At 36.2% G+C, this 144,179-nt stretch overlaps 6 protein-coding genes across 8 annotated transcripts in view; 2 read left to right on the forward strand and 4 right to left on the reverse strand.

The window, feature by feature from the left end:
- The first annotated feature begins 10,738 nt into the window (after positions 1-10,738).
- On the forward strand, positions 10,739-16,534 carry LOC135153419 (spore coat protein SP85-like). Its single transcript, XM_064095943.1, has 2 exons — positions 10,739-10,816; positions 16,187-16,534. Exons 1-2 carry the CDS (start codon positions 10,739-10,741, stop codon positions 16,532-16,534), a joined length of 426 nt encoding a protein of 141 aa, XP_063952013.1.
- Positions 16,535-65,901: 49,367 nt separating this feature from the next.
- LOC129256394 (mucin-2-like) lies at positions 65,902-68,395 on the reverse strand. Its single transcript, XM_054894611.2, has 2 exons — positions 67,443-68,395; positions 65,902-66,470 (listed from the first exon to the last, which is right to left on the reverse strand). The coding sequence occupies exons 1-2, from the start codon at positions 68,364-68,366 to the stop codon at positions 66,060-66,062; spliced, it is 1,335 nt and encodes a 444-aa protein (XP_054750586.2). The 5' UTR covers positions 68,367-68,395; the 3' UTR covers positions 65,902-66,059.
- Positions 68,396-80,982: 12,587 nt separating this feature from the next.
- Positions 80,983-84,188, reverse strand: LOC135153744 (uncharacterized). Its single transcript, XM_064097869.1, has 2 exons — positions 82,331-84,188; positions 80,983-81,457 (listed from the first exon to the last, which is right to left on the reverse strand). The coding sequence occupies exons 1-2, from the start codon at positions 83,525-83,527 to the stop codon at positions 81,050-81,052; spliced, it is 1,605 nt and encodes a 534-aa protein (XP_063953939.1). The 5' UTR covers positions 83,528-84,188; the 3' UTR covers positions 80,983-81,049.
- Positions 84,189-85,720: 1,532 nt separating this feature from the next.
- Positions 85,721-88,745, reverse strand: LOC135153745 (uncharacterized). Its single transcript, XM_064097870.1, has 2 exons — positions 87,240-88,745; positions 85,721-86,375 (listed from the first exon to the last, which is right to left on the reverse strand). Exons 1-2 carry the CDS (start codon positions 87,990-87,992, stop codon positions 85,977-85,979), a joined length of 1,152 nt encoding a protein of 383 aa, XP_063953940.1. The 5' UTR covers positions 87,993-88,745; the 3' UTR covers positions 85,721-85,976.
- A 7,498-nt stretch (positions 88,746-96,243) lies between these two features.
- On the reverse strand, positions 96,244-120,485 carry LOC129255723 (carbohydrate sulfotransferase 11-like). Of its 3 annotated transcripts, none has more exons than XM_064096766.1 (6): positions 120,352-120,485; positions 119,410-119,490; positions 110,266-110,484; positions 104,453-104,587; positions 100,550-100,885; positions 96,244-99,146 (listed from the first exon to the last, which is right to left on the reverse strand). In XM_064096766.1, exons 3-6 carry the CDS (start codon positions 110,449-110,451, stop codon positions 98,865-98,867), a joined length of 939 nt encoding a protein of 312 aa, XP_063952836.1. In that variant the 5' UTR covers positions 110,452-110,484; positions 119,410-119,490; positions 120,352-120,485; the 3' UTR covers positions 96,244-98,864. The 3 variants fall into 3 exon arrangements, with proteins under 3 accessions (XP_063952836.1, XP_063952835.1, XP_063952837.1); XM_064096765.1 differs by having other exon boundaries at positions 119,400-119,490; positions 120,352-120,473; XM_064096767.1 differs by lacking the exon at positions 119,410-119,490 and having other exon boundaries at positions 120,352-120,473.
- A 20,559-nt stretch (positions 120,486-141,044) lies between these two features.
- LOC129257490 (histamine N-methyltransferase B-like) overlaps positions 141,045-144,179 on the forward strand; it is an 18,109-nt gene continuing 14,974 nt past the window's right edge. The window contains exon 1 of the mRNA XM_054895820.2: positions 141,045-141,360. Coding sequence (XP_054751795.2) covers positions 141,250-141,360 — 111 coding nt within the window. The 5' untranslated portion in view covers positions 141,045-141,249. The remainder of the gene's footprint in view (positions 141,361-144,179) is intronic.

Consider the following 144,179-nt stretch of genomic DNA (forward strand, 5'->3'; position numbering starts at 1 on the left):
AATTCTGCTTTGTATATAAAACTATAAATACTTTCAGCCGGGACCATCCCTTTTATACTAAAAAAGAAGGTGAAAGAGAAGAATAATGATAATAATAATTTTAATAACAATAACAATAACAATAATGATAATAATAATTATAATAATAGTAATACTAATAATGATAATATTAATAACAATAAGAAACGAATAAATAAATAATGAGTGTGATGATTGCAGTGCGCAGACGAGAGTTGGAAATGACAGGCTTCTTTACTCATATATTTATAACGAGAACAATTTTGTGACAATGCTAAAAACAATGTATAAGACCTTTCCCCCGCCCCCCCCCCAAAAAAAAAAAAAAATCCCCAAACAGTGCACATTTGCAGGCAGAAAAAAGCCTTGACACAAGAATACTACCATACTGGCCTGCAAAAGACCCGATCGATAGCTCATGAATATTCATGTAACAATAGCGAATGGGCGAGTAGTGTTGGGTGAGGAACATCGTACCGCTCGGTCATTGGTCAATTCCGAGCTGAATGTCTTCACACATTCGCCGTTGCTCTGCCCATAGAAGTACGTGTATTGCTACACACAACCGTTATATCACACGTGTCAATAGGGGAAATCTTGATTCAGATCGCGGCAATATCCGAAATCAACTCTTGAAAATAATGATGCAAAAATACAATTTTACTCAAAAAATTTCTATGTAAACCACTATTTTTTATATGATAAAATGAATGGTGAATTCCTGGCCAGTATAACAACATAAAAAACAGAAAATATGGTGTTGATTTTCTGGCTGTAAAATTGGTTTAAAAAAAAAAGTTCTCTGGGCACGCATACGTGCCAATGGCATTAGAGGGCTAAGGGCACGTATAGCTGCCAACGGCATTTAAAGAGTTAATGTACTTCTGCATTAGATTTATGACAAAACAGGTACAAAAGATGAAAAAAGTTGCTTTTCTTCAATGATCTTTTGAAAATAAGAAATCGCATTTCGGCAATGTACTTCAATGGACATGAAAATAAAATTATACAAAAAAAATGTGATTGGACTATGCAATGTATAGTTTACCAATTAATTACTACATAAACGATTACATGAAAACATAGAAAATATTGCTCTGATGGATTTGATTTGTTAATCGCTTCAAATTACTGAAACGGAAGTAATGCAAGATTAAATGGGTTCCATTATTGTATTCCGTTGCCATCATATCATCCAGAACCAAGTATATGATTAAATTTAGTATGTCTCTAATTAAAGTAATTGTGTTATAATGAGCAGTATAATTCAGATAGCACATGCTCATATTCTGCAAATAGGACTAAAATGCATGCAATCAATTAATTATAGATGCATAGATCCCTTGAACTAGAATCGGAGCATAACATACATAATGATTATAAACAAATCTAATTTTATCAAATTCTAGTAAAAATGTACATTTCTTCAATTTCAACTTAATCATAAAATGTGGCATATTCCGCAGTAACATATCTATAAGATATCTATTAGAAAAGAAAGATAAACCATTTATTCCACCCAACTCTTTTGTTTTCCATGGATCGATAAAAAAGAGCCCGAAGGCAACCATCTATTCAATCCCAACTACTCTCAATTATCGTTTTTTTTTTTTGAAATGCAGCATACCAACCAACCAACCGTTAAATCAACTAACTACTCAACAAACCACCCACCCACCAAACCACCCACCCAAACAACTACCCAACCAACCAACCGACCAACCGACCACCCGACCGACCGACCGACCGACCGACCGACCGACCGACCGACCGACCGACCGACCGACCGACCGACCGACCGACCGACCGACCGACCGACCGACCGACCGACCGACCAACCAACCAACCAACCAACCAACCAACCAACCAACCAACCAACCAACCAACCAACCAACCAACCAACCAACCGACCAACCATCGATCCAACCACCCTACCAAGCGACCACCCCAAAGCACAACAAACAAACATATATATACATTGTTAGCCTAATCCGTATACAAGCTAGATATTTTAACAAGCTCTTGGGCTCAGACGTCACCGTTAAATCGTTTCGGTAAAAGCGATTAGTTCAAATAGTTCATTACTACATTCACTTTGAATCAAAACTGATGAAATAAAATGAGACAGAATACTAAGTTATGATATTTCAAAAGATTAAACATACATGTATTATACATTTTAACAGACTGTTAACAACGTAATATTTACAAGGGATTATTCAACTCATAATTTACATCTACAACTCTTTGCATTATCAAAATACTTTTTCCTGTTTGCATCTTAATATTCATATACAAAAGGAAAAGATGTGCACTGTAGATTTTTTCCCTATTGATCGAATGTTATTTTCAACCCTAAATGACAATTGTGAATTACCTCTCAAAGTTGCGATTGCCGATGAATGGTGCTGAAAGAGCTACTATTTCCTATCTTTCATTTTGTTGACGATTTGACTGGATGCGAGTGACCATGCGCAATCCTCCCACATTTCACAGGATACAGAGTGTACACTGTTAGAAAGTTTATCATTAAAATAAAAGAAGTTCCTGCAGCAGAGTCTCGAGGACGCCTGTAATCTTACCAGACTGCGTAATCTTACAGGAAATTGGTATTTGGTGTATGGAATCTTACAAATTTCCTTAAATAAAAATACCGTTTTCCCCCTTTTAAACAGACCTGTTCTTTTAAATTGCAGAAAATTCCTGTTTTTATGAATTTACAGAATGATTCTGTTATTGCTTTCTGCAAAATCTTCTTTTTTCTGTAAAATCAGGTTTTTTTAAACAGCGTATGTTCTACATCATCTCCAAATAATTGCCCTCGCTGTTGTCAATCCCTTTCTCTGAAACCATCAGATCGCCGTATTGGTCATCTCGTCTAGGGGACGCACCGGATTCCTTCCACATTGGTGGAGGTCGGACCATACTGTTACCGGAATTCACTAGAGATGGGTAGTTCTTAATTGTTTCTGTCTGATCACGCTGCTGTGTAGGATCAATCGAATGCATGTATTCATGGTTCAGGATAACCCCTTCTCCCCCTTCTGAATTCTTGTTTTCGACCATGTTTCTGGATGATCAAGGCTTTGATAATCGACGTTGGTTTCCTCCATGTTCTCTTGCCCATTCGGCGATGCATCTTCAACTGATTCGTAGTAAACTTCAGAACTATGCTTTTTGTTGGCCTTTATTTTCTTATGACATCGTAGAACAACAATGGCGCTAATTATTAGAATAAGGACAGATCCCAAAATGGTGACAGAAATGGTAATATCACGATGCATTTTATACATGCCGGAACTGGCACTCTCATTCTGTGACGGGTAAAGCGTAGTAAAAATAATAGGAGCTCGATCATTGGGTATTTTCTTACTCGAGTCAGGGAAGGGTGTGGCCGGTTGAGGTGGTTTCTAACTCGAGTCAGGGAAGGGCGTGGGTGATTGAGTAGGAAGCATGCATCTGATGCTCTTATCCTGGTCGCCCCCAATTTCCAAAGAGATATCTGAAACAACCATCTGCAAATCAGTTCTGTTTAAAGAAAACGAAAAAATATCTCGGAGAATAAACGTATCTCGTTGTATGTATTTGAAAGTTTCCTCATTGAAAATAATTACTTCAGCATAAGTCTCCTGCTCTGCCCAATAATTATCCAGTCTACAATGCACACTAATTTTGTCTGAATATTCATGAGGTGCTAAAATGCAACGAGAACATCCGACGACGCGTACATCAAAGGACCGAATTTCTTCATAATGAGAGTTTTCACACCTTACGATAGAAGAATCATTAAATCTGACATTAGATATATATATGATGTTAGAATCATTGTAGATGACACTGTCAATTTGAAGAGTAGGACGTTGTGTGTAACGAGGATCGTTGATGTGAACACCTGTCCAATCCGCAATTAGTGTACCATTTTGATACCATCTGTTGTAATTAACATAATCTTCCCCAATATTAGCAATCTTTAGCTCTGGAATCCCTTCTACCAAGTACGCCATAGTAATGATAACAAATACAGTCGAGAGAGTATAGCCATCTTGGATCTCTAATCACGAATGAACTAAATCTATGAAGGATGAGCTAGGTACCTTCAATGCTGAACATGCACCAACTGAAAGTATTTTCTAGTTTCATCAAATTAGGCCTATATGCGAAATATTTTTTCGCGATGGAGTGAAGTTTGGCGGCATTAATCACGGAAATAAGCAAGAAAAGCACTGAATTCACTAAAAAATATTGACAGCATGGAGAAAAAAGTCCAGCAATTATGCAAATTCATATAGCACAAATATGTAATGTTTCAAGGAAATGAAGGGTCAACGCAGTGGATCGCCTTTTCATTCTAAATAATTTAGATGGATACTCCGGGGTAAAGATATTTATATTAAAAAATATATATAATAAAAAAAAATCAGAAAGCAAAATGCTGAAGATTTCATCAAAATTGGATAACAAATAACGTAGTTATCGAATTTTTAAAGATTTGCATTATTCTGGTGGAACAGTTATAGGCAGGGGCGGAATTTTTTTTCAGCCACATTTTCCCCGATCGGCCGCTCGAAGATGATTTTTGGTTTCTTTAAAGGGGTAGTCCTAATAGTCACCACTTAGCTTTATTCTTATAAATCAACATAAATATATAATATCACAATCATTATTTATATAATGCTAGCGCGAAGCGCAGGCTATTTTTGGAGTAAATCTTGTGCATTTTTTCCTAAAATTTGAACATTCTGGGCAGTGTCTGTTATCCTGAAAAAGATGTGTATGCAGCTCAATAATTACTTACGAACGCGAAGCGCGAGTAGAAATGAACTGATGGAAAAGGTACCTGCTAAAGACTGCTTGCAGTTAGCCATGAAGACGTTACATATTTTTAAAATCAAATGATGCGAGCGCGAAGCGCGAGCTGATTTTTTTAATTTTTTTACCTAAAGAAATGGAAATTTTAAGCACTTGTTGTAACTTAAACAGAATAGGTATGTATCTAATCAATTGATGCGAGCGCGAAGCGCGAGCAGAAAATTTTGAGATTTAGACCTGCTGAACGAGACACTCGATCTATTCATGTTTTGTAAATCATGAAAAGGATAAGTAATTGGGGATCTTCCTTAAATTAATAATGCGAGCGCAAAGTGCGGGCAGAAAATGTTTATATACATTTTGAACCATTCGAAAGTAACCTGTTTAGGACTGCTTGCACTTAGCCATGAAGACGTTACATATTTCAATAATCAATTAATGCGAGAGCGAAGCGCGAGCTAAAAAAAAAGAAGACATTTCTACACAAAGAATGGAAAATTTTAATCAATCGTGAACAGGATAACTATGAAACTAAACAATTGATGCGAGCGCGAAGCGCGAGCGAAAAAAAAATCGAGATTTAGATTGACATTTTACATAAATAATGGAAAATTTTAATCAATCATGAACAAGATAGCTTTATAACTAAACAATTGATGCGAGTGCGAAGCGCGAGCAAAAAAAATAATTGAGATTTATATCTCAAAAACGGTACACTCTATTCATGTTTTGTATTATAAAAAGAACGAGTAATAGTGGATCTTCTTACAAGCGGCGAGCACAAAGCGCGAACAGAAAGTTTTTGGTATTGTGATCCGAAACTGGATAATGATCTAAATAGAGAACAAGTTGAGTATCTGAGGATCTAGGCATTCTAAATAATCTTTTATTATGAAGATGAAAGCGAGCGCGAAGCGCGAGCGTAAGATATTCCGATCTGAAAAGAGAGTCAATTTCGGCTTTATACTTTTTCAAGCACTTTGTAGGAAAATTGTGAGGTGGATATGGATCGCACGTAATAAAGAGCTGACATTTTTCATTATTATCACATGTCATCATATGAAAATAATGTTCCTATTCCTCTTGCTAAGCGCAAGATGAAACAAAAGGGATAATTTGATTATTAAATTGATATCTTATTCATCAATGCCTAATGAGGTCGCGAAATCTGATGATATTATGGCCTGATAACTGGACATTTCTAGCACTTTTGTAATTATAAATAGGATGCATCAGTTAATATACTTTTAACCATTAATGCAAGCTCAAATTGCAAGCTAATTTTTTTTAAATACATTGTCATGAAAAGGGGATTTTAAGTAGTTTGTTGTATAATCAATATTGAGACATACATAACTCGCCAATCAAATTCGAGCGTGCAGCGCGAGCTGATATGTTTTGACAATTAGACCTGAAAAGGGATATTTTGACATTTTAACGCAATACACGAAAATAATAGGTACCTGATAAATTTGCGAGCGCACAGCGCAAGCAGAAAATGTTAATATTCAGACCATAAAACCTACATTTTTACAGAGCACTTTTTAAAAATCAATTTGTATATCACACAAAATAATGAAAGTTGGATTTCAATCCGCGGTGAAATATGTTTTGTATATTGACTGCCACACTTGATAGTTAAACTCCATATTGAACAAGAAATGAAAATCACCAAAAAGGCAATGCGAGCGCGAAGCGCGAGCGAAATTTTATGTAGTGACATGATTTTTTTTTAATTTTCCAAGTCTTCCCCTCATCTTATTTTATTCACTCGTCTTCCTCCTCTTCTTTTTTTCTCCTCCCTTTTCCCTCCCCTTTTTCTTTTTTTTCTTGTTCTTCCTTTTTTCCTTTTTTTTGCTCCGCCAATAGGGGGAAGGGCTTGCCCCTCGAGCCCCCCTGGACCCGCCAATGGTTATAGGCATGTCTTCATGAATATTCATTACGTGGGCTGATTATGTCACATTCCCATTTTTATTTTGTCGTATGTTATAACATGAAAGCGATATTGTTTCATTTTTTCATAAATGTGTAAATGATGTGTCTCCATTATGATGAAATAAGTTGCAGCAAGAAATAATAATAATAATAATAATATTCCGCATTTATATAGCGCTTAATACATAGAAACGACGTCTCTAAGCGCTTTACAGACATATTATCACCCCGGTCATCGGATCCTTTTTTTTTTTTTTTTTGAATAATGTTTTTATTCTGATTTCATGAACAAAAAAAAATACATAACATTTCAAATTAACATTTCAAATCACATATAATACTTGACATTTCATATTTTCACTTTTTTTTCACTAACTTAATAAAATCATGAATCATATATATCTTAAAGAAAACAATGAAATCAGTTATTATGAAAAAAACTTAAAGACCAAAACTTCCCCCTCCCCCTCCCTCCCCCCGCCCCAACACACACACAAACACACACACATACACACCACACACACACAACACACCACTGTCCAGAAGATCTGCCCACACTCATCATAAATAAATCATGTTTAAACGTACAAAACAATTCGATAAACAATTTTGAATATAACAAGCTCACGGGAGAAGCATTACATATATTGAAAGTAAATAAAGACTTACAACTTAACCTTAACACAATTTTACTGTTTCCCATTTTTGCAAGTGCCGCCCTAATTTCCCCATTTTAATAGCTATTTTCTTTTCTTGATCCTTATATTCTAAAATAAGTTTATGTATATCGTCAATGGTTGGTAATACCCCCTCCTTTCTAAATATAAATAATATATATTTTACCATAAAGATAATAGTATTACAACTTTTTATTCTATTTGTATTGCCTGACAAACCAACAAATATATCCCGCCATTTCAAGTCCTTTATTTCATCTAATTCAAATCGCTGTATCAAAGTTTCCCATATCAGTTTGACCTTTAAGCAAGACAAAAATATATGTGAATATGTTTCTGTTTCCCGTTTACAGTACGAACAGAGATTATCTTCAACAAATCCAAATCTAAACAAATTAACTCTAGTGTAAATTGCCCCATGCAGAAGCTTAAATTGAAATTCCCTATGTCTTCCAATTAATAATGTTATTCTTGGTCTAAAAAAACATTCACCAATTTCTTTCTCTGTATAATTATAATTATTTTCTCCATCTCTTATCTGTAAATCATATGACTTTTGCAGTTCTTTAATAAAATATTCATATATTTTTCTTGATGGTACCTCCTTAAAGCTAATTTCCCTCCCGAACAGAAGCAAGTTTATATTAAAATTAATTAAGTCTATCTCACAAAACTGTATCGAACCTAAATCATTTCTCCAATCACTTGGAATTGCATGATATATTTCACCTATGGTAAACAAAAGATCACTTCCCATACCAAGATTCAAAAAGTATGCGACCGGTTTAACATGTCCATTGTCAATGATATGTTCAACCTTAATTAACCCTCGTTCTAATAAATCTTTATCAAATATCATCTTATTTTTTATACAAATATTCTTATTATTGAAAATGATTGGATTTTTAGAACCATTGAAATGCCTTAAATTATCAATCTCTTGCCAAGCATCTAGCATTTCCAAATAATAAGATGGAATATTCAACTTACTTTTTATCTTTTTCATTTCATAATCACATAGAAAAATTAACCTTCCTCCAACTGAACTTAGGGAATAATCAAAAAATAACTTCCACCCCAGATTTTTTTCTCCATACAAAAGTCTTTTTACCCACATTATACGCTGCGTTCTAACAAATATTTTAAAATTTATCATTTTAACCCCACCACAATTATAGTTCTGATACATAATTTTTCTTTTAATACGATCTTTCCCTCCCCATATAAAATCAAATGATAATTTCTCGATTTCTATATACACCCATGAGGGGACAACAAGGATGGATGAAACATAATTTATCTTTGTCAATGCATATGTTTTCAATAAATGTATTTTTCCCATAATAGTCAAGTCTCGTTGTTTCCACCAACCTAAAAGCTTTTTTATTTTACTTAATATTTCTTTATAGTTCAGATCATCTTTTAATCTAAAATCAACTGAAAATATTACTCCTAAAATTTTAACTTCCCTAACATATTTTCCAAATACATATACAGGGTCATTTGTTTTTCCATTTTCCTTACCCATGTACATAAAATGTGTCTTGTCCATATTTACCTTTAAGCCACTGACTTTTTCAAATTCTTCAAAAATATAATGCAACCTTTTTATTGAATCCATGTCTTTCAAAAAGATTGTCATATCATCGGCATACAATACCTGTCTTATTTCATGCTCCCCCAAACTTATCCCTTTAATAATTTTGTCTCTTCCTTGCATGCCCGCATACAATGTATGCACCTTCTCCACTCCCTGGGGAGTATTCCAACAAGAGTTCCAAGACTCAATTGCTAGGCATACTACATATAGGCTTTCACATCCTACCGGGTACCCATTTAACACCTGGGTGGAGAGTGGCAAAGTGTGGATTAACGCCTTGCCAAAGGACGCTAGGCCATGGTGGGATTCGAACACACGACCCTCTGATTATAAGGCGAGAGTCAGAACCGCTACACCACGACGCTTCCACTAATAAATAACTAATGCACTTAATCAGTTATCAATCCAATTGTTTAAGTTCTTGATAGAACATGTTCATTTAATAAAATACAAAATAACAAGTTGGAATATGAAATCAGCCCACAATGAATATTCAAGAAGACGTGCCTCGAACTGTTTCACCGCAATAATGCAAATCTTTAAAGTTCAATAACTTCGTTATTCCCTCCCCCTGATAACATAAGAAATGGAATGTGGAGATGTGACATCATCAGCCCACCTACTGAATATTAATGACGATGTGCAGTTAACTGTTTTCACAAAATATTGATTAACTTTAAAATTCAATAACTTTGTTATTTGTTATCCGATTTTGATGATATTTTGAGTAGTTTGCTTTGTGAATTTTATACTCTATTTATTTAGATATAAATATTTTCAGCCCGGAACTTCCCTTTAAGTTTCATGAGTCATGTAAGTGGGGGTAACGAAGTAATGTTATCACATATGAGTTTCATACATGTATAAATGATGTGTCTCCATTATGATTAAATAAGTTACGGCAATAGATAACCAATGCACTTAATTTGTTGTCAATCCAGTTGTTTTAGTTCTTAGTATTAAATTAATGAATAAACCTAATTTCATATATCAAAATACAAAAGAACAAGTGGGGATGTGACATCATTAGCCCACCTAATGAATATTCATAAAGACAGACCTAGAACTGTTTCACCGGAATAATGCAAATCTTCAAAATTCAATAACTTTGTTATTTGTTATCCGATTTTTATGAAATTTTCAGCAGTTTGCTCTGTGAATTTTACTCTATATATTTAAATAGAAATATTCTCAGCCCGGACCATCCCTTTAAGTTTCATAAGTCATATGAGTGGGGTAACGAAGTAGTTGTTTCATTGTTTTAAGATCATGGCCGTACGCAGTGGGGGGGGGGGGGGGCAGTTCCCCCTCCCGAAATTTTGAGAAGTCACTTATTTTTATACTGATTTTCAAAAAAATTCACCAAAAATATGCACAAAATCCAACAGTTTCACATGACCAAATGCAAAAGCTCCTCGGATGATAAGCTAGGTTGCTTTGCTCCCTCGATTTCATTTTCCCCATGAAAGGTTACGCGTGCTATCCCCCCCCCCTCGAGCGAAAATTGTTTGCATACAGCCATATTTAAGATAGCGCCCTTTTCGAAAGAAAAATTGCTATTTCCCTGTGCCCCCCCCCCCACCCCCACACTTTCAACTTTGGTCCGCCGCCCCTGGCGTGTGAGCACACTGCAAGGTTGGCGTACACACGACAGAGAGAGCACACGGCGAAGCTTTGCGTGTACGAGATTGAGCACATGATGAGATTTGGCGTGTACGAGATTGAGCACATGGTGAGATTTGATGTGTACGAGATTGGAAAGTGTGGGAGCGTTACAGTATGATTGTGATAACATTTATGCTACGGGGCACATGGCCGTTGAGACCAGTAGCTTACACTGTTAAAAAAAAAAACCTGATTTTACACAAAAAAGAAAGAAGATTTTGCAAAAAGCAATAACAGAATCATTCTGTAAATTCATAAAACAGGATTTTTTCAGCAATTTAACAGAACAGGTCTGTTTAAAAAGGGGGAAAAGGATGTTTTATTAAAGGAAATTTGTAAGGTATTCCATACAGCAAATACTAATTTCCTGTAAGATTACATAATCTGGTAAGATTACAGGTGTTCTCGAGACTCTGCAGCAGGAACTTCTTTTATTTTAAGGATAAATTTTCTAACAGTGCAATGAGCAAAGATAAAAAAAAAATAAGCAAAAAATTGACCCTTTCATACTAAAATCAAATTCTGACGAGATTATGACATAATATTTACATAATAGTATGATATATAATTTGTTTTCTTTCCCCCTTTTCTCCTATTTTTTTCAATTGACCGAACGTGCACCTTCACAAATCATGAACTTACTCTATGAGACGGATTTTAATGAGCAGAGAAATTGGCATAGTTATCTGGACCGGATACGTCCCCGGTTGATGGGTAAGATGTCTTTTAAAGTCTGTTATTAATACAAAGACACACATCGACGTCCGCACACTCACTTTCTAAAATCGCTTGTCGGCAAATTTTCAAATGCCATTGGCAAAGCAAAAATGAATAAGTGAGGAGAAGATTAAAAAAAAAAGAGAAAAAAGGTTCGTTTTACTTGTATTTGCATTGTTCGCCCAATTCGTGGAGAATCTACTTAAAGAAAATAAACTGAAAAATATTTCTTTCCAGCCTGCCAGGCATTCGTTTGCTTCCCTCCCTCGAATTGTTTCTCAGCCATACATATCAAACACTAATGATAGGTCCATGTTTGGCGCTGCCGAGTTAACACGTTTTAATTGGAGGGTACATAATAATCCTCGTTCGTTGTGCTCCTCGTATTCATCTTAAAATAAGATGATTATAGGGATGCAAAAAATAATCGAGACATATTGATCACGAAATTATCCTGCTTGGCTCATCACTCTTTAAACAAAAACCCTGCCCGTGGAGATTGCTCGTATAAATCAAGATACATCAAGTAGGCAAATGGATTCTTCAAACATAATGATATGCAAGTTACTTTTACATGAAGTTACTTTCTTAATGGTATATCCATACCTAGGGTAAGTAAATATCCTTACAGTTCAGAAAGTGTACATTTGTGTGCGTGTGGGGGGTATGTTGGTGTGTGTTTGTGGGTCGGGGAACGAGCACACTTCGACAACGTAAGCTTACTCTCAGACCATTGCTCTTTCTTGAGCCTCCGCCAGCTATGCTAGCTGATACAGGCCTAACCGGATTCGTCGATTAACGCAAATTATCCGGTGGTTCGTAAAATGCTTCAATCTTTTTCTTTTTTTTAATTGAGAATACTATGGACGTAAATGAAAGAGAAAGCGGGAAGTTCAACTAAATTAATGACGGTCTGTGCACGAGAGCTACGTTTCTTTCCGTTAAAGGACAAGTCCACCCCAACAAAAAGTTGATTTGAATAAAAAGAGAAAAATCCAACGAGCATTACACTGAACATTTCATCAAAATCGGATGTAACTAAGAAAGTTATGACATTTTTAAGTTCGCTTAATTTCACATAATAGTTATATGCACATCCTGGTCGGTATGCAAATGGGGGAACTGATGACATTACTCACTCACTTTTTCTTTTGTATTTTATTATTTGAAATATGAAATATTATATTTTTCTCCTCATTGTCTTGTGAAACAAAGTTTTATTTCTCACTGAACATGAGGAGTTACCATTGCTTAACATTATATGGTTCAGTCAAGTTGGTCCTTATTGTCAAATCTGTAAAAAATGAAATATTGTATAATTCAAACAATAAAAAACAAAAGAAATAGTGAGTGAGGGACATCATCGATTCTCTCAAACGCATGTGGGTAAATTGTGCATATAACTACGTTGTGAAAAATAAGCAAAATGTCAAAATGTCATAACTTTCTTATTTTACATCCAATTTTGATGACATTTTCAGCATTATGCTTGTCTGTTTTTTTTTTTAGGTGAACTTGACCATTAAGTTCCTGTAAGGTTTGCATATTTGGCAGTTCCCATGAAATTCTAAAAAATAAGAATTCCCAAGGCTTGATGGCGTAATTTTACGTTATCACTACGGATCAGTCACGAACAGTTACGACTATCCGTCATGCCTGCGACCGCTAGGTTCAACCATATACGTATACGCAACCAATGCAAAACTAGTTGAAGTGAGATTTGTGAAAACTTTATAGGAACTACAAAATATATCGAGCTTGCTAATCTTATTTCGTATAAAACATGAATTTTTAAAGTATTACCTGGCCTACATGAAGGGATTGAGGGGGGGTATTTGTGACACGCTGTATTACTCGGGCATGACTTTTCACAAACTCTTCATTCTATTACCACAGTGGCAGAAAGTTTTGAACCGTTAAAACTTTTCTACGATCATTATGATTGCCAGAATTGATCTAATACGATCGCTACGATTACTCCATGATTAAACAACCGAAAACAACCAAAAACATACAATTACTTAATCATATCATTTTGCTAATCAAATATTTAATATATCAAGGGAGAGGGAAGGGTAAACCACCAACTCCTGAAGAGATAAGGGAAAAGCTATTTACTAGCAAAGAAGAAGAAAAGAAAATTGCATTAGAGCGTAATACGTTAACGCGACACTATAAAAAATGGGAATATTTAAATATTTTAAACATTAACCAAAATAAAAGGATGAGGAAGGGAGGGGTGCCCCTCGTCTGCCCGTGCATGGAGTCGATCGATCACTGTCACTGTAAACTGCCCTTTGTCGTGTCTGTTATTGGTTCGTTGTTGTTTCTTTTTTTCTCTCTTTTGTTAATTGTTCCTGTCTTTTGTTTTGCTTGTTTTTTTTCTCTCTCTCTCCTTTATGTGTATGTCTTCTTTTTTTTCTTTTCTTCCTCTGTCTATTTCTCCTGTTTGTAGTTATTGGTGTGTGTGTTTGTTCAGCTTGGGGTGTGATGGGGGGGGGGGGGGGTTATGGGGCGGGAGAATGCTCAATATACATTCATTCTTTCAATTTGCGTAGTTACGTCTTTTTTATCATTATTATTTGCTTTAGCTGCATACATTACTTGTTGAAATGTTATTTTTGCATGATTTAGGATTATGTCTCTGTTTTGATACATTTTGTCTGCTATGTTTATTACACTGTTATTTAATTTGTGTATTGCACTGCTACAATTATCACTTTGTTTTATATTTCCTTGATTATGTATATATGAAATTTATTTGAATGAATAATAAAGATCACTACAAAACAAAATTAAGACCAATGCTTCAATCGTGGCGCAAAAATCATGTCAGTGGGAACTAAGAATAACGTCGCAGTAAATGATAACATTTGACTGGTATGTGCTCTAACAAATCAGAAACATAAACAATAAAATGTAGAAAAGGAAAATGGTAGGATTTTTCTTTTTGCTAAGGATGTGACCCGTTAACCCCTTTACTTGGACCTGTATCCGTTTTCTAGCTATTGGCATAAAAGGGAATTTTACATGTTTTTCATTTTTTGGACGTTTGAACAAGGAAACAATGAAATAATAATTGTTTTAAAACGTCTTTTCTACAGGTTGTAAACCTATATGATTTGTTTAATACGAGTTTTGCTCTTTACTGCCTAAGATGATATATATATATATATATATATATATATATATATATATATATATATATATATATATATATATATATATATATATGTATATATATATATATATATAATCTAGTTTCCTAATGTTGCAAATTATATAGGTTGTTATCAACGCATGATGTTGCATGTTGCAAATTATATAGGTTGTTATAAACGCACAAAGAATCAGTGTTTTGTACATGTCTTTTCAGCAGAACTCCTTCACACCTTGGTCTTACAAATAGTTGTGATTAATAAAAAAAAAAAACACAACTATGGAAAGCCAGCAGAATCAACATCTAATATGCACGTTTGTTCAAAATAATTTCTAGATATGCTGTAAATTCACACATCATTTGCTTTAAAAAATAGTGTTTTTCTGTTTGTTTACAATGGACATGTGTAAATTTCCATTTTAGAAAAAAATATGCCATTGATGAATTTCCACTAAAGTACCGGGTGTTCTAATCAATCTTAACTCTTTGTAAGACGGGGCCCAGATAAATACGTCATCGTTATTACTGACTGCGTGGTACCAATCTAAACAATTTCGACTGTGATAATAATCTTCATGTAAATTCTTTGTTCAATTATTGCATTTAGCATGGAAATACAAACAGATCTATAGGATTACAGCTTTTAACCTGTGAAATCTGAAGTTTATATCAATTTGATATAACTGCTACATTTTATTATTCTAATAATGATAGTCCTTTAAACAGAGTATGACCCCACTAACTTCAAAGATCATTATTGATTACTGTTCTTTGTATGGTTTAGTGGAACAAAATTAGAAATAAAAATTGTTTATACTTGTTGTGACGTTTGGTCTACACAGTTTACAACCTTCAATCTTCGGGCATTTTAGTTATTTGATATTCAAGATCAAAATGGCAACGATTGCAATAGGGATATTTATTATTCAGTAATTTATTTCTGCATTGGAATATGACAAAACAGGTTCAAAAGTTCAACACTTTTTTTCAATGATCTCTTGAAAATAAAAATCGCAATACGGCAGTGTACATCAATATGGAAATAAAACAATACTGAAAATGTGATTGGACTATGCAATGTATAGTTTACCAATTAATTACTACATAAACGATTACATGAAAACATAGAAAATATTGTTTTGATAGATCTTATTTGTTAGTTGCTTCGAATTACTGAAACGGAAGTAATGTAGGATAAGTTGGTTGCCGTTATTGTATTTCATTGGTATTTCATCATCCATAAAAATATGAATAAATTTAGTATGTTTCTAATTTAAGTAATAGCATTATGTAGAGTTGTTTAATTAAGATATAAACGTACAAAAATAATACTTAAATGTAATAGCACATGTTTATATTCTACATATATGACTATATAATGCATGCAATAAATTAACATATAGATGTATAGATCCATTGATTAAGAATCGGAGCGTAACATACATATGGATAATAAACCAATCTAATTTTACTAAATTATAGAAAGAAATGTACATAAAGAATTCCTTTATAAAATGAGGAATATTCCGCAGTAAGCTATCTTTATTAGAATAAAAAGATACAAAAATTCCCGTTATGTACACAACCCAACTCATTTTTTCATAGATCGATAAAAAGGAGCCTAACGGCAACTATCCATTCAATCCCAACCACTCTCAACTATCGAGTTTTTTTTATTGGAATGTAGCATATCAACCAACCACCCACCAACCACCCAACCAACCATCCATCCATCCATCCATCCAACCACCCACCCACCTAACCAAACACCCACCCACCCAACCAACCAACTACCCAACCAACCAAACATCCATCCATCCTTCCAACCACCCACCCAATGAACCAACCAACCAACCACCCAACCAACCAACCAACCACACAACCAACCAACCAACCAACCATCCATCCATCCATCCATCCATCCTTCCAACCACCCACCCACCCACCCAATGAACCAACCAACCATCCATCCATCCATCCATCCATCCTTCCAACCACCCACCCACCCACCCAATGAACCAACCAACCATCCATCCATCCATCCATCCATCCTTCCAACCACCCACCCACCCACCCAATGAACCAACCAACCATCCATCCATCCATCCATCCATCCTTCCAACCACCCACCCACCCAATGAACCAACCAACCAACTAACCAACCAACTAACCACCCAACCAACCAACCACACAACCAACCAACCAACCAACCATCCATCCATCCTTCCAACCACCCACCCACCCAATGAACCAACCAACCAACCAACCAACCATCCATCCATCCATCCTTCCAACCACCCATCCAACCAACAAACCATCCATCCATCCAACCACCCACCCACCTAACCAACCAACCAACCAACCAACCAACCAACCAACCAACCAACCAACCAACCAACCAACCAACCAACCAACCAACCAACCAACCAACCAACCAACCAACCAACCAACCAACCAACCAACCAACCAACCAACCATCCATCCATCCATCCTTCCAACCACCCACCCACCCAATAATTAACCAACCAACCACCCAACCAACCAACCAGTCAACTAACCACCCCAGAACAAAACAAACAACCTACAGTGCTTGCCTAAAGCGTATACAAGCTAGGTATTTTTAAACAAGCCCTTGTGCACGATCATTATTGACGATAATTTGTTAATGCAACGTTCAAAATAGTTCATTATTACGTTTTGCTTTTAATCATAACTAATACATTAAAGTGAAAAAAATATGAAGCTATGATGGTTTAAACTGGGCGCTGTGCCGTGCACCTGTAATCCAAGCTAAGTGGGGAAGTAACAAATTGATGCAGAGGTTCGAGGTTCGAGCCCTGGTCACGTCTTTCGGATGGTGACGTTAAAGGTCGGTCCCAGACGTAAATAATCATATCTGATTAATACACGTCTGACAAAACTCAAATACACACACACACATAGAATGTAACATTTAAAAAGGATTATTCAGTTCATAATTTACATCTATACAACTGTTTGCATTATCAAAATACTTTTTTCTGCATGCGTTGTTAATACATTAAGATAATCATTACAAAGGAAAAGATGTATACTGCAGAATTGCACGTAACGGGTATGTGTGCTGGCGCTTTTTGAAACAATTTCCTTCATTTTTTTACACTTAAACTTTTCTCCTAACAAACAAATGTAATTTTCCAACCTTGAATGACGATTAAGAATTACCTCTCAAAGTTGCGATTACCGATGAACGGTGCTGAAAGAGCTACTCTTTCCCTATTCAAATTCAAATTCAAATTTATTTCCACAGTTAAAAATAAACATAATACTACCCAATCACCCACCCACCCAACCAACCAACCATCTTTCACCTTTTCGACGATTTGACTGGATGGGAGTGACCATGCACCCCCCCTCTCGAATTTCACAGGATACAGAGTATATGTTCTACTTCATCTCCAAATAGTAGCTCTCATTGTTGTCAGTCCCTTTCTCTGAAACCATCAGATCGCCGTATTGGTCATCTCGTCTAGGGCACGCTCCGGATTCATTCCATATTGGTGGAGGTCGGACCATACTGGTACCGAAATTCACTAGAGATGGGTAGTTCTTAATTGTTTCTGTCTGATCATCCTGCTGTGTAGGATCAGTCGGATGCAAGTATTCATGGTTCAGGATATTCCATTCTCTCCCGGTTGAATTCTGGCCTTCGACCATGTAACCCTTTTCTGGATGATCAAGGCTTTGATAATCGACGTTGGTTCCCTCCATTCTCTCTGTGGCATACTCCATGTACCCTTGCCCATTCGGCGATGCATCTACAACTGATTAGTAGTAAACTTCAGAACTGTCCTTTTTGTTGGCTTTTATTTTCTTATAACATCGTAGAACAACCGTGGTGCTAATTATTAGAATAAGGACAGATCCCAAACTGGTGACAGAAATGGTAATATGACGATACATTTTATTTTTGCTGGAACTTTCATTCTCATTCTGCGGCGGGTAAAGTGTAGTAAAAATAGACGGAACTCGATCTTTGGGTAATTTGTTACTCGAGTAAGAGAAGGGTGTGGCCGATTGAGGTGGTTTCTTACTCGAGTCAGGGAAGGGCGTCGGTGATTGAGTAGGAAGCATGCATCTGATTCTCTTATCCTGGTCGCCCCCAATTTCCAAAGTGAAATCTGAAACAACCATCTGTAAATCAGTTCTGTTTAAAGAAAAAGAAAAAATATCTCGGAGAATAAACGTATCTCGTTGTAGGTATTTGAATGTTTCCCCATTGAAAATAATTACTTCAGAATTAGTCTCCTGCTCTGCCCAATAATTATCCAGTCTACAATGCACACTAATTTTGTCTGAATATTCATGAGTTGCTAAAATGCAACGAGAACATCCGACGACGCGTACATCAAAGGACCGAATTTCTTCATAATGAAAGTTTTCACACTTAATGATAGAAGAATCGTCAGTTCTGACATTTGATATATATATGATGTGAGAATTAATGTAGTTGATACCGCCAACGAGATAATTACGACGCTGTGTGTAACGAGGATCGTCGATGTAAATACCTGTCCAATTTGCAATTAGTGCCCCATTTTGATACCATCTGTTGTAATTAACATGATATTCATCGTCACGGTAGCACTTTAGTGTAACATCGTCCCCAACATTAGCAATCTTTAGCTCTGGAATCCCTTCTACCAAGTACGTCATAGTAATAATAACAAATACAGTCAAGAGAGTATAGATCTCATTTGGCCAAGAGATTTCAGCCATCTTGGATCTCATGCGAACAATCACAAAGGAACCAAATCTATGAAGGACGAGCTACCGTCAATGCTGAACAATCAACTGAAAGTATTCTTTAGTGTCATAAACTTAGACCTATATTCAAAATATTTTATCACGGCGGACTGAAGTTTGGCGGTATGAATTATGGAAACAAGCAACACTGAATATATTGACAGCAAGGTGAAAAAACATCCAAAATTTATGCAAATTCATGTCACAAAGCCCACATTATATTGACTAATTTGCGTAACGGTTGAAGGTAAACATCAATGCAATTGATCGCCTTTTCACTCCAAATAAGGTTAATATTTTTTTGTAATCGATAACTAAAAGGAAAGCTCCAAGAACGAGATTATGTAGAAGGATATGAGACAGATTGTTTTTGGTATTGAGAAGGATGACTTGTAAAATATCTTGGGGTGGTTGTAATACAATAATGGCAATATAATTATTGTTTTCTCGTTACCAGACTGCATTAACCAAGTGTGTTAACCCCGAATTTATTTACGTGCTGACCGACGTCAAGTCTACTGCTGGCAGGAAATAGGAATAGACGAACTGATCTTGTTGATGTCATTACGGCTATTTATGATTCCACGAACCCTTCTGGTTTATGCTTCCAGGGGTCCGTTGCGGAAAGAGTTGCGTATAAACGCAAGTCAAAAAATCAATCGCAAGTCCCAAATGCGCGCTGTTGATTGGTTGAAAATCAAGTTGCGCATGATTTTTAGAGTTGCGATTGATTGCAACTCTTTCTGCAATGGGCCCCAGGTGCCTGTAATACAAAGCTTAGCAATCATCGCTGAATATATATTTTTTTTCTTACCATTTTACGCATTGACTACAATGTACAATTAATCGTGAAATGAAGCGTGTTATCAGTCTCTCACCTTTGTGTCGAATTTTATTTCCTTTAAAAACAAACAACAATACATATAAAATGATACATGTGAAATTGATAAATGAAAAACGGGAGGATGGCCCTACTCAGCAGCATCAATCCTGGTACTGCTGGTCCGCATATATTCGTAATTCCGAAGCTTCGTTATTCCGAAAGTTCGGATATTCCGAAGGTTCGTTATTCCGAAGGTTCGTATTTCCGAAGGTTCGTAATTCCGAAGGTTCGTTAGTCCGAAAACGAAATGAGGTTCGTAATTCCGAAGGTTCGTTAGTCCGAAAACTAAATGATTAACGAACCTTATTTCGTTTTCGGACTAACGAACCTTCGGAACAACGAACCTTATTTCGTTTTCGGATTAACGAACCTTCGGAACCGAACGAACCTTATTTCGTTTTCGGATTAAAGAACCTTCGGAACATCAAACCTTATTTCGCTTTCAGCTTATCGAACCTTCGGAATAACGCCACAAATGTTCGGATTAACGAACCCTTTTACGTTTTCGGATTAACGAACATCGAGGTATAGACAATTTACGTGTTTTGGAATTACGAACCTTCGGAATTACGAAGTGCAATCCTGCTGGTCTACCAAGGGGTCCTCATATAGCTTAAAAGACAATTACACAAATATAAGTTATAAACAATATAAAAATCACATACCAAAACAATCAGAAATCAAACTAATCGGTCATAACTCCCAGCCCCACCCTCCCCCTACGTTAAAACACCCTACACTTTAATGTAATAGTAATTGAAAAACAGAGAATAATGTACAGTCAGACCAAATTTAAGATGCGTTATTAAAAGAACTACAAGAAACAGCACATTTCGCATCACGTGGCTATTCATTAAAATATGACGTACCCCTGTACGAAAAAAACTCTTCCACATTTCGCATCACGTGGCTATTCATTAAAATATGACGTACCCCTGTACGAAAAAAACTCTTCTGCAGTATTCACTCCATGGTTTTAGAAAAGACATATTTTTATCAGAACGGAGAGAATAGTTTTGAGATGAAAAGTGAAATATATTATGCAAGTATTAAGGCCCATTCGAAACCTTATATTGAGAAGGACCCATGACAGCCCATACAGGTGGCGTAATGAGAAAAAAAAAAGATGGGCCAGCTATGGCTGATATACAGTGCGTATCAAAAAAAAGTTTACACTTTGAAAAAGCCCTGTGAATTAAAAAATATACTACATGTGGATAATTTTTTCACATATAATCTTTGGTTTGGGTCTCATCTATCCAATGAAAGTAAAATTTTTGACAGAATGTTACACTTGAGTGTGCACTGTTCATTTTTGTAAAGCTCGCAGAAATGCTTGTTTTCACGTTGTGTCAAGGGGGAAGGGCGAAATCAAACTTACCCTGCGAAACATTTCTCATACATTTCTCTTGCACTTTTAGTCAATTGAAAGTAAGCACAACCTTTACCATTTTGTGCCAGCTGGATCTGAGGACATAACTGAATCTGAACAAAAGTTTATGTCAGACATCTCCAGCATTTTTTTACTAAGGTTTTATCATTTAAAGTGGGTTTACATTTCGTTTTTCATTTAATACTTGTTCTCCACACCTTTCCCAAGCTTGGCAATGATTAACAAAATGAAAATCAAGCCTAAGCCATTCCATGTAAATCACAGCTCAGTGTAAAGCAAATATCGTCACAATGGCCTTGGTGTGTGGGGGAGTGGGGTGGGGCGCAATGCACTCTTAGAAGTGTTTTGGGCAAGGAAACCAGTTAAATAAGGTAAAAGATATATTCAAATCAAATTTACTAGCTAAATTCCATGTGTTCTTCATGATTAAGGTCTACTTTTATTCGCATAACTATTTCAAAGTTCTGCGCAAATCATTTTTCACTAACTTTTCAAAAGTAAGTGGTGCTCACTTAAGCGGAAATATTTTTCGACAGTTACATCGCCATTTGCTTAAATGGAGCTGTACCAATGTTAAAATGTGGGAAAATCTTCAGGATATTAGAAATGTATAATTTTACAGGACTTTTTCTAAGTGTAAACTTTTTTTTGATACGCACTGTAGAGCAAGAGATCTAACAGTCTTGAAAGATGCAAGCGATCGAGCAAAAAGTTTGACACTTTTTATTTATACAATACTCTATTTTGGCTAGATTTTTATATATTTAGAAACTGATATGATATTTCACTCTTTTCCTTTTCTCCAATCTTTTTTTGTAATTGGCCGAACGTGAACTTCTTACAATATGAAACGGTTTTAAATGAGGTAAGGAGTTGATTGGTATGGTTATCTGAACCGGGGGCTTCCCCGATCCCGGTTGATTGGTAATCAATTGAGATAATCTCAAAGACATACATCCACACCCCCCACAAACACCTAATAAAATTGCTTTTCGGCAAATTTTCAAATGCCATTGCCCCCCCCCAAAAAAAAAAAGTAAATAAATAAATAAAATAAGAATAAAAATAAATAAATGAATAAAAATAAAAAAATGAAGAAGGGAGGAGAAAATTGTAAAAGAGAGAGAAAGAAAAAAACTTTCGTTTTTCTCTGTTTTTACCCATTATTCGTATTTTTCTCCCAATTTAACTTTTCTTGCCAGGCACTCGTTTGCTTTCCTCATTTCACCCGAATTGTTTCTCAGCCATGTAATAACACATCTATCAACCATGATTGGTCCGCGTTTGGCACTACCGAGGTAACACTCTTATTTGGAGGGTACATGATCAGCCTCGTTCGCTGTGCTCTTCTTATTCATCTTAAAATGGGATGATTGTCGGGACGCAAACTATCAAAATACCTGACAAAGTAATAGAAACATTCTTTATATTGGCCACGATATTATTCTGCTGGGGTCGTTGGGCTCACTCGTATATTCATACAATGTTCATAGTTGCATAAGGGGAAAAAAAGAGAAATAAAAAATTTCCCCCACCGTTGAGCTTGCTAGGATATATCAAGATAATTATGTAGGGTATATTGAAAAAAGGTATTTTATAATAATATGCAAGCCCAAGTTGCAATAGTTTGGATGAAGTTACACTCTTAAGGATTAAGGTGAGGATATCCTTATATCATGTATATTTTAGTGAAGTGTACGGATTTGTGTGTGTGTGTGTGCGTGTGTGTGTTTGAGAGAAGGGGGTATGTTGCATGGGTGTTTAGTGGGCGGGGTGCGAAGACATTCAGACAACATAGGCCTACTCTCCAAGAGCAAGCAGAGACCAAATGTTCTATTTTAAGCCTCCACCAGCTATGCTAGCTGATGCAGGCCCAACCGGATTCGTCGATAAACGCAAAATGTCCGATGGTTCGTGAATGCTTCAATACGTTATTTTGCGGATAACTGAGAAAACTATGACCGTAAATAAAAACAAAGCGGGAGGTTAAAAAAATTATTGATGGTTTGTGCACGATAGCTATATTTCCTTACCTTTAGTTCCAGTTAATTGCGTATGTTTGCATCCTTGGCAACTCCTTGTGGAATTCGGAAAATTTCCAAATTTTCCCAGGCTTGGTGGCGTAATTGTATGTTTTCATTACGGATCAGTCACAGGCCCTTGCGACTATCCGTTGTACCTGCATTTGGGCTGCGTTCAACCATACGTATACTTAACCAATACAAAACTACTTAAAGTGAGACTTGTGAAAATCTTACATTACACAATATATTGTGCTTGCTAATCTTGTATCGTATAAAACATTAATTTAAATCTATGTTCTTATCAATTATAGATATGAGCGCACCTCTGAAAGAGGTAAGAATTAAGCAATCAACTGAAAAATGGATGAACCATGAAATTATTGTTTTAATTAAAGAGAGAAATGTAGCTTATAAAAGTATGAAAAGGAATCTTGGCAATTTAGACCTTGAAAGAAAATATAAAGTTTTAAGGAATTTAGTTCAAAGAAAGGTAAGAAGTGCCAAAAACGAATACTTTCAGGAACAAATCGAAGAAAACAAACATGACTCTAGAAAATTGTGGAAGAATTTGAAAGGTTTAGGTCTAAAAAGTAAAAGGAAATCTGATCAAAAAACGGTTATTAACGTGCAAGGTGAATTAAGTCATGATAAGACTAAAATTGCAAATGAGTTTAATCGTTACTTTACGACTGTGGCCGACAAGCTAGTTTGTAAATTACCAGTAAATACAAACAAATTTCATGCAGAAAGTGACCAATTTCAAAAGTTTTATGAAGAAAAGGGTATTTCAAAAAGTAGTTTTCGTTTTTCCCCTGTTACAGAAAAATTTGTTTTAGATGAACTAAATAGGTTGAAAATATCAAAAAGTACTGGTCTAGATATGATACCTGCAAGATTTCTAAAAGATGGGGCAAGAAATTTGTACAAACCTTTGAATTATGATATTAATTTATCTCTTATGTCTTCTACCTTTCCTGATGATATGAAATTTGCAAAAGTTACCCCACTACATAAAAAGAAAGATAAAACTGACGTTAGTAATTATAGGCCTATAAGTGTATTAAGTGTAGTGTCGAAAATCTTGGAAAAATCTGTTCATGCTCAAGTGGAGAAATACTTTCAAGAAACCAAGCTAATATATAAATTTCAGTCCGGCTTTCGTAAACGGATATTCCACTGAAACTTGTTTAATACATTTAACAGATTTTATCAGGAACGAAATTTCACATGGGCGCATGGTTGGAATGGTTCTCCTAGACTTACAAAAAGCCTTTGATACTGTAAATCATAACATACTTTTGAAGAAATTAGAAGTGATGGGTTTAGACTCTGCAAGTGTGAAATGGTTTAGATCATATTTATCTAACCGTCATCAGGTAGTTACCATGCAGATGGTTATTTCTGACTCACTGCCTACTAAATGCGGAGTCCCTCAAGGAAGCATTTTAGGCCCCATTCTTTTTATGTCATACATCAATGATATGTGTACTTGTATTAACGAATCTAAATTAATTTTATATGCTGATGATAGTGTCTTGCTATATTCGGATACAAATCCCAAGATAATTGATAAAAAACTCAGTGCAGATTTGGCAAATTGCATTGAATGGATGTCTGACAACAAGCTTAGTTTACACGGTGGGAAAATAGAAAGCATTTTATTTTGTTCGAAACGAAAGTTAAGATATACAAACGATTTCAAGGTTTCATACAATAATCAGGTAATTGACAGAAAAGATTCAGTGAAATATTTAGGAATTGATTTGACAAGTAACGGGTTTGGTAGACTCAATCGTCAAAAAGGCAAATTCGCGCTTGAAATTTTTGTATAGATATCAAACCTGTTTGAATATGAAGTCTAGACGTATTTTATGCTTTGCTTTAATACAATGTCTATTCGACTATGCTAATGCGGCTTGGTACGGTAGTCTGGGTGTTACGGATAAGAAAAAGCTAAGAATAATTCAAAATAAAATTGTGAGATACATAAATGTTTTAGGACCAAGAGCACATGTCGGATGTAATGAACTTGAAAAGGCAGGATTACTTCATGTAGATCACAACAATTAGTACTACACCACGTGCACAAAATATTCTATTCGGAAACATTAGATCATTATATAGCAAATAATTTCACCCGTGTATCAAATATCCATAGGTACGGTACTCGAAATAGTAATTTCAATTTTGTGTTACCAAACCGTGAAGGACATATAAAGAACACTTTTTATTTTAATGGCATCCAATCTTGGAATGCTCTTCCTAATAAAGTAAAAGCAGTTAAAATATTTTCTCAATTTAAGAGTGCATTAAAGAAGCACCTAAAACTGGAAGCTACTCGAGAGCACTATTAACATTAAAATCAAACATTTTGTACAGTTGGTTTCTAGTATTGTAGATAATGTATACACTAGGGTATGTTAAAATATAATCTTGTTTCACATATTAGGAGAATTGTTGTTTGCTTCAGATGTTTGCATATTATTTGACTGATGGATATGTATGTATGTATTTTTTTAAAACCATATTCCAATACTTGTTGTAGTTTATACTTTTTGTTACAATATGTTAATGTTTTATACTAACTATAGGACCCCATTGGAAATAAGCCTTTCGGCTTTCATGGGCTATCCTGTCAAGGTATTCTTTAATTTCATTGTAACCTCTGTGATATTCTTGACGAATAAAATCAATCAATCAATCAATCAATCAATCAATCAATCAATCAATCAATCAATCAATCAATCAATCAATCAATCAATCGATCAATCAATCAATTTTTAAAGTTTTACCTGGCTTATATGAAGGAGGGGGGGGGGGTATTTGTGACACGCTGTATTACTCGGGCATGACTTTTCCCAAATTCTTCATTCTCCTACCACCGTGTGGCTGGAAGTTTTGAACCATTAAAACTTTTCTACTATCATTACGATTGCCAGAATTGATCTAATACGATCACGATTACTCCATAATTAAGACCAATGTTTTGGATTGGTCTTATTAAGATTAAGACCAATAGTGGTGCAAAATCATGACAATGGGAACTAAGAATAACGTTGCAGTATATGATAATATATGCCTGGTATATGTTCTAACAAATCGGGAAACATAAACAATAAAATGTAGAAAAGGAAAATGGAAGGATTTGTCTTTGTGTTGAGGATGTGACCCGTTAACCCCTTTACTTGAACCTGTATCCGTTTTCTAGATATTGGTATAAAAGGGAATTTTACACGTTTTTCACTGGACGTTTGAACAAGGAAACAATGAAATAATAATTGTTATAAAACGGCTTTTCTACAGGTTGTAATCCTACATAATTTGTCTAATTGGAGTTTTGCTCTTTACTGCCTAATATGATATTCTAGTTTCCTAATATTGCAAATTAAGGTTGTTATCAACGCACATAAAATCAGTGTTTTGTTTCTTTTCAGCAAAACTCCTTCACACCAGGGCTCTGTTTTAAAACAGTTGCAATTGATCCAATCAACCACAACCATGGAAAGCCAGCAACGTCAACATCTAAAATACATTATCTGTTTAAACATAATTTCTAGATATGCTGTAAATTCACACATCATTTAGTTTTAAAACTAGTGTTCTTCTGTTTGTTTACAATGGACATGTGTAAATTTCCTTTCAGAAAAATTATGACATTGATGTATTTCCATACAGTTTAGGTTGATCTGATTAATCTTATCTATTTGTAAGACGAGGCCCAGACAAGTATGTCTGCTCGATGTCAACGTTCTTACTGAAATTCGTGGTACCAATCCAAACAAATTCTATTATGATTATAGCTTGTACCTTCGTGTAAATCATGTGTTCAAGTATTGCATTATAGTACAAATATACAAACAGATCTCCATTATACTAATCATAATAGTTTATTTAGCTTTGAATTTTTAAGTTCTGAACGATTCGGTATAACTGCCACATTTTTTTATTCAATTATCTTTAATCTTATATGAGTACTGTTGATACTGATGGCTTAGAAATAAACGTATACACGTATGTCAAAAAGGTACCGTTGATAGGCACCACAAAGACCCCAAATGGACTTTGTTTCAGATCGAAAAATAATCTTAAAATTTAATATCCCCGATGAAGCTAATTGCTCCTAAGAATGGATGCCATTTAAGTATCTTTAATCAGTTATTTAAAAAAAACGCGATTATCATTTCCACACCCCCTTTCCTCGAATTATAACTCATTATAGTCACTTGCTTTTTCAAGAACTGGGACATTTGCAAAAAGACTCTTTTTCACGTCGCAAAAAACGAACCCCCCCCAAATTAATCACAAATTCTGAATGCGGGCATATGATTGGCTCAGAATCAAGTTGCCTTTGATTTCTTGTAGCGTTTGATTGTCTTGTTTTATCTTCAACAAAAGTTCAGGTGAATATGCAAAACCGGAAAATGAGAAGGCAAACCGGAAACTGTCTTCAGATGTTCTTGAAACTTTAAAATGGCATGTCGTCACGAAGGGCACGTCCTTAAAACATTTCAGTATGCGATTGTGGTCTAAATATGGACTCCAAAGAATAAGGAACTTCCTGGTATTTTATCCGGTATCAAGTTTATGTGTTCCATGGTATTTTTGACAACGATTAAAATATACTTTTAAGATTGTGTTGCCACTTATATTTAATTTGAGTTCACTGTGTCATTACTAAATGATTGCAGGAGTGCATCTAGGAGAAGACCTCAATCCCTTAACAAGCTTAATTGACTTCACACCTCGATGGAGTAAATTGGCAAACTGTACGGTGGCCAGCTGCTTTCTCCTTTAACCTCATTTATTGATATCAAGCATTTCTTTCTTGAATGCCAAGTATTGCATTTTGTTAAAGGTCAAGTTCACCTCAGAAAATTGTTGATTTGAATCAACAGAGAAAAATCAGACAAGCATAATGCTGAAAATTTCATCAAATTCGGATGTAAAATAAGAAAGTTATGACATTTTAAAGTTTCGTAATTTTTCATTTTTTATTTAAGCACAATTTAGTCACATGGAAATAAGAGAATCAATGATGTCCCTCACTCACCATTTCTTTTGTGTTTTATTGTTTGAATTATATAATATTTCAATTTGTACAGATTTGACAATAAGGACCAACTTGACTGAACCATATAATGTTAACCAATGGTAATTCCACATGTTCATGTAAAACTTTGTTTCACAGGACAATGTGGAGAAAATAAGAATATTTCATATAAAAGATACAAATAAAAAGTGAGTGAGTGATGTCATCAGTTCCCTGATTTATACTGACCAGGATGTGCACATAACTATTATGTGAATTTAAGTGAAACTTAAAAATGCTATAACTTTCTTATTTTACATCCGATTTTGATGAAATTTTCAGTGATATGCTGGCTAAAACTTTCATACGTGACAGCGCCATTATTTAGTAGGGAGTTTCCGCTTTCTTAACGCACAACAGATCCAAGAATGCAGTGAATTTATTGAAAATGTTCAAATGACAATGAACAGTTGAGATGGTCTTTGTCGAAAGTTAGCGAACCGGAATAGAAAGTTTCGGAGGTGATGAAAAATTTCAAATGCGTCGTTCTTGTCCAGTGACCACGTGGTAGCTCATTGTCATGAACGGCATTTGACCATTATTATATTCTCTATTCTCTATGTTATTGAATCTGTCGTGTATCGTGGACGCGAAAATTCAGTCTTTGTTCGTCTCGATCTACCAACGATACACACACAAACATGTATATATATAAAAAAAAAATATATAATACATATATATATGTATATATATATGAGATACAAATGTAATAGTTTTTAGAATAGAAGTGTTGACAGAAAATATATTCGAAATAATAACAATAAACATATTCTAATATAGCTTCCGAAACATTAATATTTCATAGATATTTCAGTACAAAAATTCAAAGATGCTACCCTTACCTCATCAATTATTACATTTTCAACATCTATCAATATGCATTTAAACCTTTAATGCACGCCCCGCTGTCATTATGATTAAAACCTGTTCACGGTGTACACTGATAATTGATTAAAAATGCGAGAAATGCTTATACCTCTTTAAAGTCCATTGATTTTAATCATTTAATCAATACTTTTAGGTGACATAAATTTCGTGGTAACATGCACTTTCGTATTAGAGAAACATGATTATCTGAATAAGTTATTGTATAAATTTAGCTACAGGTTGGACAATGGACCCTACATAGTTGAACTCACTTACTTTAACCATGTCCAAAATATGATGAAGAATTTGACCTTTCTGTAATGGAATAGAAACCATTTTGCTCCAAACGATATCACTACCTTTCGTCCTTACAGAAACAAACAGGAAATGCAAGTACCTCTCATGAAAAATTGATGAAGAGCTTACATGCTATATTTTTGGATGTAAGATTTATAAGGTACAATAAATTGTCATGAAAGAGCATTATTCATTTAGATTTATTTATTCATTTATTCCCGTCAACAAAATGCAAGAAATCATTTGAAGGTCAAATATTTACATATTTTTCAATAAAAAATAAAGGTACAATAATAAACATAATATTCAGTAATCAAATCATTGAAGTAGGTTTCACGGTACACCATGTATCCCGGGGGGGGGGGCACTCAGTATATAATGCATAGTGGGTATGTGCCGCGGAGGGGACCCCCATTTTTACACTCAAATTTCCGTTCCAAGGCATATAATTTTTTGTCTTATTGAGAAAAAGAACAAAGAAAGCCGCTCCAAAGCATAGCATTTTCTTCTTATCGAGAAAAAGAAGAAATAAATCCGCTCCAAGGCTTCGCATATTTTCCGCTACGCCGTTCCGGTCGCATTGTTCTGCTACAATGAGCCGCAATTTTTGTGAAAAGCGGCCGCAGAGCGCTGTCCGACCATCGCCTCTGCGATAGCGCACCCGGCGCCTGTGCCGCTGGGCTAGCTGCATGCACGTTCCATAGGGATGCATACGCACTCACACGCAGGGACCCGTTCCAAGGACCCCCGTTTTCACAAAAATTTGTAGTTCCGAAGCCCGTTCCGAGGACCCTCCTTTTTACAATAAGCCCGCTCCAAGGCCCCCGTTTTTTGTCTCGCCCGCGGCACATACCCACTTCTTTTTTGGTCGAGTGCCCCCCCCGGGCATGTATCTTTCTTGGGCAGATGTTGGTCCTGAAAAGGACCACCCAATCTTGACGTTTCGACAAGTGTGTTCTTGCCGTCCTCAGAAGAATTCTCCTTAGGACGGCTGAGGACGGCAAGAACACACTTGTCGAAACGTCGAGATTGGGTGGTCATTTTCAGGACCAACATCTGCCCAAGAAAGATACATGGTGTACCGTGAAACCTACTACACTATTATTCTTCGCCATGGAAACCTTCAGAAGTTATATCAAATCATTGAAGTTCGTAAGGAGGAACCTTCTTTTTGTGATTTCACAGTGCAAATAACAACAACAATCAGAAGATTTCTATTATTGTATTATGATAGTTTTGAATAACATATATTTGAAGATGTGTTAGTACATTATAAAAGAAAATGATTAATTTGAATTTATTAAGAAGAAACCTTTCTTTCTTGATTACACTCTGCCAATAACAACAACAACCACCAGAATTACCTTTCTAAAAAGCTATAATGTCATAATTTTAAATACACACATGCATGATATTTATATATGTGCATCATATTCATTTAAAATTAGTTATTAGGAGGAACTTCCTTTTCTTAATAAGACAATGCCAATAACAACAATGATTAGAATTTAAAAAAAAAAACATATTGCTACAATAAGATAGCACACACTCATTGTTGTGACAGTCACACCAACGATCACGATTCCAAACCAATCAAACTGTCATTATTAAAGGGATGGACCAGGCTGGAAATATTTATATCTCAATAAATAGAGTAAAATTCACAGAGAAAAATGCTAAAATTCATCAAAATTGGATAACAAATAACAAAGTTATTGAATTTTAAAGATTTGCATTATTCTGGTGAAACAGTTCTAGGCATGTATTTATGAATATTCATTGGGTTGGTTGATGTCATATCTCCACTTGTTCTTTTGTATTTTATTATATGAATTAGATTTATTCAAAAATTTTCTACCAAGAACTAAAACAATTGGATTGAAAACTGATTAAATGCATTAGTTATTTATTGCTGCAACTTATTTCATCATAATGGAGACACATCATTTACACATGTATGAAAAAAATGAAACATTTATGATTTCATGTAATAACATAAGAAAAAAAGTGGGGATGTGACATCATCAGCCCACCTAATGAATATGCATGACGATGTGCGTATAACTGTTTTTCACAAAATATTGCAAAACTTAAAAATTCAATAACTTTCTTATTTGTTATCCGATTTTGATGAAATTTTCAGCATTTTGCTCGGTGAATTTCATTCTTTTTATTTAGATATAGATATTTTCAACCCGGACCACCCCTTTAATAATGTGATTTCTTTAATCGGTCTCGAGACGGTTTCGTTGGTGTGACCGGGCATAATAAATACATACATTATCAATTTGATGCCACATTCATTACATTGATGGATAAAAAGTTGTAATTTTACAGCATGGAAAGATGTCCATCAAATTTTCTGGATTAATTATTTCGCTTGATTATAATGTGCAAAGTGATTTTCTTTAGAAAATCACTTCTTTGAATTTGAAAAGAATTTCCAAATTAGTCAAGTCATTTTTGCAGTCAAACCTTTAAAAAAAACAATAATGATTATATCCCTTTCTGTTTCGAGAAGGTCCGAAAATATTTTTTTCGTTTTAGACTCCTATATCTTAGAAAAGAACATTACATTTACACGTTCAACAACGCATCACCTTTGCCATGAACTCTCAAAAAATATATTGCCAGATTGATGCTTTGCATATAATTTTCACACTTTAATTTTTTTTAAAGTTTTTTTTTCTTCTGTGGGAATGGCAGTAACAAATGAAAATAATAACAAAGATGATCTGAAAACCTTTTTTTGCAATAGTTGGCCACTGGCGAACAAGGAAGTAAAAAGATGAAAATTAATTTTTTGAAAATATGATATTCATCAGCATCATCTTACTGTGTTTAACTTTATATTCATATATGCAATAGTATATATATCCTAACAAGATGAAGTACGAGTCTTAATACACCAGTTGGTTTTGTGAGGGTATTACACCAAGCTTTTTACACCAGTGCTAGATTCATGGTGTTTAATATTGTTGCTCTGTTTATTGTATCTATACTACTTGTCGGTGTTTTATTTAAACTCAAACTTGGTGACTTTTAACACTCGAGGATGCAGTTTTTCCACAAAACGGACTGGTGTTTTTAACACCATAGTTCTTACATCGTACGCATTAATTGAGACCTAATAAAATGTCCAGATGGCAATATTAAGTGTGCCTTCAAACATCTTTAAAGAAAAGTATATAGAGTGTAACTATAACTGTCCTGAAATGTAATGATTGTGTTGTTTCCTTCAGATAAGAGCAGATCCATCATGTCTTCATTATTTATGGTAAAAACACATCAGTTATTCTACAGAGCCTATCCATGTTAATAAAAGCTTAAAGCTCCAGGCAAATTTATCGAACAACCGAATTTTTATCTGCTTATTTTTTCTTGCTCTTATCAACCTCGGCGTACAAGGCGTCAACACTGACTCCGTCATCCCTAGACAAAGTTGATGTTTGTCTTGCTTTTGGAGTGTCCTTTGACGCATTCCCAATCGGTCCTTTGTCTGGCATCTCATACAACGGAATCTCTTCGGTACCCCCTGATCCTGGCAAGTCGACATTCTCATATTGGTCAGTCTGATTTCGAAGGGTATCTTTGTTCGGTTGGTGTTGAGTGATGATGTCACTGTTGCCATAGAGGAGATCTGAATCCGAAGATCGGTTAGGACCTATGGATGTTGTCTCGCGATCGATTGTTTTTGTCTCACGACCAATGGTTGCCCTTTTGTCCGGCAGGGCATAGAGCGCGTTGTCGAGCGGACCTTCCAATCGTGGTATGGAACTGTCGGTGATCTGTTCTCGCGAATCGTAGAGGATATTTTCAACCATTTCACCATGTTCAGGATAATCTACCCCTCGTTGTACCACGCTGGTGTCCTTCAATTCCTTGATGGACGTAGCGTACTCTGGATCCTTACTATGTCCTTCTTCAAGCGATTCGTAATAATCTCCGGGATGATCCTTTTTGATAGAAGCTTTGCCGTTGTGTTTGGAGTTCTCTTGTCGTTTTTTTGTTTGCCTACATCGTAGAGCAACAATGATAATAACCAATACAAGAATGAAAACAGATCCGAGAACGACGATGATAATGGTCATATAGGCATCCTTCGTGATTTCATCCGAGCTGGAATCAATGTTCTTTGGTGTAATATCTTTTGTTGACACTGAAGGTGATGTAACACTTTCGGCCTGAACACCTGATGTTAATATTAAGGGTGTATTTTGAGTCGTTTGTTGCGTAGTCGAGGTATGAGATGGTGTGGTTGGTGGAGGTGGTAGCGTGCACGTGATTCTCTTCTCCTGTTTATTGTTAATATCCAAATAGAAATCTGTATGAATTATCTCCCATTCAGTGTTATACACCTGAAATGAAAACATGTTTTTGGTAATGACTGTGTCGCGATATGTATAATAATCTGTAGGACTATTAGCGTAGTTAAATGTTACTCTAGAATAAGTGTGCACTGCCCAATAATTATCCAGACTGCAAATTACTTTAGTTTTGTTTGGGTCCGTATGAAAAGTTAAAATGCAATTAGAACAGCCGATGACACGTAAATCATAGGACAGAATGTCTTCATAATGAAAGTTACTACACTTGAAGATAGCAGAATCATTAGTTCTGATGTTAGAGACAGTTATGTAATTAGAATCAATGTAGATACCAGAAGTATGACGTTGTGTATAACGAAGATCGTTGATGTAAACACCTCTCCAATCTGCAATTAATGTATCATTTTGATACCATCTCTTGTAGTTATCATTATTACCCCCATCACGATAGCAGCTGAGAGTGATATCATCTCCAACACTAGCTATCTTTAGCACTGGATCCCCTTCCACCATGTACGCCATAGATAGAACAACAAATATAGTCACACAAACACGAAACTCCTGAGACCGAGAAAAATCGGCCATCTTTGATCCAAAAATGAATAATTCAAATAAATGAAGACTAGATCTATATAAGTTGGGTATGCTCATTCCAACACCAAACAATCGAGTGAAAGTATACCTCTTTTAAAGTTCTTTAAAGATAATGAAGTACACCACGACTGTCTGGCAGTTTATGTACCTTGATTCAATTGTCTGCATTTGATGATACGATTCCTAAGCCAAGTGATATGTAAGAATAACGGAAGTAAGTCGTTGAATATGGGAGTAATGAACAGCGCGTATAAACATTGGACATATTTTGAAGAAAAGCTAGGAACTATTTACTGATGAAAATATGTGCGTGTGAAAAATGGTCCCTTCCGTACATGATGTCTGGTGATGGTAGAAGGAAAACATAATAAGCATGTAGGTACAGAAAATACAAAATTTAAATGATGGTAACACGGTCCGCGGAACCGGGGGATCTGGGGGCTTCAGTTCCCCCACTTTTTTAGTAATCGTGTACAAAGACATGAAAAATGACTGTCATATTGTGATGATATGCATTGTTAACACCCCCTCCTCCTCTGATTGAAAAATCGCCCTGCGGCCCCTGGGTAAAACGTTTGAGGTAGTCCGTTGCTTACTTGGTGAAACGCTGATACCCTAGTCTGAAATTGGGGGGGGGGGGGGATGGCATCATCAGCCAACCAATTGAATATTCATGACTGCGTGCATATAACTGTTCTCACAAAATTTGTCTAAATTTTACAACTTCGTTATTTGTTATCAAATCTTGATGAAATTCTGCTCGGTGAATATTATTTTTTTAATTTAGATATAATTATTTTCAGCCAACGGAATACCCCTCTAGTTTGAAATAGATTTGACCCTCTAGCTGGCGCCATTCACCTTCTGAGTCCACATAAATCATGATAGTATCACCATATAAATATATTACTAGTTTATATCTCTATGAGTATCACCTTGTTTGTGCCAGAATGATTTGTGGAGAAAACAGTCAGCGAGCGAAACTGATATTTCAAAACTAATTGCAACACTTGTAAACAGATTAAAGTAGATAAAGGAGAAGTCAGCTCCGATAATTGGTTGATTTAAATAAAAAGAGAAATATCAAACGATCGTGCTGATGATTTCATCCCATTTTTGTGTAAAATCAAGAAAGTTATGATATCAAAATTTTCACTAAATTTCACAAATCATTAATATGCACATCCTGATTTGTAGGCAAATAAGAGAATGACGTCACCAACCCACTATTTCTATATTATTTCAATGAAATATCTTTATTTTTCATAATTAAATATAAATACCCTATATTATTATTTATATTTAAATTGTGAAACAAAGTCTGATTCCTTCTTGTACATATAAATTTGCATTTATGTGACGCATTGAAGACCATCCCTTGGGTCAAATCTGCAAAATGCAAATAAAAATTATGTATCAAGACAAACAATGAACATAAAGGAAATAATGAGTGAGTGACATCATCTGCTCTCTCGTTTGCATGTCACTGCGTTTTGCATACGGTTGTTTGTTGAAGTAGGATAAATTTAGAAATGTTAGAACTTTTTTCTAAGATTTTGACGACATTTTCAGCGCAGTGTAAATATTATTTCTTGGGATTGACTTTCCCTTACAGATTTGTTGCTATATCTAGCAAAAATGTATTTGATAAAAACTCGATAAAGATATTCACTGATGCATTAATTCATAAACCAATGCAATCAACAACATCGATCTCTCCTCAACAAACATTCACACCTCAGAACATCCGGCTACTCAGCAAATCAAACAAACTATCATATCAATATAAATTTTGAAATTTTTACACGTTTATGCATACACTTTGTAGAGATTGCTTCATACGGTATTTCTTTTTCCTTATTACAGATTAGAAACGATTTTTTAAAACAATGTTAATTGTTATTTGATTGTAAAAAAATATTCGGTTATTACATTTTAACCCAATTTTTCTTATCTTACATTTTTGTGATGTCAACTCCTTTCATTATTTTTTTTCAACCGTGAGGGACTATGCGTTCAATTATTTTGGTAAATATTGACAAGTCTGGAGTATTTTGCAAAACGTGTATATAGGTAGAATTATAAGGATGCACTTTGATAGGTTCTTACGGGAAATATGACCGCTAGAAATTCCTTCACAATAAACTGATATCATGTATTGTATTCAGATATAATTATTTTCAGCCAACGGAATACCTATAATGGATATACCGCGCCGAGGTCCGCAGGACCGAGTGCAGTCTATCCATTTGGCGAGTCGAGCACAGAGTTCATTTTTTAGGTCCTCTATGCACAAGAATGCGTGCATTGTGTATTTTATACAACGCCCACCCTCCCCCATGTTACTGAGTTGCCCGAATGCTATTTTGATCTAAATTCTAGATTCTAGATCACAGTCAGACAGTGCAGACCTCGCACTATCCTGTAATCTGACGTCAGAGTGCAGGATAGTACATTTGGTACGACGTCAGAGTGTAGGATAGTGCATTTTAGATGCCATGGTGCAATTTGCTGAATATCATGTGATCCGATTTGGACCAATAAGATTACAGAACATTTTGGGGAGTTGTATAATACGTTTTTATTTAATTATTTACAGCCAACGGAATACCCCTCAAATTCGAAATAGAGTTGACCCCCTGTAGCTGGCGCTATTCACTTTCTGGGCCCTCAGAAATAAGAGTATAATTATTATGATGGTATCATCTTGTGTCAGAATGATTTGAGAATACAGACATCGAGCGAAACTGATATTTCAAAACTAATGATCAAATGTCAACACTTGTAAACGGATCAAAGTAGATTAAAGGAGAAGTCAGCTCCGATAATTGGTTTATTATTAATTTAATTAAAAATCAAATTTGTGTGTAAAAACAAGAAAGTTATTAAAGTTTCATCCTGGTTGGTATGCAAATGAGTGAATGACGTCACCTACCTATCTTTCCTCTTGTGTTATTATATGAAAAAAAATGAAATAATTTGATTTTTCCAAATTACAATGTGAAACAAAGTTTGATTTCTTTCTAAACATGTAGAATTTCCATTGCTATAACACATTGAAGACTCTCCTAAGTGTCAAATCTGCAAATATTGTATTAATGCAAACAATTAGATAAATAAAAAATAATAATGAATGAGTGGCATCATCGACTTTCTCATAATTATGGATGTCGTTGTGTTTTGCATAAGACTGTTTGTTAAAAAAAAAAAGAAGATAAACTTTGAAATACTTTATATTGGGAAAGACTTTCTCTTCAAGATTTGCTGATAACTATCCATTATAATAAAAAAAAAAATATGATACAATCTCGATAGAGATCTCCACTGATGCACAAACGCATTAACAATCAAAGTCATCATCCGAAATTAATAATTACCCCTGATAATCACTCCACAACAAACACTCACACTTCAGAACATTCGGCTATACTCGGCAAAATTAAACAATTTAAATATCTTTTGAAATCTCCGCAAATGCATAAATTACATAGAGACTGATCATAATAGTAAATATTATTTCCTTATGCAGATTTGAGAAAATTTTCAAACAACATTAAATGTTTAATTTGATTGTAAAAAAAATAATCGGTTCTATGCATTTCTCACATCTTATTTCTTGTGATGTCAACTCATTTTATTATTGTTATTAATATTTCAACCAAAATGGTATATATAGTATTCAATTATTTATAAAATAATAAGTCTTGAGTGTTTAAGAAATAGTGTGGGTGGAATCATATATAGGGACTCAATTACTATGTTATTTCGCAAAATGTGCACACTAGAAATTCAGTGATAGTAAAGAGATATTGTTTTCAAAGGTAGCATGGTGGAATGAAAAATTATTCAATAATATTATGACAATTATCAAAGGAAACCTTGTCTCTCAATCCTGGAGAATTAATTACCAACGAAACTTTTAAAAGGATGACGCTTCTTGTCATTATTTAGAGTTTACTTTACACAAACACATATAAACATCCTCACACACACTGTAAAAACTGTGGTGTTAAAACTGACACCAATTTGTGTTAATAGAGGACCACACCCTAGAGATTGAACATAACACCAAAGAGTGTAAATGTAACAACCATAGGTGTTGTAATAACACCTATAGGTGTAAAACTAACACCACCAATTTAACACCGATGTAAAATAACTGGTGTGGTCCTCTATGTACACCGGTTAACACCACAGTTTTTGCTGTGCACCCTCTCACGCACCCAACCGCCTTACACTTTCACATGCACACCCGCCAAAAATGTTCGTAAAATAAAATAGCTTCTACCAAACCTTAACAATATTTTGGACAAGCTTTAATCCACTCCTGTGGACTTTCCCAAGCCAAGTGATAAGTCACACACAAGGCTGTCTGAGGCCTGTATAAACTCTGTGTCTCTTAAATCACTGGACCAAAGGTGGGCGACAAGCTTAAATTATCAAGGTTGGTAGAAGCTTGAATATTATTTTAAAAATATTCATTTTGTTAATTCATTACTAAATCAATATGTCGGTTTAATTTATATAGAGTGTGATTTATTAATACACTGTTTTTCTTCAAGACTAGGCACACAAAAATAATAAACATAACAGAATAGGATCAAAATAACAACATTTAATGGATAGCATTGGAAAGTCGTACATTCTAAACATAAATATTCCTAATTAGTAGATGAACAGGAAACATGCAAATTTGTTTAGTAAAACATCATTTAACGAAGGGTAAGTTTTACACAAAATTGATGTATTTTTTAAATCAAATAAATATGCTATCATCCACCTGTATCCACCAACAAATAATAAGCATGTTCCCCTTTTACATGTTTTACCCAATAGGTCACGGATGAGTTTTTTCAGGGTAACAGAAAGGAATAAGCATGCGTTATAATTACAAAATTAAAGTAAAACGCCGGTGTTCATTTAACAATGGCCTGGTATCTATATCGGTCCACACCAGAGAGGTGTTAAAACAACACCGGTTTGGCGTTATGCTGACACCAATTTACCATTTAAGCAACACCAATTATAGTTAAACCAATATCGGTTTGATTCTTAAATGGTGTTGTTTTAACGCTTCTCTCGTGTGGACCAATATAGATATCAGGCCCCGGCGTTTTTGCAGTGTATCACGTTGTCTTAACATGGAAAACAAATTGGGCGAAAGGTTTAATGTGCATTCTCCCTTTATGTTCATAGATACAGATATCATGGCTTATAATGCATTTTTAAAAGTCAAGTCCACCCCAGACAAATGTTGGTTTTAATAAATAGAGAAAAATCAAACTAACATAACACTGAAAATTTCATCAAAATCGGATGTAAAATAAGAAAGTTATGACATTTTAAAGTTTCGCATAATTTTCACAAAACAGTTATATGCACAACTCAGTGACATGTAAATGCGACAGTCGACGATGTCCATCACTCACTATTTCTTTTGTTTTTTATTGTTTGAATTATACAATATTTCATTTTTTTACAGATTTGAACAAGAAGTACCAACTTGACTGAACCATCATGCAAATTCCACATATTCAGGGAGGAATTAGTCTTTGTTTCTTTTGACAATGAGGAGAATATTAGAATATTTCATATTCATATAATGAAACACAAAAGAAGTAGTGAGTGGATGACGTCATCAGTCTACTCATTTGCATACCGACCAGGATGCGCATATTTGTGTTTTGTGAAATTTTCATTGTTTTGCTTGTTGAATTTTTCTCTTTTTATTCATATCAACTTTTTGTTGGGGTCGACTTGTCCTTTAAGAAGATATTCCAACTGTAATTCTCTCTCTATTCAGATGGTAATCTATTCACTCTCTTGTCCGCATTTGCCCTTTCAAACAATTTCCGTTTAAATAAAGCAATATCAACTTCTCGGAGCTTTATACGGTACACCGGTATTGCAAAAAAAAAAAGTATTATTAGAAACAATTAGGTGTTGTGACAGGAAGCCTCACTTTGCATTTTATCGCCAATTGATATTCAAAGAAATCAAATTTAGTTCCTGTAATTTTCCTGTAAAAATCAAACATTCATATTTTTTCCTTCATTACAGTGGAATATATAGTTTGATTTCTCAGTAAACACGTCGTTGTTATGACCTATTGGGATTAAACGTTGATCTTCGTTCTTAATTTCATTTCATTTATTGGTTTTTGCAACATATCATTTATCTTAAATATTTTCAGACGATAAAAAAGAGGGTCTGTGTGTGAAGATATGCAGATTTTGAACAAATTCTAACCGCTTTCTTTTGCAATAAAAGTATATGATCAAGCCTTGTCTTGCAGCTACCCCCCCCCCTACCCCCATGAGGTTACAGTAGTAAATATATGGTTCTTGTTATATATACAAAAGTTTAAATAATCTACATTTAATATAATACAATATAATATACATGAGAGTGTTACACAAGCCACTTCCAATTTTGCTTAGTATGTTGTGCGTAGAAGTGTTTTGTGCAATTAAGCGAATTTTGATTGTCGTAACTTTCCTAAAAATACGCGGGTTTAAAGTTTTTTCTTTAAATCTAAATGAGCTTAATATGTTGTTAGGGATAGACTTTACCTGTAATCATGTCGGGCTCTAGCTAGTAAACCCTTATCAGCTTCATATTCACATTCATATTTTAAAAAAGTTCATGTTTTTAACATAACACTCAGCTACGCCTGTCCCTTTGCACTGATCATGCTTATATGGAATAAATAAATGAAATATTAGAAAGTATGTAAAGAGTATTGAGCGCGGAGTTCACTACAGTCATGTTAAACAGTTTTTCCAGAAAAGTCTTAAATTTTTATCGAAGTCATGTATATTTCCCATATGATTAGGAAGTACATGCCATATGATAACAATCAATGGAGTTTCGCCGTTTATTCATGATAAATCAAACGCATCAGTTATTTTGCATTCCCATGTTAAAATCAATTCTGTTTTGGACAATTTCTTTTTGGAAAAGACAAAATTACGGAAATTACGTAGAAAATATACATGTAAGAAATTATGCTTTAAACTGTAGGCCATAATGTACATGGAGGTCGGCGGGCGGGGGGGGGGTTCTGATTTGTGAAATTGGTGAAGTAGTGAACGTTCAAAGACGCTGAAGATAACTCAGTAGACAAGGTGCGCGTCAAATTTGTTATTTGCGTAATCGACTCCCGATATCATTATGGGGTGGGGTTATCTATCATCCCCCATCCCATTGAAAAGTATGACGTCACGTGCTTATGCCCATCTCGGGATCTGTTTCCTCTTTCCATAGCTCTTTAAAAAAAAAAGCATGAATCAGAGGAAATTGAAAAGCATGGAAATTGATCCATGTCATTGAAGACAGTATACGTATTCCATCCAAAAACAATTTAATCAATTTCAGCATAGATGGGGTACGCATCTGCACTGGATAGGCCTTCGCATGCTGTGCTCGTCGACGAGACGTCGAAGACATCTTTCCCACAATCTGAAGAGTATCCCATGCCACACCCCGTCGTTTGTACACCAGTCGCGTTTCTATCAGTAGCGAGTCTATTGGGCATACCGAAGTTTTGTGGAGCGCACTGATCACCAGGTTCAACAAACTTTCTTGCAGCATCGATGTCCTCATATTGGTGCCCTGAAGGTCCGGCGTCCGAATCACCAGTCTGGACGAATACAGATTGTGGTGCAGAATAAACGTTACCGTCGGTTTGTGTTTGAAGCGAAGGATCTTCTAGAACTTGGTACAGGTTGGTTTCTGCCACCTGTCCACTGTTTCCTGCTACCGTCAAGGGCATTCCACGGCTGGGTTCATATAGGATGTTATTCACAAACATCTCATTATCCGGTGCTTCGCATTGATACTGTCGAAGCTCAAAAGTGGCACCCTCCATTCTAGGTGGGTTAGAGCAAGAAGGGGGATATGGGTTTCCATTAGGAGAGTATTGTGTGCTCTCATTTTCTAGGGCAAAATAATGGTGGGCATCAGAGTCATCTTGACCGCGGTAGTTTTCCCATTCTTTCATTGGAATTCCGACACTAGTCTTCACCATGTCTCCATTAGACCCTTCAGCGCAGGCATCCGTCATGCATTCCGGCTGTCGAACACCTAGCGAATTTGTTGTATTGGTAGGCACAACCGATTCCATAAGCAAATGAATAGGGGAAGTAAAATGATCGCGACCCGATTCCTCATCATTGAAGGTACGAACTATCATCGTATGTGGTTGATGGAAAATGAAGTCTGAGATAGTTGTGGAAAGTGTTTGAAGTCTTCTATTATTGGGTTTGCCCCTGCGAGCATTGTTATATCGCCGTAGAATTTTCGTCACAACGACAACTGCTATAAAAACTACCCCTGCAGATATAGCAAGAGAGAGAACTATTATTATAGTTTTGGTATATGATACTGGGGTAGTTGTTGAAGTAGTAGATGATGTTAAGACCGTTGAAAGATTTTCTGACTTTGAAGAGGATAATGCTGCCGTTATTGATTCAGTAGAAACCAACTTCTTTGTCGATGAAATTACTGTTTGTCCTGTTGTAGGTTGGGATGTGGATGATGAATGAGGAGTCTTTGACTCTGTCGATGCACGATCAGGTCTCACAGATGGGGCATTTGAAGACCTTTCTTTCGTTGAGTGCATTTGCTTTTGCGTTGTAGTACATGATGTTGTCGAAGACGTTTCAGTTGCTTTTGATGGCAAAGGGGTCATACTAGTGGAAGTCTCCAAAGTACTATAGCCTGAAAAAGTAGGACGAGACGTCTGGGAGAAAGAAGAATGTATTGATGATAGTGATGTTCCAAGATCTGTGTTAACTGTTGATTCCGTATACATGCGTGTCGTTGTGTCTTTGAATTTATCCGTTGGAGGGGGTTTATTGTTTCGGCTGGTAATCATTTTCGTGCCTTCTACATCTTCGGATTTAGGTCGTCTTGATGAGATAGGTATTGTTGTCGTTTTCCTTGTAGATAGTGGGTACGATTGTAGGGGAAGAATGCATCGAATATTAGATCGAAAATTATCATATTCTATAGACACGAAGATGTACTGTTCTTGAGCCAAAGTGTTTAGATGATCATGAGAAAACTTAAAACGATTTTCAATCAATGAAACTTTCACCGTTGATCCGTTAAAGATGATATTTACAGATCCTTCAATAGGGATGTTAAAACTGAGAATGTCACAATGTACGTTTGTGTCAATGGAGCAATTGCAACCCACAACATGGATTTCATAGAGCGATATGTATTCACCGGTCGAATCCGTAGTTGAAAGACACGCATACTCAGCCGAATCTTGCCTACTTATGTTTGAAATGTAAAGCGTGTAATTCACACTACCGTCTTCAATCGAATCATTTACAAAGATGACTGAAATACGCGAATCATTAAGAAAGTCCTTGAAGATTTTGACATTTGGAAATGACTTACCGGCCTCGGCAATGTATTCGGTCCTGTTTTGGGTTAAAATGTGGCTGCGGCGGACCCAGGATATGATATCAGGATCCCGTACAGTAGAACATCTCAAGGTCATGGTATCTCCTTCGTTCAGAATTCTTTTCTCAGATGGAGGAGATCCTTCCGAGATATTAATGAAATCAATAAGAATCCAAAGACCAATGAAGACGCCGTATGCTTTCATGATTGTAGAGAAAATTCAAGGCACTAATTCAAAACACCATAGCACTTCTTCGGGAAAGAAAATCTGTTTTTTTTAATAGATAGATACAGGTAGATACAGTTTGCGTCCTTGAAATGAATTTCTATTTTTCTTTTATCTTAATTTCCGTGTTACCTCTGTATCAAACATCAGCGACTATTTTTTATCTGCTGTAGGTCTGCATGACAATCTAGAAAGTTTCGAATCGCAGTGAAACCGAAAGATGGTGCAATGGCTTAATGTGGAGGGGATTAAAGAGAAATAAAAGGTTAGCCTATATATTTTCTTTTTATATAAACAGACGACAAGTAATTATAAAATGCATTTTTATATCGTTCTTTCAAAAAATTATTCGGAAACACAAATAAAACTGCATAGTTTTTGTGAACAAATTTGGGACAGAACTAAGATACCCCCCCCCGAAACATGACATTTTCCTTATATTGATACGCCCCTCTTATTAAGGGTAATGTGTCGAAGGGAAAGTTAATGTGGTTGATCATTCTCGAAATATATCAACCTCAAATAAAGGAAATATACGATTAACCGGGCAAAACCAATGTCAAACTTTCGCGGTCATAGATGAATATTACCTTTAACTGGAGAAAAAAAACAGATTCCCACGTTATAACATGCAGAATAATTACCAACTGAAAGACATTACCATTATTTTTTGGAGTCATCCATGTAGTCTGCTATGGCATTATTTCAAAAACTGAAATCAACAGGGTCCGCTTTTCTCTCTAGGTTGATGCACTTTAAACCTTTCAAAGAATTCTATGCCATGTATGTTTAGTTTTTCAGAATGGATAAGACGGTATACACTGTTAAAAAAAACACCCGAGTTTACAGAAAAACAGAAGATTTTGCAAAAAGCATTAACAGAATCATCCTGTAAATTCATAAAACAGGGATTTTTCTGCAATTAAGCAGAACAGGTCTATTTAAAAAGGGGAAAAGGCTGTTTTATTTAAGGAAATTTGTAAGATTCCTTACACCAAATACCAATTTTCTGTAAGATTACAGGTGTTCTCGAGACTCTGCTGCAGGAACTTCTTTTATTTTAAGGATCAATTTTCTAACAGTGTACAAAAAACTGGTGGAAATGAATGAAAATAGTATTCCTTTCCTAAGAAATGTATAATGGGCAAAATAAATTATAGTAGAGTTTATCAAATTCTTATAACATAATTCAGTTGAAACAATCTTAAAAGTAACGACAGTCGATTAATAGAAAATGCTGATAATGATAAATGTGATTTAGGCGCAAAATACTGTTCCCTATATCCTTTTAGATTTTTGAATAAAAACAAGGAAAACAATTAGTTAGATGAACATGAATGTCTAATAACATTAGAATGTAATTATGAATTAGATTAATAATGTATTGACTGAAGGTAGGGGGTTGATTGGATGTCTATTAGAACATTTTGGATAATTACGACATGATTAAAAAGAAACAAGTCGCGGGGAAATCAATTCGCGAAGCACTTGAATGGTGTTTTTTTTAATCTGATTGATAAGAAAGCATGAATGCTTTCAACCAAGTAATCAGAGGACCGATGGTTTTAGGTCCTCTCTGAGGGACATGGTAGTGAGCAAAGTGAGGATAAATGCCTTCCAATGGGCACTAGCTCACCAAGGGGGATTCGAACCCGGGTCACCAAATATGAAACCCTCGCTCTCCCGACTGAGCTATCGTGCCTGCCTAGTAATTCCCAAGGTGACAGAGGGATTTGCTTGTTTCAAACGGTACGCCAGTATTGTATGTAAGGGTGTACGAAGTGTGCGAGTGTTTGAGGGTGTGAAGTGCGGGTGTTTTTACGTGCGGAGGGTGGGTTAGAAGGGCAGGGAGAACTGCACCTGTACTTTCATTATTTTTTTCCTCTGATATTTGTGATTCATTAAATTGTGGAAGCGACGAGTTTACGGGATTCGTTAATTTGTGGTGATTTGCTTGTTTCAAACGTGTGTGAGTATTTGAGGGTATGAAGTGCGGGTGTTTTTATGTGCGTCGGAAGGGAAGAGGCAGGGAATGGGGGGGGGGGGTGAGGATGGGTAAGGAGGGGACAGGTAGAACCGCACCTGTACTTTCATCAGCTTTTTACTCTGATATTTGTAATTCACTAAATTGTGATACTACATTTTGTTCGATACGGTTTCTACGGTGGAAGAGCCGTGGTGTAGTGGTTCTGACTCTCGCCTTGTAAACAGATGGTCGTGTGTCCGAATCCCATCGCGATCTAGCGTCTTTTGGCAAGGCGTTAATCCACACTTTGCCACTCTCGACCCAAGTGCTAAATGGGTACCCGATAGGATGCCAAAGTTATTGTATCTTTGAATTTGCCAGCGCCATTATAAGGCTGCACTTTTCGTGTGGGATTGAAATAAATCCAATGACCGGGGTAATGATATGCTGTTCTGGAAAAAGCGCTATATAAAAACAGGCTATTATTATTTATTATAAAATTACATAATTCATATAATGTCTGAGTATAAGTAATTGCTTTGAATTATTTTGTTACAATTGTTACTTTGTATTGTATGAATTTGATTCGAGAGGAAAACAATAAAACATCGTTTAAAAAATTCATATCCCATCGTTCTTTCATAACATTTTTCGAAAACGCACAAATAAAAGTGCAAAGTCTTCGTAAACGAGTTTTGGAAACAGGACATATTCCTTAAATAGTTTGGATACACCCGTCTAATTATCATGATTATGGAAGAGAAATTTATTGCTGTTGATCATTCTTGGAATATGTTCACCTCAAATAAAGGAAAACCGGGCACTAGAATGGTACTTCATCTGCCAAGGAAAATTGAGGGGCGGACGAAAAATGTCTAAACATTCCCGAAGGATAAAAAAAATTCAGAATTTTTGTAATGGAAATCTATTTATTTGATAAATGTAACATCTATTATCCAGAAAATAATTTTATATAGTATTATTTTCCCATTTATATAATTTTATTTAATTTCTTTTTGTTTTGCTATGTCTTTGATTGGGGAGGAAGGGGGGCGGGCAGCAAGTGCCCAAAAGCTTGAAAAAACTAATTACTAAAGAAGGGGGAAGCAAGTGCCCAAAAGCTAGAAAATAAACTAATTACTAAAGAAGAAGGCAGAATAAAAAATAAACAATTGACGCCCAAACATTCCTTTCTTTTGGTTCCTTTAATCATTACGACAGGTGGTTATGCATGCAGTGAAGAGAAGAAATAAAAACCTGAATTAGGTATATATCAAACACAATTGCCAAACTTATGGGGCACAGGATCTTGGTTCTCCCACCGCCTGACGAAAAAGGGGGAATGTAGAAATGGGGAGAAGAAGGGAATCAAGTAGGTGAAAAAAGGGAAACATATAAAAGTAAATATGAAATACGTCATTCATCATGAATCACGCTAAAACTTCATACTTTTCTCGCTCGCTCTTAAAATGTATATTTAAGATGATTTGAGCTCTTAATATTCCGACAGATTGATGACGATTGTCAAGGGCATATCTATTACCAAACTATGTAAGTCATATAAGATACATAACGTTTAACCCGTCTATTTTCAAAAGTCACTTTCTTGCTTTCTTGCCGGAGACAATTTCTCCGATGGAAAATATGCACGTCAAGCCAAACATGAAATCTAACCATCAAAACTAGTTAAACGCTAATCTTTATATCTACATTAATCTGAACCAAAAACTCTATTACAAACCCCTTTTTAAACCTTATGCCCTCTGAGATTTCAAAAACCAGAGCAAATATCGCAGGAGCAAATATCATGTCACCCTGATGTACAGAGATTTGACGCCCTCTGCGTTCATTTTTCGACATTTTCCCTTTTTTTGGGGAGGCAGGCGCGTAGCCAGGGGGGGGCGGTGGGGGCGGTCGCCCCCCCAAAATAAAACGTCCACAAAAAGAAAAAAAAGAAGGGAAAAAAGAGAGAAGAAAAGGAAAGGGAGGAAAGGGAAGAATGGTAGCTTTGTATTTTTTTCTTTTTATTCTTTTTTTTTCTCAAAAGAGAAACTCCTTCGCTCTTGCTCTAATTTTATATAAGAATTTTGCTTCCGCGCTGCGCGCGGTTAAATGACAATATTGAAGTTCTCCATTGTTTCCCCCACCCGTTCTGTAGACCTGTTTTCCTACCTCAGCTATATGTGCTTCTTGCCAGTTAAAGTTCAAATGTATACACTAGGGCATGGATTAGAGTTAGGTTAGGCCGAATTATATGATTTTTTTTTTAATTGATCGCGCAACTTTTGGTCGGGTCGGCTCCGGGCGGGTAAAATCTTTATATCAATTTCTGCCGTCACCTCTATAGAGTCAACTTCTCCCGCATTTCAGCTCATTACTAAACAACCATAATTTTGGGGCAAACAGGTTCATAATTTAAAAAGAGGAAGGTATAAAATTCGTGTCGTCGTATTATACAAAAAAGTACAATATTTATTGTCAAATTCTTTTTTTTTTTTTCTGTTTTTATTATACAAATTGAAATAAATCACAAAATTTACAAATGATTATTAGGTGATTGCTTTATTGTCAAATTCTATTAAACTTCATGTCATTTTCCTGCACATTCATCTCCTGTCCTGTTTTGCGCCCTCAGTTTGAAATTTTTAATGACACTTAAGTTTCATAACGAAGAAGTGCATCAGGATAAGTCAAAGGAATTAGGCATACTTTATTATATAATTTCAATAAATCACAGAAGTTCCAACTTTTTGCACACTATTTTCCTTATAATGAAGTTTAATAATATTATAAATCAATTGAACTAGAGCCGATAGGGTATTAGAGATATCTGCCTTTGATGAAACGTCCGAACCTTTGAAATTTCAGAGTTTCATTGCTCTGCGCGGGAAGGAATATCTTCCTCCGGGCATATAGACTTCTTCTCCTCTGTTTTGCGAGTTAAAGATATGCACTGTCGCTAAATTGTTTGTAATCAAATCTGATCTCTCCAAATGATGTATTCAATATATCTTTGAGAATACCCTTTTCTCGGGACCTTTTCCATGGCAAAAAATTGATAAAACGCTTAGCTTCCGCGCTTCGCGCGGGGTTATTATTTTAATTTTCTCCATTGTATTCCTTTTTTGTGCGTTCACAATCACTTTTGAAAACAAATTTCATGAAAACAAGGTTCAAAATCACAATATAGTCAACTGAATTGGAGCTGATATAGGTACTAGAGACAAGAGAGACGGCTCCTTTTCATTTTAATTTATGAAACACCAAAAGCTTCGCGCTTCGCGCGGGCGGGGAAAACTCCCCCTCCCTGCACCCATTCCCTAGGAAGCGCGCTTCGCGCGCTCTGTAAGTATTGGCAACCTTCACGTGCATTTACCGCCCCCTCCAAAATGAAATCCTGGCTACGCGGTTGGGGGGAGGGGCTTGTCAGGAAAAAAAAATGATATTAAAGCCTTTGTGGAAAGGGTGGTGGTGATCTTTGACTTATTTTTTAAAATAGTTTTCTTTTATTTACAAATAATTTGTATCATCTCATTTTTGTCTCGAAACGTTTCCCTCCTGACGACGTATTTTCAGATACGCCGCAGGCTGGGGTCCTGAACAGATAAGGAATTTTGAAATCCTATCACAGTATCATCGAAACGAATACATGAATAACAAAATGCTTAATTTAATCCGATTTCCGGCAGAGTATAGTGGTTTCTGTTAACCTGTTTCTCATGGGTGTCGATCACTGTTTATAGTTGGGGGAGGGGTGCGACCGATACTAACCGATACACTGAAAAATGCACTTTTTACGCTAGAGAAATGCCCCCTCACGAACGTATACTGTGCCCCTTTCACTTGAGGACCCGTTTTAGGTGTTACCTAGTGCCCTTTCTCGTATCAGAGCCATTTTTTAAACAAAAAAAAATGTCCCCTCTCGAACGTGTTCTGTGCCCATTCTACCAGAGAAGAACCAGTTTTATTTGTGAGCAAATGCTCTCTTGCCTTCTTGTACGTACCCTTCCTCAAATCAGTGCCCCTTTTACCCAAGAAAAGTACCCCTTACGAATGTGTTCTGTGCCCTTTTCATACCAGAGAAGGACCCGTTTTATGCCATTTGCAATTAAGTGCCCCTTTGCCTTCTTCTAGGTCCCCTTCTCGTATCAGTGCCCCTTTTACCCCAAAAAACACCCATCACGAACGTGTTCTGTGCCCCTTTCACCTGAGAAGGACCCGATTGAGGTGTTAGCAAATGCCGTTTCTCGTATCAGAGCCATTTTTTTTACAAATGACAAAAAATGCCCCCTCTCGAACGTGTTCTGTGCCCCTTTCACCAGAGAAGGACCCGTTTTATCTGTGAGCAAGTGCTCCCTTGCCTTCCTGTAAGTACCCTTCCTCAAATTAGTGCCCCTTTTACCCCAAAAAAGTACCCCTGACGAATGTGTTCTGCGCCCCTGATATATCTGAGAAGAATCCGTTTTATGCCGTTGGCAATCAAGTGCCCATTTGCCTTCTTCAAGGTCCCCTTCTCGTATCAGTGCCCCTTTTTACCCAAAAAATACCCCTCACGAACGTTTTCTGTGCCCCCTTTCACCTGAAAAGGACCCGTTTTATGTGTTAATAATGAATGCCCCTTTGAAACAAGAAAATAATATTCTCATTTTTATAAACTACTTATGAAGGAAAAAAAAACTTGTAGGAATAATCCTACGCGCCTTAAGTTGGATGAGTCATGTGAGTGAGGTAAAGCAGTGACGGACAGATGGGGGGGGGGGGGGGCTTGGGGCTTTTGCCCCCCCCCCCAAAGAATATATATATGTATATATATATATATATATATATATATATATATATATATATATATATATATATATATATATATATATATATATATTATTTCAAAATCTATCACAATTTTTCGTTATAAAATGTCAAAATTTTTGCTCTCTCGCAACTTCTTGTAAAGTTTACGTAATATAACATTTAGCCCCCTCAAATTTTTTGGCTCATTACGCCACTGTACAAGTCTTTTTTTTAAATTTATTTTTAGTGCCCATTTCGAAAGAAAAAGTGCCCTTTCTTCCTGTGATCCCCCTTTCAAATTCGCTCTGCCGCCCCTGGAAATGGGATTATCACGTTATTGATTTGATCAAATGATACAACAGGGAATTATACATGCTCCGTATCCTTAAGAAATTCAATCTCATCTGCGGATACATCCGGCCAGTCCTCGAGTATGGTGTGCCAGTTTTTACTGGCTCACTTTAGTACCAGAGATCAGGGGCCGATTGCACGAAAGGATCTTTCCAAGGACCGTCTTTCGTGTCGCCCATCTTTTATGATGCGCTGAATGTGGGATGTTTCTGAAATTTATGATAAATAAAAAACATTTGTTAAATAGCTTTTTAATCAATTCTTATACGATTTCATAAGATATCACATCATTTTATAAACAAAGATGTTGTTTACTTTATCGGACGAAACAAATATGTTTGCAGGTAATTAATTGAAAATGCGTTTCACATGGCGCATCATATAATAAATAGGCGACGCGAAAGACGCTTCTTGCAAAGACCCTTTTATGTAATCTGTTCCAAATTCTTAAAATTGAGCAAATACAGAAGAGAGCTTGTAAGATTATACTAGGTCCTGATTGCGATTCGTTTTTATCTGCTCTTGCCACTTTACCCCTGCAATCTTTGGAAGACAGAAAAAACCCAGTTATGACGTGAATTTTGCACTGTCCATAGTAAATAATGTTAATAACAGTGAATTGTTCAAGAAAAGAAAACAAAATAGATACTAGCTGAGGAAAGAACTTTAATATGAACAAGTTAGGTGAAAAACAAAGAGATTCCAAAATAGTGAAATACAATTTATGATAAATCTTTTAAAATTCACAATAAATCATTTATTTAATACTTAATTGTCTGTCCGTGCAATTCTTTTTACCAGTCTTTCACCTTCACTCTCACTTTATCTCGTTTTGTTAAATGTCATTTACGCGTTTCCGTTAAGATGTTTTTTATTTATCAATGTGTAAACTTTTTAAATGGAAATTTTTAAAACTATTATATGCAATTTTGATTACTGAATTATTTCGATTTTTAGAATTTATAATGAAACTTAATTACTCATAATGTTTGTATGTGTATAATGGTATCATGTTACTGTAATTATCTGTATATTGTCTGCTAAATGTAATGTGTTGGGGAATTATTGTAAGCATGCTAAAATTTCAGTCATTTGGCTGCCACATGCAATTGAATTTGTGAAATAAAATACCATTATTGAAATTTGATATTGTGATAGATTTTTACATAATGTTTATAAAATACATGTTTTACCATTTTTTCTTTTCTATTTATTTCTTGGACGTGAAGCTGTTTTGGGGCTTCATGGCCCACAAGCCCCACGTCTGTACGCCAGCGAGTGAGCGAAGCGAGTGAACAAAAAGTTTGCCCTTGTTAAAATAAAAATCTAACTGAGATAGTTTTCGACGTGATAGTTCACGTTATTGATATGCCATTTCACCCTTTCTTTATTCGTTTCGTTTCCTTTTCTCACTCTCTTTCTTTTTCTTTATTTCCTTATTGTGGTAGAACATTCTGTTAGCCAGTGATTAATCATGAGAGATTTCTGAACACATCGTAAATGTACTTCTCTCCATTTTACTTCAAGATAGCTTGATTTCCTTTTGAATCTACATTTGGGATGGGTATTTTTTTTCTCTCTCTCTCGCAGATGCCTAATTGTATTTAAAGTGCAGTTTGTGATAAATTTTGACATGATATTAAGAAAACGATTTTATTAATTTACAGTTTTGTCTTTCGTTTCCCTTTTTTCTTGGTTAAGGAACTGTGTTTATTTTATATATTTATTTTTATTTATTTTTTCGTGTGTGGGGGACTCTTGCCCCATCTACAAAGTCTGTGAAAGGTTGTGTATGACGATACGTGTAAACATAAGTGCATATGTGAGTGTGTGTTCATATACCTTCCAGCTAATTTCTTATAAAAGAAGGAGCAAAGAGAACGATAAAAAATCGTCTTTTCTGACTTATTTCATTTATATGATAAATATAACATTATTTATCATATTAACGAGGATGATAGTGATAACTATAAGTTTATATGAAGAATGTCAGTATTTTTTCACCTTGAAAATCTCACGCTGTCTAAGCCGGCCTTGTTTGAGTGCATTACTAGAGGTGAGGGGAGAATTTAGTATTTCAAGAAGAAAAGATTGGTGAAAAATTATCCAATCAAGTGAAAAATATGATAAAGAAGGGGTTTAAAACTCTTTGGAATCCTTATGGTTCAAAGTATTGAGACGTATTTATCCACTGGACTACAATACGCGTTGAAATTTCCTGCGTAAACGATGTTGGTTTCTCCTCCTTTAGACAGTATATGCACTGAGACAAGAGGGATCTTTTGCTCCATGACGCTTGACGGATAAAAAAACAAAACTTAGAAAATGTATTTTCAAATACCTTCATGACAATGAACAACCAAGAAGGCTTTGTCGAAAATTGGTAAATCAAATCAGCGGTTTCGTCCCGGGGCCCGTTTCATAAAGCTGTTCGTAAGTTACGAATGACTTTACGCACGACTGGTGATCCTTTCTTGTGCTAAATGATATATCCCTATGTAGCTGACTTATGTATAAGAACATGTTCCAGTCGTTCGTAAAGTTGTGCGTAACTTTACGAACAGCTTTATGAAACACCACCCTGGACTCTGAACAAACAACAATTGCCATTTTTCGTTAACTCTGAAACTTTGGACGAAACTGCTCTTCCGTTTCATCAATTTTTGACAAAAGAAGGCCTCCTAGCTGTCCATTGTTATTTAAAGGCAATTTTCAATACGTTTATTGTTCTTGAATCCATCTTGCGTCGCGGCGCGAAAACTCTCAAGTAACATCTCCTCAAAGTGCAATCTCTGTTTTTAACACTCTTAAAATATGTAAAAAATGTTCAACTTTTAACCAACCCTGGGCAACATACTGTCCATACAGCTATTGGTTAAAATCTGTCCAAAGTCGGTAATGAAAACTAATGATCATTTTTTATTTTATTTTATTATTTATTTATTATTATTATTATTATTATTATTATTTTTTTTTTTTTTTTAGGGGGGGGGGGGTAATTAAAAAAGGTATCATGTTAACGTGTACCATATGCAACCCCCCCCCCCAAAAAAAAAGCAGATAATAATATGTGTACTGTGGACCACATACCTGCATGGTCCCTCATCCTAGCAATTTCACAATGTGGGAAATAGCTGTTCTTATTCATGTATTTTGGATCTACTGAAGTTGCGATTGGAATAGGCCCGAAACCAGTCGTTTCCTTTATAAAGAACATTCTCGACCCTGTGTTCTATAGAATGGTAGGCCTACGTATCCCGACTCTTGTACTGTTCCACATTTGGAACGAGGTAACCATTTTCTTCTGATATAGGCCTTTCGGTCATTTTGTTTCGAATGGTGACGAGTGGAAGAGCATTACCGCATGCATCCCCTTTCTTGACGTTGGATACCATGTCTAGGTAGCCATCTGAAGATCCTTCTTGTACGTCAGGCAACATGTAGTCTCCTTCAAAAGTGTATATAAGAAAGCCTTTTACTTCTTCGTAATCATGTGAACTTGGTGGGGAAGGTCTATGTGGGAGAGGCAAGATGTTGATCGGACATGTCAGAGCACCGTCTTCAACGTCGGTAGATGTTGAATCCTGCGTTCTAGTTATGGTCCTCGCGTAGTCGTGGTTTAGATGGGCAGCGATTGAGGTAAAACTCTAGTGTTTCAAATAAGATAAAAAGATGAATAAAATGATGGTACAACTTGTTTGACACTATGATTTATCTTCGTTGCATATTTGGAACCAGTTTTTTTGTGAAATGGCGTCCGTTTTATTTCCTATCGTATATTGGATTTCAAATGATAATAGGAGGTTTTCGGTTACCCGGCGCACAACGTATCCGAGAATTTAGGAATGTATCGTCAGTGCCCTTCATGAGAAAGAAGGCTTTGTCGAAAGTAAACAAAAAGTAGTTTCGCATTAGAATCTGGCCAAATGACAAATTTGCAATTTATTTTCAACTTCCTTACAACTGTTTCGGTTCTCCAGTGTTGGATAATGACCTTCTTGTTGTTCATTATCATTTGACGGGCAATTTCAATAGATTTACTGTGTTCTTCAATGCGTTCCCGTTGCAAAAGATCCCTGTTGGAAACCTTGGAATATAAAATAATCTCTATACATGTACACGCATTTGTCATCTGTTTTCTAGGCTAGTCTGAAGTATTCAATTTACTGCAAAATTTAAACAGTTTCAGAATACATTATTTTACTCAAGCTAAAAACATAACAATTTAATGTTCAGCCCTGCTTGAATATTTCAGCGTTCCCGGTCCCATTACACAAATGTTAGCGATTTATCGTACATTTTATTTTCACAATTGTAGTCAATGAATGAATCATAGAAAATTATCTACGATCATTGCTAAGCTCTGTGTTGCTGGCCCCTGGTTTTCTTTTTTGATAGAAAGAACTGGGATGAATTGAGAAAATGAAAAGAATGACATGGACCTATCCACGGAGGATTATCTATTGTTACTGGGGGTGCTGTGACAATGCTCAGCACCCCAGTAACAATAGAATAATCCTCCGTGGATAGGTCCATGAAGAATCGGTACCACAATCCGATTCCTCGTCATTCAAAGTACGTACTCTCTTTATGTGTGGTTGGTGGAAAGTGAAGTCTGGTATAGTTGTGGACAGCATTTGAAGTCTTCTGTCTTTTGGTTTGCCCCTGTGAGCATTGTTAGTTTTGTGATATCGTCTTAGAATTTTCGTCACAACGACAATGCTATAAAAACGCCCCCTGCAGATATACCAAGAGATAGAGATATTATGATAGTATTGTGAGATTTCGATGGCAAGGTTGGAGTCGTAGTCGAATTAATAAATGATGTTATGAGCGATGACAGGTTTTCCGTCTTTGAAGAAGAGAATACCGCTGCCGTAGATTCCGACTTAAGTGAATAAGTAGAACGTTTTTGTACCTTTGTCGTTGTAATTACTGTTTGTCCTGTTGATGATGGTTGGGATGCGGTTGATGACGGAGGAGTCATTGACTCGGTCGGGGCAGTAGAAGGTATTTCGGATGAAGCACTTTCTATCGTTAAATTCACTTGCTTCTGCGTTGTGGTATATGATATCGGAGACGTTCCATTTGCTGTTGATGACAAAGGGGTCATACTAGTGGAAGTCTCCAAAGAACTATAGCCTGAAAAAGTGGCACGAGACGTCTGGGAGAAAGAAGAACGTATTGTTGCAGGTACTGTTGATTCCGTATACATGTGTGTCGTTGTGTCTCTGATTTCATCCGTTGGAGGGGGTTTATTGTTGCGGTTAGTAATCATTTTCGTGCCTTCTACATCTACGGATGTAGGTCTGCTTGATGAGATAGGTATTGTTGTTTTCCGCGTAGATAGCGGATACGATTGTTGAAGAATGCATCGAATATCAGAGCTAAAATTATCTAAAGACACGAAGATGTACTGTTCTTGAGCCGAAGTGTTCAGATGATCACGCGAAAAATTGAAACGTTTTCCATCAAATAAAGGTTTAACCGTTGATCCGTTAAAAATGATATTTACAGATCCTTCAATAAGGGTGTTAAAACTGAGAATGTCACAATGTACGATTGTGTCAATGGAGCAATTGCAACCCACGACATGGATATCATAGAGCGATGTGAATTTATCCTTCGAATCCGTAGTTGAAAGACACGCATACTCGGCCAAATCTTGCCTACTTATGTTTGAAATGTAAAGGGTGTAATTCACACTACCGTCTTCAATCGAATCATTTACAAAGATGACTGAAATACGCGAATCATCACGAAATTCCTTGAAGATTTTGCCATTTGGAAATGACTTACCAGCCTCTGCAATGAATTTGGTCCCGTCTTGGGTTGAAATGTGGCTGCGGCGGACCCAGGATATGATATCAGGATCCCGTACAGTAGAACATCTCAAGGTCATGTTATCTCCTTCGTTCAGAATTCTTTTCTCAGATGGAGGAGATCCTTCCGAGATATTAATGAAATTAATAAGAATCCAAAGACCAATGAAGACGCTGTATACTTTCATGATTGTAGAGTCAAATCAAGGCACTAATTCAAAACACCATAGCACTTCTGAAAGAAAATCTGGGTCTTTTTTGTTAGATAGGTACAGGTAGATACAGTTTGCGTCCTTGAAATGAATTTCTATTTTTCTTTTCTCTTAATTTCCGTGTTACCTCTGTATCAAACATCAGCGACTATTATTCATCTGCTGTACGCCTGCATGACAATCTAGAAAGTTTCGAATCGCAGTGAAACAGAAAGATGGTGCAATGGCTTAATACGGAGGGGATTAAAGAGAAATAAAATGTTAGCCTATATATTTTGTAATAAACAGAAAATTATAAGATGCATTTTTACATCGTTTCGTTCTGTCATGAAATTCTTCGGAAACATAAATAAAACTGCATCGCTTTTTTAGAACAAATTAGGAACAGAACTAAGATACCCCCCCCCCCGAAATAGAAAATTTTCCTTATATTGATACGTATATCTTATTAAGGGTAATATGCCGAAGGGAAAGTTATTGTCGTTGATCATTTTCAAAATATATCGACCTCAAATAAAGGAAATATACGATTAACGAGGCAAAACCAGTGCCAAACTGTCGCGGTCATATATTAATATTACTTTGAACTGGAGAAAAAACAGATTCCCAGTTAGAACATGCAGAATAATTACCAACTGAAAGACATTACCATTATTTTATGGAGTCACCTATATAGTCTGCTATGGCATTATCTCAACTGAAATCATCAGCGGGCGCTTTTTCTCCCTAGTTTGATATACGAAGCGCACTTTAAATCTTTCAAAGAATTCTATGCCTTGTATGTTTAGTTTTTTTCAGAATGGCTAAGAAGGTATACACTGTTAAAAAAAACACCCGATTTTAAAGAAAAAACAGAAAATTTTGCAAAAAGCAATAACAGAATCATCCTGTAAATTCATAAAACATGAATTTTTCTGCAATTAAACAGAACAGGTATATTTAAAAAGGGGAAAAGGCTGTTTTATTTAAGGAAATTTGTAAGATTCCTTACACCAAATACCAATTTCCTGTAAGATTACAGGTGTTCTCGAGACTCTGCTGCAGGAACTTCTTTTATTTTAAGGATAAATTTTCTAACAGTGTACAAAAAACTGGTGGAAATGAATGAAAATAATATTCCTTTCCTGAGAATGTATAATGGGCAAAATAAATTGTAGTAGAGTTTATCAAATTCTTATAACATAATTCAGTTGAAACAATCTTAAAAGTAACGACAGTCGATTAATAGAAAATGCTGATAATGATAAATGTGATTTAGGCGCAAAATTATTCTCTATATCCTTTTAGATTCTTGAATAAAAACAAGGGAAAACAATAGTTAGTTGAACATGAATGTCTAATAACATTAGAATGTAATTATGAATTAGATTTATACTGTATAGAGTGAAGGGGGGGGGGGGTGATTGGATGTCTATGAGGAACATTTTGGATAATTACGACATGATTAAACAAAAAACTATTCGCGGGCAAATCTATTCGCGAAGCACTTGAATGTCTGACTGACTGAAAAAATGAATGGTGTTTTTTTTTTATCTGATTGATAAGAAAGCATGAATGCTTTTAACCAAGTTATCAGAGAACCGATGGTTCTAGGTCCTCTCTGAGGGACATGGTAGTGAGCAAAGTGAGGATAAATGCCTTACCAATGCTCACTAGCTCACCAAAGGGGATTCGAACCCGGGTCACCGAATATGAAACCCTCGCTTTCCCGACTGAGCTATCGTGCCTGCCTAGTAATTCCCAAGGTGACAGAGTTCACGGGATTATGTTCGTTAATTTGTGGTGATTTGCTTGTTTCAAACTTGTGTGAGTATTTGAGGGTATGAAGTGCGGGTGTTTTTATGTGCGTCGGAGGGGAAGAGGCAGTGAATGGGGGGGGGGGGATGAGGGTGGGTAAGGAGGGGACAGGTAGAACCGCACCTGTACTTTCATCAGCTTTTTACTCTGATATTTGTAATTCATTAAATCGTGATACTACATTTTGTTCGATACGGTTTCTACGGTGGAAGAGCCGTGGAGTAGTGGTTCTGACTCTCGCTTTGTAAACAGAGGGTCGTGTGTTCGAATCCCATCGCGGTCTAGCGTCTTTTGGCAAGGCGCTAATCCACACTTTGCCACTCTCGACCCAGGTGCTAAATGGGTACCCGGTAGGATGCGAAAGTTATTGTATCTTTGAATTTGCCAGCGCCACTGCGATGAATGCAAGGAATGCTCCCAATGGAGTGGAAATTGTGCACTTTTCGTGTGGGATAGAAATGAATCCAATGACCCGGGTAATAATATGCTGTAAAGCGCTTTGAGCCTTTCTGGGAAAAGCGCTATATAAAACAGGCTATTACTATTTATTATAAGTAATTCGTATAATGTCTGAGTTCAAGTAATTGCTTTGAATTATTTTTTACAATGATTACTTTGTGAAATTTTGTATGAATTTGATTCGAGCGAAAAAACAATAAAACATCGTTTAAAAAATCATATTCCATCGTTCTTTCATAACATTTTTCGAAAACGCACAAATAAAAGTGCATAGTCTTCGTAAACGAATTTTGGACAGAACTAAGATGCACCCCCCGGAAACAGGAAATGTTCCTTATATAGTTTGGATACACCCCTCTAATTATGGAAGAGAAAGTTATTGCTGTTGATCATTCTCGGAATATGTTCACCTCAAATAAAGGAAAACCGGGCAAGAATGATACTTAATCATTTAGGAATCAAAGGAGTAATGCGTAAAGAAAAGAGAGGGGCAGACGAAAAAAATGTCTAAACATTCCCGACCGATCAAAAAATCCGACTTTTTGTAATGGAAATCTTATTTATTTGATAAATTTAACATTTATTATCCAGAACGTAATTTCATATAGTAGTATCATTTTCCAATTTGCATAATTTTCCATTCAATTTCTTCTTTTTTTGCTATGCCTTTGTTTGGGGAGGAAGGGGGGAAGCAAGTGCCCAAAAGCTAGAAAAAAACTAATTACTATAGAAGAAGGCAGAATTAAAAAAAAATTGACGCACAACCATTCCTTTCTTCTGGTTCCATTGATCATTACGACAAGTGGTTATGTATGCAGTGGAGAGTAAAAATGATAACCTGAATTTGCTATCCATCAACCCATTGCCAAACTTATGGGGCACAGGATCTTGATTCCCCCACCGACTGACGAAAAAAAGGGGAATGTAGAAAAGGGAGGGGAAGAAGGGAATCAAGTAGGTGAAAAAAGGGAGACATGTAAAAGTAAATATGAAATACGTCATTCATCATGAATCACGCTAAAACTTCACGCTTTTCTCGCTCTTAAAATGTATATTTAAGATGATTTGAGCTCTTATTCCAACAGTCCATAGTAGATAATGTTAATAACAGTGATTTGTTCAAGAAAATAAAACAAAATAGATACTTGCTGAGGAAAGAACTGAAATATGAACAAATTAGATGCAAAACAAAGAGATTCCAAAATAGTGAAATACAATTTTTAATAAATCTTTCAAAAATCGTAATAATTCATTAATTTGATACGTAATATATATGTCCGTGCAATACTTTTTACCAGTCTTTCATCTTCACTCTCACTTTACCTCATTTTTTTAAATTGTCATTTATGCGTTTTCGTTAAGATGTTTTTTATTTATCAATGTGTAAACTTTTTAAATGGAAATTTTTAAAACTATTATATGCAATTTCGATTACTAAATTATTTCGATTTTTAGAATTTATAATTATATAATGTTTGTATGTGTATAATGGTATACTGTAGTTATCTGTATACTGTCTTCTAAATGTAATGTGTTGGAGAATTCTTGTAAGCATTCTAAAATTTCAGCCATTTGGCTGCCACATACAATTGAATTTGTGAAATAAAATACCATTATTGAAATTTGATATTGTGATAGATTTTGACATAATGGTTATAAAATATGTGATTTACATTTTTTTTCTTTTCCTTTTTCTTTCTTGGACGTGAAGCTGTTTTGGGGCTTCATGGCCCACAAGCCCCACGTCTGTACGCCAGCGAGTGAGCGAAGCGAGTGAACAAAAAGTTTGCCCTTGTTAAAATAAAAATCTAACTGAGATAGTTTTCGACGTGATAGTTCACATTATTGATATGCCATTTCACCCTTTCTTTATTCGTTTCGTTTCCTTTTCTCACTCTCTTTCTTTTTCTTTATTTCCTTATTGTGGTAGAACATTCTGTTAGCCAGTGATTAATCATGAGAGATTTCTGAACACATCGTAAATGTACTTCTCTCCATTTTACTTCAAGATAGCTTGATTTCCTTTTGAATCTACATTTGGGATGGGTATTTTTTTTCTCTCTCTCTCGCAGATGCCTAATTGTATTTAAAGTGCAGTTTGTGATAAATTTTGACATGATATTAAGAAAACGATTTTATTAATTTCCAGTTTTGACTTTCGTTTCCCTTTTTTCTTGGTTAAGGAACTGTGTTTATTTTATATATTTATTTTCATTTATTTTTTCGTGTGTGGGGGACTCTTGCCCCCATCTACAAAGTCTGTGAAAGGTTGTGTATGACGATACATGTAAACATAAGTACATATGTGAGTGTGTGTTCATATACCCTCCATCTAATTTCTTATAAAAGAAGGAACAAAGAGAACGATATGATGATTATAACAACATTAATCATATTAACGAGGATAATAGTGATAACATATAAGTTTATTATGAGGAATATCAATATTTTTTCACCTTGAAACCGTCAGGCTGTCTAAGCCTGCCCTGTTTGAGTGCATTAATAGAGGTGAGGAGAGAATTAAGTATTTCAAGAAGAAAATATTGGTAAACATTTATCCAATCAAGTTAAAATATGATGAAGAACGGATTAGAACTCATTGGATTCCTTATGGTTCAAAGTATTGAGACATGTGTATCCACTGGACCACAATACGCGTTGAAATTTCCTGCGTAAACGATGTACAGGTTGGCTTCTCCTTCTTTAGAATGTGTGCACTAAGACAACAGGGATTTTTTTTGCTCCACGACGCTTGACGGATTCAAGAACTTAGAAAATGTAATGTCAAAGGCTTATTATAATCACTCGGGTCGCGTTCGCGTTCGAAATCACTCGGGTCGCGTTCGAAATCACTCGGGTTTTGGATTTTTTGCGATTTTTTTTATTTCGATGCAATTTTTTTTCTAACGGTGTCTTCAATGGGACAAACACGCTGGGAAAATAAAATGAAATTGAAATTCTAGTTTCGTTTTAAGCCGGCAAGTGCCTTAGATAAAATGCACTCGCCTACTGCTTAACATAACAAACAAACAAATCAGCCATGTGGCTCAACTATCCTAGAATACATCCAGACTTCTACTGTTTTTATACGAGGACTCCGAGTCGGAACTTGCCATATCTGCCACATCGATATGACATCGTCATTCCCATGTGCGGACATGCATGCCTGCATGCAATGGCCCCAAGGCGGGACCCGGCCACGGTCGGACACGGCGTGCATCGGTAGCATGGAGCAAGGTAACGTGAGTCGAGCCGAGTTAGATCCCACGTTACAGTGCCAGTCAGTCCGCAGCTCGTCCGAAAGTATTTTATTCAGCGGTATGCATAGCCAGCCATCCGTGGTTTAATGCATATATACGTAATTAGACCAAAAGCTTCGGTCTCTGTAATGTTCGTTGTTCCGCTGAACTCCGTTAGCTCCACTCACCAATGCAGAGACCGAAGTTCTAGCTCGATCTGTACAGGGACTCAATGGCCATATGTTTATGCATTAAGTTCCAATAAAACGGGGAAGTGAAGTTGCGCGACAGCCGAAGCAATTAGTTACTGTTTGTTCCCCTTTTAAGTTTATTTTCCCTTTTTTGTGCATTTTAGGACAAAACGGAATAATAATATTTATTTGATACAGTTCTTTTCACATATTTTTATGAAATAAAGACAAAAATCGATGAGCGCCGTCTGGGGGATTTTGCATTGTTAACCCCGTAATGATGGTTGCACCATAGCGAGCCGTCTGTGTACGAGGAGAAATAAAAATGTTAAAAAACTCGAAACAGACGGCTGCCAGCTGTCTAATACGTAATGAGCTTTGAGGACGATCTTTCCGATAGGCGTTTTAAAATTCTGCTCTTAATTATTGTCCATTTCTCATAAAATTTGTCTTATTTTATAGATAAAATGGCCATATCATGTTTTAAGTAACTGGAGACCTAAAAAATTCCCTTATTCTCGAAACATTGCATCAGGTGATGTGCTTAATTGATCTTTTTTGTGCTCGCGTGCCAAACGTATACGTTGAGCTGAACGGGGATCAGTCTTTCTCTCTTTCTCTCTCTCTATCTCTCTGTCTCTCCTACCTTTCCGAAATTAAAACGGTCCCTCGATCGGACATAGTTATTTAGACGCAGGACAAATAATGCTCTGACATCCAAACTAACTTTTCGTCAGCATCAGTAAAAATGTGAATGGGCTTTTAAAAACTAATTCTAAAATTGATCTTAGATCGATTTTAAAATTGATTTTGGAAATCGATTTTAAATTAATTTTAAAATCGTAATTGTATGTCCTGTTCTAATTAACCGATTTTAAATTTTTTTACCACAATCGGCGCGATCACCTGCCAATCTTCGATCATGCCCCTTGAAGGAAAAATCGGATATAAAATATCGGCGTAGTTCTAGTTGCAGTGCGTGATCGTTCAGAACATATTTCAAGATTTTTTTGAGGTGCTAGCTATTTAGAGGTCGCATTAATCAGGGAGAAAGACGCGGTATTATCTCTGACGATGTTTACGAGGATAGATATCTTCTCTTCAACCTCGTGGTGATAGCGGACGCCGCCGTGAACTTTTAAAGGTCGTATTACCGACGGACATCACTGCACTACTCTCTTACCTCCTTTATGATGATAGACACTTCTCTTCAACCTCGTGGTGATAGTGGACCCCGCTACTTTTATATTTCTTCTTGGTTATCAAAATTAAGTTAATTTCTGACGATAGTAATAAATTGATTTGAAAACGCTAGCGCCCCAAAGCATTTTAATAACATGTTCCGAATCATCGCGCTGATGCACCGATGCACGCCGTGTCCGACCGTGGCCGGGTCCCGCCTTGGGGCCATTGCATGCAGGCATGCATGTCCGCACATGGGAATGACGATGTCATATCGATGTGGCAGATATGGGCAAGTTCCGACTCGGAGTCCTCGTATAAAAACAGTAGAAGTCTGGATGTATTCTAGGATAGATGAGCCACATGGCTGATTTGCTTGTTTGTTATGTTAAGCAGTAGGCGAGTGCATTTTATTTAAGGCACTTGCCGGCTTAAAACGAAACTAGAATTTCAATTTCATTTTATTTTCCCAGTGTGTTTGTCCTATTGAAGACACCGTTAGAAAAAAAATCGCATCGAAAAAAAAAAAAAAAAAAAATCGCAAAAAATCCAAAACACGAGTGATTTCGAACGCGAACGCGACCCGAGTGATTATAATAAGCCATGTCAAATGCCTTCATGACAATGAACAACCAAGAAGTCTTAGTCGAAAATTGATGAATCAAAACAGCAGTTTCGTCCTGAACTCTTAAAAAAAACCACACATGCCATTTTTTGTTAGCTCTGAAACTTTGGACGAAACTTCTCTTCCGTTTCATCAATATTTGACAAAAAGAAGACCTCCTAACTGTCCATTGTCATTTGAAGGCAATTTTCAATACGTTTATTGTTCTTGAATCCATCTTGCGTAACATCTCCCTTAAAGTGCAATCTGTTTTCTACACTCTTAAAATAGTTAGACAAACAGTGCTCAACTTTTAACAACCCTGGGTAACATACTGTCCACACAACTATTGGTTAAAATCTGTCAAAATTGGGTAATAAAAGCTAACAATTAGGTAACACATTTGCTCAATTGGATAATAATTGCACTGAATACATTTTTACCAACATACATTACCCAACACAATGGACAGTATGTTGCTCAACATTTTAGTGTGTATGCTCTCTTTAACATCACTTTGATTTTATTTCCTATTCATTTTCTATCTCTCTCTCTCTCTCTCTCTTTACCTCTTTTTTATATTTATGTATATTTTCATTTTATTTTATTCTTTATTTATTTATCTCTCTTTTTATTAAATTTTATTATTATCATTATTATCATCATTATAATATTTTTTTCCTGGGGGGGGGGTAATTAAAAAAGGTAGTATGTAAACGTGTACCATATGCAACCCCCCCCCCCCCCAAAAAAAAAAAAAAAAAAAAAAAAAAAAGCTGATAATAATCTGTGTACTGTGGATCTCATAACTGCATGGTCCCTCATCCTAGCAACTTCACAATGTGGGAAACAGCTGTTCTTATTCATGTATTTTGGATCTACTGAAGTCGCGATTGGAATAGGCCCGAAACCATCCGTTTTCTTAGAGAACAGTCTCGACCCTGTGTTCTATAGAATGGTAGGCCTACATATCCCGACTCTTGTACTGTTCCACATTCGGAACGAGGTAACCATTTTCTTCTGATATAGGCCTTTCGGTCATTTTGTTTCGAACATGTCGAATGGTGACGAGTGGAAGACCATTACCGCATGCATCCCCTTTCTTGACGTTGGATACCATGTCAAGGTAGCCATCTGAAGATCCTTCTTGTACGTCAGGCAACATGTACTCTCCTTCAAAAGTGTTTATAAGATGGCCTTCCTCTTCCTCGTAGTCATGTGAACTTGGTGGGGAAGGCGGCCTATGTGGGAGAGGCAAGATGTTGATCGGATATGTCAGAGCAGCGACTTCAACGTCGGTAGATGTTGAATCCTGCGTTCTAGTTATGGTCCTCTCGTAGTCGTGGTTTAGATGGGCAGCGAATGAGGTGAAACCCTAGTGTTTCAAAAAGATAAAAAGATGAATAAAATAGTAGTACAACTTGGTTGACACTATGATTTATCTTCGTTACATATTTGGAACGATTTTTTGTGTGAAATTGCGGTCTGTTTTATTTCCTATTGTATATTGGGTTTCAAATGATAATAGGAGGTTTTCGGTTACCCGGCGCACAACGTATCCGAGAACTTAGGAATGTATCGTCAGTGCCCTTCATGAGAAAGAAGTCTTTGTCGAAAGTAAAAAAAAGTAGTTTCGCATTTATTTTCAACTTCCTTACAACTCTTTCGGTTCACCAGTGTTGGCTAATGACCTTCTAATTGTTCAATATCATTTGACGGGCAATTTCAATAGATTTACTGTGTTCTTCAATGCGTCCCCGTTGCAAAATATCCCCATTGGAAACCTTGGAGCATAAAATAATCTCTATACATGTACACGCATTCGTCATATGTTTTCTAGGCTAGTCTGAAGTATTCAATTTACTGCAAAATTCAAACAGTTTCAGAATACATTATTTTACTCAAGCTAAAAACATAACAATTAAATGTTGAGCCCTGCTTGAATATTTCAGCGTTCCAGGTCCCGTTACACAAATGTTAGCGATTAATCGTACACTTTATTTTCACAATTGTAGTCAATGAATGAATCACAGAAAATTATCTACGATCATTGCTAAGCTCTGTGTTGCGGGCCCTGGTTTCCTTTTTTTTAATAGAAAGAACTGGGGAGAATTGAGAAAATAAAAAGAATGACATGGACCTATCCACAGAGGATTGTCTATTGTTACTAGGGGTGCTGTGACAATGCTCAGCACGTGACATAGACCTATCCACGGAGGATTGTCTATTGTTACTGGGGGTGCTGTGACAATGCTCAGCACCCCCAGTAACAATAGAATAATCCTCCGTGGATAGGTCCATGAAGAATGATATGCACATTTACGTGTATATTCTTTGAAATACCTACCTCGTCAGTAGAATCTAAACAGGTTACATTTCTTTCAATTTGACCACTTTGGGACCGAAACGCTTGTCTCCCAATCAAGGCAACTATGGAAGCCATCATGAAGATCAGCACGACCGAAACACCCACGGCTACTGCAAGTACAACCGTCTTGCTAAGGACGATATAGGCTTTATCACCTTTTATTGTTTGTTCATTTAGTATCGTCGTTGTAGATGGTGCTACTGTAGAGGATTGGACATGTCTCGATGGAGGGTGGGGGTGAGCTTTTTGTGTTGACCAAGTCGTTTGAGGTAGAGTCCTACTAGTGGAAGTCTCTAGAGAATTATCGACTGAAAACGTGGGACTAGACGGCTGGGAGAAAGGAGAATGTATCATTCGTCCTGTTGATGGTAGGGATGTGGATGATGACGGAGGAGTCTTTGACTCGGTCGATGCACGACCAGATCTCTCGGATGAGGCATTTGAAGACTTTTCTTTCGTTGAATGCATTTGCTTTTGCGTTGAGGTACTTGTCGGAGACGTGAACTTCATTGAATCAGAAGAACGTCTTTGTACCTTTGTCGATGAAATTACTGTTTGTCCTGTTGTAGGTTGGGATGTGGATAATGACGGAAGAGTCTTTGACTCGGTCGATGCACGATTAGGTCTCTCGAACGAGGCATTTGAAGACCTTTCTTTCGTTGAATGCATTTGCTTTTGCGTTGTGGTACATGGTGTTGTCGAAGACGTTCCAGTTGCTTTTGATGGCAAAGGGGTCATACTAGTGGGATTCTCCAAAGAACTATAGCCTGAAAAATTGGGACGAGACGACTGGGCGAAAGAAGAATGTATTGTTGCAGGTACTGTTGATTCCGTATACATGTGTGTCGTTGTCTCTGTGAATTCATCCAATGGAGGGGGTTCATTGGTGCGGCTGGTAATCATTTTCGTGCCTTCTTCGGATGTAGGTCGTCTTGATGAGATAGATGACATTGTTGTTGTTTTCCGCCCAGATAGCGGGAACGATTGTAGGGGAAGAATGCATCGTATATTAGATCGTAAATTATCATATTCTAAAGACACGAGGATATACTCTTGAAGGCAAAGAACTCAGATGATCATGAGAAAACTTAAAACGATTTTCAATCAATGAGACTTTAACCGTTGATCCGCTAAAGATGATATTTACATATCCCTTGACAGAAGTGTTAAAACTAAGAATTTCGCAATATACGTTTGTGTCAGTGGAACAGTTGCAAGTCACACCATTGATGTCATAGAGCGATGTGAATTCATAGGTCGAATCCGTTGTTGAAAAACACGCATACTCGGCCGAATCTTGCCTACTTATGTTTGAAATGTAAAGCGTGTAATTCACACTACCGTCTTCAATCGAATAATTTTCAAAGATGACTGTAATACGCGAATCATCAAGAAATTCCTTGAAGATTTTGCCATTTGGAAATGACTTACCGGCCTCGGTGATGTATTTGTCCCCCTGTTGGGTTAAAATGTTGCTGCGGCGGACCCAGGATATGATATCAGGATCCCGTACCACTGGCGTAAATCCCGGGGGGGGATGGGGGGATATATCCCCCCCACTTTTCGAGGAGGGGGGGATGGCCTGTACAAACATCCCCCCACTTTTTACGAAAGAAATAAAAAAAAAATCACAAGAGATAATTGTTTTATTGGTGAAAATTCTTCCTAAAATACCGCTTAACAAATAAAACAATATTATTGAATCATAAAATGCAAATAAAGAGCCAGTTCACCATTTCCAAACGAAATACTTATGTCCTTATTATAACATTGAAGAGAAATCCCCGTTTCTTCCAATTCATCAATGTTGGGGTCTTTGGGAAGGGATTAAGATGGAATGTAAATTTTTTTTCAATGTAATCTCTAATAAAACAATTAAACCATCATGGGGTAAAAAGATAATAATATTGGAGGGGTATTTGCCATATGGACATACAGTGGCGTAACTACGGCTGACCAAAACAAAAACGGGGAAATGGGGAAAAATAGAAAAGAGGGAGAAAGGAAGAGAAACGTAGTGGGAAAGAAGAAAATAGTATTCATTATAATGTTGTATTATAATTATGTTATGTTACATTACATAAGAAATATTTTTATCATAACTTCATGAAACATAATTTGCCCAGGGCCTACGTCTTCATAGTTCCTGGTGCTCGCATTGTCTGTTCAACGAGATACTAGTATATAATCCTGTTGTACTAAAACATCCCGTTTTCAAGTCAATATAAACTAAATATATTTCCTAGCACTTGAGTTATCATTGTTTTATGTAGTGACATGAGCTTCTTTTACATGATTAAAAAGGTGATTGCCCAATGTTAAGGTCTTCGTATATATATAAACATTTCCTTCCGTGATTACGTTCGCATTAGTAGATTGGTGAGATATGTCTGCTCTTCATGAATTCCTAAAATGAGTCCTTGAAATGTCCCTTCTTCTGATCTGAATATCAAAAATTTTCAGCTCGCGCTTCGCGCTCGCATCATTTGGTTAATGTAATACGTATGGTCCTAGTTAATTCCTACAAAGAAACCTTAGAATGCCCCACTTCAGGTCTTAATTATCTAAATTTTCAGCTCGCGCTTCACGCTCGCAATATTTGATTAGTGAGATGCGTATGATAATCATGATTGCAATGAGTACAAAAAGTGTTTCATGTGTTCAGATGTAATTCTAATAAAATCAGCAAGCGCTTGGCACTTGCATTAGATGACTATGGTGAGATATGCATACTCTTAATGGATTCCTAAAATATATTCCTTAAAATCTCGCTGTTTGGGGTCAAAATATACGAAAATTTCAGCTCGCGCTTCGCGCTCGCATTGTTTAGCGAGACAGGTACCTATCATGATTACACAAATTTGATTATAATGTCCCTTCTAAGGTGTGAATATAAAAAATTCAGCTCGCGCTTCGCGCTCGCATTATTTGATCAGTGAGATACATATCCGTTCAATGACATTGTCCTTAAAATGTCTCTATTAGGTCAGAATAACTAACAACCGAGCGCGCTTCGCGCGCTCACTCAGTGATTCGAACATTTTGCTGGTGCCCCCACAATGCCGTGACCCACGGTATGCCACTGTGGACATATCAATTACAATTCCTTGCATATCTAAAAACATGATAACAAAAAAAAAAGCCAAAATATTTCAGTCATCCCCCCCACCCCTCAACACGGATTTACGCCAGTGTCCCGTACAGTAGAACATCTCAAGGTCATGTTATCTCCTTCGTTCAGAATTCTTTCCTCAAATGGAGGAGATCCTTCCGAGATATTAATGAAATCAATAAGAATCCAAAGACCAATGGAGACGCTGTATACTTTCATGATTGTATCTAGAGACAATTCAAGGCACTAATTCAAAACACCATAGCACTTCTTCGGGAGAGAAAATCTGGGTCTTTTTTTAATAGATAGGTACAGGTAGATACAGTTTGCGTCCTTGAATTGAATTTCTATTTTTTTCTCTAAATTTCCGGGTTACCTCTGTGCCAAACATCATCAACTATTATTCATCTGTTTATACGCCTGACAATCTAGTAGAAAGTTTCGAATCGCAGTGAAACCGAAAGGTGCATTGTTGTAAAAGATGAGACAATATATTTTTGTAAGTACTTAGTACATGACAAGCAATCATAAATGCATTGGCTCACGAGTAATTTTCAGGGGCGTAATAGGGGTCGTTGGCTTGGGGGGGGGGGGGGGCAAGAGCCAAACATTTTCCGGTCATATCATCGTATGAACATAACAGGGTTTTAATATAAAAAACGGTTTTTATTAGAAAAAAGAGTATTTTTTTATTGATTTAAAACGTTTTAAATCGTTTTAAAACGTTTTTTTTTTTTTTTCAAACGAATGATGCAATTTCATGTAAATCAATACAGTATGATTTAAGATATTCATGTTTTAAATAATTTTTGGAGTGAGAGATGACTACAACTTTTGTCACTGAATTTTCAACAGAAAAGTTCATATTTCCCCCAAAATTACTAAATCATTGAAATCGAATGCCTAAAAAAAAGAACACTATAAAGTAAGTTGACATTCTATAAGTTTATCCCTCATGCGTGCATGTAGTCCCTGGGTATTTTTAATCTTGTCAATCGGGGGGGGGGGGGGGCGAGAAGAATTTGCACAATGGTAGAAAATGACATAATTTTGGGGTTTCAAATTTCATTGATTCAATACGTTTTATTTCATTTGAATCCTTTATGTTAATTTTAGCATGTTTAGTTAAATCTATCAATAATGCCCTTAAAATGCTTATTTTTTCAATTGAAGAATTTCGTAAATAATGCATATTTAAAAAAATCAGTAGGGCCTATAAAATGTATCATGTTTTTGTTTACAGTGTACAATTTTTACTATTTGGGTTTTTTTAATGGAAATTATTGGCTATAATTATTTAATCATCCACAAAAAGTACAAATAATGATACAAATAAAAATTTTGGCGAGAATTCAGAATTAGCTTTATACATGAAATCACGTTTTAGAGCAATTCAGGGTCAGATATGCACTTATTGTGTAATATCATAACCGCATATCCATGTAAGCATCCCCAAAATAGTCTTGAACGATATGGCGTGGCCCTATCATGTTTATGGATTTATCATCGAATTTTTTGAGGGCCATTGCGGTCCCCTGGGATCGTAAGGGTAAAGGCTTGCTAGCTGAATATCTTATACCGTATAAAGTACTTATTCTTCATTTTTACGAAGCGCAAAGTTTAACCTGCTTTCGTGTGTGCATCAAGAGTACGATGTCAGTTTTACAGTCTATAGTACGATGTCAGTTTTACAGTCTATTTGTAAAAATATTTATGCTTGTGCAACACCCCTATTTATTTATTTATTTATTTATTCAGTTTTATTTAAAAACAGGGTAGTCCTTTCAGAGCCCAAAGGCCTGCTTTACAAAAGAGCCCTGTAGACATAGAAAGATTTACAAAATAAATGAAATACAATTAATATAAAGTAAAATACAATACACAATCAAAATTACATGACATATCAATGATATCACATTAAATGAATCAAAACAAAAATTAAAACCAAAATTAAAATCAAGACAGTTTAAAAGACGAACAAAATCATAGAAATAAAGGAAATTTCTTTAAAAACGTGTGACTAAAATTAACTAAGTAAAATGTATAAATAAGTTATAAAATTGACAATTTAAAAGACTTTGAAAATTATTGATATAAAATGGCATAAAACAGGTAGCATACAAGGACAAATAATAGAACAAAAGGTAAAATGAATCAAACAAAAAAATTTACATAAAGTATCACAAAATACATAAAACCAAAAAGAAAGAAAGAAAAAAAAAAAAAAACGTCACGATAACATCAAAACAAAAACAAAATAAATTAACATCATGGCAAAAGACATTATAAATAGGACCAGTGCATGCGTTAAAACAATAAAGAGAGTGGCCTGATTTGATTTTTAAACATTTGGAGTGAAGTTGCCGTACGTATATGCGTCGGTAGATTATTATAGATATTTGGAGCGATGTAAGAAAAAGATCGCTTTTTAAATTCTGTCCTAGGTTTCGGAATAAATAGAGGACTTAGGGAAGAATGACGAGTAACATAAAAGAGTGGTCGTTTACAGGCAAAAGATTCTAAATAGTGTGGGGCTAGATTATTGAGTATTTTGAATACGAAAATAGAGTAGTGGTAGTTGATGCGAGTTTCAATACTTTGCCATTGAAGATTGTTTAAAAGGAAATCCTTTGTGGTACGATAGTCTGCATTGAGGACTAATCTAGCATATCTGTTTTGCGTCCTCTGTAATTTGAGCAAATCTTTCTTTTTACACTTACCCCAAACAACCGAACAATAATCTATATGTGGGAGAACAAGAGCATGGTAAAGGTGCTTGAGAATGCGTCGATTCAAGTAACATTTAATCCTTCTAATGCATGAAATAGCCCGGTTGATTTTATTAGTTAGATTAAAGATGTGCGGTGTCCAACTTAGACTTTGGTCAAGGGTTACCCCTAAATATTTGATATCAGAAACATTCTCAAGGTATTCTCTTCCGTGAAAGATATTCATACTTAGATTCTTAGTTTTATGTTTCGTCCCAAAAACCATCACTTTGGTTTTCTTTGCATTGATTTCCATATTATTTATTTTAAACCATTTGCACAGTAAATCATAATGTTTTTGTAATTTTTTCTGAGTGCTTTTTGAATTATTTCCTTTACAAAACAGAGCCGTGTCGTCAGCGTAAAGTGCAATCTTGATTTGATTGCTAAATTTCAAGTTACAAATATCATTTAGAAATAAACAAAACATCAGGGGGCCCAAAATTGACCCTTGCGGCACACCTGAATAGATCTGTAAAAAATCACTCTGGACGCCTTGAAACGAGACACATTGCTGTCTATCTGTAAGGTATGATGAGAACCAGTCTAATTCGACCGATGTTATACCATAATATGGCATTTTTGATAACAATATTTCGTGAGATATTACGTCGAAGGCTTTTTTCAGATCAAGGAATATCGCACCTGTTATTAAGCCACAATCAATATTATTTAACAGGTAGTCAGTTATTTCAATTAAACAAGTTGCGGTTGAGTGCTTGGGGCGAAAACCCGATTGGCGCTGTGACAGCAGTTTGTATTCTTGTAAATAATCGTAAAGTTGGGCATGCACTGCCTTTTCAAGTATTTTTGATAGACATGACAAAAGTGAGATCGGTCTATAATTGCCGATGTCACTTGACTCACCACTCTTCGGTACTGGGATAATCTTTGCTCTTTTGAAATCACTTGGGAAGCATCCTGAGCTTAAAGATTTGTTAAACATTATTGAAAGTGGTTCAGCTATAAAAGGGGCGGCGATTTTCAATAATCTTGGATGTAAATCATCCAGACCAACAGCTTTGTTTACATCGATTTTCTTAAGTTCCTTCATTACAAATTCCGGGTCTATATTTTTAAACCTAAATTTTGATACGACTTTTGATAATGTATTCATTGAATTAAAATTTTGATTGTCGGGAGGGTTATGTCTTTTACCAACATTAACAAAAAATTCGTTGAATGACTTTGCGATTTCTTGCTTGTCAGATGTCGTGTGAGTCCCAATATTTATATTAGGGTTGACTGAAACCTTTTTCTTGGGCAACAAATTTTTCAGGATTTTCCAAGAATGTTGTAATTTGTTTTGACATTTTTGGATTTTGTTGCGATAAAATTCCCTTTTCAACTTCTTGTTTAAAATATTCACTTTATTTCGGAAATACTTATATTTTCCCCAAAGGTCATTGATTTCCTGACCTGTTTTTATTGATTTCTTCAGTTTGTCAAACTTTCTTTTGTAATAATCACGGTCTCTCGATAGAGCCAGGTATTCAGTTGTAATCCAGGGAGACCCACCCAATTTCTTTCTTACTGTAACATGGGGGGCGTGTTTATCAGCTAATACCTTAAAAGCTTCATTGAATTTCCCCCAATTATAATCGACGTCCTCTTCTGACGACAATAGATCACTCCATCGAATATTAGCAAGGTCATCGACAAAGTCATCCTCGACAAAGTTTCTAAACGATCTAAATGTAAAGATTTCAGGCTTAGCTTTTGGTCTATTGTAACCGAGGGTCAAATATATTAGGGAGTGGTCACTAAGTCCGCATGAGATTGTTCCAGATCGCTTTACACTTGTTACCATTGAACTAGAAACACAAATAATATCGATCAAGGTACTGCTACAAGGAGTTATTCTTGTAGGCTCTTGTATAAGCTGGGTTAATTGAAAGGTGGAACAGATTTCATGCACCTTATCTGAAAGGCTATTTTTGGTTAACATGTTGGAGTTAAAATCACCTAGAACAATGACGTTATTTGTAAAAGAAAATACTTGATCCAAACTTGCTTCTAGGCTTTCAAAGAATGATAAAGAACAATCTGGTTTACGATATACGACACATAGGAAAAATGGAAGTCGATATCGAATTTTCAGTTCGAACCACATTATTTCCAAATCGTCTTTTTCAAAATCACGTCTTCTAACATATTCTACATTATTTTTTATATAACATCCAACTCCACCACCGTGGACATTACGATCTCTCCTTTCAAAAATGTAACCTGGAATGTCTAATATTTTTGAGGTAAATGTATCGTCAACCCATGTCTCAGACATAGTGAATAAATCGACTGAATTGTTATTCATGAAATATTCGATTTCTTCCTTTTTGTTTCGTAAACTTCTGACGTTTAGATGGGATATTGACAATCCTTTATCATAAATACAAAAATTATTATCTTCGTTATTAGACAAGTTGTCGTGTTCCGAAAATGAAACATCCACGGTATCTGTTTCACCAAGTACTACGATTACATGTACATGTATTTGAGCTTATTTTGAATAGTGTTTCTTTCCCTGTCAAAAAAAGTGACCACAACGCTCAGATATGTTTGTTAGGCTGCGTTTATGCGACCTCAAGCCAGAATCATGATTTGAATCATGATTTGAATCATGATTCAAAACACAAACATGAATCACAATATCACAGAATCAGCGTTTAGACGACCTTCATTCCAATGCTGTTTCTCCTCAGATTCGGGCCAATCCAGTGCGCATCACTAGTGCGCAGTTTGACAGAGGAAGTTTTTCGCACGTGTTTCAGCTCTCGAAAATTCTTTTGCTTCCATCAGAATTCAGTCTATACCTCATTTTGTTTACTTCTATCATAAAGGGTCCATATGCTTCTATTCATCTTGTTAGTTTATCCAAAATGGTGTTCGGAAGTGAATTTCAGCGTAGATCCAATTTGATATTGATACTGTATACTCAACAACAACTGAGATCATTGTCTGTCCAGTTAATTCATTTACTAGAACTTGAAGTTGAAGACATGACCAAAAAATGAAAAGTAGTGGACGATGCGATGACCAACACAGAACTTGAACATGACAAGAAATGAATTCATAGTACATAGTCATGTACATACAATGAGCATATAGAGCGCCTTGAGCTTTAGACGGGTCAATATACGACCAAAGATAGCCTTACCCGGAACAAATTGCAACAAATGATTTTTCAACGGTATTTTGTACTATTTGACCTCAGGAATAACATACTAAAAATCTACCAAAATCCGCATCCGGGAAAGTGGTTATTTTCAAGATGGCGTCCAAGATGGCCGCCATTCACTGAAAATGGATACAACTGACACATAATCCACTCTAGAATCATATTTCGGTTCATATTCAATGGTCTGGGGGTACAAAAATTGATTTAGGCTAGAATGAATTATAAGCCCTCCAGTGTACCAGGCAAATCCAAGATGGCGCCCAAAATGGCTGCCGTAGGCTGAAAGTCCACAATTTATCTAAATTTGTTTTTTATTCAATGGTTTTAATGGTGAAATATGTTATATTGAAATAAGTTACAAGGACAGCCAGTGGTCTGGTGTGTCCAAAAATCCAAGATGGCTTCCAGAAATGGAGTTTAAAATGGATGTTGATAATTAAAATGGACATAGTTCATTTCATATCCACCTAGGACATAATGATTTTGGTGTCTAGACCATGATTTCAATGGTCAAAGAAGACATTAGGGACAAGTTACAAGCACAGTCAGTGGTCCAGTATGTTCCAAATCCAAGATGGCTTCCAAGAATGGGGTCGAAAATTGTTGTTGCTACTTTAAAAAATCCGACATAGTTTGCTCATTGTCCAGAAATATGATTTTTGTGTCTTATACCATGCTTAAATGGTACAAATAATACATTGGGACAAGTTACAAGGAAAGTCACTGGTCTGGTATGTGCAAAAATCCTCGATGGATTCTAAAAATCGATTCTGAAATGGCTGCTAATACTTAAAGCGGACATAGCTCATTTCATTTTGACCTGGGATATTTTATTTTGATGTCTAAACCACTGGTTTCAAGGGTCAAATAATATTTTAGGATAAGTTAAAAGGAAAGTCAATGGTCTGGTTTGTCCAAAAATCTAAGTTGGCTTCCAAAAATTGATTCTAAATTGACTGCTGCTACTTAAAGTGGACAAAGCTTATTTCATATCGGCATGGGAGATGCGATTTTGGTGTCTAAACCACTGATTTAAGGGTCAAAATAATACGTTAGGACAGGTTTTAAGGCCAGTCAGTGGTCTGGTATGACCAAAAATCCAATATGGCTTCCAAAACTTGATTCTGAAATGGCTGTTGATACTTAAAAGTTGTATAGCTCATTTTAAATCCGCCTGTGAGATATGATTTCGGTGTCTAAACTATGGTTTCAAGGGTTAAATTATATATAAGAACAAGACAATGGCAGTCAGTGGTCTAGTATGTCCAAAATTACAAGATGGCTTACAATAATGGAGTAAGAAATGTCTGATGTTACTTATAAAAGGACATAGTTTGTTTAATATCTGTCTGGGGAATATGACTTTGGTGTTAAAAGCATGGTTTAAAAGGGTCAAGTAATATACTAGGGTAAGTTATAAGACCATGTCAGGTGTCTGTATGTTAAAAAATCCAAGATTACTTCAAAAAAATGGGGTGTAAATTGACTGTTGCTACTTAAAAGTATGCAGAGTAAGGACAGTCAGGTGTCAGGTATGTCCAAAAATCAAAGATGGCTTTAAAAATGGGGGTCTTAAATGACTGCTGTTACGTAAAAGTGGATGCAGAACATTACAAATACACCTTGGGTATATTATTTTGGTGTCTACACAAGGGTTTCAAGGGTCAAACAATACTTTGGGACTGGTTACCATGATATGCAGCTATCCATTTTGCCTTAAAATCCAAGTTGGCTTAAAAATGGGTTCTAAAGCATGTAAAGTGACTACTGCTCCATAAAATATCTACCTGTTAGAAATAATCTTGGTGCCTACACTTAAAAGCATGGGGACAAGTTATCATATTGCTTCATGAGTTGATAACAGCACCCATTTTGATGAAATTTTAGAATCCATCATGGATTCTTTGACAAAATGGAAAACTAACCATCCTTGTTACTTGTCCGAATGTATTATTTGACCCTTCATACCACAATTTGGACACCAACATTATTTCTTGCAGATGAATATTGTAGAACTCTGACCACTATTGAATGATATGAGTCGTTTTATATTCCTTTTTTAAAAACCCTCTTGTGTTTTAGGCAAACTAGACAACTGCAAATCAATGTAACCAGTCCAAACGTATTATTTTAACCATGAAACCATAGTGTGGACACCCAAATCATATCTCCTAGGTGGATTTTAAATGAACTATGTCCATTTTTAAAGTAACAAGAGTCATTTTAGACTCCAATTTTTGGAAGCTTTCTTTGATTTTCGACATACTGGACCACTGACTGTCCTTGTAACTAATTTTCTGCCTTTTGAAACCATGATATAGGCAACAAAATCATATGCCCTTGACGAATAAAACATGAACTATGTCCATTTTTAAATACCATCGCGGCTGATTGATACTATTTTTTAAGCCACCGTGGACTTTTGGACATACTTGACCACCAATCGTCCTTGTAGCTGATCCCAATTTATTATTGACCCAATTAACCATGGTATAGGCAAAAAAAATCATATTCCCGGATATTGAACAAACTATGTTGGGTGTTTTTAGTAGCAACAGCATTTTTAACTCCATTTTTGGAAGCCATTTTTGATTTTTTAACATACCGGACCACTGACTGTCCTTGTAACTTGTCCCAATATATTATTTGACCATTGAAACCATGGTCTAGACACCAAAATCATATCTCTCAAGTGGATGTGATATGAGTTATGTCCATTTTAAGGTTTAATAGCTATTTTAAACTCAATTTTTGGAAGCCATGTTGTATTTTTAGACACACCAGACCACTGGCTGTCCTTGTAACTTGTCCCGACGTACTACTTCATCATTAAAACAATTGAATGGAAACCAAATTAAAGCCACTTAGGTAAGTAATAGATGAATTGTGGATTTTTTAGACTACGGCAGCCATTTTGGGCGCCATCTTGGATTTCCCTGGTACCCTGGGGTGCTAATATTCACTCTAACTTGTATAAATACATTATTTTACCCATTGGACCATGGAATATGAACCCAAATATAATTCTAGGGTGGATAATGAGTGAGTTATATCCATTTTTAGTGAATGGCGGCCATCTTGGACGCCATCTTGAAAATAACAATTTTCCCGGATGCGGATTTTGGTAGATTTTTAGTATGTTATTACTGAGGTCAAATAGTACAAAATACCGTTGAAAAATCATTTGTTGCAATTTGTTCCGTGTCAAACCATATATTGACCCGTCTACTTGGCAAGAGTCAAACCGAAAGTAGCCCGACACAACAGTGAGGTCATAGAATCATGATTGTAATCACGATATCGTTTATTCGAACATTTTCGTACGTGATTCTGCAGAAACGTCTTTCCAAACGCCCCTTTTTTCGTGTTTCATGTTTGTGATTCTAATCATGATTATATTCAATTTTTACGCAATCGTGATTCTGCAGAATCATGATTTGAATCATGATTCAAATCATGATTCTAGGGTAAAAAAGTGGCGGATAAACGCACCCTTAAAATGAGAGTATTCTTAATATGGATTGATGTGCACAATTGAACAAGGAGGAAAGGAACATGACAAAGCAATGGAGAAAGGGATAATAAAGGGGGAACCAGAAAGATGAGAAAAAGAGTGGTGTTGAGAAAGAGTTTCAATTAAAAGAAAATAATTCACATCTTGAGAAGTAAAGGACATAATCTAAAATCACATCCATAAAAATTTACAACACACAAGCCTATGCAGTGTTTTAAAACACGTTTTAAAAAACCGGGTGTTTTTAAACATGTTTTAAAACGCACCGTTTAAAACGTGCCAACCCTGGTTTATATTAACGGCATTTTTTGAGGGGCCAGATATGGCGTATTGGGCAAAATTTATCTGAAAAGTTGCGAGCGAGCCAAGCGATCGAGCAAAAAATGACATTTTTTTTACGAAAATCCAATTTTGCGATAGATTTTGATATAAAAGTCAGAAAATGCTATTACATAGGAAATGCATTTGCTCAATTGGATAATAATTGCACTGAATATATTTTTACCAACATACATTACCCAACACAATGGACAGTATGTTGCTTAACATTTTAAGTGTGTATGCTCTCTCTCTCTCTTTAACTTCACTTTGATTTTATTTCCTATATTCATTTTCTATCTCTCTCTTTTTGCCTCTTTTTTATTTTTATGTATTTTTTTTCATTTTATTTTATTCTTTACTTATTCATCATTTTATTCTTTTTGAATTTTATTATCATTATTATTATCATTATCATCATTATTATATTTTTTCCCTGGGGGGGGGGGGGGGGGGTAATTAATAAAGGTAGTATGTTAACGTGTACCATATGCAACCCCCAAAATAGCTGATAATAATCTGTGTACTGTGGACCACATAACTGCATGGTCCCTCATCCTAGCAACTTCACAATGTGGGAAATAGCTGTTCTTATTCATGTATTTTGGATCTACTGAAGTCGCGGTTGGAATAGGCCCGAAACCGTCCGTTTCCTTAGAGAACAGTCTCGACCCTGTGTTCTATAGAATGACAGGCCTACATATCCCGACTCCTGTACTGTTCCACATTTGGAACGAGGTAACCATTTTCTTCTGATATAGGCCTTTCGGTCATTTTTTTTCGAACATGTCGAATGGTGACGAGTGGAAGAGCATTACCGCATGCATCTCCTTTCTTGACGTTGGATACCATGTCAAGGTAGCCATCTGAAGATCCTTCTTTTACGTCAGGCAACATGTAGTCTCCTTCAAGAGTGTCTACAGGATGGCCTTCAACTTCCTCGTAATCATGTGAACTTGGTGGGGTAGACCTATGTGGGAGAGGCAAGATGTTGATCGGATATGTCAGAGCACCGACTTCAACGTCGGTAGATGTCGAATCCTGCGTTCTAGTTATGGTCCTCTCGTAGTCGTGGTTTAGATGGGCAGCGAATGAGGTGAAACCCTGGTGTTTCAAAAAGATAAAAAGATGAATAAAATAACGGTACAACTTGGTTGACACTATGATTTATCTTCGTTACATATTTGGAACCAGTTTTTATGAAATGACGCTCCGGTTTATTTTCTACTCTAACTTGGATTTCACTTAATAGGTTTTCGCCTACCCGGCGAACAACGTATCCAAGAATTCAGGAATGTATCGTCAGTGCCCTTCATGAAAAAGAAGTCTTTGTCGATTATCAAAATAGTAGTTTCGCATTGGACTCTGGACAAATAACACATTTGCAATTAATTCAGCATCCTAACTACTGTTTCGGTTCACCAGTGTTGGATAATGACCTTCTCGTTGTTCATTATCATATGACGGGCAATTTCAATAGATTTACTGTGTTCTTCCATGCGTCCCCGTTGCAAAAGATCCCTATTGGAAACTTTGGAGCATAAAATAATCTCTGTACATGTACACGCATTTGTCATCTGTTTTCTAGGCTAGTCTGAAGTATTCAATTTACTGCAAAATTTAAACAGTTTCAGAATACATAATTTTACTCAAGTTATAAACATAACAATTAATGTTGGGCCCTGTTTGAATATTGCTCCGGGTTTCCGTTACACAAATGTTAGCGATTAATCGTACACTTTATTTTCACAATTGAATGTACATTGTAGTCAATGAATTAATCATAGAAAATGTTATACGATCATTTCTAAGCTCTGTGTTACGGGCCCCTGGCCAATATACATTATTTTATTTTATGTTTTTATTGTATTATATGAATAACAATAGAAAGAATTGGGTAGAGCAAAATAAGAATAATATGAATTAAGAAATAAAAATGATATACACATTTACGTGTACATTCTTTGAAATACCTACCTCATCAGTAGAATCTAAACAGGTGATATTTCTTTCAATTTGACCACTTTGGGACCGAAACGCTTGTCTCCCAATCAAGGCAACTATGAAAGCCATCATGAAGATCAGCACGACCGAAACACCCACGGCTACTGCAAGTACAACCCTCTTGCTAAGGACGATATAGGCTTTATCACCTTTTATTTCTTGTTCATTTAGCATCGTCGTTGTAAATGGTGCTACTGTAGAGGAATGGACACGTCCCGATTGAGGATGGGGTTGAGCCTTTCGCGTTGACCAAGTCGTTCGAGTTTTTCTAGTGGAAGTCTCCAGAGAATTATCGAGTGAAAAAGTGGGACTAGACGACTGGGAGAAAGGAGAATGTATTGTTGCAGGTACTGTTGATTCCATGTACATGTGTGTCGTTGTGTCTGTGAATTTATCCGTTGGAGGGGGTTTATTGGTGCGGCTGGTAATTATTTTCGTGCCTTCTACGGATGTAGGTCGTCTTGATGAGATAGGTATTGTTGTCGTTTTCCTCGTAGATAGCGGGTACGATTGTTGGGGAAGAATGCATCGAATATTAGATCGAAAATAATCATAATCTAAAGACACGAAGATGTATTGTTCTTGAGCCAAAGTGATGAGATGATCATGAGAAAACTTAAAACGATTTTCAATCAATACAACTCTAACCATTGATCCGTTAAAGATGATATTTACAGATCCTTCAATAGGGATGTTAAAACTGAGAATGTCACAATGTACGTTTGTGTCAATGGAGCAATTGCAACCCACAACATGGATTTCATAGAGCGATATGTATTCACCGGTCGAATCCGTAGTTGAATAACACGCATACTCAGCCGAATCTTGCCTACTTATGTTTGAAATGTAAAGCGTGTAATTCACACTACCGTCTTCAATCGAGTCATTTATAAAGAAGACTGAAATACGCGAATCATCACGAAATTCCTTGAAGATTTTGCCATTTGGAAATGACTTACCGGCCTCGGCAATGTATTCGGTCCCGTTTTGGGTTAAAATATGGCTGCGGCGGATCCAGGATATGATATCAGGATCCCGTACAGTAGAACATATCAAGGTCATGTTATCTCCTTCGTTCAGAATTCTTTTCTCAGATGGAGGAGATCCTTCCGAGATATTAATGAAATTAATAAGAATCCAAAGACCAATGAAGACGCTGTATGCTTTCATGATTGTAGAGTCAAATCAAGGCACTAATTCAAAACACCATAGCACTTCTTCGGGAAAGAAAATCTGTTTTTTTTTTTAAATAGATAGGTACAGGTAGATAGTTTGCGTCCTTGAAATGAATTTCTATTTTTTTTCTCTAAATTTCCGTGTTACCTCTGTGCCAAACATCAGCGAATATTATTCATCTTTTCATACGCCTGCATGACAATCTAGAAAGTTTCGAATCGCAGTGAAACCGAAAGACGGTACATTGTCGTAAAAGATGAGACAATAGATTTTTGTAAGTACTTAGTACTTGACAAGCAATAAAATGCATTTTCTCACGAGTAATTTTCAGGGGCGTAACAGGGTCGCTGGCTGGGGGGGGGGGGAAAGAGCCAAAAAATTTCCGGTGATATCATCGTATGAACATAATTAGGTTGTAATGAAAAGCGTTTTTTTTTTTATTAGAACAAATTTTTTTTTTTTTTAATGATTTAAAACGTTTTAAATCGTTTTAAAACGTTTTTTTTCTTCAAACGAATGATGTAATTTTCTGTAAATCAATTAATCTATACAGTATGATTTAAGCTCTCCATGTTTTAAATGATTTCTGGAGTAAGTAAGAGATGGCCATAACTTTTGTTACTGAATTTCCAACAGAAAAAATCATATCCCCCCCAAAAAAAAAAAAAAAAAAAAAAATACTAACTCATTGAAATTGAATGCCTAAAAAAAAAAGGAAAAGAACACTTAAGTAAGTTGACATTTTATAAGTTTTATTCCTCATACATACATGTACATGTAGTCCCGGGGTATTTTGAAGGGGGGGGGGGTCGAGAAGAATTTGCACAATGGTAGAAAATTACATAATCTATGCGGTTTCAAATTTCATTAATTCAATGTGTTATTTCATTTGAATCCATTATGTTAATATTAGTTAAATCTATAAATAATGCCCTAAGTTGAAATGCTATTTTTTTTAATTGAGGGATTTCGATTAAATGCATATTAACAAACATCAGTAAGGCCTATAAAATGTATTATACTGTTTTTTGTTGTTTTTTTACAATGTTTAATTATTATTTTTCATGTACAATTTTTACTATATAGGGGGTTTTTCAATGAAAATTATGGCGATAATGGATTTATAATGGACATTTTTTAGGGCTATTACGGTCCCCTGGGATCGTTAGGGTTAAGGTTTGCTAGCTGATTATCTTATACCGTATAAAGTACTTTTCTTCATTTTTACGAAGCGCAAAGTTTCACCTGCTTTCGTGTGTGCCTCAAAAGTACGATGTCAGTTTTACAGTCTATTTGTAAAAATATTATTATGCTTGTGCAACACTTCTATTTCCACCAAGTACTACGATTACATGTACATGTATTTTGAGCTTATTTTAAAAAGTGTTTCTTTCCCTGTCAAAAAAAGTGAGCACAACGGTCAGATATGTTTCTTAAAATGAGAATATTCTTAATATGGATTGATGTGCACAATTGAACAAGGAGGAAAGGAACATGACAAAGCAATGGAGAACGGGAGAATAAAGGGGGAAACAGAAAGATGAGAAAAGGAGTGGTGTTGAGAAAGAGTTTCGATTAAAAGAAAATAATACACAACTTGAGAAATAAAGTATATAATCTATAATCACATCCATGAAAATTTATAACACACAAGCCTATGCAGTGTTTTAAAACACGTTTAAAAACACCCGGGTGTTTTAAAACATGTTTTAAAACACACCGTTTAAAACGTGCCAACTCTGGTTTATATTAACGGCATTTTTTTTTAGGGGTCAGATATGGCGTATTGGGCAAAATTTATCTGAAAGGTTACGAGCGAGCGAAGCGATCGAGCAAAAAATGACATTTTTCTTACGAAAATCCGATTTTGCGATAAATTTTGATATAAAAGTCAGAAAATACTATTACATAGGAAATGAATTTGCTCAATTGGATAATAATTGCACTGAATATATTTTACCAACATGCATTACCCAACACAATGGACAGTATGTTGCTCAACATGTTAAGTGTGTATGCTCTCTCTCTTTAACTTCACTTTGATTTTATTTCCTATTCATTTTCTTTCTCTCTCTTTTTGCCTCTTTTTTTTATTTTTATGTACTTTTTTCATTTTATTTTATTCTTTATTTATTTATCATTTTACTCTTTTTTTATTTTATTGTTATCATTGTTATTATTTTTTTTCCCGGGGGGGGGGGGTAATTAAAAAAGGTAGTATGATAACGTGTACCATATGCAACCCCCCAAAATAGCTGATAATAATATGTGTACTGTGGATCTCATAACTGCATGGTCCCTCATCCTAGCAACTTCACAATGTGGGAAATAGCTGTTTTTATTCATGTATTTTGGATCTACTGAAGTCGCGATTGGAATAGGCCCGAAACCATCCGTTTTCTTAGAGAACAGTTTCGACCCTGTGTTCTATAGAATGGTAGGCCTACATATCCCGACTCTTGTACTGTTCCACATTTGGAACGAGGTAACCATTTTCTTCTGATATAGGCCTTTCGGTCATTTTGTTTCGAATGGTGACGAGTGGAAGAGCATTACCGCATGCATCCCCTTTCTTGACGTTGGATATCATGTCAAGGTAGCCATCTGAAGATCCTTCTTGTAGGTCAGGCAACATATACTCTCCTTCAAAAGTGTTTATAAGATGGCCTTCCACTTCCTCGTAGTCATATGAACTTGGTGGGGAAGGCCTATGTGGGAGAGGCAAGATGTTGATCGGATATGTCAGAGTAGCAACTTCAACGTCGGTAGATGTTGAATCCTGCGTTCTAGTTATGGTCCTCTCGTAGTCGTGGTTTAGATGGACAGCGATTGAGGTAAAACTCTAGTGTTTCAAAAAGATAAAAAGATGAATAAAATAATGGTACAACTTGGTTGACACTATGATTTATCTTCGTTGCATATTTGGAACCAGTTTTTTTTTGTGAAATGGCGGTCCGTTTTATTTCCTATCGTATATTGGGTTTCAAATGATAATAGGTTTTCGCTTACCCGGCGCACAACGTATCCGAGAATTTAGGAATGTATCGTCAGTGCCCTTCATGAGAAAAAGGCTTTGTCGAAAGTAAACAAAAAGTAGTTTCGCATTAGAATCTGGCCAAATGACAAATTTGCAATTTATTTTCAGCTTCCTTACAACTGTTTCGGTTCACCAGTGTTGTATAATGACCTTCTTGTTGTTCATTATCATTTGACGGGCAATTTCAATAGATTTACTGTGTTCTTCAATGCGTCCCCGTTGCAAAAGATCCCTATTGGAAACCTTGAAGCATAAAATAATCTCTATACATGTACACGCATTTGTCATCTGTTTTCTAGGCTAGTCTGAAGTACTCAATTTACTGCGAAATTTGAACAGTTTCAGAATACATTATTTTACTCAAATTATAAACATAAAAATTGATGTTGAGCCCCGCTTGAATATTTCAGCGCTCCGGGTCCCGTAACACAAATGTTAGCGATTAATCGTACACTTTATTTTCACAATTGATTGTACATGGTAGTTAATGAATTAATCATAGAAAATGTTATACGATCATTGCTAAGCTCTCTCTGTGTTTTTTTTGTTTTGTTATTGTATTATGTGAATAAGAATAGAAAGAATTGGGTAGAACAAAATAAGAATGATATGAATTAAGAAAATAAAAATGATATACACATTTACGTGTACATTCTTTGAAATGCCTACCTCATCAGTAGAATCTAAACAGGTGATATTTCTTTCAATTTGACCACTTTGGGACCGAAACGCTTGTCTCCCAATCAAGGCAACTATGAAAGCCATCATGAAGATCAGCACGACCGAAACACCCACGGCTACTGCAAGTACAACCGTCTTGCTAAGGACGATATATGCTTTATCACCTTTTATTTTTTGTTCATTTAGGATCGTTGTCGTAGATGGTGCTACTGTAGAGGAATGGACACGTCTCGATGGAGGGTGGGGGTGAGCCTTTTGTGTTGACCAAGTTGTTTGAGTTAGAGTCCTACTAGTGGAAGTCTCCAGAGAATTATCAACTGCAAAAGTGCGACTAGACGGCTGGGAGAAAGGAGAATGTATCGTTTGTCCCGATGGTTGGGATGTGGATGATGACGGGGGAACCTTTGACTCGGTCGATGCACAATCAGGTCTCTCGGATGATGCATTTGAAGACCTTTCTTTCGTTGAATGCATTTGCTTTTGCGTTGTGGTACATGATGTTGTCGAAGACGTTCCAGTCGCCTTTGATGGCAAAGCGGTCATTCTAGTGGAATTCTCAAAAGAACTATAGCCTGTAAAAGTGGGACGAGACGTCTGGAGTATTGTTGCAGGTACTGTTGATTCCATATACACGTGTGTCGTTGTGTCTGTGGATTCATCCGTTGGAGGTTTATTGGTGCGGCTGGTAACCATTTTCGTGCCTTCTTCGGATGTAGGTCGTCTTGATGAGATAGATGACATTGTTGTTGTTTTCCGCCTAGATAGCGGGAACGATTGTAGGGGAAGAATGCATCGTATATTAGATCGAAAATTATCATATTCTAAAGACACGAGGATATACTCTTGAGGCAAAGTACTCAGATGATCTCGAGAAAACTTAAAACGATTTTCAATCAATGAAACTTTAACCGTTGATCCGTTAAAGATGATTTTTACAGATCCTTCAATGGGGGTGTTAAAACTAAGAATGTCGCAATGTACGTTTGTGTCAATGGAGCAATTGCAACCCACAACATGGATGTCATAGAACGATGTGAATTCATAGGTCGAATCCGTAATTGAAAAACACGCATACTCGGCCGAATCTTGCCTACTTATGTTTGAAATGTAAAGCGTGTAATTCACACTACCGTCTTCAATCGAGTCATTTTCAAAGATGACTGAAATACGCGAATCATCACGAAATTCCTTGAAGATTTTGCCATTTGGAAATGACTTACCGGCCTCGGCAATGTATTTTGTCCCGTTTTGGTTTGAAATGTGGCTGCGGCGGACCTAGGATATGATATCAGGATCCCGTACAGTAGAACATCTCAAGTTCATGATATCTCCTTCGTTCAGAATTCTTTTCTCAGATGGAGGAGATCCTTCCGAGATATTAATGAAATTAATAAGAATCCAAAGACCAATGAAGACGCTGAAAGCGTTCATTATTGTATCTAGAGACAACAATTCAAGGCACTAATTCAAAACACCGTAGCACTTCTTCGGGATAGAAAATCTGGGCCTTTTTTAAATAGATAGGTATAGATACAGTTTGCGTCCTTGAAATTAATTTCTATTTTTTTAAGCTAAATTTCCGTCTTACCTCTGTGCCAAACATCAGCGACTATTATTCATCTGTTTATCCGCTTACCTGACAATCTAGACAGTTTCGAATCGCAGTGAAACCGAAAGACGGTGCTTTGTCGTAATAGATGAGACAATAAATTTTTGTAAGTACTTAGTACATGACAAGCCATCATAAATGCATAAAAGAAATCATAAAAGAAAATCTGGGCCTTTTTTAAATAGATAGGTACAGGTAGATACAGATTGCGTCCTTGAAATGAATTTCTATTTTTCTCGCTAAATTTCCGTCTTACCTCTGTGCCAAACATCAGCGACTATTATTCATCTGTTTATACGCCTACCTGACAATCTAGAAAGTTTCGAATCGCACTGAAACCGAAAGACGGTGCTTTGTCGTAAAAGATGAGACAATGAATTTTTGTAAGTACATGACAAGCAATCATAAATGCATTGGCTCACGAGTAATTTCCAGGGGCGTAACAGGGTCGCTGGCGGGGGGGAGGGGGGGGGCAAGACCAAAAAATTTCCGGTCATATCATTCTACATAACAGGGTTGTAATAAACTTGTAATACGAGAAGGTAGCCTAGCTTAGCCGGGTAATAATAGCAGGGCCCGCTGGGAGAACAGTTTTCGGAACTGAAGTGGCTACCCTGGGTAAATATACCTTTATTATTATTATTATTATTATAAACTTTTTTATTAGAAAAAAAATAAAACGTTTTTTTCTTTTTCAAACGAATGATGCAATTTTCTGTAAATAAATTAATCTATACAGTTTGATTTAAGCTCTTCGGTCCGTATTCTGATGTCAGATTTATCTTAAACTCAGGTTTAACGTTGTAGTTTAAGTATGGGAAGACAAAAGTATCAACATTTTTAGTAAGTTGTATGTTTCTTGTGTTTACTGTGTTCTTTCCTGATTCATCGATGGTGAAGACAATCCGGGAGACAATCATCTGTTATACTTCCTAGACAATCATGAATGATTTGAGAGCCAAGTGAGCTGAAGTATGATATCTCTATTGTTAAACCCCCATTCCACAGAGAACAAGACTGCTGAAAGACCTTTGAAAGACCATGAATTCTGGTTGATCTTAAGAGGTCTCCTAATGAACCTACAATGGTCTTTGAGGTCTTACACGAGTCCTGGCCAATCTTTCAGTGGTCTTCGTGGTCTTCATGAGGTCCAAAACTTTTTGAAACGGTTCAAAACAGTCTTACAACGCATTGGCGGCGGAGCAGAGGATTATCTTTTGTGTTTGGGGGGAACGGCTATTGTTGCGTCCCCCCCCCCTCCCCAAACACAAAAGATAATTCTGCTCCGCCGCCTATGTTACAACGATCTTACAGGAAAATGGTCTTTCAGTGGTCTTTCATCAGTCTTTCAGCGATCTTTCGATGAATTTTCAAAGGTCTTAATAGTCTTTCAATGATCATTCGGCGGTCTCTCAAGATTTTTGCGGAGATCACTGTTAACCCCCTATTCCACAGAGATCAAGACCTTTGAAAGACCTTTGAAAGACCATGATTTTTGGTTGATCCTTCAGAGGTCTCTCAATGAACCTACAATGGTCTTTGAGGTCTTACACGAGTCCTGACCAATCTTTCAGTGGTCTTCGTGGTCTTCATGAGGTCCAAAATTTTTTGAAACGGTTCAAAACAGTCTTACAACGGTCTTACAGGAAAATGGTCTTTCAGTGGTCTTCCAGCAGTCTTTCAGTGGTCTTTCGATGAACTTTCAAAGGTCTTAATAGTCTTTCAATGATATTTCGACAGTCTCTCAATATTTTTGCGGAGATCACTGTAAGACTCATGAGAGATCATTGAAAGATCATTCAAAGATCACTGAAAGACCAGACAAAGTCCATGGAAAGAATTCTGAAAGATCACTTGTTGAATGAAAGATCTCTGAAAGACCATTGAAAGATCTCAGTCTTCCAGAGTTCTTTGAGGGGTCTTTCTGAGTCATTCCACAGAGATGACACATTTCAGTGATCTGGAAGACAAGAGCTCACCAATTTTAAGTCTTTCAGTGGTCTTTCAATGGTCTCTGTTCTGTGGAATTGATGCCTAACAATTGGCTTTCCATACTTAAACCACAACTTTAAACCTGAGTTTAAGTTAAACCAGAATACGGGCCGAAACATGTTTTAAATAATTTTTGGAGTAGGTGAGAGATGACTACAACTTTTGTTACTGAATTTTCTACAGAAAAGTTCACATTTCCCCCAAAAATTACTAAATCATTGAAATTGAATGCCTAAAAAAAAAAGAACACTATAAATTAAGTTGACATTCTGTAAGTTTATCCCTCAGGCGTTTTTGTAGTCCCTGGGTATTTTTAATCTTGTCAATTTGCACAATGGTAGAAACGCGCTGACGTCACAATGGATGAACAGGTGATTAATTAGTTGCGGGTATGAGCTGATTTTTCTCATCTTCTGCACTTTAACTGCAGATCCGATGCGTTATTTCATGAAGCAAAAAAAATTAATTATTTCATGGACCATTCAAAAAAATATTCTCTACAATTTCAAAATACTTTACTCTGCAGTGCTGCCAAGAATCACGAATATTACCCCGAGTTTGAATAAATGGTAGAGTGGTTTTGATTTTTTCTTCACATAGATACTAAGCATTCGGCCCATTTTTGGTGTTTTAAAAAGCACATTTGCTCTAATAAAAATGCTGATAGTTTAAAAACAAGCACATGAACCCCTATTTTTTAATGTTTGTACCTCTTAGGTATACCTTCCTCTACAACTCTGCAAATTTTGGTGAAAATGACATGGATTTTGAATAAAGTGCAGCATTTATTGTACGTTTGTAGTTTGTTACTGAAATTTTACATTTTTTAGATTGGGATTTTGTTATCTTTTACGCCATTTTTAAGAACTGACAGTGCTGTTAAACTTAAAATTGCAAACAAATAGCACTATTAATGGATTCTCCATTCTAACGATACAATTATTAACTCTTTTGCGAAATTTGATGACTTTTTCATGTATTTTGACTGAGTAATGGAGGATTAAACTCATTGTAGTAATCTTGGGCGGTCTAAAAATGCCAAATTTTTTTGAATGCGCAATTCTTAAGAACATCAATTTGGGTGAACTTTGAAGCTCTATAGCAAAAAATCAAGCACATGGACCTATGTTAATTTTTGCATATTTCGAATATTAAGGTTCTAAAGTGTCTATGTGCAAAGTTTGGTGAAAATGACATGGATTTCACTTTAACTGTGGAACGTCCTTAAAATGCCTATTTTTTTCAATTGAGGAAATTCGATCAAATGCATATAAAAAAAAACAAGTGGAATGCCTCTGGCGGTCTCACCTGCATCAAGCGATTCAATATAGCAGCAATGCTGACTTTGAAAACTACTATAACTCGCACAAGATGTTCAGTGATACTTGGTTACTCTTATTTCCACGTTTTACGAACTAGACCAATACACTTACAGAGATATGATGGTAATTCAACAAATACCCCCAACGTGGCCAAAGTTCATTGACCTTACATGACCTTTGACCTTGATCATGTGACCTGAAACTCGCACAGGATGTTCAGTGATACTTGATTACTCTTATGTCCAAGTTTCATGAACTAGACCAACATACTTTCAAAGTTATGATGGTAATTCAACAAATACCCCCAATTTGGCCAAAGTTCATTGACCTTACATGACCTTTGACCTTGATCATGTGACCTGAAACTCGCACAGGATATTCAGTGATACTTGATTACTCTTATGTCCAAGTTTCATGAACTAGACCAACATACTTTCAAAGTTATGATGGTAATTCAACAAATACCCCCAATTTGGCCAAAGTTCATTGACCCTAAATGACCTTTGACCTTAATCATGTGACCTGAAACTTGCACAGGATGTTCAGTGATACTTGATTACTATTATGTCCAAGTTTCATGAACTAGACCAACATACTTTCAAAGTTATGATGGTAATTCAACAAATATCCCCAATTTGGCCAAAGTTCATTGACCCTAAATGACCTTTGACCTTAATCATGTGACCTGAAACTTGCACAGGATGTTCAGTGATACTTGATTACTATTATGTCCAAGTTTCATGAATCAGATCCATATACTTTCAAAGTTATGATGGTAATTCAACAGATACCCCCAATTCGGCCAAAGTTCATTGACCCTAAATGACCTTTGACCTTGGTCATGTGACGTGAAACTCATACAGGATATTTAGTGATACTTGATTAACTTTATGTCAAAGTTTCATGAACTAGGTTCATATATTTTCGAAGTTATGATGACATTTCAAAAACTTAACCTTAGGTTAAGATTTTGATGTTGATTCCCCCAACATGGTCTACGTTCATTGACCCTAAATGACCTTTGACCTTGGTCATGTGACATGAAACTCAGGCAGGATGTTTAGTAATACTTGTTTAACCCTATGGCCAAGTTTCATGAACTAGGTCTATATACTTTCAAAGTTAAGCTGTAATTTCAAAAACTTATCCTTAGGTTAAGATTTGGTGTTGACGCCGCCGCCGCCACCGTCGTCGTCGTCGCCGCCGTCGGAAAAGCGGCGCCTATAGCCTCACTCTGCTATGCAGGTGAGACAGAAAAATCAATAAAAATATTATTATGCTTGTGCAACACTTCTATTTCACCAAGTACTACGATTACATGTACATGTATTTTGAGCTTATTTCAAATGTTTCTTTCCCTGTCCAAAAAGTAACACAACACTCAGATACGTTTGTTAAAATGAGAATATTCTTTATATGAATTGATGAGCACAGTTTTATAGGAGGGAAGGAACATCACAATGCGATGGAGAAAGGGGGAAACAGAAAGAGGAGAAAAAGAGTGGTGAGAAAGAGTTTTGATTAAAAGAAAATAATACACAACTTTAGAAAAAAGTATAAAAGAAACCATTTTGGTAATCTAAACTCACATCCATGAAAATTTACAACACACAAGCCTATGCAGTGTTTTAAAACACGTCTTTTGTTTTAAAAAAAGTTTGTTTAAAACACACCGTTTAAAACGTGCAAACCCTGGTATATAAGGCAATTTTTTTTTGAGGGGCCAGATATGGCGTATTGGGCAAGATTTATCTGAAGAGTTGTGAGCGAGCAAAGCGATCGAGCAAAAAATCGACATTTTTCTTACGAAAATCCAATTTTGCGATAGATTTTGCTATAATATTCAGAAAATGCTATCACATAATATAATTAGTTCAAGTTTTTGTCTTCCCTTTTCTCTTTGTTTTCTTGGTGTGTACGTCACTGTGTACAGGATTTTTTGTTATTGTGTCCGGGCATCAAAGAGAAGCTTCAAGCGGCAGTAGGATGATGAGTAATCCTCGGCAGCCCGGTCATGTTATTTTAAGTTCTCCCGCTTTTGTTTGCCATTTTGTCATCTTTAATCTATTTTTTTTTTAATACTAATTAATGTTAATTAATGTTAATTAATTCCTTCTTTCTTCCTTTCTTTCTGTCTTTCTTTTTTTTTTCTTTACTTTCTTTCTTTCTTTCTTTCTTTCTTCCCTTCTCCATTTCCTCCTTTCCCCATTTGTTTTTCCCCGGTGAAATCCGGCAGGGGGCAGCCCCCCACCCCCGACTGTTACGCCACAGGTAATGTCATATCCTATCGTTCTTTAAAAAAACCAATTATTCGGAAACACACAAATAAAACTGCATAGTCTTTTGGGAGGGATTTAGGACAGAAATAAGATACCCCCCCCCCCCAAAAAAAAAAAAAAAAAAAAAAAAAAAAAAAAAAACAGGACATTTTCGTAAAAGAGTCTTGAAACACCCTCTTCTTTTATGGTAATGTGGAAGGGAGAGTTTTTGTTGTGAATCATTCTCGGAATATATTTACCTCAAACAAAGGAAATAAACGATTAACTGGACAAGACCAATGTCAAACTGTCGCGGTCATAGATGACTTATTACCTTTAACAGGAAAAACCAGATTTCCAAGTTAGAACATGCAGAATAATTACCGACTTTGTAACGTTGCCATTTTGCAATCGTTTGATACCGTATTATCTCGATTACTGAAATATATGATGATATCATTTGCTCCCTCAGTTGATATACCAACCGCATTTTTAAATCTTAGTATTATGTCATGTATTTATTTTTCTGAATGTCTATGACTGGTTCAAAGTGATGCAAATCACATTTCTTTTCTTCGGAATGTAAAATAGACAAATGCAATTGAAACAGAACTTTCTTTATTAAATTCATTTAAAATAATTCAGTTGTGAAATCTTAAAATCTAAAGTAACGTCTGTCGATTGATGAAAAAAATGCCGATAATGATAAATGTGATTTATAATTCACCAAAATCATGTTGTAGGGTGCTTAGGATGAAGGACTATAAATAATAGTTGGAAGCATAAAATGGGGAGGTCTTCGGGTAAATGTATCAACATCTACAAGTTACAACCAAAATGTTAATGCCCTCTACGTTGGTTGGTTCAACAGAAATGCAGTTTTTGAAACCACTCCAAGAACCACTATACCATAATCTCCTATATAGTTTCAGATTTGGAAATAATAAGGGGAAAAATGAGTTAGATGAACATGAAGGTATAGTTGGAACGTATTTATGAATCAGATTAACACTGCATTGATTGAAAACTTCTGTTTTAAAAAAAATCTTCATACAGGATTAATTATGCATTTAGTTAAAACCGTCTCTTTTCAAGTCACTTTGTTGCTTGGTTGAAAAAATCTTTGACGGGAAAGAATTTCCGGTAGTGATGGTGACCTACGAAGTTAAGGGGCGTCAACAACGTTTACATCTTCTCCTTTAGGTGTTTGGCAATTATATATAAGTATGCGTGTATACATGTATATATTTTTTTTTTTTTTGGGGGGGGGGTGGGGGGGCTTGTCAGAAAAAAATATAGGAAAGCGCATCTGAAAAGAATAGTGATCTTTGACTTGTTGTTTATTTATTTTTTATTAATATTATTTGTCTTTTGCTTGTCACCAAAATTTATTCCCCCTCCTCGCGTTTTTCAAGCACGCCGCTGGTTATGTCTAAAGGAATTCAAAATACTTTAATACTTTCAATTCCGACAAATTTCTATTTACCTTATAAAAGTACAATAGTTTCTCTTTACTGGTACTTGTTTCTCTTAACTTCCTTTCTGCTTTTCTTTCTTTTTATTTCTTCCCTTATTTCTATATTTGCTTCTTTGTTCCTTCCTTCCTTTCTTGTTTAATGTAATGTGTATTGGTTTTGCACTTACTAGCTTATTTCAATGATATTTTACTTTTAGATATAAGACATCGTATATCTCTCTTTTCATTCTCTCTCACTCTCTCTTTCTCTAACCATTTACTTAAATTGAAACCAACCTAGTAACACAAACAGAAAAGCCACTCAACGTCTCTCCTGGTTTATCATATTTTTTTTTTCGAACGCCCATCGAATATCCTAAAAAGGGTTAATAAGACGGTACTTTGTCGGTGTTTCAATCTGCACAAGCCGATTTCTGCGAGCTTTACATTCTGTCCAAATCTTTATTTTCATTTGAGAGATGAGAACCAAACCCAAGAATACCTGTGAAAATTTATCCCCATGTTGTATTAATTTCAGTTTCCAGGACTTTTTCAAAGTGTAAACTTTTTTGGATACGCACTGTAGTTAGCCACTGTCTAACGCGGCCAATGGCCACTTATTTTGCGCCCCTTGGTCAATATCCCACCTTCTATAGTGGCCACTGAAAATCAGCTGCACCAAAATTTATGACTCCGACAGTAATCCTTGCACTTGCAGCTGCATCTTAACATAAATCTTACTCTTAAAATAACAATTAAACAATCAACATAAGTATCTGGTGGATAGCAATACATGCAATATATAAAAATTAACTCATTAAAACACATACTGTACATGTATTTTCAGTACATTGCAAAGTATCTCCAATACAAGGTAAATCGAAGATGGCCGCTAACCCGTCTGTAGTAACCACCTGTCTAAAATGGCCACTTTTGTTTTCTTTCGATGGTCACTATACACAATTTGACTGAATATCATCTAGACTTAACATTTTGCACATGTATGCTAACAGTTATATCCTAATTTGAACTAAGTTTTCAGATAAATATAGAAATAAGTACCAAGAATCAGGAAGTCGTTATCATTAAACGTCAGAACCAAAGAAAGGGTTTCTGTTATCTGGTATCAGTTGCAAGTGACTTTCAGGTTTTTTATTTACAAGGAATTGAAACTATGACGAACACATTTTGGCCGTGCCTATGCATTAAAACGGATATCAATAATTTTCAGTCATAGTCCTAAAGCATTTATACAAACTTTCCTTTTGTTTCGGTGGGCTGGCAACTTATCCAGAAATTTTACATCATAACAATGATAATAATAATAATAATAATAATAATATGACAATAATAAAATAATAACATGTGTAGGGCGCTTTATACGGTTGTTTTAAAGGGAAAAGGTGGGCTGACTAATGTAAACAATGATTCCATTGATTATGAAATTAAAATAAAAATGCTAGTGTTAAAAAAAGACAAGTTTTAAGTGAGGATCTGAAATATACACCCGCGCATGGCGAAATGGGGCTGTGTTCTCATATGCATGAATCAATAAAGAAAGGGTCATGTTTATGATAACTTTTTTTAAATAACATGATTAATTGTATATGAAGTTAAAGGCAGGGGCGGGGTAGAGACTTGTTTCAAGAAAATAATTTGACAAAAATACCTACCAGGATGGGATGTGGCTATTATTTGTGACGTAAGATCTTCTTTCAAATATTTGTAATTTTTGTATGAAAGGGAACGAAACAAACGAGATTACAAGAAAAACAGAACATACGTTATCCTGGATAAGGGTATCCTATATCAGGGGTTCAGTAGCTCCCCCCATCCCAAATGAAAAAGTGATTCCAGCTTCTGACATAGCGACTGTGTAAGAAACCAAATGGATTCTCGGCTGCATGCAGTGAAAAATTATTATCAGATGAAGAACATTATTATCTAAACACTTTTTTTTTTGCTTGTCAAATTTTGTCAGGTACGAAGCATCCTTAATTTGTGGTTGAAAACCTTTTTTTTTTTGGGGGGGGGCTTGTCAAAATTTTCCTCCGAAAAATTTGCTACCCCACTTTTGGACAATCCTGGATCCGCCCCTGCTCGTCGTAGTTTATACGTTTTGTTGTTAAAATATACTAATGCTTTATACTAACAATAAGACCATTGGAAATAAGCCTTTCGGCTTTCATGGGCTATCCTGTCAAGTTATTCTTCAATTTCATTGTAATCACCTGTGATGTTCTTGACGAATAAAAATAAATAAATCAATCAAAAAGACCACATAATCTAACCAGGGCTTTGTAACATAAAGCTTAGCGAGTGGGACTGGTTGTTACGATTGATCGTTACTAGTCAATGCAATCAGTCGTAGAAACCTGCCCCACGATCAATCGCTAGGCTTTATGTTACAGGGCTCGGACCATTCTCACTCACATCTATGCATACATGAGCGAAGTTTGAAAATGACCCTTCAAACAGTTCTCCAACGCTGTCCCTTCCAATATGCATACTAGAAACCGTGATTAAAGATGACCCCTCCAATGGTTCTTCGGTTATTGACAGAACCGAATTATTTCAATGTACAAGTATGTAATGACTTCTGTGACCTTTAACTTTGACACCCCCAAGCCTATAAGATCATCGCTAGTCACCGATATAAATACACATTGGACCAAGCTCAATGTTTTTCAAGTTATTGTGAAAACGAAACAGGGAAGATTTATGCGAACAACCTCTGGCAACCTCAGATAGTGGGCGGAGGTATAAAAATAATCGCGAGTGAAACTAAAATGAACTTCAATTTATACCACGCTATAGAATTGGATTTTGCAGTTTAAGGGTCTGTGACGTTACTCTCCTGAAACAATATTCAATTACTATCAGAGCGCTTACCGACCTAACTATAGTAAATCCCGTGTGGGTGTAGTTCAGGGAGCAGCAAATTGCGCCAGCAGCGTCAGCTCCGTTTTATCAAAATCAGTAATTCTTGTTGAATATCGTCGCCTCCTGATCCTGATCAAGCCATTCTTGCAGTTTCCTCAGGTTGTAGCCAAAGAGCTGGTAGTCCAGGTGGTAATACTCTGAGAGTCGCATAATGAGAAGAGGATCCAGGTCGTTGAGGACTTCATGAGCGATATCCTCAGAGTTGGAACGACTGGCAGGGAATGGGAAAGCATCTTTACTAAGACCAACCCGGCGCATGATCTCCCGGGCGTCATTTACTATCGTCTCATAGTGTCCGATGTAATCGTAATCAACCTAAAGAAATGGTAAATAGATAAGATTTAAAAAAATCATCGACATCATTTGGGCTTTGATTATCAAGAATTAAGGGCACCTCCCATTCAGAGGCTAAATTCATTCAAGCTTATCAGTACATTGGTTTATCGCACTCGTGGTTGTATACGATGTGAGCAAAACAAATTTTCACACAATGTGGACAATAAAAATGAAATTGAATTGAAAATTTAAATAAAAAATTATGTTACATATTCTCTCCATTTTGAATGAGTTGTATGGGGGTATATAATTAGGGATTAACAAAACCTTTATATTATTTGATTTGATTTTGTTACATTTCATAACAATAACCATAGTGATAACAAAATGATTAACACATTCTCTCTATTTCTAATGATAGTTTAATGAGGTAAATTATTAGGGGTTATCATAACCGTTATATCATTTTATTTTATTATCACATTTCATGACAATGAACACAATGATAATATAATGATTAACATAGTATTGTTCTAGGTCAGATGTCAATGTTGAAACATGTATATAAACTATGAAAAAAAATACATATAATATCGTAGATTGTAAATGTGGGAGACCGCTTTAAGCTCGGAGGTTGAAAATGATGAAGGCATCGAAAGGAAATGGGGGGGGGGGCAGACTATATTTCAAATGATATTATTGCACGAGAGAAAACCAAGCGAGCCTGTTAAAAAATGCCGTTATCTCTTCAAAATTAGGGGTGCAAAAAGAGAAAGAAATGGGCACTTATCAGGAACAAAAATGATATTTCAGAAAAGGAAAAAAGGGAACAAAATGTGTTACATTTAAACGTGCAAATGATAGGATGAACCAGTTTGCCTTATTAACACTCATGTTGATCAGATGCAAGATGACAAAGGAAGGGTTTCATCGGATCATCGGTAAATGAATTACCAATCACGGTGCAACATATAAATCGGATATCACAATATCAAGTCGAAATTCGCACACAAGGATGCACTTCTTAAATTGATTCAGTGAACAACCTAGTTTCTTGGACGGGTAGCTGTTTGCCCAACATTTCCGATAGAAATGAGTCTCAACGTCGTCAAAAGGAGCTGTTTGCCCAACATTTCAGATAAAAATGAGTCTCACCGTCGTCAAAAGGAGAAGAATTAAAATTCTTTGAATTGTATATTTTGTATTTTAATACCTGAAATATATATTTTAAATTGTTTTTTTTTTCTTGGAAGAATAACCAGGTGCCGGTAACACAAATTAACTAGCTATTAATCGCTAATATGAAAGAACAGTTCTGATTGATTCCTAAGCAGTCTAAGCAAAATGTGCAAGCAACCGTTTCAACGATGATCTTAACAGGCCGTTTTACTGAGCAATTAACGCTAACCTTTGTGTTACGGGGCCCACGAGTGAAAACTTACCTGACACGGCTGACAGCGAGAGTGGTAAGTCTCCCAATGCATATCGTTCTTGATAGCTACCGGTCCGTTGATCAGGAACCGCGAAAAGTCCTCGAAAGATATCCTCAACCTCCGACCTTCTCTCAGCCGTGAAAGCAAGTCCGTTCCTGTGAGTTCGTCCTCGTCGACGTGATCGTGTCTGCAGAGCTCGATGTCGCTGACGTTCCGACCTGCGAGACGGGCGATGTTACATCCATAGCGCATCAAATAGTTTAGGTGATCTCGGTCGTTTGTTCTGACGAACTTGTCGAACCAACCGGAGACCACCCGGAGAATGGGTTCACGCACGAACATGATCTGACGTCACAAAGATAAATGAGAATAGGTGAATAGATAAAAAAAATAAAAAGAAGCCAAATGTAATATGTAGTATGCCTAGCAATTGAGCCTTGAAACTCTTGTTGGAATGCTCCCCAGGGAGTGGAGAATATCATACATTGCGTGCGGGCCTTTCAGTAACCGATGACCGGGGTTGTGGAGCGTTGTGGCCCAGTGGATCAGTCTCCGGACTTTGAAACAGAGGGTCGTGGGTTCGAATCCCAGCCATGGCGTAATTTCCTTCAGCAAGAAACTGATCCACAATGTGCTGCACTCAACCCAGGTGAGGTAAATGGGTACCGGTAGGAAGTAATTCCTTAAAAAGCTGTGTGCGCTATGAACGCCTAGCTTAGCCGGGTTATATAGGAGCGCCTTGAGCACCTAACAAGGTGGATATGTGCGCAATATAAATACCCTATATTATTATTATTATTATTAAAACTTGCAATGTAAAGCGCTTAGAAACTTGGGGCTTTTTCACACGTGAATCTTGAATCATCATTGTAATGATGATTGCAGTTCGTATTTAGAATCATCAGACCTTTCACACGGAAAATTCGTACCGTAATTTGAGTGAAATTTAACAGGAATTCACCTCCGGAGTAGAATTTGAATTCGTGATTGTGATTAACGTTCGTGATTCTAGTTTGGTTTTACACGCGCTAAAAATTCGTCATTAGCCTTTATTATCACTAAAATAATCATTCAAATTACAATTGTTTACCTTGTGTAAGGGCGGAAAGTGTAATAAGCGCTATGTAACCAGTATTACTATTATTATCTGAGCTACCATAACATAGTGGGCCTTTTCACACGTGAGTCTTGAATCATCATTGTATTGATGACTGCAATTCGTCTTTAGAATCATCGGACCTTTCACACGCTCACTCGAATACTGTGATTTGAATTCAAATTCCCGAGCAAAGGCGATATGTGTCCTTGGTGGCTTGTCAATCAAAGCACTGCATCGATACGATGAGGCATGACAATTGTATTATCTACGGAAATGCTTAAAAGGACACGTACGTAAGCTCCGCCCCAGCTGTTTTGGAGGTCAAGCCTTTCACACGTAAAATTCGTATCGTAATTGGAATGAAACTTATTAAACCTGGAATTCACCTACGGAGTAGAATTTGAATTCGTGATTGTGATTAGCGTTCATTATCATAGTTTTGTTTCACACGTGCTAAAAAAAAAATCGTCATTAGAATTATCAGTGGAATCATCATTCAAACATAGAGCTATTAACAGAAGGAGATCTGACTCTCTCAAACGCTTTGCCCCATGCGCGGCACCGCTAAGCTCCATGATTCAAATAACGATTTTTTTTTTTAAAGCCGTGTGAAAGGGCAGAGTATGACCATGGAGCTAATAGCTCTATGGTATGACACTCACTGAAAGTAGTTTTTGAAATGTTACCGCTGATCATTAAATGCAGACGCAGAGGTCTCAATTCGGAGGAAGAGTGGGGGGGGGGGGGGGTCACCGCTAATTTAATGCAAAGGTTGAAGCATTGGAGAAACGAGATTTAGCATTTGAATGCTCCCCCCAAAAAAAATATTTCTAGATTTGTCCATTCATGCCCCACCTTAAGATCAAGTCCAACTTTGTGTTTGATTTCATTTTATTTTCGATCACTATTTGGACCAATATATTGGATATCGATCGACAGTAACTCTTATAGTAATGAATAAATATATTTTTTTGTCTAAATTCCCTCACGGCAAGAAGATTAAAATATGATTTTAATACGATAATCTCCTTCTTTTCAATTTCTCTTTCTTTTCTTTCCCTTTCGTTTCTCTCTGCTTTCATTGTTTATTTTTCGTCTCTTCTTTTTTCCTGCCCTTTCAAAACTTTTACCTTTTTTTACGGGGGGGGGGGGTCGCTCTCTTGTTCAGCTTATACTGATGCCAATGTCCTCGTAGTCTCACGCAACGTCTTCTATTTTCATGTTATCGAGAGTATAATTATTTGGAACCAAAATCCACTTCAGCGTTGAGACGAAAGTAAACACTGTCTCAATTGCAAAATATGCCTCCGACATTTACCTACCCACCCCCACATACGTGGTTCATTTCTGGTTTCACGATTCTTGGACAAATTTTCTGGGAAGTATTTGATTATGCCGCTTTCCTTTTTGGGGAAGAAATAGCAAGGATCAATTTTTTAATAAAGGGGAAAGACCGTAATAACAGGAAACGTTTCGCACGCAGAACCCACAAATGTTAACGGATGTGGACTAAAAGGCTTGATGCCAAAAAAGGCACTTGCCTGATCATTATATGAACAATGTTGGGCCTCTAGGAAGAACAGAGCCATTTTATCAATGGTTCTGAATAGAGTGATCCATCTGTACCTTTTCAAGTGTTTACATATTCATTTTCAAATGATTGTACAATGTATTTTGTTCTGTTTTTGTACGGTGAATAGAGCCAAACCAATCGTTTATCTTTCATAACTTGTAAGAAAGAAATTCAGCTAAGCTTGTCTAATTCTTGAGAGATAATTTGTCATTTTAATGATGAAATAATCAACCACCCAAAAATAATAGTAATGAAGATGAAAATGATTAAACCTGTTAGATAACACAAAATGAACAAAACAATGAGTAAATAAATATATCTAAGTGATTAGATATGAAATGAATAAAGATGGTAAATAACATTAAATGAAACAACGGATTCGGGAAACATAAACATTACAAAATATGACTTAAATCTGTAATCGACGTTCATTCAGTTTGTTATAATTACAGACATTCATAGCAAAAGTCTTCCTTAGTTAAATTGTATTCGTGTCAAAACTTTCAAACAGCCTAACCGAATGCAAAGTGTTAGTAGTTAGAAATTTCCCTTCAGTTTCATTTTAATTGTTTGAATTGTTTTCTTACTTCCAATAAAGAATAGATCTATAGCTTCATGAAAATGAACAATTAAAGCGGAGCACGTGCAGTATAAAATATACATGCTAATTATAGATTTTAATTTAAAATTAATCCAGCTAATGCGAATATGAATGGTAAGATAAAATTTAATTATAAATGTACGTACATGCATATCTATCATTTATTTTGCAAACTTCTTTAACATCCATTTGTTTCTTTTCGATTGTTTCTTATAAGTAAGTGTAAAAAGTGTTAAAACCAATGAAGCTTTAAGTAATTCATTATGAATATGTACTTCTTCGTGTATACTTTAGAATAATAATGTGTAATCTACTACATTGTATTATCATTGTGACATTGTGAGCATGCATGAATGAATGAATGAAATAAATAAATGAATAAATTAATAAATGAATAAATAGATAAATCAATAAATGAATATGTAAATGTAAATAAATAAACAATTAATTGATTAATGCAAAAATATTTATATAAGCCAATCAATGTAGGTATAAATTAATTAAAAAATGAATGAAACAATGAATAAATCAGTAAATAAATCAATAAATGAATGAATAAATACATTTGTTTGTAACCAGATTCATTGGTTTGTTTAATATTGTTATATAACCAATGTAGTGAGCCCTCTATGTTCTCACCTTAGTATAATGTTTAAGTCTGTAATTTCTCTCTGTTGCTGTGTACGTGCTCAGTCGTTGAATCTTGTGACTGCTTTTCTTATTGGCTGCTTCATCAAGGACCTGACGCCAAGTAATGGAGGCAACTTTGCGAATCTACAACACAAATTAAATGAAAAGTTCCGTTAGAAGCTTATTTGGGATTTAACTGTGCGTAATTGTTTGCTCATAAGGAGATTCTAAACAGTGCAATGGACTTTCACACTGGAAAACCTTGGGTGTAAAAAATGGACACCAATTGATGTCTCTTGAGGACCACACTCAAAGGTGTTAACATTACACCCTACAGTTTGAACATAATACCAACAGGTGTTAAATAACCATAGATGCTGTTTAGCACCATGGTGTGTTATACTAACGTCGCAAATTTAGCACTGGTGTAAAATGACTGGTGTTGTCTTCGCCACAGTTATTGCTGTGTAATGATAATACAAATAATTGTATATTAATATCGTGTAAATCCTAAATCTACGTATATACGGTACTCAAATGCGCATAACATCAATGTTATTATTATCATTATATTATCCCGGCTATAGCCGTGCTGCCGACAGGCGCTCTGACATTCGAGGAATTTCTTCCCGGAAGTAGGCTACTGGGTATCCATTCACCTTACTTGGGTTGAGTGCATACAGTGTTGGTAAATTTCTTGCTTAAGGAAAACACGCCATGGCTCCAAGATAGTGTACAAAACGAACTTTTCATCTTGCGCATAGTTCAAATAAATGCACATTGTGACTTTAAGTTTGGAAGTTATTGATTTGGAAGATCAGTGCCAGGCCTATTTTTCATTACCAAATGTCTAATCTAAAGTGTAATGTGGAAAATAACAGAGTAAAGCATCAATGGCGTAACAGGCGGGGAGCAGGCTGCCCATCTCCCCACCGGCGGATTTCACCGGGAAAAGTAAAAAAAAAAAAAAGGAAAAGGAAAAGGAGAAAAGGGAGAGGGAAACGGAAAAAGTTTAAAGAAAACTATGGAAAAACATAAAAAGGGAAAACGGAAGGATATTGAGAAAAAGAAATATGTGAGAAAGAACAAATCATCCCGAAATTATAATACGTTAGCATGATAAATAAGAAAGGGAAATAAATAAAAAAATGATAACTGAAAAGCAAAAAAGGGAAATGAAGGTAGAATGTAATGAATCAAAAGCTTAATTGGAAAATGAATAAAAGGGACAAGAAAAAAACAAACGAGGAGAACTTAGTAATGCGACCGGGCTGCCGAGGATTTAAATTAAAGAACGGAAAGAAAGATGGATGGCATATAACATTATATACATCGGTGTTTTAAGTCTATCATAAGCTTGCTATAAATGTTAAGCAATAACGGTCGCAATCGGGACAAAAAGGTCCTTAGCCAAAGGTAAGTACGTGAGTAAAGCTTATATGCTGGCAAGCGTTACCGTAAAAAGCCTCTTAATTTTTACTTTGGCTAAATCTTTAAAGTTACCTGGGGATCTGCCCCAGACCCCATGCAGTAGGGACTCTGTAACCTCTAAAGGGCTAAAGAGAGAATTGTCTATAACAGGCTTTATAAATTTATGGATGATCATAAGTATTTGAATTCTGAACAATATGGATTTAGACGATCCAATTCCACCGACCTTGCACTATTGAAGTTTTATGATCGTGTTTCAACAGCCTTAGCAGCTCGCGAGCATGTTGTTGGTGTATTCATGGATCTCAGCAAAGCTTTTGATACACTTGATCATTCGATTCTACTTTGTAAATTGGACCACTATGGAATACGAGGTGTCGCACAACAATGGTTTTCAAGTTATTTATCTCTTAGAAGACAATATACTCATTACAAGGGTACTGACTCAGATGTTTCTTCTCTAACATGTGGTGTCCCACAGGGGTCTATTCTAGGCCCACTACTATTTCTCATATACATTAATGATATTTGTGATGTTTCAGCTGCTTTGCATTACACTTTATTTGCAGATGATACTAATGTTTTCATTTCACATCGTGATCTAAATGTTCTAGAGCGCAAACTGAATTCTGAACTTCCGAAGCTGACATTATGGTTCAGGAGTAACCTATTATCCCTGAATTTAGGAAAAACAAATTTTGTTCATTTTCAGGGGAGGAAATCTACTGGTAACAAACAAATAAGCATTAAAGTAGATGGAGTTGAAATAGAACAAAGGCAGTGTACACAGTTTCTAGGTGTGTATGTTAATCAGAATCTAGACTGGAGTGATCATGTCACTCATATTGTTACCAAAATTTCTAGAAATATTGGTGTATTATATAGGGTAAAAACATTTGTTAATGATAGGATATTATTTATGATATACAATACTCTTGTACTGCCACATATTTCACATTGCAATGTTCTTTGGGCTACATCAAAAGTGTCAACTACCAATATATTTCTCCTGCAAAAGAAAGCAGTTCGCATATGTACTGGGTCTGGTTACAGAGACCATACAAATCCCTTATTTGTAAAGCTGAAGTGTTTGAAGGTAGAAGATATAAATTTTTTGCAAACTGCCTTATTTATGTTCCGTTTTAATGCCAATATGCTGCCTGACTCATTTTCTTCAATGTTTCAGCCTAACAGCACTGTCCATTCATATAGCACAAGACAGTCATCGAACATACATTTGGTTAATCCCCGCACCGCATTAGCTCATAAATCAATCAGACACCGTGGTTCAGATGTTTGGAATTCTCTTCCACATAATATTCGAAATTTGAAAACCTCACATTCTTTTAAATTGGCTGTAAAGCACAATCTCCTTTCAAAATTACAGAATGTGTAAACTGCTAGTAACGTATACATGTAAGTAATTAAATCTTCTTTCTTTCTCTTATTCGTAACTGAAGATTAAGAATTTAACTTTGTTGAATTACTCTACCATATATTCATAACAATTTAAAACTTAATTGTTATATCTCGGCAGTCTATCACTTTTACATTCTTCTCTTTCTTTCCTCTCTTCCTTATTCTTACATTTTTATTTTGTTTTCTTGGATGCAAAACCAGTTTAAAGGTGCTTAAACCAATCAAGCTTTTAGCTTATGTTGCAACACCTTTGTATGTTCATTATTTACTTGTGTTTTCATATATTTATACATTATCTGTGTATTCTTTTACATTGTATATTGTGAACATGCATGAATAAATAAATAAATTAAATAAATAAAATAAATAAAATAAATAAATAAATAACGGGGTGGCCCCTACAATGGACACTTCCTGCACTAAGCTTTGCGTTAAAGCAGTGCCGTGCATGGGGGGGGGGGGTGGTCCCACAGTCAAGGAAAATAAAAGAGAATAAACAAGGCAATAAAATGAAATAAATCAATGGAAAAATTGAGTATGTTATTTGCTGAATAAAATGTAAAAATATGTCACATAATTTAAATTTCATTTCAAAAGGCAATATTTGTTCTGGCTCGCTGAGGACTTTTTACACATTTTCAAACATTTGCTATGTTATGCACCCTCAAAATATTTGGTTTATTACGCAACTGCGTTGAATGAATGAATTGTGTAAAAGCTATATACATGTATATATACCCATGCACGATTTGATTAAAAATAGCGGTCGTCTGTAAGGTTTAAAATGGCTTTTAAAACAAGAGGTTTCGGGGGCTCCGCCCCCGGACCCCACCAGCATAGCTCTGGCGTACATATGGAATGGTTTGGGCTATGGCTCCCAAAAGTTCTACAACCAAGAATAAAAAGAATAGGAGGAAAGAAAGAAAAGCAAAGGACAAGTGCAAGATATGTTATTTTCTGAATATCGTATCAAAATCTATCTCAAAGTTAGATTCTCATAAGAATGTAATTTTTTTCTCGCTAGCTTCGCTCGCTCGGGACTTACATTATACAACTTTTTGCCACACGAGCCACAATGTGCTCCCTCTTTTTTTTTTTTACTCATCACGCTACTGCCGCGTCAAGTCCTAATGCTCGCGCACAATCATAAAAAAAAAAATATTGTTCACAGTGGCGTATAGACCAAAAAGAATAAAAGCGAAAAGAAAAGAGAGATCGTTGAATATGATATCATTTTCCGAATATTATGTCAAAATCTATCACAAAATTGGATTTTGCTCCGCTCGCTCGCATTTTTTCTGATGAATTTTGTCCGATACACCATTTCTGGCCCCCTAATTTGTTTGCCTCATTACGCCACTGCCTGTTCATACCATGATATGACCGGGAATGTTTTGGCTCTGGCCCCCCCGGCCACCGACCCCTGTTACGCCCTTGTAAAGCACAGAGGTAAAGAGGAATTTCATTCCCACAAAACCACGTCACAAAAGTTTTGGTATTACTATTATACCATAATTATGCTCAAAAGCATTTACATACATCTCTCTGATGAAACCTTAGAAGCAGAATGCTCGAAGGTTCCCTTGTACTTATTTAACTTTTTAATGCACTTGACGACATAATTAAGATTAAATCACAATAACACCGAAAAGCTAAACAAAGAACAACAGAGAAATGTGATGAAACACAAGCAAAAAAAAAGACCCTCCCCCCAAGAAAAAGAAAAAAATATATATACACGTATAAATAAATAAATGAATACATAAATAAATAAATAAAATGACAAATGAAAACAAGGCAAAAGCGATTTTGTGTCTCGCCCACTTATGAAAATAACCAGAAATATCGTGATTTGCGAGGGCACACAACAGAATTGTATCAAAATTTCATTGTGAAATGACTGGGATGGAATTACACTGGTCATAAGAGCCTTGCACGTAAACTTTAATGTTGACCTGAAAATGACTTTTGACCTTACCATGTGACCTCCGACTGCAGCATGACATGCAGGTTGCCTAAGTACATCTACCGTCCAAGTTTTGTTGAAAAGTGACTTACGGTTGCGGAGTTAGGTGTCATAAGAGAGTCTTGCATGTAAACTTTAACGTTGACCTGAAAATGACCTTTGACCTTACCATGTGACCTCCGACTGCAGCATAACATGCAGGTCCCCCAAGTCAATCTAACATCCAAGTTTGGTTGAAAAGTGACTTACGGTTGCGGAGTTAGGTGTCATAAGAGAGTCTTGCATGGCTTTAACGTTGACCTGAAAATGACCTTTGACCTTATCATGTGACCTCCGACTGCAGCATAACATGCAGGTCCCCAAGTCCATCTACCATCCAAGTTTGGTTGAAAAGCGACTTACGGTTGGGGAGTTAGGTGTCATATGAGAGTCTTGCATGTAAACTTTAACGTTGACCTGAAAATGACCTTTGAACTTACCATGTGACCTCCGACTGCAGCCTAACATGCAGGTCCCCCAAGTCCATCTACCATTTAAGTTTGGTTGAAAAGTGACTTACGGTTGCGGAGTAAGGTGTCATAAGAGAATCTTGCATGTAAACTTTAATGTTGACCTGAAAATGACCTTTGAACTTACCATGTGACCTCCGACTGCAGCATAACATGCAGGTCTCCCAAGTTCATCTACCATCCAAGTTTGGTTGAAAAGTGACTTACGGTTGCGGAGTTAGGTGTCATGAGAGAGTATTGCATGTAAACTTTAACGTTGACCTGCATGTAAACTTGAACGTTGACCTGAAAATGACCTTTGACCATAATCATGTAACCTCCGACTGCAGCATAACATGCTGTTTCCCCATGTCCATCTACCATCCAAGTTTGGTTAATTACGGTTGTGGAGTTATGTGTCATTAGGTTTGTGACGGACGGACGACGAACGACATTTGGATCCCTAAGTATCGCCTTCACCTCTGGTGGGCGAGATAAAAAAGGGTGATTATAGATACCTGACAAAAGATGAGATGGTGATTGTCGTCAACGAGGAGATGTCCGGGGATCGGGGGCTTGGCCCCATGTGCATTTTCTTCAAGTAAGGTGCAGACATTGGCTACAACGTTCTTTCGTAGTGAATGGGCTTCATCGAACGGGAACAAGGGCTTGTTCATCGGGTACATCATGGCGTGGTAGTTCATTCTAACCAGCTTTGCCTGCTGCTGACGAAGTTTCTTCGAGAAAGCAATAAGTTATCATAATAATATGCACACTCAGAGAATAAGATATAACTAAAATGTCAAACCATTCAACAGAAAGCAGTTAAATAACCAAAGCTAGCCTTCCAGTTTCAAGGGGAATTTCACCCTGACAAAAACTTTATCATAAAATAGTAGAAAAAATAATAATTATAAATATTGGCGAAGGTTTGTGAAAAATCCATCAAAAAAAATAAAATGTTATTAGAATCTTATTTTTGTGACGTCATGTGCGAGCAGCTTTCCCTATACCATGTATATCGTATGATAAAATAAAGTCAATGAAATGCTATTTTCTCAGAAAATGGAAAGGTTTTTTATTGTACCTTCAGCATATCAATAGACAAATTTTACACCTGCTCCATGAAAAAAAAAGAAATATGAGTCATCACGAACCATTAAAGATTTGGAAAATTATGCATTTCATATTACATGACATATGGGGCAGCTCAGTGCTCGTATATGAGGTCACAATTCAAAAACTTAAAATTATGATTAATAAACTTTCTTAATCTTTGATGGATATTTCTCAAACCTTCACCATTTTGTTTTACAATAAACTTTTGATAGTGTGAACTTCCTATTTGAAGGGGTACCCTTGACTAAAAATAATATGATTTCAACAGACAGGAGCGCCTTGAGCACCTAAAAGAGATGGATACGTGCGATATACAAATACCCACATGTTTTATCATTATTATTATTTATTATCATTATAATTATGTAAAATCAGACAAACTATAACACTGAAAATTGCATCAAAATCGGACTATGCAGGAATAACAGTAATGACATTTCAAAATTTTGCATTACTTCAGTGAAACAGTAGATGCATGTCTTAATGATATGCAATGAGGAAGATACCACCACTTATTCATACAAATTCATGAAATTAAGTTTATTCAAATTTCAAATAATTTAAAGTCGCGATTATTATGTTTCAAAATGAAAGAGGAACTGCGATTTCGATCGGACCGTGACCATTGATATTTTTTGCCAACATACGCAACAATGAAAAAAATGCATTTTTTAAATTACGATAAAAAAAATTAATTACTTTATAAAATCTATTTTGTAAATAATTTTGTATTTTTTAATTTCTTAATCGCGACTAAAAAAAAAATCAACGTTCACCTGTGTGAACACCACTGTCGTGCCGGTCAGGGGATTGCCATGAGGATGGACGAATATTTCAGACCGATGCGCTCCATATCAGATCGGTCGAGACGTTTTGATAGGCCTTCGGGTCTGTGTATAAGGGAGCTTTCGCAACATCTACGCGGACGCTTTCTGGAACATAGAGTATCTATTGTCAAATGCCCTTCATGACTTTGTCGAGGGTCAGTGAATCGAAACAGCAGTTTTGTCGGTAGTCGGTGAATCTGGACAAACGACATAATTTTATTTGCGATTTTTCGTCAGCTCGCAAACGTCGGACGAAACTGCTGTTCCGATTTACTGAGCCTCGACAAAGACTTCATTGTGATTTAACTTTCATTTTCAATGTATTTGCTGCGTTGCTGGATCCATTCCGCGTCGCTTAGCGAAAACTCGCTATTGGTGAAGTTGGCGTAGAATGCACCTTTACATTCAAGTCAATCACAAGACTGAATCATTACAAGTCTCTATAGCACGTTCATCACGTAACACATTCCTTTATTTCTATTCTATTCATCATCTCAGTGATAAAGTTCATCACAAAGTCATGCTACTTTACACATTATACCCACACACTGAAGTAGTCAAGTGATAAAGATCGATTACGAGCAGGCTTCAAATTTATGAATGGTTTCCATGGGGGAGGAAAAATGGCATTCATGTTAGAGGATCTTTACGGGGATAAGACTAAGCAAATACGGAGAAAACGCTTCACCCAACCCACATTGGCAACCGTTTCTCGTCGTTATTATGATCTTTGTTTCAGAATTGTACCACCGACTGTTTATTCAAGACGAAATGACGCGCCTCCGAAAATCATAAAAGGAACGTGTACACCAGGTTGATTACTCATTACAAACGAACAAAATACCGGCGATCTGACAAAGTCACTGGGATACGGATTCGAAGGGCGGGAGCAGTTTACTGACCGGTAAGTCAATTCTGATGTCATACTGTTGCATAGTTTTGGGGCAGCTACTGAAGCCAATTTAGGTACAGTGCATTTTGGAAAAGCCGTCAACTCATCCAGGCTTAGGGGGAATACTGAATAATACAATTGGCATAATAACGTTCCAATCGGAAATCGACGATATACAGAACAAAATATCATAGGGCCTTTTCACACGTGAATATTGAATCATCATTGTAATGATGATTGTTATTGTTATCGTGACTGCGATTAGCGTTCGCGATTCTAATCATGTTCTAGTTTGGTTTCAAATTACGATTTTTTTTTTTACCGTGTGAAAGGGCGGTTAATTGCGTTTAAAATGGATGTTTCTCGTTTCGCAAGTCATAATCTTTGATAAGAGTCGAAGGCTCCACGTCCTCTTGAAAACAAGTGTGCAATAACAATAGTATTGGACGTGACACTCGCGAAGTGTTGAGCAAAGAACAATTGATTACGTAATAGCAAACCCCCTTTTGTCACGTTATTGTTCATTATTTTTCGTGCTGTTACAAGCGGTGAAAGCATCAGAGATGCAAATGTCACTGAACTCTTCATGGGCCTTTTCACACGTGAATCTTAGATATTAATAATTGTAATGATGATTGCATGCGTTAATGATTTTGAACATGTTCTAGTTTGGTTTCACACGTGCTAAAAACTCGTCATTGGCCTTATTTTTCACTGGAATCATCATTCAAATTACGATTGTTTTTACCGTGTTAAAATGCGGTTTGTGTCCTTGCTCTTCCCATGTATGCGCAACAGAAAAGCAAAAGTCATAAAATGACTGGAAAGAGGTAACTGTCCACAAAAGCGGTTTTAAAAGTGGACATGGTCCTATTTCAATTCTAGATCAATATTTTGGATTAAAACTCATGTGGAAGTTCATAAATCCAAAGAGAGATTCATAATCAGCCTAAAAAGATTTTCTTCCCCCTTCTTATACGAGAATCCAAATATATATATATATATATGTATATTTATTGGAATATATTTATTCAGGAAAAACACAAGATCAGTATAAAAACACTGTATTACATCAAGGTCCTGAAAAGGTTAAAAAGTTACATCAAAAATCAAAACTGATATAAGAATACGACCAGCTGCACATAATAAGCTATAAAAAAAAAAAGAAGAATGACAATGGCAGTTCGTATTTACGCAATATATATATATACTTATTTTCAATTCAACAGAAAATCGATTGTTCTTGTAAAATCTGAAGGTTATCATTTTACATCATATGCAAACATAAGTTGCGGGAAGGGTTTAAACAAATTATAAATTTATCGTGCTGGACAAAGTGTATGCTACTGACCGGAGCTTGTCTATCCAAAAAAATATCTTGAAGTCGAATGTCTTCATTAAGACTACAATACATATGTAAGTAATGATTTGCAGGTAAGAAAATTGGTATTGGTAAAAGTGTTTTGATTTGAAAGAACTATTTAAAAAAAGTAATCAGTCACTTTTTGCAATGTCCTGATTATGTAATGCAACTAACCGAGGCGTTCACAAAATACAGACTGCAACCTTTCTGTTTATTGTTTTAGAGCATTATGGTTGTCAATTTAAATTCACAGTATATATAACATTGACAGAAAGACTCACCCCTAAAAAAACTGACAGTACCAAATAATACAAAAGACCCATAAAAGTATAATGCGACTGACGGTGGAATCGCCCCTATATAAAACCTTATTGCCATGGAAAACTATGAAACTTATACAAGTTTTCGGAGCAGGGTTGTATTTAGGCCACCTATATGAGTGTTATTCATGCTCAACCTTTGACATAATTAGAACAGGCTGGACGAGACTTCCCCCAAATGAAATCATGCATCATCGTCCTTACCAATGAACACATTAGGTTTACTTGACTCATAAGACATGAATGTATAATCTAATTATTGTTAATCAGGGGCCCGTTGCAGAAAGAGTTGCGATCAAACGCAACTCAAAAAATCTTGCGCAACTTAATTTTCAGCAAATGAAGCACCCGTATTCGGGACTTGCGCTTGATAATTTGACTTGCGTTTAAACGCAACTCTTTCTGCAACAGGCCACAGGACAGGCAGAGAATCTGAAAAGCGCTGGAAGTAATTTGGTTTCCTTGGATTATCACGCACTATACCATTCAATCAGTCAGTCACTTCGAATGAAGATAGTCATCTACTCGACAGAGAGCAATATAGCATGCATGGATGTATAGTGTTAATGGTAATGATCTCTTTAAAAATACTGGCCTGTCTTTAGATTTGGTTAATCCCTCAAAAAGTGCATGTCACCATTCCATTCCATGACTAGATTTTAATTTCATGTCCCCCCCCCCAAAAAAAAAAAAAAACGGTTGTGATGTGAAAGATATCAACAAGTAGAACTAGATCCATAAACTTTCAGAGATTAAAATTTAATAAAGTTTGTAGACCATAAAAGACCTTTGATCTTGGTCAAGTGACCTGAAACTCAGGCAGAATGTTCAGTGATACGCCATTGCCTTTATGTCCAATTTTCTTGAACTAAATCCATCATGTCCATAAACCTTTAAAGTCATGACATTTAAAAAACGTAGCCTTCTTTAAGAATTTAATGTTGACGACCCTGTATATACCACTTACTGTATTCATGTACTTATGTCGATATGATTAATTACCATTATATCCCTCTTATGAATATACATGAGTATTCTTAAAAAATTGGTCAATTAATTCGCGATCATGTGACGAAATATAATTTCAATAGGAAAGCACATCGCTGCAAATAGCTCTGTCTAGTTCCTGACTTGACCGGATCCAAATCCGTACCGATAAATCCGTACCGATATATCCGCAAAAATAAATAAAACGAAATAAACTACAAGCTCTCTCTCAAATTACTTACCGACAATCTGAGAAGAAAAAGTGTGGAATTGGGACTAGATTGTCATGCAGAAAATATTATTCCATGACGGATATTCATACAGGATTGTTCGAATTATACCTAACAAGGTAAGTCAAGATCCGGGATCAAGATTCGATAAGTTAGCCGGTGCGTTTACAATTGTAATTCTCAGTCTCATTAAGGACAAGTCCACCCCAACAAGAAGTTGACTTGAATAAAAAGAGAAAAATCCAATGAGCATAACACTGACAATTTCATCAAAATCGGATGTAAAATAAGAAAGTTAAATCGAGACATATACTGTTGCAGGTATACCCACACAGAAGAAAAGATTCTACCATAATTATAATGATTTTGTAACACGATGATGCCTTGACTTGCAAAGAGCTATACGCATTTATTTATTGTTCTGAAGTTAAGAAATTTGCACAACGGTCACGGTGGTATGGCGGGCAATCCACGTTACTGATCGAAAATTAGCCACCTTTCGCAATCCTCACGGACGCTAATATTAGTGTCCCCTAACACAAAAGTTAACGCTTAATCATACACTTGATTTTTAAGATTGATTGTACATTATAGTCAATAGAATCAAACGTAGAAAACTGCTCTACAATCAATGCTAAGCTTTGTGTTACAGGGGGTTACAGGCCCTACATATCTGTTTTTCGTGTGCAAAATTCTTTCCCGCGACACCCGCACCATACATGCATGTACATTACGACTGATGGCTGGAGATATTCGAAATACAGGACCTACAATAGATTATGACATGGTAAAGAAAGTGGTTTTTCAAACAAATCGAGTACATATTGAGTGAGGAAAAGGTACTGAATTAAGGCTTAGATATAGATCATTACAGTCCATCGAATCGATATTGCATTTAATGTGGATTATTGGTGGATCTCTGGCAATTGATTCCATGGGTCAAATCACCTCTCCAGCCAAAACCATTTCGCATGCGTTATGTACACAGCATGTATACGTCTGAACACGTACCAGCCGAATTTTTCTTTTGTTTACTCCTACACAAACGACATGCCTCTAGCACACAATGTCATGGGCATTATGTTTTACTTTCCCCAGAAATGGGGGATTAGATTCGAATTCCCGGGGGGACCACTTCCATTGATGAGTGGATACCAGGCACGACCATGCGGTTTCGAAAAGCACCCTAAACAAGGGAAGCAAGGCTTTTCCAGATTATGAAAATGCATCTCTTAACAAGTATTTCGCTTGGGAAACCCTAGTATTGAAAACATATCCTCCTTTTCAGTATTTTAAACATCGTTTTTTACACCCTTATAACGTTACATAGGCCTTATACTTAACGTACTTGCCCACTCTTTCCCTTTTTACGCGTGGTCGCGCCTGGTATCCACTCTTCAATGGAAGTGGGCCCCCGGGCGGCCTCTCGAGCTCTGGGAGGAACCAAATGTGGCGTTGGAAAGTCGTCCTAAATCGGATATATCGCTGCTACCATAGTAGCAACCAGAATTTTGCACACGAAACGCAGATTGAATGTTTCCAATCCAAATGCGAAACGAAAAAAAATCTCATGTCACACAATTTGCATTGCAGGACAGAGTTTTACGACCATGACGACGGGCCCAAAAGTCTCTTCCAAAATCAACTACCGTCGCAAAAAGGGGTTCGCGTTCTTCAACGAAAGGTCGGGAACATCACACAGTCGCGAAATTGAGGGTATGCTACCTGCTCGGTTGTGATCGTATCTATTCGACCAATCAGAGAGGCAGATTAAACCTCTCCAAAGTTGCTTAGCCAGTACCTTAGCAAGTATTGATGTAGTTACCCGAGTTAAGCCCCAGTCACATAGACCCCAGACCATCCCGGATCTGATCCGGGGAGAGATCCGTGTTGGCGCCTTGGGCACCCTTGGAGGTCCCTGGTTTTCCTTGTCAGTAGGTCATTGTTCGTCCTTGAATGTCCGTGAGGCCAACACTGCAGAGTTTTTTTGCTGTCAAAAATATCCAGCGTCATCCGTGGACTGTCGTGTTGGCAAAGCAATCCAGGATGGTCCGTGTAACTGCCGTGTAGGTCCGTGTAGATCAGTGTAGTTGTCGTGTGGCTGCCTGGAGTATCCTTGGCAGTCCGTGACTTTTTCACATCAATTTTATACAACGCTGTTTACTTTATGAACTTTCCAGTGACATAAACATGCTTAGTTCATTTAAGATTAAATATTCAAAATTATAATTTGTTGTTTAAGATTTCAAGCACTAAAGGTACAACTGTAAACATAGCAAACGGTGTTATATGGGTCATTCTTCAATAAGTGTATATTTTCGACCATTGTGGGATGATGAAATTCAAAACTATTTCTAAACTTTCTTTTTGTCTGTTTAATATATTTGTACATCTGTAGATTATGGAAATACTGTTTGGCGCGATCTTTATGGGGACTAAGTTATAATTTTGGGGTCTTTTTAAACATGTACACTGTTAATGCGTCATCTCCGTCACAATTTTTTTTCTCAAATAAATCGCCTCTCTTTCACTGAAGAACGAAATAAACTTTATATCCGATCTCCGTTTGAACAGACGGGGTGACTGTGAATATAAACAAAAACGCTGGTCAGCCACATTCTGATTTTTTTTTCTACAGCTGCCATTTATACCTGCCTTGCTGAATGAAAAGTGAATTTCGCCAAATCTTGTCATTTTTTATCAGTGTGAGCAAATTTTATCAGGAAATTCAGACGAAGAGAGGTATATGATTTCGAGTTAATAGATCGCTAAAAATACCAATACAAATAATTTTTACTCTAGAATAATCTCTGATAAAATTTATGCATTTGAACTGAGCGTGACGGAGATGACGAACGCGTGACGGAGATGACGCACGCGTGACGGAGATGACGCTGTTGTCTATAGGGTGGCGATTTCTTGTTCTGCTTTTGTCTGTTCACAAACGGGCAATATGCGTTATATACAGTGCACTCTCGATATAAAGAAGTCCTTGGGACCCATCAAATTAGTTCTTTATAACGAAATTTCTTTATATAAGGGTTGCCAAAACAATAAAATACAAAGGAAATCCAAGATATGGGACCAGAGATGATTTTACTTCTTTTTTTTTCATGAGAATCCTGAAATTCAGTTTCATAACAGAACAATTTTCCATCATTGTGTAAGCACACAAAGATGTGTCTTATATTTGTAAACCATTACAAACTATGAACATTTTCTTCAATTCATATTCAGCAACAAATTTCACCTAAAACATCTATCAGACAACTCATCACAAATGTTCCAAACTAGATGTAAGATATCAGTTAAAGTGTCATTTAATTATTGTAACCATAATGCAATCCTATAAATTTGAGGTGAAATGTGAAAATATTCAATATCATACTAATTCAAGACTGTCAAAATGTTTAAAGTCTTTACAATTATTCATGACTTCATAAGAAATCAATAAGGACACATGTTGAGAAGTTTTAATCTCAAAACAAGCTAGAACATCTGAAATGTTTCCAATATTGTGTAAGCACACAAACAAGTCTGTCTTATACTATTAAACCAATACAAACTATGAAAAAAAAAATCAATTCATACTCTGCAACAATTTTCACCTGTAACATCAAACGTAGAACAACCCATCATAAAATATCTCTAACTAGATGGAAGAATTGAATTAAAATTTCACTGATTATTGTAACCATAATGCAGTTTTATAAATTTGAAGTGAAATTTAAAAATATTCACAGTTCCAGACTGCCAAAATTGTAGTCTTTACAAAAATTCATGACTTGATTTGAAATCATTGAATAAGGACACATGTTAAGAAGTTTTAATCTCAAAACAAACTAGAACATCTGAAATGTTTCCAACATTGTGATTAAGCACACAAACAAGTTTGTGTTATACATGTATTATACCAATACAAACTATGAAAAATTTCGACGGTCAGGGTCCCTCTTCATCCGTTCCCGGTAATTCTTAGCCCTCTCGGCAGCTGAAAGCACCATTCTGAAAATATATAGTATGTGTACAAATTATGTTATTATTAATTGATCCTAATGCATTTTGTCATTTTCATTCCCATTTATATCCATGAACTTTATCTTTTTTATCATCATTGGACATTGCTCTATTATAATTGTTCTATTTATTAATTTATCATATATTTTTTTATACCAGTGGCGTATCAGGGGATGTGGGGCAAATGTCCCAGGGGCGAAAAATATCGCCAAAATAAAGCCAAAAAAAAAAATCTCTGTTTGTTCACAACCTATGCCTTAATTGCAATGTTCAGAAAAGGCTGGGGGGGGGGGGCACCGATATCCATGCATACGCCACTATCAACACACCACTCTGGCAATAAGAAGAAGAAATATCACTAAAGGTGCACTACAGACTGGTCACAGTATAAGCAGTGCAATCCATCATCCCATGGCCATAGACATCACCAGCACTTACACAGATATGGGTATGTGGGACAAGGTAAAGTTAATGATATCTGTAGTACTGTACGGTGTACCAATTTAGATCTGAAGTCCTCCAGACCAAGGCCAAGGGTCACTTTTCATGTTGTAAATATAGCCGTAAGTTTATCATGAGCCCAATGTGTCAATTAACTAAGTTCATAATTCAAATCAAACTCATCATCTCCGTCACGAAAGAGCCGTGACGGAGATGATGCGTGACGGAGATGACTATCAGACACATATGCACCGATAATCAATGTCTGCAATACCAACTAACGCGAGTGCGGCATTGGCTGTTCTGTGGGCACGTTAATCTTTCATAGAAACGATTAGAAAATAAATGTAACACCTTTATCTAGCTAATACCAAGCGTTCGGAGATGACGCTGAATAAAGGTACGCACCTGGTTTTTGACGAAGATGCCGCCCGAACAATGTCAAAACCCCGGAGATCAGGGAAAAAACGTGTCGATTCTTTCTCCGTACTATCCACCGGCCATTTTGCAACCACAATCTTGAAAACCGTGCACTTTGTTGTACCGTAGATGGCGCACTGAAAATGCGTGACGGAGATGACGCAAAATCGTGTGACACAAAATAATAGGCCTTAAAAACAAAAAAATCTTAAAATCGTTGCTTGCGCGTGTATATTTGAGTGGTATTCGTTGTCAACTCATAAAAATTAATTTATCAAGGCATATTATTACAAAAAGATGCATAATTTTAAAAATGCAACACATGTTTATGTTTACATTATGTTATTGTGACATGCAATTTTGAGGGGGGTGGCCATAAAAAAAATTAAAAATAAATTATATATGATATTTCTTTTTGACCTGTTTTAATTTTTCATTATTTTTTACATACGTGTTAGTCAACACAAAGCGGTAAAAAATAAGAAAACTTTTTTATATTTTTTCATGGGACTCCAAAGCCATGTGACACAAAAATATACACTTATTGAAGAATGACCCATATATATATAATATACGTTTCTACTGTGTAAGGAAGTTTTGATTTTTTTATAATTCACTCAGAAAACAATTACGATGTTGATGCAACAAGGATGAGAAAAAAATGAAGTAAATAAAAAAACAAGTGGAACGCCTCGGGCAGTCTCGCCTGCATTACGCCATTCAGTATAGCAGCAGTGCTGACTTTGAAAAACAACTATATTGAATAGTTATTTACACAAGAAAAAGACCACAATTCATATGATAATGAAATACTATGTTCATTGACACTAAATGACCTTTAACCTTGGTCATGTGATCTGAATCACAAGTAGGATGTTCAATGATACTTGATTACTCTATTGTCTAAGTTTCATGAACTAGATCAACTTTCAAAGTTATGTTGGCAATTCAGCAAATACCTCCAACATGGCCAAAGTTCGTTCACCCTAAATGACCTTTGACCTTGGTCATGTGACCTGAAACTCATAAGTGATGTTTAGTGATACTTGATTACTATCATGTCCAAGTCTCATGAACCAGATCCATAAACTTACAAAGTTATGATAAAAATCAACAAATACCCCCAACATGGCCAAGGTTCATTGACCCTAAATGACATTTAACCTTGGTCATGTGACCTGAATCACAAGCAGGATGTTCAATGATACTTGATTACTCTATTGTCTAAGTTTCATAAACTAGATCAACTTTCAAAGTTATGTTGGCTATTCAGCAAATACCTCCAACATGGCCAAAGTTCGTTCACCCTAACCTTGGTCATGTGACCTGAAACTCATAAGTGATGTTGAGTGATACTTGATTACTATCATGTCCAAGTTTCATGAACCAGATCCATAAACTTTCAAAGTTATGATGAAAATCAACAAATACCCCCAACATGGCCAAAGTTCATTGACCCTAAATGACCTTTGACCTCGGTCATGTGACCTGAAACTCAGGCAGGGTGTTTAGTAATACTTGATCACCCTTATGTCTAAGTTTTATAAACTAGTCCTATATATATTCTAAGTTATGATGACATCTAAAAAAACTTAAACTTCGGTAAATATTTTGACGTTGATTCCCCCAACATGGTCTAAGTTCATTGACCCTAAATGACCTTTGACCTTGGTCATGTGCCATCGGACTATGGCAGGATATTCAGTAATACTTGATAACCATTATGTCCAAGTTTCATGAACTAGGCCCATATACTTTCTAGGTTAAGATAACATTTCAAAAACTTAATCTTTGGTTAAGATTTGATGTTGACGACTCCGCCGCCGTCGGAAAAGCGGCGCCTATAGTCTCACTCTGCTATGCAGGCGAGACAAAAAAAAATCTGCTCATTTTTATAGCAGATTTTCGTCTGCCGTGCTGGTCAATATAGCTGCCACGTTGGTCCGTGTATCTGACGTGTTGGTCCGTGTAGCTGACGTGTTGGTCCATGTTGACGCCCGGATTATCCGTATAGACAACGTGCTCTGCCGGCATGGTCCGTGTAGATCCGTGTGAAGATGCCGTGTTGTACAGCCATCAACGCTCGTCGACGCTTAATCCGGGGCAAAACTATCCTGGACCTCCCCGGATCATGCCGGTGTAGCGGCGGATTTGGTTCCACCGGCGGATGCCGTATCCGCCGGCAGATATGGTTCTAAATGGCCGATATCGTTTTTTAATCGGAACCATATCCGCCGGGTTTGACGCGGCTTGATGTTTGCAGATTTGGTTCCTCGGCGGATTTGGTTCTATTGACTATACGTTTAATATTGATTTGGACAGACAACCTCGGCAGCGCGCGCATGCGCGGCTCTGCAGGCAATGTCGATCGCAATGGGGGGGGGGGTTTCGTTCGCCTTTAGTGAATTCTTATTCAGGGGCGGATCCATACAGCTTTTGACAAAGGGCTCGATGGGGATGAGGATTAATAGGAGAAATGATGTCTCGATATTTCATGTATTACATAGACCTGGCACATACGCCAAAACTATGCTATTTATTATAAGATTTTGATAAAATTTTCATCATTCTATTTTGTGAACTTTTATACTTTTTTCAGTCCGCAGTATGCATCGACCTCTTTAACTGTGCTTTTTCACACCATGTTTAGTGTCAGTTTGCCAGAATGTTTGGCGAAAATTTGCACCCCATATAGGCCTATAGGTTTTTTAAACTACAAATGTTTATAAAAATTTCAACAAGTTAAAACTTCATATTTCAAAATAAATGATGCAAATTATGTATGAAAATAATTATGTTTTGCTGTTCGCTCATAATATTATTGCTTGTAGAATGCTAATTTTTGGTAAAAACATAAATTTGATATTTCTAACAAACATCAAAAAAGAATGTCAAAACGTGATCAACTTCTTATGTAGTTAATTGTAAACCTATTTTTAATTTTTCATGTATTTAAAAAAAGAATTAAAAAAAAAACATTCTTTTTTTTTCAATGTTAAGGAATCTGAATTAATTAAAGGGGACCGGAAGTTCACCCGGACAAAAGTTAGATACGCCACGTACCGTTTGGTGCTCCCTAATTTACCTCTCATTCATCTAATTTTAAGATCAATATGGGATCTTTAGTGAAATGTAATTTCTCCTTTATATCTTTTGTTTCTCACTATACCCCTTCTGGTTTTCATTTCTTTATTTGTTTTGCCTTTCTTTCTATCCCTGCTCATTTCGCCCCTTTTGCCTCTTTTCCAGTTTCGTAACCTTTCTGGCACATTATGAATAATATATCTGGGGCGTATACGCGTGGGTAATATAGGACCAAAAAGAAGAAACAGAAAGAGGAAGGGGAGGGAGAGAAAAAAATAAAAAAATATACGAGAAAATGTGGAGGAAATAATAGTAATACATTGAAATTTGGTAAATCAAGAATTTCATTTGCAGTGATCATTATTTATACTTCCCTTTAGAAAGCTTAAAGGGATGGTCCGGGCTGAAAGTATTTATAGTTTAACAAATAGAGTAGAATTCACTGAGCAAAATGCCGAAAATTTCATCAAAATCGGATAACAAATAACAAAGTTATTGAATTTTTAAGTTTAGCAATATTTTGTGAAAACAGTCGTCATGAATATTCATTAGGTGGGCTGATGATGTCACATCTCCACTTGTTCTTTTGTATTTTATTATATGAAATTAGGTTTATTCAAATTTTTTCCTCCAAGAACTAGAAAAATTGAATTGACAATTGATTTAGTGCATTAGATATTTATTGCTGCAACTTATTTCATTATAAAAGAGACATATTATTCACACAAGTATGAAATAATGAAAAAAATATGATTTTATGTAATAACATAAGAAAACGGAAAGTGGAGATGTGACATCATCAGCCCATCTAATGAATATTCATGACGACTGTTTTCACAAAATATTGCTAAACTTTAAACTTCAATAACTTTATTATTTGTTATCCGATTTTGATGAAATTTTCAGCATTTTGCTCAGTGAATTCTACTCTATGTATTAAGATATGAATATTTTCAGCCCGGACCATCCCTTTAATACAAAATACTGATTTTAATTATCGAAACTGCCATTGTTTGCCTTCATTTAATACTCTGTATTAATCGATGCATATTGTGCCCAATTTATCCCTAAAATTGTGATAAGAAGGATTTTTCATACTGCAATAAATTAATAGGTATGAAATAAATTAACAAATGCATGTTATTTGAATACAAGCATTATCTTGGGGGGAAATTCTTTGTATACTAGTAGTGCAGCAGACATTGACAGTTGAATGAAGACTAAGTGTGGACTATTTAAAGACCCAGACCAGACCCCAAAATTTAATTGACAAATCAGACAAATCGAAAGCTATTAATTTAAACTAAAAACAGAAATGCAAGTTTCATGCAGTCATCGCTTACAGCTGAATATATCGGGTTTCGAAAATGCTTTCACTGGCCTCGCAATGTTAGAAGTGCTGTAATTCCATAGAGTTGTAACAAGAAAATGCGTTATTTTCCCCTTTCAGATTACGCATTTTATTTTTTCACTCATATCACATAGAGATAACATAAATATCTTTTTCTGCAAGCTTTAATTGATGAAATCTACAGCTTTTGACTAGTTTTCTCGTACCACGTGACGTATGTGAATGAAGGATATCGCGATCGCGCAAGAACGATATCTTCCGAAGAGAGTGGCACTGAATCCGCCAGAGTAGAACACGATCCGCCGGCGGATTTGGTGCCTAGAACAGTATCTGCCAGGCGCAGGATCCGCCGGTACACCGGCACTGCCGTGTTGATCCTTGAGGATCCGTGGATGTGACTGGTGCTTTATGAGGTTCCACGGATGCGTACAGTGTTTGAGGATTACTGTGAAGAAAAAACGTGAATGTGCATCTGGCGCTGCACAGTTGCTGCTGGGCTCACGATCAATCTGGCAAAAAATAATTTTTGGAGTATTTCTATTTCAGATTTCATTTTGAACAATAAAAAATGGATTTAATTTTTTTTTAAAGATATTCCATCTTTTTGTTTGATACCATATAGAAACTCTGATTTGACTAAATTTCTATCGTTACTTAAATCAGTCCCCGTTGGGGCCAGTCAAATATATTGCTGTACACACGCGTGACCAAGGAATTTCCAAACACCCCCTAAACGAGTTTTTCTCTGTGTGTAAAATAACCCCCTAGACAAGTTTTTCGCGGGCTTTATTTACACATTTTGACCCCTAAACAAGTTGTCGCCAAAATATGACCTCGGGGAAAAAACTTGGGGAAAAAATACCCTAAACACGCGTTTGGCTAGTCTTAAAAAAAAGGTTTGGGGAAAAAAAACATACCCTTAATACCGGCGTTTGACCCCGCGATTGACCATTGACCAGTCTTTCAAAACCATTCTTGAAAATCGGTGTTTTTGATACCCTTAACGAGTCCACGCGCGGACCACGTCAAAAACTGAAGAAAAAAACCCCCTTTAAATGCGTTTTTTTGGTCGCGCGTGTGTACAAACTCATCTGCCGGGGGGGGGGGGGCTAGATAATTTCTATAATTTCTTTTCGCACTGCGGTTTTATGTAGTTTTAATTATCATTGTTTTTCATTTTAATTATGTATGTTTTATTTTATGTGTTTCTGTAATATTTTTGAATATTTTCGTATTGTCTCACTTTTACACGTTTTTAATGTTCACGGACTTGCTGAAAAGCAGTCTGTTATGACTGAATGTAAGTTTTACCGTGATTAAATAAATACAAAACAATACAATACAATACAACAATATATTTGACTGCCCCTCCCGGGAATCAGTCTTATGAATGAAATGATAAATATGTGAATATGTGAACAAATTTCAGTACGTGAATGACCGGCATGTTTCATGCGACATACATCATGCAATGTTCTGTGGTCACCTGAGAGAGAATTGTGACAAGTACTGTTTCTAGAAATTCTGGTATTAAACAAAATCGAAGGACGCAATTTGTAACGTTCCCATTCAAATGGGAGACAATGAACGGCGAAATGATAGATCCTCTTCCCCTAAATCCCTGTCTCTTGATCTCTTATATCTTTGGTGATAGGATAGTGGAAATGTGTTTTTCTTGGAGATTTTCCTTCCATAATTGATCTATCATTGCATGCTTTTTTATAAGCAATACAAAACGGTATGATTTCCATAATTGTGTGAATTTGTATTTGTATCGACGAAGGTGTATATTTTTATAGTACTATTATCATCGTTAAATATCAATATTATCATTATCATTTCATTATTATTACATCATGATTAAACATACAAATATCAGTACCGTCCCCCTTCTTTTTTCCCCTTTCCTTTTGTCTCTTCCTTTTTATTTATTTTTTTTCGTTTTCTTTTCCTTAATATCTCCGACACACCAACAGGCATAGATTTCCCAAATTTGATAAAAGTAGCAAGGACGATTGCAAAAATAATGTACCTGTCTATCGATTTTGATTCTTTGTAACATGCAAACATTGACTTTATATCACCGTGTTGATTTTTTTCTTTATTCAAATCCAAATATATATTTTAGACTGTTGGAAAAGTCACGAAGCAGAAAGCACAATATTTCGCTATGTAATCACTTCCTTTGCTTGTTATTTACCTAAAATGAAAAAAAAGAAGCATTTTAAACAAATCTTTTTCGTTTACTATTTACTTTTAAGTGATTGAAATAACAATTCATATAGACACCTTCTCCTTTTTCTTCTTCGATTGCTGCATGTACTTTTACAATGGGGCATGTCTGAATTGATATTTGGAGAGGAGGAGGATGCATTTTATACACAATTGCTTGTAATTGAACACACGATTGCATTGTACAGATCATACACTTTGTATGCACAAGTTAATTGGGAAAGAGCAATGTTTGAATTAAAATTTGTCAAATAACGACAGACAACTTACTGTTGCGTTGAACGTTACAATTTGAAATATGAATAAACTTAGCATTGTCATGCACAAAAAATAAATTTTATCTTCGAAATGAAAGAAGTTGTGAAACATTGTGAAGCATGCCAGCAACTTGCGTCTAGACTCTAGATCGTAACAAAACACTTTTAATATACAGGCTGATGATAATAATAAAAAAACAATCAACATTAACATAATCATAATAACAACAGTAATAATAGTTGCTATAACAATAATATTTATAATGAGGCAGATGATTAGGGTGAAGATGATACACTAAAAATTATAGCAAAATTAAATATAAGATTGTCAGGAATGAGATAACGAACTTGAGCCCCTACATATACGAACATTTGCTTATTGATATGGAGGGATGTAGGAAAATAATTTTAAAAATGCAGATTGGTTTCAATGTTTTAACAATTAATTCATTTGATGACGTTCATGTTTATAACTCTCCATGTCTTTATTTAAATTCAAGTGATACATGCATTACTGTTGTAAATTCGTTTTTTTTTATACATCATGCAGGTAATGTAAAAATAAAAGCAAGGTTGAAGAGGAACTTTCTTGGTTTATTAAAACATATCAAAATAAAAGAATACCTGAATAGACAGTATAGGTATAGCATAGAGTACATATAAACTGCACCAAATGGGTCTTAATTGCCGATATGGCAATTGCAAAGAATTGTATATTGAGAGTCCAAACCCCTATGACGGCCGCTGTTGTATAACAAAAAATGAATAAAAAGAGAAGAAAATACGTCTTCGAGATGAAATGTCGCATTTTTTATTTCGTTCTGAAGAATATATTTCTAGACGTCATTACTTGTTCACCTGAAAGGGCAACAATCTATCATTTTGCACATAGTCAACAAATTGCAAAGTGTTGAATTTTTATCGCTTCGATTCAGCAAGCGCCAGATGGGTCATTAGTTACGATCTCGAGCGCCCAGTGCCCATTAAGAATATAATTGATTCATGAAGGTGTTACGAAATGGCATCTTTAATTGAATGTAGGTGTCACGTGGATACTAAAGAAGACGTCTATGTACACTTTGCCACCGGCTATCAGATCTATTTATATCTTTACACGATGGCCTACAGCTATATACGATAAAAGGGTGTAAAGAACGGTGGATTTTAATATTTGACCTCATTTAGATGTTTTAAAGAAAAAAAAAATGCTTATGTCTGGTCGTCGTTTAAACATGCTCAGAGCTTTCTTCGAAAATACATGATACACCCCCACTTTCCTCAGTTTTGCTGGTGTATTTTTCCCTTGAGTGTGTGTATTTGCGTGTGTGTGCTTTTATGCCATAGACGAGTCGTAAACATATCGTAGATAGAACGTAGAAGCGAGTGGTAAAAATCATGATGGGCATTGTAGGATTCGTTATGCTTTGTATTATGAGTCAAATAACGTTAAAAGGACTAACTCAAATTACGTATTCAGTTTGTCTTTATGTGACCCATGACAAAGATTTGATGATATGACACAACTGTGATGCACATCATCAGATATCAGTTTGGTATGTGTGTGTATGTCATAGGACTCACAATGGCTGTTCAATAAGTGATTCGACTTACTTTTTATATGCCCGAAAACAAATTTACTGTATTTTTTTTTATACATGACAATAAATTATCTTGAATTTTGAATCTTATATGTGTGTCATTTGACTCAATTTAGTGAGTCATTTGACTCTCATTTATTTGACAAGGGGCATAATAACGAGCCATTGACCTAGAAAGTTGTGTGTGTGTGTGTGTACAAATAAGCGCACTACTAGTAACTGATCACTCTACTTTTTGTCAATCATAATAGATTCATATGAACTACTTAGGTTGTAATACTTTCGCGAAAACTATTAGAGGAGAGGGTTATTATCAATACTTTATGACGTATCAACGTGAAACACGTATTTTATTTTCATTTGCGGTCATAGTAGATCATTATTTTAAATTAGTTATTGGTTATTGGTGGTGATTTTTTTACCTGATTGCTAAGAAAGCATTAATGCTTGTAAGCAAGCAACCAGAGGACCGACGGCTTAAGGTCCTCTCCGAAGGACCTGGTACTGAGGATTAATGCCTTACCAAAGGGCACTAGCGCACCAAGTGGGAATCGAACCCGGGTCACCGGAATACGAATCCCCGCTCTACCGACTGAGCTATCGCGCCTCCCTAAGACAAGTCATTGCTAAATTGCTAAGTCATAGTGGAATATTTGCAGATCTTTTGTAAATTCTAGAACCCCTTCTTCCCTTTTATTAACCCTTAATAAATATATATATATATATTAGTAGTAGTCAAATCTGGCCAATTTATGCTCGATTACCGGTAATGCTAATTGCCGGTAATTGTGTATGAAGTATACACTTTTGAGACGTTCACATTAAATAAATTTTGTTGATTTACCCTTTATCTTCTTAATTACTTTACAATTACATATGCATGCATAGAATTGTACCCACATTTCTAAATGAAACGTGAAATAAAATTCAGTGAGTGATATGACCAATACATCAGCAACAAAGTGACAATTCCAAATTACGTTCAGTTACAAACGTCATTCAACCCCTTACATCCCCGCGATCTCTTGATTGTCGATCGTACAATTCTTTGACTGTTTATGCCGATTGTGTCATTTCTTTTTAAGTCACATATAACACCATTTCATAGTTATTAAATTAGTAATATTGGAGTGAATGAAGGCTCATATCAGGTTATTAGGACGGCAGACCTGATAAAAACGCCCGTGACAACACATTGAGAACTTCAATGACGAGAGTGATGACTGGGTAACAACCAATCCTCGTCTCGGAGTCGGTCTGACCATGCAGGTAAAAGAGAGCTGGGTTCGGTAACACAAAGCTTAGCGATTAATCGTACGCTTGATTTTCTTGATTAGTTGTACACTGTAGTCAGTGTAAGCCATCGTTAGAAAAATGTACTCTGATGATTGTTAAGCTTTGTGTAACGGGGCCTTGCCATGCCACGATAGGTACTGTGCCATCTCGTAGACATGCCACAACAGACTATCACCACTTCCTTTTCGCGATCCTAACCGGAATCGGGCGTAAAGAGCCCATCCTCCCCTCAAAACAATTGAAGGGAGAGGGGGATTCAAGAAGCAATCAAATTTCGAACGTGCTTTGTCCCTTAAATAGGGGCTTTATTTAGGGTTTGGTGCGTATATTGACAATTCATTCGTTGCCCCTCAACCGCGGCATGCATGCATGATTTATCCAAATGTCAACCCGACTACCATATCCGCCGAACGTTTTGGGAGTTTTACGAGCCCCTTACTTACTGAAACGACCACTGCAGCCAGCGTGTGGGCGGAGCACCACCTTTATAGAAAGGGAAAAAATCACACCGAATCAAACTGTTCGAAAGATCAAACAAATCAATTACTCCGAGAGCGATCATCTTTAAACGAGATGTATGGAATATAAGGAGTTGGATCAGCCAAGACAAATGCACTCAAGAAAGGGGCATCCGCGGCGACCGGTCATTTTATTACTCGACGACCCGACTGTTTAACAGACATCTTTGTAAAGTGTACTTTGCGGAACGGTCTATTGATTTAATTAATATGCCTACTCCAAATGATTTGACGATCATTTTGGTGAGTAAAATCTTACATTATTTGGAAGGGATGGGTTGGGGGTTCTCGCTCTCTCTCTCTCTCTCTTTCCCTTGCTCTTTTTTTTAATCACAAAACAAAATGCATTTGACAAATAATGAAGTCAAACCAAAAAGACAAGTTTTGAAATTATGGGAAAAGGGAACGAATACAGGGCTTTATAATAACATACAAGTGCCCATATTTATTGGGCCTTTCAAATGGATTAAATCGATATGAGCATTATCTACCAAAATGTTATCGTCTATTACAAGGTGTTTTTGATTTAGCAGCCCAAATAAAAAAGTGCGTGAAATAAATAGCAATTTTGTAAATGTTTTTTTTGGGTGAAAAGGTACGGACAGGGATTCACTTTACAGAATTATCTTTTTTTCGCGTTTCAGATATCAATGCACCATTTTATTTCATTTTGCTCTTCCTGTTCTACATTTATTTTCTTCTTCTTCCATTTCTTTTTATTACTTTTTTAAAATTAATTACATGTATTAAGTACAAAAACCCATTTAGAACCATTGATACTTTTTTGTAGCAGAATGACATGCTTGTATGGTATTACTCACCGAAAGAAATATTCCTTTGGGCATGTTGTTTAATCGCTCTTTCGAGTCATCTTGCATCAATCCATTAAGCCTGCTCTTCTTGTCTCCTGAATAAATATAAATATCATTTATTTCTCGAAATAATTAGAGAAAGTGAGAAACAGCATTCAGTATTTATATGCATTAACATCACCAGAATGATTCATCAAGGCCATGGGCGGAAATCTGTCCCCAAAGGTAGGGGGACTAGGGGCTGGAAAATTTGAGAAGTAAAAAAAAAGGTTATCACCCAAAATGTGAGGTCAGTTTAATTTAGTCCAAAATGCATGTATTATTTCGATTGTGAATGATGTATTTTTCTCCTTCATAAAATACCAAAACATTTGATATTGTGCCCCCCCCCCTTGCTATTTTCGGTAGGCGGGACGCGTCCCCCTGGGATTTCCGCCCATGCTCAAGGCTATGCCAATTTTTTTTAAAGAGAAATCATAACTTTGTCTGGACAAAATGCTCGATTACTGAATGGATCTTAATTTTGCCTGTAACGACATGAACGACTAGTATCAATGATGGTATCACTAGTGCTTTAAAGAAATCAGTAAATTTCGTTGTTGGATACACTCCATGGAGAATGCATCTTGAATCACCAACACTCTCTCTATGCTAAATAACTTTAAGTATATTTTACTATAATCCAATCTATAAAATACGGAGCAACCAACAGCAGGAACAAAGGGAAGGGTTATTAATTCAAGTGAAATACACAAATATTGACCGGGAAAATGGAAAAAAATTGTAAACTTTGATTAGAATTGCGGCAATCCCATTAATGTTCCTATGGTATCATCATGATACGTAAAGTTTCATTTATTTTTATTAAATGGTATCGAAATATTGAACACATGATAATCATGATTATCATAACTTTTTTACCATTACACATTGTCCCTATTACAGTTATGTTATTGATGATATTTGATACCAGGATGAAGTGATCCAAGTTTAACAGATTATAATATCAAAATTGATTGGGTTTTTTGTTTGCAATGTTGAATGTAGTTAATACCAGTTATTAATCATAAAATGACCTATGACCTTGGAGATCCATGCTATGACTTTGGTCTAGCAACAAGAAATTATATTCATCCGCCAAACTATTAAACTTTTGAAATCATCATGAAAACTTTGAACATATGATGACGTTTAAAAAATTATGGCGCAGTCACATTTCCCCCTACGGCGGCCGTACGGCGAGTCGAAAACAGCTGTTTTCGACATTTTTAGAATAGCTGCATGAAGGTGGTTTGAATAAAACGGCTGTTTTCGACTCGCCGTACGGCCGCCATAGGGGAAATGTGATTGCAGCATCAACAACCTTTGTTTAAGATTTGATGTTGACAACGCCGCCGCGACATGGCCGTTTAAAAAGCGACTATGTCGCTTTGGAGGTGAGACAAAACCACTGTTCTCCTCGATTTTTTTACGACTTTGTTACAAAAGGCGAAATATGCAAAACAATATCAGACATTCATGTGCCGTTTTTTGTCTAGTTTTAGAAGTCTGGTAAAATTAGACAGTCTCGAGATTTGAGGCTACAATAGATCTCAAAGAAGACGAGGAAGTGAACAGAATACGGGAAGATTGCATATGGGCAAACAAAAACTTTCAGGTCATTAAATAGGAGTAAATATTCTGCTTGCGCTTCGCGCTCGCATTATACTCTTAATGAATCTCAGTCCTAAATATCCTCCCTTGCATTCTTAAGGCGTAGAAACATTTGAAAAGGCGGAACATAGTCCTCGTTTTCATTGATCTGCTGATCATTAATTTGCATTTATATGTCGGATTGGCAGCATATAAAGACCATTAAATATCTGTTTATAAACACCAACAGCTCTTTTTGTGACGTCATGCCAATAGCATGAAATATGCGCAGGTCTATATGATGCTGAGCCTTTTTTTTAGGCCTAGATGACTATCATATATTTGATTTGGGATTTGCTTTTATTTAACTTATCAACAACTGGCCAGAACACTTATACCGTGTAAGTCATGTCAGTAGGTCTACCATGTAGGGACCGTGGAACCCCGAAGTAAGAGGGGCTGGAGGGTGAATCACCCTTTCCCATTTTTTGATAAACATGTAAACGTAAATTGATCATAAAAATTCTAACTGCTATTTCATGCATCTTCAGCCCCCCCCCCCTGCTTCTTTAAAATGCATTCCGCCGCCCCTGCCATGTACCATCCAATGTTGACCAGGGTCCCGTAGCACAAAGGTTAGCGATTGATCGTACGCTTGATTTTCACGATTGATTGTACATTGTAGTCAATGGAATCAATCGTAGAAAATTGTTCTACGATCATTGCTAAGCTTCGAGTTACGGGCCCCAGATCTATATAAAGTTAATCTTCTATGTTGTCAATTGAATAGAGAGGTTAATAAATATAGATTAGATCTTCAGTAAAGGGACATAGACCTAGATCTCGGGTCTAATTCAGTTACAGTTAAAGGGGAATCCAACCCAAATAAAAACTTGTTTTTATAAGGAAAAAAAAAATCAGACAAGTTCATAGGTAAAAGTTTGAACAATATTGGACAAACAACAAGAAAGTTATGAATTTTTAAAACATGTAAATATTGGTAATCACTATACCCATGGAGACTTCAAATTGGCCGCATATGGGATGTCATTTGTGATGTAAGGCCAGGACTACTCTTCCATGTGCTCCAATACATATTATGGCTAAAATGTCATTTTCCCAAAAGTTTTATTTCAAATTATATTTTTCTTTCATGAGGACATAAAACAATATACTCAATGGCTTATATTTGGATTACTGCCCCAGGGGAATGGGTACTTAGGAGAAAACCACAAATCCCTGATGATAAAGGACATGGCCTATGGGAAAGTTGTCCTTGCCCCCTTGTCATAATTTACTTACCCAGTTGCCAATTTGAAATCTACATAGTATTAGTGATCCCAATTTTAAAGCAGCTCTAACTTTTGCATTGCTTGTCCGATTTCTTTCAAAGTTTCACCATTCTGTTTTATTTATTTTTCTCCTTCCCCACACAGCATTTTATGGCCAAGGCTGGATTCCCCTTTAAGCTAAAGGAAATCTAGGTTAGAACTAAATGTAAGTTAGTCTAGATCCAGGCCTTAACGTTAGATCTATCTAAAATAAATTGAACATTAAGTTAGCCAGTGTTATTTATGCATAAACGAGTATTTTCCTCAAGTGACCAAAAATGTCGAGAAGTAAGATTAGACCTTAGATCCATAGATCTTTAGAGAATGATATTGAAAATAAGGCATAAAACTCTGGTAAATCTTATTCAGGCCAGAGGGGATCGCAACCGACCCCAACCCCCACATATTAGGCCCTCTGGCGTCCCCCAACACACATTTTTTTTTCGATGAACAAGATGGTAAAAAATATCATCAGCATCTGATTGTGACTTTTAGCATGGTTAGCTTAGACACGCCCCCACCTTGCGTAGCTAGGATTTTTTTCCGGGGGGGGGGGGGGTGCTGGGGTCCTTGCTTTTTAAGGGGGGCAACAATGTTTTTCTGTGTGTGTGTTTATGTGTCACAGGGGCGGATCTAGCTTTCGCCAATAGCCGGGGGGATAGGGCCAAAATTATTTTACCCATATTTCCCCCGATCGGTTGATTTTTGTTTGAAGGGCAGTCCTCACAGTCACTTCTTATTCATACAAAACAACATAAGAAAAAATCCCATTAGCCTATATAAAAGGTGCGAGCGCGAAGCGCGAGCTATTTTTTTTGGGGGGTGGTATTTTGTCCTAAAAATTTTACATTCTGGGCAATTTGTTAAGGACTGTTTGCAGTTACCCATGAAGACGATTAAATAATGCGAGTGTGAAGCGTGAGCTGAAAGCATTTGGCATTACGTCCTAAAAAAAAATGGTCGTTCTTAGCACTATTTGAAGATCAATAATGTGAGCTCGATGCGCAAGCTGAAAACACTTGATATTCCGATCTGAAAAAGGGTCAATTTAAGCACTATTTCAAGCACTGTGTAGGAAAATTGTGAAGTGGATGTGGATCACACTTTAATAAATGATGCGAGCACGCTGATGTTTTTTCATTGTTTTGACCTAGGACCGGGACATTCTAAGGACATTTTGTCATCATATGAAAAGGATGACTATCTTCCTATTATTCCTACATCACATGTATATGAGCGCGAGCTGAAACTTGTAAGGGCCAGTTTAGCTATGAGTTCATGAAAATGTTATTTTCTAATTTCAATGAGCGTAGAATTAGTTGATATTAAGGCTTGAAAACTTGACATTTTAAGTATTTTGTAATTAAGAATAGGAAGCATGGGTTAATACATTTTTAACAATTAATGCGAGCGCAAATCGCGAGCCGATTTTTTTATAAACTGTAATGAAAGGGGGACTTTAAGTAGCTTGTTAGGTCAATATAATATAGATGTATATAAGTCACCGATCAAATTATGCGAGCGCGCAGCGCTAACTGATAGGCCTATGTTTTGATAATCACATCTGAAAAGGATTTTTTGAGAACTTTATGGAATACACGAAGACAATAAGAACTTGGCAAATCAAATAATGCGACCGCGCAGCCTGGGCTGAAAATGTTGATATTTAGACCATAAAACGGAAATTTTACAGAGCACTTAAATATAAAAGAAATCAATTTGTAAATAGAAAAAAAATAGCGAAGGGTCTAATGATGATTATGAAATATTTTTTTTTTAATTTTTACTAGTCTTCCCCTCACTTTATTTCATTCACTCGGCTTCCTTCTCTTATTTTCCTTTTCTTTTTTTTTTCTTCTGTCTTTCCCCTTCCTTTTCTTTTTCTCTCTTTTTGCTCTGCCTATTTTTTTTTCAAGGGGGCACACACAGGCGGATCCAGGGGGCACAGGGGGCACGGGCTCCCCTTATGAGATTGAGAAGCAAAATTAAAATTTGTAATGAGAAAATCCCATTAAAACATAGGTGTGCCCCCTCTTTTGAAATTGAAGACATTTTTTTTCGGGTACGAAATATCCTTAATTTGTGGTTGAAAACCTTTTTTTTTTGCTTGTCAAAATTTTCCTCCGAAAAATTTGCCCCCCCCCCCCCTTTTGGAAAATCCTGGATCCGCCCCTGGGCACACCAAATCTCAGGGAGGGTGGCACGTCCCACACGCATCCAAAACCAAGCATTCTGCATCCCAGTCTTAAATTTTGAATTAGAATTTGGATGAAGGTCCCGTTATAACATGACGTTCCGGGACTTTAATTTTAAGTAGGTCTAGATCTAGACCTAGGGCTAGGCCTAACGTTAGATCTAGATCTAGACTCCAGTGACCAGTGTTAGTTACTTACTGACACTGTTACTTACTTAGCCTTAGCTTAGGCTAGGCCTAGTAGTAGTAGAAGTAGATCATAATCTGGTAGCCAGACAGGTCTAACGTTAATATCCAACAAGTTAACAACTGTTCCTGGACCACCGTATATCTAGGTCTACGTTAGACTAGATTTATATTAACTTGTAGGCCCTAGATCTACAGTAAGTCAATGACAATGTTACAAACCTTCATGTGGTCTTCTACCGTCCTGAAACTTAAAGTATTCAAAGTCGATTGGTTCCCCGCCTTTTGATCTGTGGAGACTGTGCGGTCCGAATCCGGGGCCAATGCCTGAATCTGAGCCCCAGTTGATGTTTAATGAGTGCAAAATAATAAGTGTCGAAAAGAATGATAAGGCCAAAATCAGTAAAATAAGATAGAAACGCCTTTCAATTCTGCTTCTCCCTCCTGGTTGCTTGAAGATGAATGGCACTGGCATCATGGCAAATTCGCGACCGGACCTCGCATCCAACCAAAGCAATTAATAAGACAAGACCAAAAGCCAAAACTAATTACTAAACGTGTACACGTACGTACCCCCGGCCCAGTATGCGTACAGCGCGGCGCGGCCGGTGTAGCGGCGGGGTCGGTTAGCGGCGCGGCGGATCCGCCGATCCGGTGTTTGGCAAATACGGTTCTCTGAACGCTATCTGACGGTGGATCGTGTTCCAACTCCGGCGGCGGATTCAGTACCAATTTTTCTACGGCAGATATCGTTCTTGCTATCGTTTCTCGATCTGCACACACGTATACGCACGGTACATATAACCTCATTCAAAAGATAAGACAGCAGGTACGTAGTACTCACCAAAGTGGTGCCAATGTTGAATTAATTTTGAGGTAGGTTTCTATGGATTTAAAATAATGTATATTTTATGATGTTTTCTTGTTGATATTATGTGGTTGCCCATATTTGACGGATGTAGGGTGCGGAGGGGGGGGGGTATAATAGTGCCCCTTTCCTTCAAAATTATATAGGACCTACCATATTTTTATTTATCTATTTTTAATAGGAAAATTCGGGTTGACTATTTCGAATTTTTCTGCTATGCTCTTATTTAGACGATTCTGCTCAAATTGTTCACAGCTATATAGACCCTTTGGAACTTCTTTTATCCCCATCACCCCATGTCCCTGGGAAGCGGGCTGTTAGGGCTCGTGAAGCTCCTGGGGTTGGTGCTGCGTGTATTATTATCCACATAAGCAGCCGCAGCACCCCCATGGAATTCTGGAAGTTGTGAAAAAAGGTAAATGTTACAAAATAACATAAATATATATATTTTTTTGCTTTTCAAATTTCTCCCGACCAAAATGAGCTTCATTTCCTAGTCAAAACCTTTTCTAGTTTTTTTTTTCTTCTTTTTCAAGAATCCCAATTAAAAATCGTTCCCATGCAGGACCCTGTTTATCCCCTATGTATTTCTTCTTCAACAGGATTACTAAAACTACTAAGAATAACAGGTCGACAGAAATACATGAAATATCGACACAGTTCACCTTTAATCCCCCATATCCCATGGATGAAAATGACCAGTGCGGCCGTAAATCACCCCCCCCCCCCCCCGATATTGCCAGAGCCGCATGCGCTGCCGAGGGTGTCATATGAATACACGTAGTCAAACTGAACCAAATCCGCCGAGGAACCAAATCTGCAAACATCAAACCGCGCCATACACGAGTATGAACGATATCTGCCGTTAAAAACGTTTAAAAGAAACTACCTGCGGATACCGTATCCGCCGAAGGAACCAAATCTTCCGCTACATTATGTACGGAAGCGCAAGCGCTAGCGAAGTGCGCGCAGCTTTAGGGTATTTGCGCGCGGGTACGGTATTACGTCGTCGAAGCGCGCGGATGATCGATGCGAAATAGAGCTGGATAATATAACGCTCGCAGTCATAATCCACACAGTACAAAGGTGCAGAAGGGGGGGGGGGGGCAAGACCAATTCAGGGGCCGCGGAAGCGGGGGGGGGCTTCAGCCCCCACTTTTTTCCAAAACCATGAACAAAAACGTAAAAATGAACATACGATTGTGATTTTTTTGTATGGTCAGCCCCCCCCCCCACTTTGAAAACCGTTCCGCGGCCCCTGCAATTCAGTTCCATACAATCAACGATACTGAAATCTCTGAATTGTAAACTGGAATACAGTTACACAGGCCTACTTCAAAACATGATCTGATAAAATTAAGAAGGAAATAGAGACAATTTGAGGGGTTATAAAGTGAATAATGGGGACAAATTCGGTTTCAAATGTAACTTAATTGGTGTTGTTTTTATCATCCATCATTTTTATCACCACACACTTTCCGAACTTTTTACACTGTCATGGTTAAGTGAGCACACTCGAAAACTTGGGAATTAATACTCAATTTACTGCATAAATGTATTATTTTCCTAAGAATTTCTCAGGATCAGTTGAATTTATGGACAAATAAGTGGTGGATCAAGAATTTGAAAGTGGGGAGGTGCCGAGAAATTGGGGGAGGGGAGCCACTAACATTTTCCAATTTTAACATGTTTTAACAAGTTACAGAGGATACTACCATAAACCCCTATGAGAGGATGCGTCATCACAAAAAGAATGTGCTCACTCAACCATGAACATACGTTATCAAAATTGTGTGTGGAGTGGCTAAACGATAGATAGTAAAACAACTTTAACGCCATAAAATTCACCAAAAAACAACCTTTGCCCAACTTTGTATTTACATAATCTGAAAAACGACTCTTTTGACTTTCAAAAATGGTCATTTTTAATTCAATATTATTTTGATTACTCATGCATGACCCAACCGATCAATCTCATTTTCCTTCAGGGGTTGCCAAATGAGTGTAAAAAACAGCCTACGAAATATTATGTCTCAAAATTATTCCGTTCGAAAGTTACAGCATTTTGATATAAGAGGACTTACTTTTTTTGTTGTGTATATATATATATAAGAATTTCGTCTTTCTCTCTCTCTCTCTCTCTCTCTCTCTCTTCAAAGTTTTATTGGTTCTAGAATTGTGTGGGGGGGGGGGTTAAATGGAGAGCAAATCTACCCCCCTGCTGTTTAGGCCTACAGTTAAGACACCAAGTAGATTTTTTTTGTATACAGAATCTAACTTCTCTCATCTAATCTGGAGCAAATGTGACTATAGGGACCTAATGCATAAAAACATAGGGGGAACTGCGCATCTGACTAGTCAGTATATACATACATTTTTTAATGTGAGAGCGAGCGAATCAAGCAAACACAAATGTAAATTTTATTTGCGTTAAGGACGTTCCACAGTTAAAATGAAATCTATGTCATTTTCACCAAATTTTGCACGGATTTCCTTCAGAACCTAAATATTAAAAAAATTCCAAAAAATAAATAATGGGTTAATGTGCTTTATTTTTTGGTATCGTCCACCAAAAACACCAAATTGACAGTTACGCAATCAAAAGAATAGGGCAGTTTTAGACCTCATAAGATCACAACGCTGAGTTTAAAACTTTATTACTCACTTTAATAAAATCCACATAAATTTCATCAAATTTTACAGTCCAGTTCATATACCGAAGATTGAAAATTGATTTATATTGATAATCATTTGCTATTTTAAGGTTAGAAGCACATTCATTCAAAAAGGCTCGTTAGTCATATTTATATATGGCACGAGTCGAGAAACCGGGTATGTGTCTTTGTGGCTTTTTTAAATTGAAGGATTTTTTTTATTTTAATGAATCATAGGTCCACATATTTCCATTGTCTCTTTGAATGGATAAAAGTAGAGCCAAAATCTGGGTCGAGTGCGACAGGAATGGTATGGCCCTTTTATCAACTAGAGTATTTGGCAAGGACATCGTATTAGTAAACTTAAAATCAGATATTGCATTGAGTTTCCCCTTATAAAAATAATAATCATAATTGTGTTCGGGTGATACAGATCTAAACACTCTGCAGTAGTCGCAATTGAAAGCTTCCATCACCCTACGGCCCTCGGGTCAGGAGCGAGTTCAAAGATATTGAACAACTCTTAGAGGATGGATCTAATCCCTAACACAATGACCCACAATCCCGCGCTAATAGCATTCGAATTACACTCCTACAAATCACTGGCCCATATTTTTAGTCAGTATACTCTCAAGAAATGTCCTGCATGGAATCTAGGCACATTGAGTGAAGAAAGGACATCTTCAAGTAAATATAGATTATTCGAGCGCTTATTTCACATTGATCAGGACAGCCTTTTTTTCAAAATACTCAGATATCATTGCAATTCTTCTTCTTCTTTGAAAAGTGAAGCATCGACATCACGGGAGAAGGGGATGCTGTTTTATACTGGTATCAAAGTGAAACAATTTATGAACATTGTTGCGACGTTTGATGTTCTTTTATGTCATGGATCAGGAATGTTTAACTTGTCGAATGGGTTATCTAGGAACTGATCTCGTTACTGAGGAGAGAACCAGCTTGGAATTAGTAGATCCAGTAATAGTAAGTTTATGCTCGACGCACTCTGATTTTGGCAAAGAGGTATTTTTGGTTGGTATATACTGTATGTATGTCAATGTTTATTTTCTGTTTGGGGTTTACATTCACTTCGAAAAAATGCACATACAAATGAAATTAAATAATTATTCGATGGGCGAACGACACAATAGCATGATTTTAATAAAAGAGGTATTTATGATGGACTTTATTTCCTCTCTGAAGAATAACATGATTTCGGGAAGTTTTGGATTTAAAAGTGAACTGGAAAGGGTCTGCTGTTAGAGAAGTATTGTAACTGAAGTGGCTGCCATTGGGGTAAAACGTTATTATTATTATTATTACTATTATCATTGTTATTATTATTGTTGTTACTATCATTATTATCATTATTATTATTATTATTATTATTATTATGAGAGATAACAATCAAAATAAGGAAGCATTTTATGCATGTCTACACTAAACCTGTATGTAAATAAGCAAGTCCACCGTTATTATCGACCAACTCTGTAATTGGTCGAAAAGTATAATATAGACATACTAGACTTTCGTTTTATTCCTTAGCATGATGGGGATAGGGTCAGAAGTATTTTACGGACTTCCGAAATCTATCTAAAATATTGTACAATGTTTTGCTCCACCTCACCCCTTTTCTTCCGATCGGTACAGACCCCACAAACCTCTTTCACCTCCTCTCATTTTCCCGATAATGGGTCAGATGCATACAAAGTAGCAATTGCTTTAAGCACAAGCAAGTGCTAGCCAAGCAAAAGATCGCGCCTCAGCAATTGCTTTATTTCGTATGCATAACCCTTTTATTGCCTTCAGAAAGCAATTGCTAGCTAGTCTGCTGTGCAAACCTTCTCTCGAGTTAAGGGTCTGAATGTGCAGCCTATACTCATGCCTTATGTGGCCCTCTCGCTCGCTGAATTAAACAATAAGTTTTGTACGTGCTAGTCTTTGCATGGAGACACACTTATTGATCAAAGTTTCAATCAGGGTCTGTGCCTGCAATCTTGTTAACGGTTTTAACAATAGCGACGTCACGCTGGTGCGAACACGATTCACAGAAAAGACGGGGGACAGGACTCGAAAGCAAAGGAGTTGCAGAGCAAATTACCGCTTCTTTCATAAATTTTTTTTTTTTTTTACTAACTTGTTTCATTTTAATACATCTATGTATTTGACATTTGGTTTGCACCTACGAGGAAGAAAACATGTTCATGTAGGCTACTGAACACCGTTAGGTTCTCTCTCAGGTGCATAAAATGATTAAAAAGCGCGAAAGCCCTGATAAATGCTCAAGCTGCTCCGACGGAGCTTGAAAAAAAAAACCAAGAAAGTGCTTAAACGCACAAGCATTTTAATACACTTTTAGCAATATAGCTTAATCGTCAAGGAAATGCGAGCAGTCAGTTAGCGATAACTCGAACTTACTATCAAAAGAATTTGATCGCTCATCTTTATGCATACGGAATTGAATAAAAGCCAAGCAAAAGCCTAGCAAATACAAATACTATTTTTCATGGGCGGAAATCCCAGGGGGGACGCGTCCCCCTGCCATTTTGGAAAGGGGGGGACATATAATATCAAATGTCCCCCTAATATTTGTGGTCTTTTATTATGGAAAAAATACATAATTCAAAATCGAAATCATACACATGTATCCTCGAATTTCGAAATATATATAAACAGATAGTTTTTGTTAAGAACTTGGATAGGAAAAGAAAAGGTATACCGGCCTGACTATTCTCGAACTCGCATCTAGCCCTATTATGCCAGCCAAAGAGTGATGGCATTGATGACATCGATGGCCATTTCTAAGTTCATAACTAATAAAAATGACGAAAAAAAGAAAATCGCCATTGGATACTTATAAGTAAATTTAGTGCATAGATGGTAGCCGAGAATGTTCCATACCCAGTGAAAACATACCTTTGTTACTAATCCAATTCATTTTTCCTTTATTCCAAATTTACTTGGAATATAAGGAAATTTTCAATGTTCGCGTTCTCAGTAAAAAGAATAGTTTTCATGAGTTATGATTAATCCTTCACAGTGAATTTTAACTCTTTTTATTTCCCAAAATTTGTTTTTAAATACTCTATTAACGAGACTTTTATATTCCATTTTTACACAAAATTCCTGCCGTGGGAGGGGTCATCATAGCTAGATCAAGGGGGCGAAGCGGCGGCCCTCCCCCTGTTGGCGGCGCAAAATAGGAGGGTGAGGAGAAAAATAAGAAGATAGGACGAGGAAGAAAATGAAATGATGGAATGGGAGGGGAATAATTGGAAAACAAAAACTTTCAGGTCATAGTATATAAATTAAAAAAATCGCTCGCGCTTTGCATTAATACACAGTCATCTCTTTATTTCAAAACCTGCTTAATTTTTTTTCACTCCTTAGTTCGAAATAAATCAAATAAATCAAATAATTTATTTAGGAAGATATCCATCTTTTTCATAATTTGTAGGTTTAAATCTTGAAAAAAAAGATCGCGCTTTGCAATCGCATTGCTTATTGAGATAAACTGCTTGTTCTTTATTACACAAGTGCTTGAAAGATCCAGTTTTCAGATCTGAATATAAAAAATCATTTCGCGCTTCGCGCTCGCATCAGTAATATTATGGTTGACTCAGATACTATCCTGTTTATTGCTATAAGGTGAAAAGAAGATGACTTTTTTGGTCGGAAAATAAAAAAATCAGGATACGCTTCGCGCTCACATTAATCAAACTTTAATTACATAGCTTCACTGTCCTTGATTGTAAAATATGCTAATAATACCAATTTTAGGCAGTAAATGACATACCTTCAGC

The sequence above is a fragment of the Lytechinus pictus genome, chromosome 3 (assembly GCF_037042905.1).
Source record: "Lytechinus pictus isolate F3 Inbred chromosome 3, Lp3.0, whole genome shotgun sequence".
Taxonomy (NCBI): Eukaryota; Metazoa; Echinodermata; class Echinoidea; order Temnopleuroida; family Toxopneustidae; genus Lytechinus; species Lytechinus pictus.

Excerpts from the sequence above, each read along its gene's own strand:
- LOC135153419 (XM_064095943.1), top strand. The coding sequence starts at position 10,739 with ATGAGATTTGGCGTGTACGAGATTGAGCACATGGTGAGATTTGATGTG. Across the intron at positions 10,817-16,186 it reads GAAAGTGTGGGAGCGTTACA|ATCGATAAAAAGGAGCCTAA; the intron begins GTATGATTGTGA and ends ATTTTTTCATAG.
- LOC129256394 (XM_054894611.2), bottom strand. The coding sequence starts at position 68,366 with ATGATTACCAGCCGCACCAATGAACCCCCTCCATTGGATGAATTCACA. Across the intron at positions 66,471-67,442 it reads GTTTAGATTCTACTGACGAG|GGTTTCACCTCATTCGCTGC; the intron begins GTAGGTATTTCA and ends TTGAAACACTAG.
- LOC135153744 (XM_064097869.1), bottom strand. The coding sequence starts at position 83,527 with ATGAAAGCATACAGCGTCTTCATTGGTCTTTGGATTCTTATTAATTTC. Across the intron at positions 81,458-82,330 it reads GTTTAGATTCTACTGATGAG|GGTTTCACCTCATTCGCTGC; the intron begins GTAGGTATTTCA and ends TTGAAACACCAG.
- LOC135153745 (XM_064097870.1), bottom strand. The coding sequence starts at position 87,992 with ATGTCATCTATCTCATCAAGACGACCTACATCCGAAGAAGGCACGAAA. Across the intron at positions 86,376-87,239 it reads GTTTAGATTCTACTGATGAG|AGTTTTACCTCAATCGCTGT; the intron begins GTAGGCATTTCA and ends TTGAAACACTAG.
- LOC129255723 (XM_064096766.1), bottom strand. The coding sequence starts at position 110,451 with ATGAACTACCACGCCATGATGTACCCGATGAACAAGCCCTTGTTCCCG. Across the intron at positions 100,886-104,452 it reads GACTTAAACATTATACTAAG|ATCATGTTCGTGCGTGAACC; the intron begins GTGAGAACATAG and ends TTGTGACGTCAG. Across the intron at positions 99,147-100,549 it reads CTCGCTGTCAGCCGTGTCAG|GTTGATTACGATTACATCGG; the intron begins GTAAGTTTTCAC and ends CCATTTCTTTAG.